The following is a 144,179-nucleotide window of genomic DNA, read 5'->3' as shown; positions in this document are numbered from 1 at the left end:
CTATCTCCCCAAATCTAGAGGGTCCTAATGGTGTCTCTATTCTGCTCTTCTGCAGGGCATGAAAGGTCACCGAGGCAGGAGCAGTGGCAGGAGGGATGCAACAGAAAAATCAGTCTCAGAATAGTGGTCCCTCCCAGTGGTAGACTTCAAAGTCAACCTTGTTTCTGCATGACAGCACCAATATTTTCTCTCCATAGAGCACACCCTTCCCTTCAGCCCAGTTCTGCCAGAAGACCTCCCAAACGATTAAACCACTCATCCTTGACAGGCACCAATAATATCATTATGCAGTTCTGATGCCACTTACATCCCAACATCCCAACAGCTATATGTGGTGGCTGCTGGACTATTGCAGTAAGAGGATTTGGCAAGGGCTGGTTGCCATCAGAGTTCAGTCCTCTTGAGTTCCTCACCCCCACCACCCCGTACTCTCATCCTTTATAATCCCCAACCACCCCAATTCCAGATGTTGCCTTCAAACATAGACCATGACCTTGGCTGGGCTCTGCCCCACAGGCTGATTATGACATAATTACTCCTGCCCTGTGACCATGGGTCTAGCCAAGCCTGACCCTCACTCTATCGATTCGCCCTGAGTCATTTATCAACAGGGTGGCTGATTCCCAATGTCTGAGTTAGCGGGAGAGGTATTTCATCAAGACATCTGACACCTTCCTTTGAAGGGTGAATGACAGAACATATGAATGCCTCTGATTAACATCTAAAGGCAGCCTGGCCGCCCTGAAATTGCCGCTCCATGGAGCGGCTCTCCATAAATCCAGCCGGCTCTCAGGATAGGGACCTCTACCATTTCAACTCATTTATCAGCAATTCCATCTGCTTCATTTGGGGGCATTCCATGTGTCCATGGTCCTGTCATGTCAGGGCCTGGTGCTGCTCCCTCAAGGGTTGCTGGCCTCCACAAAAGGCCTAATCCAGGCCTGTCATCTTGCCCAGTGATAGCTGGAGCAGCTGTTATTTCTTCCTCTGTCGTATGGTGGCTGCCAGAGAGACTTAGGGGCGCGCCACCTGATTGCCATGCTTGGAGCTAAATCTGTGTGCGCATGATCTTTCCTTGAAACTGTAGGAGGGAATGATGCCCCTCTACCTTTTACACCAAATTGATTTAATGTCTTCTTGAGGAGTGGTGAGCTCATCCCTGTTCCCCTTCGACTTCAAAAGACCAACTGTCTCATTAACCTAATTGCCTGACTCTAAGTAACTAGCTTAAATTACCAACTAACGGATGGCCTTTTCTGTCCAAACAAGACATTCTAAAACGTTCCTACTAAAAAGAAATTGCTTTCAACCATGACAGATGGATGTCTCCTTTAGAGGATTATTACAATAATTATGGTAGCTATGCTTCTAAGCCCTGAGAAATTTTTAAAAGAAAGATACAAGTGGCAAATTTGTATAGATTACCAACTGTGGAATCCTTTCTCAGAGATGGCATTTTGAAAAGTTTGTCATTCAACCAACCTACACTAAATTACAAAGACAATTAAATGGCAGTACTACAGAATATTTGTCCTTTTGGGGGGGGAATCCCTCAGGAAAAAGAATACTGCAACTATCAGTGGCCCCTGTTGGCTACATTAGACCTAATAAAATTACTAATGATAAATTTCTTGTCAATGAGCGTTCCCTGCTGTGCTGCTTTGCAAGCTGCTTTGCCAGTGAACGAGGCAGGGAGGTTGAATTATTGGTTAGACTCATTTTATTGGCTTGGGATTTGGGGGGCAGTGGGTTATATGGGAGATTCTTTTCATGTTTTGCTTTTTTCTCCTCAAGAAGCAGCTGGTTTTGTCTTTAGTTTCAAATGTCCATAAAAAAAAAATCAGGGCGATCATTAGAAGGTGGGAATTTGTACATGGGAGCTTCCCAAAACACCTGATGTCAATCTCAGCCAGTGTGCCAGGAAAGGTTGCCCAAGTCTCAGCGGGGGGAGCAGTGGGGGAGGAAAAAAAGGGCAGAATTGCTGGCCGTGGGCCTGGCTGAGAGGCGGACCCTGGGAGAGGGAGGAGGGTACCTGTTAGGAAGTGGCAAAGGGAAAGAGAAGCTGTGAAATGCGTGGCTTGAAACTGTGCTACAGATGGCTGCAGCCCCGTGGGCTCGTGCACCATCACCCAGGCCCGGCCCCAGCCTCTTGCTGATCCAAGCTTGGTTTTAAATTTCTCTATGGAGATGGCAGCTACGGTATGCAAGGTATCAGAATTCCACTGCCAGTCTTCAGAACAGCATGGGTTCCTGCAGACAAGATAGGCAGCATAATTTCCTGGGACTGAAACCTGATGGAGAGAGAGGACCGGTGCTGATTTCAGAGTGTGGTTTCCTGAACTCCCAGGATCCTATTACCACTCAGTCCCTTTAATGTCAACCCAACAGCCTTTTGCTACCTTAGACTAGGGCACTGGGGATAACAAAGAGAAACCCAAACCCTGGATTGAGACTCGGCCTCAAATCTCTCAGGCCATCTCCGCTTAACTGGAAGGGCCCGGACTCAAGGTTTCCATGGAAATGCTGGAGCATGTGTCTGAGCAGCTAACTCTGGCACGGGACCCTCCTCTGAGAAACACAGCTCAGGGATCAGGACCGCAATCCCGCCCGCAGCTCAGCGGTGGGCTGGTATTTCAGTGCACTTGCAGACTGGTTATTCTCCAGACCCGTTCTCTCTGCTCTGCCCTGCCCTGTACCCAAGGAGCTGGCTCCTGTGAACCTTATCTTCCCGCTTAGCTGATGGGATGCAGCAGCAGGAGGTCAGGGCAGGGGTGCGGCGGAGAGAAAACAGGTGAGAGTATTTCTTCCTCCTGTTCCCTCCAGGGACAGGGGACAATATTGCGAAGGTGGCCGTGCCTTCTACCTACAGCCATAGCTGAGTGTGCTCTCTTCGCCAGCTCTGGGCTCCAGTAGCACCATTCTTTGTGTGGGAGGCTGAATAATGGCCCCTGAAGATAACTAGTTTCTAATCCCTGGAACCTGTGAATGCTACTTCCTATGGCATTAGGGACTTTGCAGATGTGATTAAGGATCTTGAAATGGGAGATTTTCTTAGATTATCTGGATGGGCACTAAACGCAACACGTGTGCTCATAAGAGGAAGGCAGAGGAAGATTTGACGCAGAAGGAAAGATGTGTGACCAGAAAAGCAGAGACTGGAGTGACACAGGTGCAAGCCAAGGAACTCCAGCAGCCACCAGAAGCTGAAAGAGGCAATGGATGGGTTTTCCTCCTGCACCCTTCCAGAAGGAACCAGCCCTGCCAACACCTTGACGTTAGCCCAGGGAAACTCATTTCAGACATCTGGTCTCTAGAAGTGTAACAGAATAAATTTCTGTTGTTTAAGTCACTCAGTTTGTAGTAATTTGTGACAGTAGCTCTAGGAAATATGTACACCTCCCCAGTCCTTAGACCTGGGATCAGAATGGTTTCCCAGCTGTTACTAGATCCTCCACATCTCTTGTGGGTTCCCTGAATCCTGTCCACACCACAGTAAATAGTCCCTGCTGAAAAAGTCTCTTCAAAAATCTGCTGAGTGTGTCTTCTGTTTCCTGCCAGAATCCTATCTGATATATTCTACTGCATTCAAAAAGAATTTAAGATAGAATATCAAAAAATATATAGGGTACAATAAGATCCTGTTCACTGAGAAAAGGAAGAAAAGAGAAAAGAAAGAAAGAAAGCATGGATAAAAGAAAAATGCTGCCAAGACTAATATTAGTGTGCAAAATTCACACCATACAGCCCTGAACACTTTTCAGGAATTAGCCCGCTAAGCTCCCCAGCAGCCAATGCAAAGAGAAAAAGCATAACCAATTTTAGTTTACTACTTCTTAAACTAGCCTAATAATAGGAATCACCTAGATATCTTGTTAAATATCTAGTCATCACCTTATCCAAGACCTAGCAAGGCAGAACCTAGCAGACAAGCAGTAAGAATCTGGGTTTTAACAAATATCCAAGATGAATTAGATAAGTCACAGCATCTATAAGTTAAGAACACAACATGGGAATCATTGACCATGGGAACAATGTTAAAGATGTGAAAAAAAGAGCCATCATCTCAAGGCTGGAAAGATGTCTGCCATTGAATACCCTTCCGGCTTGGCCAAGCACTGTCTTCTACACCCATAGAGCACACGGCTTATACGACAAAAGAAGTGATCTTAATCATGAACAATAAGATGACAACTTAACTGTGCCCTAAACGAAGATGCACACAGTAGTGGATTCCTGTATTGCCTCTTCAGTTTCCATTCTCTGTTCTCCTTTCCACATACCCTCCCTCTCAATGTGCTTTCAAGGGTCCCTGTGATCAGGACTAAAGAAGCCACCTAGGCAAATGCAACCAGGTGTTCCCTTCCTCTGACCATAATGAGTAGAGCAAGAAGGAGTGTGTGAACTAAGCCAACCCCACCAGGCCTTTTTCTGGGAATTCTGGGTTACAGACAGTTTCTTATTCAACACAGTATAGCATGTACAGCTATGAGCGAGGCCTTGATACCAGGAGAGAGGCCAGGTTGAGCATGAAATGAATACAGCGAGAAGATGAGGAAACCCACAGAAAACAGAACAAGAGCCTTGATCAAACCATGCATGAAACTGACTCTGCCACTATACTTTTTCAATCATGGGAAGCAATACATTTCCTCCATTGGTTATGCTAGCTTAAGCTGAGCTCTTTTTTACTTGCATCTGAAAGCGTCCTACACAGTGTAGCTATTGTATTTATCTAACATTTTCGATTGAAAATTCACACTGAAAATTTTATTTTTTTCAATAAAAAAGTGCAGAAAACTAAATCCTCAGAGAGAGATAAACACTACCCAAAGGAAGCATTGAATTCTTTTCAGTGACTACGGTGATTTTAGGGAATATTGTTTTCTCTTCTCCTGCCCACTCTACCAAAAGGATCGTGAAATATTCTGATTTTCGTCCCTCTCATGATCGTTAACCTCCACCAGGCCTTAGAGATGCAAACAGAGACTAATCTCGAGCTTATTTTTCTTATCTGCTATTGTAACATCAAGCTTTCAGATACTTCCTGGAAAGTATTTCGAAGATTCAGTGACTTAACCCACCAGCCATCATTAACTCCCTAAAACCAGGATGAGCAGTCATTTGGGGAACATCACATCATCCTCACCTCTAGGCTGTATTCAGTGCTTAGTCAGGAGGGGGCTGCTGGGATCCAAGGGGTTAAAGACAGAGGAATCAATGGAAAATGCACCTTCAAGGGGGACTGATTACATCTGGGGGACTCTGGCTGTCCTTTCCCAGCCAATTCAGCTATTTTAAATGACTAATTGATTTCTTAACTGGAATCGTTAGTGCTTAGTCAAAACCATCGACTAAAATTCTAAAGCCTGGAGCCTGATTCACAGCCAGCATAAAATATTACTGATAAGGAGTCCTTTTTGACAGATACAGAATTTCAGTTTTGAAAGATGAAAAAATTATGGAAACTGGATATCTTACCGCTGTTGCACTGTACACTTAAAGATGGTTAATATGATAAATATTATGTTGTGTGTAGTTTACCACAATTTTGTGTGTGTGTGTGTGTGTCTGTGTGCGTAACTGAAAGGGGAGGGGAATTAATGTTTATTGTCACCAAGTAAGGTTTGGACTTTGTATATGTAATAATAATATCATCCAACACACATGTAGTAGTAATTTCGGGGTTTTTTAAATTTATTTTATTTATTTATTTTTGGCTGTGTTGGGTCTTTGCTGCTGCGCGGGCTTTCTCTAGCTGTGGCGAGCGGAGTCTACTCTTCGCTGTGGTGCACAGGCTTCTTATTGCGGTGGCTTCTCTTGTTGCGGAGCACAGGCTCTAGGCGTGCGGGCTTCAGTAGTTGCAGCATGTGGGCTCAGTAGTTGTGGCTCGTAGGCTCTAGAGCACAGGCTCAGTAGTTGTGGTGCATGGGCTTAGTTGCTCTGCAGCATGTGAGATCTTCCCGGACTAGGACCCGAACCCGTGTTCCCTGCATTGGCAGACGGATTCTTAACCACTGCGCCACCAGGGAAGCCCCAGTAGTAGTAATTTCAATGTGCCAGTTACTTATTCTTGAGTGCTTTTCACTTATCTAATTCAATTCTCACAACAACCCTATAGGTAAGGTATTATTATTATTATTATTATTATTCCAATTTCCTGATAAGGAAACTAAGCCATGGAGAAGTTTTCAAACTAACCCAGAGTCATCTGAGCTGCGCTGAGCTATGAGCCCATTCAGTTTATGCTCTTCATGACCAGCTATATGAACTGCCTCTCCACCGCCTATTATCAGGAACTATCACCCCCTTTTTACAGAAGCAGGAATTGATGCTCAGAGTCAAGAAAATGGACCAAGATCATGAGGATAGTGAGGGCAGAGTCCAGACGGAAATTTAGCCTCTCTAGTTCCAACGCCTATGTCAAAGGTGTGACCTTGAAAATACTGTAAGGGAAGAATCTCAAACAGTATTGGCCTCAGATCTTCTTTACCATCTTAAAAACTGAGGATGCTAAAGGGCATTTGTTTGTGTGATTGTGTGTATTTATATTTACCTGTAGATTAGTTCTGTCCAATAACTTCCTACGATGATGGAAATATTCTTTATCTGCACTGTGCAACTGGCCACATGTGGCTATTGGACAACGGAAATGTGGCTGGTGCGGCTGAGGCAATGAACCAGTGAGGCTGAAATAGTTAAATGAATATTTCATTTCACTTACATTAATTTGAATGTAAATAACCACACAGCACAGGTATAGATATTAAACTAAGTGTGCTAGAAGTACATCTTGAAAAGTACTAGACATGAACACATTCCACAGGCCATCAGAGCCATGACGTCACCATGCCTAATGGGACTTTTGGGAAACTCCATTGTACACTGGCAAAAAAAGTCAATAACCTTTTATTGTGAAAATAGTTTTGACCTCAGGAGTTCTCTGAAAAGGTCTCAGAGACCCTTAAGGATCCTGGGACCACACTTGGCGTCTTAAAGGACTGACAAGAAGAGCTCAGCTCCTCCCTGTTCGGGAGGAACAATGCTTCATCCACCCTACTCTGGGGCTCCTCCCTCCCTTTGAGGGAGACTTTTGCCTCATCCCTGCCCCCATAGTTGGTTTCTCTTGCTCACAGACCCAAAGTCCTCAGTGGGCTAGAGCAGGCAGGCAAGAGAACAAGGGCCCAGTCTGGATCAACACAGAGGACCTAAGGGAAGGAGAGCAGAGATGGTGGCGGGCTTGCTGCAGGAGAATTTTCCCTCTGAGCTTCCAAGTCTCCAAGGCAGTGAGGATCAAATCAAGAAGTAGAAAGAAACGCAGAAAGTGAAATTCAAGATGCTGGAAAAGATGGAAAGGCCTCTTCTCCCTGGGGTCTCCCCTTCTCCCCTCCTTCCGGCAGGCAGGAAAGAGGAGGCTGTTCCAGGCGGGGAGGAGAGGACTTCAGAGGGTCTTCTGGGGCAACTCAATCAAAGAAATTATTTTCCCACAGACGAAGCCAAGAAAATCGTAATGGCTTTTTCCTGATTGAGGAATAAATCTATTAATTTATGGCCCAGCCCCAAACCAGTTGTGTCAACCCCGCCCACCCCTTTAAAAAAAAATGTGAGAAATGCTTCAAAATCCCACTATTTTCTTGGTTGCCATCTTCTCCCTCCTATTTCCCGTCTCTCTTTTTTCACTCTGTTCTTTCATACTCCACCCTCCCCCTCTTACTCCTGCCTCTTCACCTATTTTCCAATAAATGGCCATCTTTGTCAAGGCCATGTCCCTCTCCCAGGACGCACCCAATTCAAGGTGCTAAAGTTCCGGAGGTGCGACTCTTCACTTTCCCCATGCAAAGTAAAGAACCACTGACAAGAAGAATTAGGTGTCCTTGGAGAGACGCTGTAACAGCAAGGCACTCCTGCGTAAGTGGCCTTCTGCATCCCAGAACCTGCGTTTTAACCAAGCCTGGGGTCTCAGAGAGTTTCCAGGTACACAGACCCGGGCCCAACAGTAAATCAAAAGAAAGCAGAGGGTGGAGAGAAGCCGGTGTCAGAGAGACTCACAATTACTACTGCAATTAACACACCCCACGGGTAATTGCCGGTATTTATGGACTCTGCCACCCTGAAGTTTTTAGAACAGTGCCTGACACAGAAGCACGCAACAATTTACTATGTGTCAATTGTAAAGTTGTGCCCGGTATTATTGGTTAAACTGTGTTAAGCCAAACTGTCCTTACAGAGGCTTGGTTATGTGGTTACACTGCAAGACACCAGTCCAGGTGACAACATGAATAAAAGGACCTGCCTTGCTCTGGCCTCAGTGTTCACAGTTCCTGTGCGCCGGTATGGCCTGGCCTGGGAAACTGTGGACACATTTGGTGCTAAGCAGGCAGCAATGAAGTGTGAGCACTCAGACCTCTACCTAGTCGCCCCCGCGTTGGCCTGCCTGCCCGGCCGGTCGCGGACCATCTTCGCGCCTCCACCGACACCCAAGGACCCAGTTCTCATTCAATCTGGCTTTTTTTTATAATTAATTTTTATTGGAGTATAGTTGCTTTACAATGTTGTGTTAGTTTCTGCTGTTCAGCAAAGTGAATCAGCTCTACGTATACATTTATCCCCTGTTTTGGGGATTTCCTTCCCGTTTATGTCACCACAGAGCACTGAGTAGAGTTCCCTGTCGTATACAGTAGGTTCTCATTACTTATCTATTTTATACATAGTGTATATATATCAATCCCAATCTCCCAGTTCATCCCACCCACCCACCCTTCCCCCCCTTGGTGTCCATATGTTTGTTCTCTACGTCTGTGTCTCTACAATCTGGCTTTTTGATGGGCCCTTTTATCTGTCACCGGTGGAAGGGCCGAAGACGGAGTCTAGGCCTCGACGTGACGCCGGGCGTAAGCAACACATGGAACCGGTGACCTGTTCGCACTGCGGACCATTCAGCCCTATACTGGGCTTACAATCCCACCCGCACCCAGGGCGCGATTCCCAACCTCCAGTATAGATGCGCCTCTGAGTAGGTTTCCTAGGTTTGAGCCCACCTCCCGCCCGGACTTTCGTTTTCAGCCGCTCCCTCCAGGGATGTTTATGGGCTTAGCGGTGCAGGAAGGAGAGACTCGTGGGCACCATACACGGCCGGGCGCCTGCGGCCCCAGTTCGCGGCGGCCTCAGGCTCGTGTGGCACCATCCTGCTGGTGCGCGGGCCTCTGGAGCCAGAAAGTGTACACAGACCATAAATTTCCCGCCCCGCCCGGCGCTGCGCTCCGAAGCCGGGGTCCGCCCGCCTCCCGCCGCCTCCCGGCGCCGGGCCCCTCATTCGGGCCCGGGTGGCTGAGACGGGCGGCAGGGCGCTGCTGGTAGCGGCGGCGGCGGCTGCCCGGGTCGCCTCGCTGTCCCGTCGCCGCAAGGGCAGCACAGCAGCGCTAGGAGTCCGGCCACAGCCTGCAGGAAGCTCCTCTCCGCAGCCAAGGAGGTCGCGGTGGAGAGATGGAGCGGAGCGGGAAGGAGGCGAGGCCTGGGGGAGGCCAGGAGAGGATGGAAAGAGAAAGAGGTGACTGAGCGCGGAGGGGAAAGCGCCTTTGAGTTCAAGACCGCTCACTTCTGTCCAGCTGAAGGCGGAGGGAACAGTCAGTGCACGTGGCAACCAGTCGCTTAAAGGTGTTTTTGTAGTAGGCCCTCACCTCCCGAGGTGGTCATCCTCTGCCTACCCGGAATGCGCTCTCCCTGGGGGTGAAGCGACTGGATTCTTAATAGATTTCTATGTGGTTGCATCTACACTCACAATTTAAGGTGGGTGTTTGATGGAATGATCCGAAAAGGTCATCAAAAAAGAGAGCAAAGCTTTTCGTTGAACTTGAACTTTTTCTTTGTAGAGTGACTCACAGAAGCCCACCAGTTCAGGAATTGTAGCAAGAAACTTGTGGGTTTCTGAGTCGGAGGTTTGGCCACGCCCCCTGCCAGCTGAGTAGGTACCAGGATCAAACTACCCAACCTCTACGTCTTACTCATTAAGAGTGGAAGAATAGTGTCTTCCCGCCCAGTGTTGCTGTGAAGGTTAAATGAGATACAAGATTTTCAATTCCCGCTGAAAGAGTGGAAGAGGATCGTGTCTGTTTCCTCTACTTTCACTTGCACGCCCCCACCGTGGGTGATTTCAGACCGCGAAGAAAGGGGCGTCCCCATCCAGGAGAGATTAGCGGTGTGATGATGGTAGTAGTGGTGACAGTTTAATAACAATTTCCGCTTCTTGCGCGGGAATCTGTTTACCAGGATCACTGTGACCCTGCTCTGTGTCAGGTATGTTCCCCTAACGTAAGTAGAGGGGATACTGAACTGCCTCCAGGTTGCTGAGCAAATTGACTGTCAGGCATCGTGGAAGAGGATTCGGGAAGCAAAATGGGTCTCCCTACGACCATTCTTCTGCGATAGGAAAACCGAAAAAGGTGGGAAAGAGACGAGAAAGAAAGGTTCCGGCTGCTGAAACTTTTGGTTCGGAGGACACACTTCCGGGAGCCTTCAGATCGCTGCAGCCGGAGCCGCTGCCAATCCCTAAACCAGAACCCGCCCAGCACGGAGCCGGGGCTCAAACCATGGGCGCGTGTGTTGATGGATGACAGGGAGGCTACGGGTGGCCCGTGAGTCACAGACACATCGCCCTCGGCTCCTGAACAATGCCTCTGGGGAGGAAGGGCCCTTGAGGGTCTTTTATGTTGTTTTTAGGGGCCCATTCCTTTTTTTAAAATCATAAAGTAAATCACTGCCTTTCGGTACATTTTGGTTCATAGACAAGGCTTGGAGTCCACCACCTCTGGGAGTGCCAGGTCGCTCCTCTAAAGTCACACACCCTGCTTTTTACGTTGTCCACCTTGATCGCCCCAGAACCGAGCCAGCGTGGCCCAGCTCCTCTTCAAGACCTGAGTGGAAACTTGAACAATCTCAGAAGCAACGGAAGACCCGAGCGCAGGAAGGGAAGAGGGAAAAACAAAAATAAATGGGATGCCCAAAGCAAGAGAGGAGGAGAAGGGAGAGTGAAGACCAAAGTAAATAGGAAAGTTTAAATCACACTCGTCATTCAATGCCTAAACTGTGTATCTGACTCCTTTCCTTTCTAGCTTTTCACCCCATTTGTTCAACCACAACCTCTTGCTGCCTGTGCTGACCTCTGCTTGTGCTGACCTCTCTTGGCGCGCAAGAGAGGTCAGCACAAGCAGCGGGGACTCTGCGGGAGGCGGGGACAAGGGGGTCTGGCTTAGATCGCTGAGGAGGACCCGAAGCAGCCTTACAGGGATGATCTCCCGGGCGCTGCCCACCCGCGCGGTGCTGATGTCTGGACCAGCCGCGGCGACGTCGAAGCCCGAGGGCCCACACTGACCTTGTACTGGGTGCTCGGCCGGCGGGTTGAGGATCTAAGAAGACAGAGGACCCGGGACCCTCCACTAGACCCAAAAGAATGGCGAACGGGGCGGAGTCAGGCGACCCCCGAAAGCCTGAGGCTTCGAGCCGGGTCTGCGCGCTGGGGGAGGGGGTGGCGGGGAGATCGCACAGCGCTGAGCCTCCTGGGCACTCCCTTGGAGGGTGTGCACGGCCTGCGATTCCTTCCATAGAGAGATCCAGAAAATGGCCGGATACAGCGACCATTGCCTGCGGGGATCGCGAGATAACGCAGTCTTACTCATGCATTAGTTCATTTGCTCCTTCATTTCGTCATCCGCTGATTTCTTGAGCTCCCATCACGTGCTGGGAACCAAGCGGTGTGCATTCTTCACACCTATTCAGACAAACACAAATAAACAACCCTGACTAAGCAAAGTGAGGCTGAAATTCACTGACCCGAAAATCACCTGAGGCGAGTTGCGGGTGGGGGGGGCGGTGAGGGTAACTGCGGAACCCGCGAAACAAACGGGCGCTGCTGCGCAGCAGGCGGAGAAGGCGAGATGCAGACCCACCGAAGCCGGCTCATCGCCCCTTCTTTCCGGCTCTGCACTGCCCTTCCCTGCGCCCAGAGATGCTCCCGCAGCCCCAGTGCCCCGCGCGGCCAGGCCGCAGTGGGGTCCGGAAAAAGCCCAGAAAGCTTTTGGCTTCAGTCCTGGTCCTTCTGTCGACCGCTAGCAACGTGACTGTGGACGAGTTATTCAACTTACAAAATGAGGCCAACAGTGCCCATCTACACTCAACACTAGGATGAACTGGCGCGAACAGCGTTTCGTCTGTTGTATTGAGCACAGCTTGTGAATTCGTTTTCTCGTTGCTCTGTGATGGCCTTAGTATCGGGGACCCTTGGGTATCCTCAGTCAGATGCTTGGTGGCTTCCAAGTCCCGGGGTCACCAGTCGGTAGCTCTGTACTTTGTTCTTAGCGTCCTACTGTGTTTACAGTGCTAACCAGGCGATCATATTGTCCCTGAGACTACTGAGACTATAAATTACCACAGGGGCCACAGTAATTGTGTTATTCGTTTATTCAATAAACATTTTCTGAGTAGCCTTCCCTGTGCCGAGCCCTGCGCTAGGTGCTAGAATTTCTCCAACCGCGCGCAGAGGGTGCCTTCCGCCACTTAAAGGGGCAGTTGATTTCGTATTTCCGTTTTGAACACCCCCCCCACGCGATTAATTAAGAACTTAATAAAATTCCTGAAGTGCCATGTGTCCTGACGTGATCTCAGCAGCGGGCACATATTTTTCCCTCCTTGGACCCCTGACCCTTGGTTAAGCTTCCCTCAGAGCCAAAGTGTCAGAAAATTCTAGCTTCGTCCCCTTCCAACTCCCAAGGAAAACTCCCAGCCACACCCACAAGCACTGCACTGAGCACCTACTGTGGGCACAGAGGACAGTGTCAGGAGCACCAAGAGGAAGAAGCGCAAATGGGTATCTCCTGGAGTCTGGGTCTGCGAGGCAACCCCTGCTGTCATCCAGAAGCAGGTCCAAGCACTCTAGGATACTCCTTAAAGGCTTTTTCTCCCCCCCCCCCGTGCCCCACTCCAGGGGGACACTGTGACTGCACACATTAAAGAGCCTCCATGTATGGATTTAATTTCCTGGAGAGTAAGGATTGTCATGCATTTTTTTCCAACTGTGCAAATACTAATAAGCCCCTCAAATACTGCAGTGAATAAACGAATGAATGAACTTAATAACATCTAAGCCGACAGCACTGATTGTATGCCACCCACTATTCTCATTTCACGTTTAATAACGCAGTTAACCCTCAGCAATTTATAAGTTAGGTAACTTTGATTATTTCCTACTATACAGATGAGGACACTGAAGCCAATTGATTAGATAAATTTCCCAAGGTCTCGCGGTAATTGGTGAATGAATGAATGCTTCTTGGGCTAGCTTGGGTTCCCCTATTCCGGCTTGGGATCAGGCTTCTGCGCTCCACCTGCCGGCCTCTTCCCATACCCGCTCCCCAGAAAGAGTCGTTGGGGTCACCGAAGACGTGAGCTCTGAGCGTGCGCCAGGCGATGTAGCCGCTGTTCTTGATCTGTGGATTGCGCAAAAGAAGGATGCTCAGTATCTACCGCGGCTGGGGCCAGTCCAAGGGCAGGGAAGAGAGGAGCTGGCGTGGCGGCTGCGGGACAGGCGCCGTCAGGCCTCGCACCCCGCGTCCTGCCCAGAATCCCAACCATCAGCAACGACCGACGAAAACGGAAGAGCACCAAGGATGTCGCAGACTCCTGTGAGCAGGGTGTGGCCCGGGCCCTAGACACTATTAGCAAAGCTAAACCTGTACGCAAAGGGCGCAGGCTGAAGGGCGGGTGCGTCAACCCCGGGGGAAGCCCACGCCTGCGATTCCTAGAGGATCCCTCTCCTTCTTTGGCACCTCAGAGGCACTAACCCCATGGCCCATCCGAGTCCTGGCACTCAGTCTCTAGAGGATCTTGGGCAAACGTCAAGACTCCCGGCCTCCGTTGCCTCATCCTTTAAAATGAAGTAATCATACCTGCGGGGACATTTAATCTTCATTCCTAAAGTGAGTGAGGGCAAGGCAGCTAAGGAACCCAGGGACCTTGGGATTTTCCAAGCTCAGAGGCCCCCCCAGCCGGTCTGGGCAGAGCCTGTGCTCCGTTAGAACCCGGGTGGACTGATATCTTGGAAAGTACATCCCGTGTAAGTAGTTGGGATTCCCAAAGGGCACCGCTGCAGGGGTGCGCGCTGCAGGTTCTAATATCCGTGTGTGTGAGAAGCCTCGGAGAAGGCGGATCGTTCGTTTTTGGGACGCCGGCCAATCCCATCACAACCTCAAAGGTGAGGCTGTGAGCCAGACATAAGCACAGTAAATCGGGGTGTATCACCCCCAGCTTGAACACCTGCCATTAAAGTCCTCCTTAAAACCCAGCAGTTGCATCTTCACAAAGACCACGGTGTGTGCAACCCCCTTACCTCTACCCCAGGCTAAAGGGGGGGGGGGTTGAGGGCCCTGAGCCTTTAGGGCCCTCTCGAGCATCTTTAAAGTAGTATCACCGCGTCGCACGGGGAGGTCGGAGCTCTCGGTCCCTCTACCAGCTTTTCCTTCTTAAATAAGGACAAAGGTGGAGGGAAGACTAGGGCGCGCAAACCGGAGAAGGGTGTGTCGACCTCAGCCTCTGACTTCTCATTTCTGGCTCCAGATCTGTGCCTGGCGCATCCTGCACTCCCAGTCTGTTTAAAGTCGGCCACTGCTTGAGGACTTTCGTGGGGTCAGATCCGGGAATAGGTTAAAGCTCAAGTCTAAAACGCCCGCAGAACACCCCCCTGCTGCAGCGCACCCCAAAGCTCCCGGAGGCTGTGGCTACGGGAGAACCCGAGGTCACCTTCCCGGTATGTCGGCTTCTGGTACCTAGAGCAGGAGGGACCAGTAGGTCCGGCACTCAGAGCTCACCTGCGCCAAGTTGGCCGCAAACTAGAACACTTGCCCACACCCCACTTCAGACCCTAGTTAGAGGGAGCGGCCACAAAAAGATCCCAGAGCCGCTCGTTCCCTCTGAAGTTTGGAAGGATCTGTGACAACTGGAGTCTGAGCAACTGCTCCCCACCTCCACCATACGAGCGAATCCTAGCTGGAGGAGGGGGGCGGGTGGAGACAAGGGATGATCTCCATTGGAGGGTATGAGGGCCACAGCCTCTGTTAGAGGCAAGACCTCTCCTTGAAGTGCCATAGGATCGGACAGTTTTAGCCTCAGTGGCGACAGGACGGCGACGGCTACACGCTCCCAACAACTCCCGGCATCGCGGCCCCTGCCCACCCTCGGCTGAGGCAGACAAGCGCAGGGGAATGCGATGCCTGCTTTCAGTGGCTTAGTCAGCGAATCTTGGCGCAAGAAAACTTTTCTAGAGACAAGCGCCCCAGGCACCCACACTGGCAGAGGAAGGCGGTGTGAGTCTCTTCACTTTGCTTTGCCATCTGGAGGAGAACGTGGAACTTTATTTGCTGAACTAGCCCGTCCGCGTCTGCGTTTCTGTGTGCCTCTGAGGGCCTGTGTATTTGTATTTGACCTACGTGTGTAAGAGTTGTGTGTGTGTGGCGTGCGTGCACCCGAGGGGCGTAGCCGATCCCCCTCAAGTCCCAGAGAGGCGCGCGCTGCTCGCCCGCCCTCTGCGCGCTCAGAGCTGCGCAGAGGTAACCTTGCTCGGAGGGCTTGGCGCCGCCAGGGCTCCGGGGCTGGCGAGGCGGGGCCCTGCTCTGGGCAAAGAGTTATTACTGCTTTCAGCAAAGGGCGAAGCCTGGGGCGGGGCGCGGGGGTAAGGGCGGGGAGCGCGGCTCTGCTCTTCTCTGGGGCCATGGGCCCGGGCGCACCCGCCTCCTCCAAGCCCCAGCTCTGCGGGCCAGGGCCGGTCTGGGGTCCGCGGACCTGGCGCGCTCTGCCTTTCCTTCCGTGCCTGCGAAATCTCGGTCTTAGTTCAAGAATTTCTAGCTTCCCTGGCCACTCTTGCTAGCATCGAGCGCCCTCGGGAAAATCCCCGTACACGGGGCTGAGCGAGCAGTCCCGGGGATGACGCGGTCTGGCCCGAAATGCTGCTTTTCCATGCCGCCTAGAGAGACCCTCCGACTCGGCAGCTTTCCTTCAAAATGAACTTTAAACTTCTCCCGGGCTTATTATACTCCGTTCCTGATGAAAATCTGGAAGAACTCCACAGCCCAGGGGACATACCCGCTAATGTTTCACGGGGAAAATATTCAGGAACGACAGACCACCGTGGTGGCTGAGGAAGGGGCGCCTCCTGTGACGACCCCCCTCCCTGCCCAGGAGCATCCTGACTCCCGATGGCCCATTTCATTACCAGCCCTTCAGCTCCACCGTGCCCTGTAGTCTGGCGAAACCTGTCTGGGGTAAGGGCGAATTCTACCTGAGATCACATGCCTGAAGTCCCTGAGCGAAAAGTTCTCCTTCAGTTTCAAAAGCCCAGGACCCAGACAGGAAAATGCAGCGCGGGTGTGGGATCATGAGCTCCTCACGGGCCTCGTGAGGAGGGGTAGCTGCGATGCGCAGAAAGCACCACCGCCTCCTCAGCTTGCCTTCCCAGCCAGAACTGAATTTAAGTGCCTCAAAATTCGATGTTCCTGGGATGTCCTGGTTTCAGGATTTCAGTATTTCTGTAGTGGGAGGAAATGAATTTCGGAAGTGAAGGCAAAATAAAGGTACAGAGAGACTCCTACAGTTCAGGTAGCAAAGCCTGTGGTGTAGAGGAGTCATCCTAACCCAGGGCTGGGACTCACAGCAAGTGTGGAGACTGCAATCACCCCAAAACATATGCTCCATTTAGGGATAACAGCTGGCTGGTGTCCCCATTTAACTTGAGGTCCCTTCTGGGGCACTTTACCTTTCTCATCTTTCCTAGGCCAGACCACCCTGGTGGTTCCCCTCCCCCCTGTGCACGTTTCTCTAGGGGTTCAGCTCCATTGGGGGGGTTGAGTGGTTCACTTCAGCAGGCAATAGTCAGCCTTGCATCCCTGGGCTGCACTCTGGGACTTGCCCAGGTGACCGGCTGAGCCAGGCCAAAGAAGACTAAATCTGAGGCCTCTACTCTGCCCTTGGACGCAGAAGTCTAGAAAAGTGGTCTTTGTGCTCAAGCAAATGGGTCAAAATGGGGAAACAGCTAAGCCAGACCAGGGAGCTGCTAGGAGCCTTCTCGATAAGGCCAGGGGTCTGGAGTGGGTCCTAGGCTTGCTGGCCTCAGCAACTACACAGGAGCAACACTCTCTCTCCCTAACGGGTTCCATGTGACAACCGGCTTCCCATAATGGATGATGGGCCTGTAAGAGGCCTGTGGCTTTGCCCCAGCTCAGTGTCAAATAGACCCGGATGATCAGATTTGTCCACCATGTCTATTTGTTCTAAACTCTCCTGAAATCACTTTTTACCAACTCCGAACATTTCGTGGTTTCCAGGGGAGGGGGCATGGGTGTCTTCGGAGAGAGAGTTGACGCTTCAAGATTTCAAAACAAGAGAAAAACATTGAATGGTCCATCCCAGTAGCAACATGGAGACAAAATAGATGTGCTATATTCCAGTTGCAGTGTGATGGGGAAACTGCCTTTCATCTCACCCCAGCTTGGGGTGGGGTAAGAGTTCAACTGGACACCTGTAGCGGCCCAATTGCAAAGGAAGATCGTGTGTGTGTCTGTGTGTCTGTGTGTCTGTGTGTGTGTCTGTGTACACACCAATGGGGGGCAGATGGTGTGCGGTTTAGCAGATCCTTCACTGGCCAAATGGGAGCCAGGAACTCCAAGTTCTGGTTTGGGCTCCTCCTCAACCTTGGACAAGGGAGGGGACCTTGAAAAGATCACCATCCTGCCCTGCAAATGTTTCAGCGCTTTAAAGCTATCTCAGCCTCAGGCTTCCAGACCTAACTCCTGTGACCTGTCTATTCCGTCTACCCTTTTCTCTAGACACTACACACCTGCTGCGTCCCCCTACTCCATCCCCAAGCAAGGGGCAGTTTGCACTGGAATTGCCTCCCTAGTACCAGCTGTCGCTAGGCTGACCCTGTCCCGCACCGTCTTCTCCACCCAACTCTGCTTAAGCTGGAGCTGCGGAAGGGTGGAAGGGTGGTGTGCACACTCCTCACGTCCTGACTCCAGCTGGGGGAGCCATCTGCCCGACAGGCCTGACAGATTCTATGGCCGACTGAGCTCTCAGGCCACACTCAGCGTTGCGATCGCCGGATCAATGGTGGTTAGCGAGGCCTATGGAGACCTCTGAACTGGTGGAACCCTTAAGCCCCAGCGCCGATCTCTGCAGCAAGGTGGCTCTGAGGTTGCAGCATGTCCCCCCGAAATTCTAGTCCCCCACCTCCAGCTGCTGGGACCTGCAGTGTCCCGGGGCTAAGGTCCGGGTCGGAGATTCCAGACCCTAACGACCGCATCGCCCCAGCAAGCCAAGCGGCCTTTACAAACCATAGTAAACATTTTATTTACAAGTCTGTGGCATCCTAAGTGCATCGTCTTTCCGCCACGACCCCTAATGCGGGGAGGACTGTTTACTCCAACGCTTCACAGTGCGAGCTGCTTGTATCCAGGCAAAAGTGCTCGGCGGGCGCTGGGAGCCTGGCGAGAGGCACTCCGACTCCCCTCGGCTCTGGGCGGGGTGGGCTGCACCGGCCGGGACAGCGATGCGCAAGCTGGGACTCCCGCCGCCACTGGAAAGTAGGCACAGAATCCAGCCCACACTGGAAGGCTGGGAGCCTGCACGCAGGGCCCCGCGTCTCCTCCAACCTCGTCCAGTCTAGAGGCCGCCGAGCGGCGCCGGGGCGGGCTCGGGGCTTTTGGGGGCGCTGCCAAGGGCTGGCTGGAGCGCAGGGAGCAGCTCCGAGGCGCCGCTGCCGCTGCTGTGGCCGCCGGAGCTCCCGGCGCCGCCGGTGCTGCCGCTACTGAGGACGCCGAAGTTAAAACCGCCGCCGCCGCCGCCGCCGCCGCCGCTCCCGCCACTGCCTCCGCTGCTGGCGGCGAGGAGGGCGCCGGCGGCCGAGGCCTTGATGACCGTCGTTTGGTGCAGAGACCGCTCGGCCCCTTCAGTCCGCTCCGTGTCGCTGGGGGCCATGTCCAGAGACTCGGAGTCGCTACTCTCGCTCTCAGCCTCGCCCTCCGAGCGGCTGGGGCTCAGCTCCGGCTCGCCGTCGCCAGCCGGGGCTCCGCCCGACGGTTTCTCGCCAGCCTCCTTGTCTTTGTCCTTCTGGGCCTGGGCCTCCTTGGAGTGTCGCCACTTCATCCGCCGATTCTGGAACCACACCTTCACCTGCGCCGCGCCGCACCGGGAGACAAGTAGGGACACGGAGGTGAGACGCAGGCTCGCTCCTATTGGACTTGCGCGCACCCCGGGGCACTCCCAAAGGCGGGAAAGCGTCGCCAGTCGTCCCCAGCACCTCTACCACAGGCCAGGTACTGTGCTAGAAGGGACCGAGGGACCGAGAGGCAGCCCAGGGAAACCACGAGGATCACCAGAGATCCTCGCCTAGGGAAGCAACTAGGACTGTTTCTCAAAATGTGGCCCTCCGACCGCTAGCCTGGAGTGACCTGGATGCCTGTTGGAAAGGCAGATCCCTGCACCTTGCCCTCAAACTAGGGAGGATCAATGCTCTAAGTCGATGCTTCTTGACCCCACTTGAGCCAGGAACCCCCCTCCCACGAATCTGATTACAATTATGGACCCCTGACCCAGAAAAATTCACATATACCCAAGATTTTGCACACAGTTTCAAGGGTTTGGTGACCCAATGTTAAGAATCCCTGCTAAGTTGGGCCCCTCCTCTACTGCCACTACCCAAGGCAAGTCCCTACAAAAACAATTCTTTTTAAGGAGCAACCGTGGAAAACAAAGGGGGAAGGGGGTTCAAAGAGTTAATCCCAGTGGGGTGGGGCACCAATGGACCTTCTATAAGAGAGCATTTCCTTGGCATGTGTGTATTCAGAAGCTGATAAGGACCCTGCCCCTGCCCGGGATAGACGAATCCTTCTGTGGGCTCAGAGAGCACTGGAATTAAACCTGCGCAAAGTGGAGGAAGGGGGTAGGGATGGGGCGGAGAATCTATATAAATATACAATCCCCTGGGGGTCCCAATGTGTTCACACAAGTTCCAGCTTCCCTTTTAAAAATAACATCCACAGCTGGTGGAAAACGGCTGGACTCTTCCAGTGTGTGTGCTGGGGAGGGGAGTTGTGTGATGGAGGACAGAAGCACCCAGGGAGCAAGGGCCATTGTGGTGAGGTGTTCGAGAACGGTGACTCTTATATTTTCAAAACTTAAAAAAAAAAAAAAAAACAGGCCTTGAACTTGAGAAAAGAAAACATATTGAATTCAGGCACAATAGATTTGCTATTTGAAGATTTGTCTTGGAAAAAAGAAGAAACTCAACTAGGCAGAACCTGGTGAAATGCTCTTGGGCGTTCTAAGAAAATCTCTTTTTCTTTCTCTTCCTCACTTCCCCCTCCCATTATGCCGTTAGAAAATCGGACTGACTGTGGCTGCTCCAAGTGGACTTCTTGCCCTACTGGGGCTAAGAAATTCCGTTTGAAATAATGTTTTCACTTCCTCACAACTGGGGATTTCACAATCCAGCAGCAGCAGCAGGAGGATGAGGGAGGGAGGACAGGAGGGGGGAAGAAACAACAACAATCTCTTGACTTTGGAGTTTTATCTCTTCTGAAATAAACTGCCTCCTACAGCAAATTGTGCTACAGTCGAGTATATAATTATTATCTCCCGCTGCCTCTTTGCCTTCTCAGCAACATGCTTTCGCTTGTTGGCCAAAATAAACACGCAGCGCTTGTTGACAAACCTCTTTGGGGATGGGCTATTCTTTCTGTCCTTCTCCCCCACCCCCTTCCTCTCTCCTATCTCAAATTGAGAAGTCCACCTAGTCTCCTGAAATTCGAGATCTAGTGTTTCCACTGCAAAAGGAGAGTTGGCCGGCGGAGGGGGCCTTGGGGCTAGGCCGCAAGCTGCTGCCCGTCAAGGGGGCTGTGCGTCGGGGCCAGAGCTGGCTTACCTGGGCATCGGTGAGACCCAGCATCGCGGCCAGCTGCTTTCGGTCTGGCTTGGTCACGTACTTCTGAATCTCAAACCTTTTCTCCAGGCCTTTCCTCTGCAGGTTGGAGAAGACCGCCCGTGACCACGAGCGCTTTCTCTTGTACGTCTGCGGCATGGTGTCCTTCGTGAGCACAGCGTAGGGACCTGCCACCATGCGGGTGCAAGAGAGAGACAGGAGGACCCAGTTTGTGCCCTATCCGCGGCCTGCATGCCTGGGGCTCACTGTGATGCTTAAACTTGTTTTACGTTAACAGTCGGCTCTGAAAGCCCTTCACGCAGACACAGAATGGCCTCTCTAAGAAGGAAATGTACGGCTCTTAAGACCGTAGGCCGAAGGCCTAACGCGAGTCTGGAGTGGAGAAGCCCGGCGTTTCACCGATTAATTCCAAAGTAAAGACATAAACCGAATGCATGGCCATCAGGCATGCTAAGAGCAGGCGAAAATGCGCCTCGGCCTAAAGGATCTAAAGATGACAGCCTCGATTCTCCACTGTGTGTGTGTGTGTGTGTGTGTGTGTGTGTGTGTGTGTGTGTGTACTCGCATCCATGCCCATCCGTGAAGACGGAACCTTCCGGCAAATGTTTAAGATCATTCCAAAATGAGTGTATGTTAATAACACCACCACTTGCTGCATTTTCAAAGCACCCTCTCGGGCGAAAAGACTAGGGAACCCCCCCCCCGGCCCACCCGCTCCCGCACACTTTCTTCCCTCCCCAGGCTCCCCACCCCTTAACCCCGGGAGCCGAACGAAGAGTGAGCTAGCTCACTGAGAAATCTTTCGGTTTCTCTCCGGACGTGGTAGCCTCCCGCATCAACTCCGGGATTGCTACACCTCGGTGGCCACGTGATACTCCAGTCCTAAGTGTTTTGGCAGTCGACCTGCCCGTTAGGCCGTCGATCAGGAGGGTTTCCATACCTGGAAAGGTGTCTTGAAACTGATGCTGAACTGAATTTCTCGGGTTCGAGCTTAAGGGACTCAGGATGGCAGAAGCCTCGTTAATGGGATCTAGAGACGCGAAGAACTGGCCGGTGGAGGGCTGCAGAGCAGGGAGGTGCATCCCCGCGGGCCGCCCGCCGGTTAGCAGCGATGTGAGATCTGGGGACGAGGGAAAAGAAGAGCTGTTACCCCTCTGGCAAAGCCACACTCACACTCTCTGGGACTTGTTCGTCTCCTCCCCCACCCCTCCGTTCCGTTTTCCTGAAGGGAAGTGGTGAGAGACCTCTGTCTCCGCGCCGCCGGGATGCCTCTCTCCCGACAGTGGCCCAGGGGCACTGCATGAACTGTTCCTGTGTGTCCCACAGGTCCACGTCCACGCATACAGCTAGGAAGGACTTCAGGTAAAGAGGCCTAAACGAAGTCACTTTCAGGTGCCTTCCAAGAATTCCACAGACCTAAACTGTCCCTCCAAAGGATCCCTCACCCTGTTCTCTTGGGAGTTTAGAGTCAATATTGTTCATCTATATTCCTTGGGTGGAATTTCACTAGAAAGCAGACAAATGGACGGGAAAGTGTTCCCCAAAAGGGCTTTTCCTGCCAAATAATGTAGTTCTCTTTGTAGATACGTGATTAAAGAGACAGAGAGATGATAGTCATTTTAGCAAATATTATTTACACCAACGTTTTTATGGATACTGATTCTGTGGCATGTGTTTTTAAAGCATCTCTGGATTCTTCTTCCTCTTTTTTTTTTTTAAATGTAGAGCAGGTGAGTTTTAAACCTAATGTTTCAGTCTCCTTACAACTCATTTTCTTCTCCCTCATTTTACCGATTTGTCCTTAATTGTGAAAACACTCAAAGGAATCCCAAATGGCCCAAGGATCGGGGAGTGCGTCAGTGCCCTGTTCAGAGGCCTGCAGCCTCTCGCCCAAGACCTACCTCTCAGTGTGTTGCCTTCCTTGACTTTTGGGTCAAATTCTGCAGACAAAATGCGGTCAATTCCAAATTTGAGGTCCTTACTGGAGGGGGCCGGGGCGGAAGCGCTATGGTGGGGATTCGGGACCAGCCGCGACCCGGAGGCTGGGGTCTGCAAGCTTCCAGCCCGGGGTGGAGGCGGAGGCTGCTGCTGCTGCGGTTGCTGCTGCTGCGGTGGCTGTTGTGGGTGATGGTGGTGGTAGGCGGCTGAGAGCGGGGACAGACGCGGAGGGAAGCCAGCCGGGACTTCGGAGGGCGCCACCACCGGGGTGGGTCGAAGCGGGGATCTGGTGGCTGCTTGGAAAGAGGCGTGCGGGTGAGCCGATCCCAAGTGTGCGGTGAGGGCAGCGGCCGAGGCCCCCGCCAGACCCTCCGGAGCCGCCCCCGTCTCCCCAACGCCGGCGTGCAGGATGTCCGCGATGCAGAAGGAGGGTTTCTTGACGGCAGCGGGGTCCAGGGGGAAGGAGCAGCCGCCCGGGCCGGCGGAGGAACAGTAGGCGGCCGACCAGAGGCTGAAGTTGGACGCGTAGAAGGGAGCCAGCCCGGCGGCGAACATTCTGGCGGGGTGCACGGAGCTGCCGCCGCGGCCTGGCCGGGCCCGGTGGGTGGGGAGGGGCGCGGGGAGGGGCGCGCTAAGTCCAGGAGGAGGCGGCAGCCCAGCCGGGGACGATCCGCTTACTCTTCTCCGTCCGAACTGAAGGGAGGCCAGGGAGCCCTAGCGCCACCGAGGGAGGAGGCGAGGGCCGGATCCCGGCCACTCACGGCCTCTGCCCCTGGCCTCACTTTAAAGGCGGCGCGGCGCCCGCGCTCCCCGCGGGCTGTAGGCGACCGAGGGGTGCTGGAGCCGCTAGGCGGGCGGGGGCCGCGGCTCCACAAACGCCAGGGAAGCCGGGGAGACAGGCGCCGGGCACCGAAAGAAACACTCAAACAGCTAAGCCTTAACAGCTAAATTTAAAACAATAACAATAATAGTCCGTTAGTTTAAAAAGAAAAAAAAGTAATAAGAAGAAAAAAAAAAAAACTCCTCTCTAAAAACTCCCAAAGTTTTGGCAGGAGCTTTCGAGTCAGACCCAGGGTAGGACCTCGATCCGACCGCTCATTGGCCATCCTGGTGACCAATGGGAGTGGGAAGTGGAGGGGAACTGGGAAAGAGGGCGTGGCCCGCCCCTTCGGCCACGCCCCGGCCACGCCAATCTGTTTGCTGCTGGCGCGTGGGCTGTGCTTGGTCGGGCGCGTCCTTCTCCAAAGGGTAGGGGGCTTCGAACAGCTGCTCCAGGGAGTTCTAACTCCCACTAACTTCTGCAGCTCCGAACCGGCACCAGGCGTGGAGAGTTGGTCACAGCGCTCCTGGAGCTCTCGCCTAGGGAAGCTGGTGCTCCCGCAGATTATCGCGGGTGCAAGGCCCGCCTTCTGGGACTCTGGCGGCGCCCTAGGTTTCCCTCCTGTTTACATCACTCGGGCCAGATTTTTCTCCAGTCGGCCTTTATCCCGAGAGTCGGTGTCTTCTACAAAGCTCCGTCCTTCGTGGGTCCCCGCCCCCACGCTGCCCTGCTCTGCTCTCGCAAGGGAATGAGGCGGCACTGGGTCCGCTTCCCAGCCTCCGAGATCCTCAGGGAAGAGAGGAGGGGCGGTCGCAAATTAGCTGTATTCCGAGCTGCCACACACTGACAACTTGAACCAGTAACTTTTCAAACAAAATAAGATGGATGTCTCCGAACGTCTCTCTTGGACGCAGCCAACCTGAGCCTCGGAGACAACAAAACAAGCAGCCGTCCGAAACCTGGGAGAGCGGCACGCGCGTCCCCTCCTTTAATGCACCTTGTAGGAAATGTCACCCTCCCTTCTCCGCCACATCCCCGATCACGTGGGGTCCATTGTTTTGCAAGGGCCCACAAGAGTAGATTTCCTTGGGGTTAAATACTACTTTCAATGCTGTGACTATTTCTCCAGGGAACCCCCTGGGCCTGGTCGCAGGAGAAGCTTCAGTGGTGACCGACCGCTTCACTTCGGACTTCGGGTCTTCAGAGCGCATAGTGGGTGTAGTGCGGGGTTTTCTGCAACACCAACATCTCTATTTTAAGAATTCGTTCTCTTTTAAATTATAGTCAGAGTGGATTTCCCCACCCCTCTCCCATACAAACCACAGGCCACCCAGATGAGCTCTTCTTGCACATTTTCAGGAAGAAAATAAAATAATAATAATGAAACAGAAATCTTTTGTTTTCGATTGTCCTAATAAGCATCTTCTAACAGAACAGCATCTTCTGTGGCGTTTTCCTCCCCAGACTTTCAATATAGTTGCAATAAAGTTTCTGTGGCTTTTTTTTTCTTCCCCACTTCAGTATTTACAGGGCTTGCCGAAGAAACCCAGGAAGGCAACTGAATTTGCCATGCCTATCTCGAGTTCAGGATTTGGGCTAATGAATTTGGTTTCTAGCCTCTGGTCGCAGATGCTGTCATTTTAAGCTTTTGACTTTGTCCTGGAAAGTATCAATCACTAATCAATCATTTCTAACCAGCCAGCACTGAGAACAACCGCCGCCCCCCTGCCCCCCCACCAGCTTCTGTCTGTCTCTGTCTCTCCCTCCCTCTTTTACTAAGGGGGTTTCTTGCCCTGCTCCGTGCAGCCGCGACAGAGGTGTTATGTCCAGAGATGGAAAAGAGGGGGGTGATCTGCTGAGGTGAAGGGCACCTGGGGTGAGAGAAATGCAGGACGACCAGTCCTTCTGTTTCTAGCCAGAGGCCAAGGGGTAGACAAGCATAATGCCACTCGAGGTGCTGGACCCTCCTTGAAAGGCTCCAGTGCAGGCTTTGCAGGAAAAGGCTGAGGATTCTGGGGAGACTCCTGTGGGAGGGCGCGACCTCAGTATAACTTCACTGCCCTCAGGGTAAAACACTAGCGCGAGTGTGGTAAGGGTGGCCTTAAGCCCTCTCTTTCTCTCTTTTCCGGTGTCACTTCCAATTCCGCTGCAAACATTGAAACCGCGGCCGAAGCACAAACTCACAGTTCGAAAAGAGGCGCTAATATTTAGGCCTCACCCCCGGCAGCCGGCCGGCAAATAAGACGCGACCCTCGGGAGTGGGTGCAGGGTAAAGGCTGGGCGGAACGCGGGCTCTCCGGGTTTCCAGCGGCATCTACTACCCGCCTCTGCAGCACTTCAAGGCCCCGGAGAAGGAGGCAGGAAGGGTGAGGACGAGGCCCAAAGGCGAGTTTTCCCCCGCAGACTCTTAGCCCCGCCTCCCGCTCCTTTCTCCCGGCAAAACCCGCGGCTTGATTGTAAATTGCAACTTGCCCCGTGCGCCCTTGTGCTCTCCCAGACTCTCGGCTTCATTGCAACCGCATCAGCGCCACCCAGACCCACCCGGAGCTCCCGGAGGGAAACGCGAAAAAGGAAACCTTTGGAACGACCTCCTGCCTACCCTCCACACTCCTTCCCAGGCCCGGGCTTCGGCTCTGCGGGCCCCTCTCCCTCTTTTGAGTCCGCAGAATCCCCTCCTCCTCCTTACTCCCCCCACCACCCCTCAGAACCAAGAAAGCAGCAGGAAACCCTGGACTCGCCGGAGTTCAGGTCATCTCCTGTTTTTTGATGGGCGCAAACTCGGACTAAATGAGCGGATGTGCCTGCAAGATTGGTCTCAAAATAGAAGCGCCCTTAGTATTTTAGGATACTGCAGAAATCCTTATTTCTTCCGGAGAAAAACTCTATAATGACTCCTAGCACTTCCCCTTTCAATATTTGTACAACTTTATCTCCACCGACAAGTTGCTCGGTGACGCAAATCCGCCCTTGTGTATTACAACTACCAAAATAAATGCGCGGAAATCAATTCCCTTCTAGCAATGAAAATATAAATATACAGCTGCGACTTTCCCCTTTAATCTTTACTTTCCGAGCGGCTCCGGGCTGTGGCGAAATGAACTGGTCCAGAGCAATTGAGACGGGGCGGGGGGTTGGGGGGGAGATGGGGGGAGGCCCTGGGGGCAGAGGCGAGGGCTCCGGGGGCCTGGTAGCCGCGGATTCCGGGTTCCAGCAGGAGTGAAGACGGCCTGACTAAGCCGAATTAACTTGAGCTTAAATGTGGCTGCACCGTCCTTTGAGGAAGCTCAGATGAAAAGCCGACTTTGTCTGAGGTTGTATAGCTGCACGGGCAAATTACAGTTGACAATAGAGCAACAGAGGTAGTCGTTTATACTGAAAGGTTAAACAGCTTTGGGTGGGGGGGCGCACTAGATGGGGAGATACCATAATAGCAGGGGTTTCAGATCAATTCTGATGGCTGTCTTTAATGTTTACACCCTCCCCTTCTAAATCAGAGGTTTATGCGTTGAAGGGAGAGATGGGTCTCATTACCCTTAGGTTGTCCTGTCTTCTGAGTCTCCATCCTTAAATCACCAATGCTTGGGAGCACAGATACACACCAAATGAGCATAAAAGCTCAAGGAGAGTGAATGTTGAGCTTTGCTTATTACATAACATAACTCTTCAAGGGCTTAACCTGTCCAGATGTGCTTTCTGCTTTTGGACTCTGGAAAAAATAATGTACAAGGTACACCCCCCCAACACACACCTTTAATTTCAAATATTCATTCAAACAAAGAAAGAGATGAAAATAATTAAATATTCACGGTCAGAACGAGAAGGAAACAGCTCACCTAACTATCAGGATATGAGAGGTTTGCGGCAATGTAGGAATCTGAGTATATTCTGCCTGTCATTCTGCCAGCTGAAGATTTACAGACCCATGGGTCCAGTGCTCGCATTTAGCAGTCGGTGCGGGCCTTCTCTTCCTTGTGACGCTAGATACTAGTTTAGGACTCTAGAGGAACACACAAACACACACACACAAACACACCTTGGATTATTCTAAGTAGGCCACAACTCCCTTTTCCTGGAGACCTTAGTTATTCCAGAAGTAAATATAGTTCCAGAGTTTTTTGAAGATAGTTAGACTTTGATAGGGGGAAGGAAAGGTGAATAACAATGTGGTAGGACCGCAAGGTCCATAGTCCCTTGATTTATTGCTTTTCCTTTTCTCATTTCCCAGGTGAAGCAGACTTACAGGTGGCCATCTCTTTATGTGGCCATAGCCCTGCCCTTGACCTCTTGCCAACAGATCTGGCTTCAGAGCTGCAGACAGCTTTTCGGGTCTGATCCCATTTGCCCTTTTTCCTCACAGTTTCTCACATATTTCTTTTTCCCCATTAATAGGATATACCACTTCACATACATGTACCTTCTCTCTCCCTCTTCCTGTCTTACACACAAACACACACACACACACAAATATGTGTGCACACACCCATCACTGGGGATCTTAGAGACTAGGGAGAAGGGCAGGACAGGCGGTTTGGGGTTTGCTCCTGTTGCAAAAAGCTATATCTCTGTCTCTCCAAGTCTGCTCTCCACACCTAGCCAAGAAAGACCTCAGACCTCATAGAACCCATTTCCACACGGCACATTGTAACACAGACTCACACATATTTGCAGTGAAATCATGACCTCATAAGAATAAAATATGAGAGACCATCTTTAACATGGAAGAGATTTAGTACTTCATTCAACAGGTTTCTATTCGGTCGCTGGAACCAGTTCTCACTCCCTCTCCATGTATTAGTCACGTATTAGCACATTAGCTGGATGTGCTGCCTGAGTTATTGAATCTGAATAGCTGGGGTTTTATTTCTAGTGAGTGAGTTGAACGTTAAGGTAGGAGAAGCAGGTGTAGGTGAAAATCATATATTCCAAACAACTCTGGTGTTGCCAGAGAGAGAAGAAAGGCACTCCCAAAACAATATTTATCTAAACAAACAAAGCTTTCCTTTCCTTTGAGACAAGTTCCCCAAGTTAGAGCACAGGTTCTAAGAACAGGAGAGGGATTCAGACCCAGACTAAGAGGCAGGAACGGGAAGGAATTCTCTGAAGGGAGAAGATCCTCAATCCAAGGTAGATCGAGCCAGAGGGTTGCCCCCATCTCAGTGATTCCAATCTGCCCACCTGCACCCCTCCAGAATTGGGACAGCTCTGGATTTAACAGCAGAATCCTGCCAGCCCCCTTTCAGCTCCCCAGGCCCCTGCATCTCCTCATTCCTAATAAGCCTGCTTAGTACCAAAAGTTGGTTCTCTGCTGACACCTGCTGGGCCATCTCTACATCGCTTTCTGGCAGCACCCATCGTGTGCCAGCGATGTTGCTGTGATGAAAGTTGACTCTTCTTTTTGCGAAAACGCAGGTTTCTAAAATTGGCTTGGACCAGCAGCTGTTTCCTTCCATATTGCCGACAATATGAAAAGATCTTGTATTATGTGTTTGAAGTCACCAGACAGGGTGAGGGAAGCTGTCATCCTTCAGTACTAAAACCTTACATTTCACAGATCTCAAGGCCAACTTCACATTTATTATCTTACTTATTCTGTAAAATAATCTATTGTAAAGATGAAGGGGAGGTATTATTGCCCGATGTGAGTTTAAGAAGTTGATCCTCAGAGAGGTTAAGTGGCTTGTCTGAGGTTACATAGTTAGAAAATGGTGTTGCAGGGGGCAGAGGCTACATTTTCTGACTCACCAGCTATGCCACTCAGTCAATTTTTTTAGGAGAAACAGTTTATTCAGAGGGAAAACTCTCTGCCCCCCAATCAGAATGTGCATTTGTTACAGGCAAGGGGCTGGGGAGTAGAATTGTGTCTAACCCAGAGATTGTCATAGGAACACTGTTAAACAAGGACAGACTGGCGATCACATCACTAATTTGTGATTAGAGGTATTAGGGAAACCCTGGGTTCTCAATATTTCCCTTCCCTCTGCTCGAGGTAGCTGAAATTCTACTCCTGCAGAATTCCTTCTTTGGAGATGAGACATCATACTATGAATTCATGTATCTGATCCTTTTCATTGTGCATATACCTGAGGGCAAGGAGGGTTTTGTTTTGTTTTGTTTTGTTTGTTTGTTTTTTTGCGGTACGCAGGCCTCTCACTGTTGTGGCCTCTCCCGTTGTTTTGACCAGGAGAAGACAGAAGGAGATTCTGAGCATGAAGCAGCCAAGGGCGCACGCCTTTGTGGGGCAGAGAGAGAAGTGTGAGAGCACTGGGCATGGTCTCCTTGCAGGGAGCTTAAGAGGAAGATTGCAGGATGGCATTTTAGCGTTTTTCTAGGGTCTGTCCTCTGTCCACAAGTTCTCTAAATAATGAGAGGGGAGCAAAGATGGGTACTCCAAACCCTGGCACTGTGGCATTTATTTTCCCCCATCAGCACCAAATAGTTTTATAAGATTTCAATGCTCAACTGAAATACACAAAAAAAAATAGCCTTTCACTTTTGAAGCTCATAGTTATACAGTAGTATAACTGTATTATAGTTATTTCGTGTAGGCACAGTGGTTCTTTTGTCTGAGCCTTAGGTATTAAAAAATGACCATAGGGGCTTCCCTGGTGGCGCAGTGGTTAAGAACCCGCCTGCCAATGCAGGGGACATGAGTTCGAGCCCTGGCCAGGGAAGATCCCACATGCCACGGAGCAACTAAGCCCGTGCGCCACAACTACTGAGCCCGCGTGCCTTAGAGCCCGTGAGCCACAACTGCTGAAGCCCACGCGCCTAAAGCCTGTGCTTCGCAACAAGAGAAGCCACCGCAATGAGAAGCCCGCGCACCACACCGAAGAGTAGCCCCCGCTTGCTGCAACTAGAGAAAGCCGCGAACAGCAACGAAGAAACCAAGCAGCCAAAAACAAATAAATAAAATAAATAAATTTATTTTTTTTAAAAAAGACCATAATACTTGCCTTCATGGGTCTCAAAAGAGAATCAGAATCGTGAAGAAGTAGAAAGGCAAGCCTGAGGTCACCAAGACCTCAGTGGGACAGGGATCTTTCTGCTAACCAGTGCCCACCCAGCTCAGTCCGGTTACAGAAACTTTATTCCCGAGATAGAGATGGGGATAGCCTAAAGTAAAGCAGGGGTGATGGGTATAGATGGGAGGTAGAGGGAAAGAATTCAAGATGCTTAGGAGGTAGAATGGACAGGATATTCAGTTGACTTCATTTAAACAGTCCCTGTTAAGAGCACATACTGTATTAGAACATGGATATAACCACATTCAATCACAAATTTGTAGATGGAGTGCTTGATGGTAATTTAACACTCAGCTTTATGGTTTGTTTTCTCTTGTGCGGTTGCTTCCTTCTTTGGGAGATGCTAACAAAATGTTCATGATTCTTCCAAGTGATCGGTTGTGTTTGAGTTTTGAACTCAGGGCTCATTTTTGTGTTTGTTTGTAATTAGGTTCACATAAATAAGCTGGTAGGTTCAAAATAGAAATATTTACAAAAACTCAATTTGGTGATTTGGGATGGCCATGAGCCTGTTGAAGAAGGCAAGATTTGAAACATAATAGTACTTCAATACCCTCACTTTGTAGAAAATAAAACACAATTAGGGTACATTTAATCTTCAGGGGGTTTATCTTATTTGTCATTTAGTGGTTAGCCTTAACAGTGCTTTACCAGTAGAATGAGAAATCCCACCACTCAGAATGTATGAGGCCTCCTGGTGATGGAGAAGAAAACCATCATCACAGAACCAACTGCCATTTTAGAGCATTAACTCTTCCCTTCAGTCCCTTAATGGTCCTCACTGGGTTGTTTGTTCATTGTGTTTTTCAGAATCCACAAAGGAAAGAAGTTTTATTTCAAGAATACCAACATTTCAGATGCTCACTCCTATCACTAAATGGGAAACCATGTGAGCAGAAAATGAACACAAAGATGAAGCTGGCCCACACAGGTGACTCTTCCTTCCCCACATGGAAGAAGGTGAATGGTTGACAATTCTCCACCTAATTCAGGCCCAACCTCTCAGAAGAAGTTGATTTGGCATTGAGCTCATGTGAATGATTCCCTGACTTCTCCATGTATATGGAGCACCTACTCAAACTCTCTACTTGTTTGACTCATTTATACCTCACACTGAACATGCCCCAAACTGAGCTCATCATTTACTTCCACAAACTGTTTCTCCGCTGGGGTTCTTGGTAAAGGCACCACTGCCTTGCTGTTTTGTTTTGTTTTGTTTTGTTTTGTTTTTTAAGCCCAAATCTGATCATCATCCTGGACTTTTTCTTTCACTATCCACATCTAATCAGCCTTCCAACTCTCAAGGATATCAAAAATCCTTCCACTTTTCTCTGTATCCTGGCCCCCACCTCAGTCCAGACCACCATCCATCCTCCCCTGAAATATTATGGCGCCTCCTAATGGGCCCCCCTGCAACCATGCTTGTCCCCCTCCAATCTGTTCTCTATTCTGGAAACCAAGAGACCTACTAACAAGTCATTTTTAATCATATCTCTCCTCTATCCAAAGTCCAACACTGGCTTCCCACAACCCTTAGCATGCAGTCTCTAATCTAGCACATCACCTACAATGCTGTGCATGATTACGGCCCTGGGCACTGGTCCAGCCCCATGTGGCTCCACCGTCTTCACTCTCTGGATGGAGCTGAGTCAGCTTTCTCTAGATTCTGTGAGCACACCGTGCCTTGTCTGCTATGGGGCCTTTGCAGGACCTTTTCCTGGCTAGCCCTCTGTGCAGCCAACTCATTTCTCTTTCAGCTGTCAGTTTAAAGGACATTTCTTCAAGGAAGCCTCCCCTGATTTCCCAGCCAAGTCAGGTCTGCCCCTCTTTGCTCCAGCCTGTAGTTCTAGGTACCTCTTGGAAGTGGTCCTCATCACATTTGTAACCATTTGTTTCCTATCTGTCCTCTGTCTCTCCTATGAGGACAGGGCCTATGTTTCTATATCTGGCAAAATGCCCAATACATATTAGGTGTTCAAGAAACATTTGGGGACAAATTCATGGTTGAAATAATGAGTTGGCTCCTTGATTTCATATCTAGGCTGATTCATCTTAGACTCTCCCACCTACTGCTACCCACATATTCTCTTACCTATCTTCCCTTCCTAAATCAATAGACAGAGAAGTGGGGAACAATGCTCTCTTCACTCCTTTTACTTGTAACTTGACAATTTCCTTTGTTCTTACCACTGAATGGGGCTGTTGATGTAGTGGGAGAACCTGTTTCCTTACACATGGGTCTTCCTCTTACCCAAGACATCTGGCTTTATATAGCAGTATCAATAGATAGCAGAAATGTGGAAGACAACAGGTTGAGTCTCCTTCTCTCTTTGCAGTCAGTATCATGGAAAATTGAAGGTTATGAAAAGTTTTCAGTAGTACAGGAATGTGCTATACATGTTAAAATATTTTCATTAGCAGTATAAGCTGAACTATATTTATACATGTATATGCATAGAGAAAAGATTAGGAAGATATCAGAGTGGACATCTCTTATCTTTTCTATCAACCTAGCACGCTTCCTTTTGGAAACTACCCACCTTTTTCCTGAGAGCTTGGGTTGTAAATCATGGGACCCTGCACAGGACAAGTATGTCACAGCAGACATGTGACAAGCTTATGGGAGTAGGACTGGAGTGGGACCAATCAGATTCCTTCTTCAAGATGGATAGAGCCAGTGAAAAAGAGGATCTCTCCCTTTCCCTGGATTTACCAGTTCTGAGGAAAATATATGTCTGGATCGTGCCATCAAGAGGAGAAAACCTATCCAAGAAACAAGCCAAGAACTGAGAGAGAGAGGGAGGCTTGATGTCAACATGTGACATTCTGTATGCTACTGGGTGGGGCTGATAGCCTCCCTTTGCAAACTTCACTATTGTGCTATTTATTTCCAGGGCTTTGTTGCTCCTGTTGAAAATCGTGGGCTTTCATTTAATTTTTCCTTCATTGCTCATTGCTTTTGATTTGCATAACATTCCGTAATGTGCATGTATGGTAATATATCATCCCTGTATTGATGGGCATTTACTAGGTTTCCAGTTTTTATTCCACTATGATCAATACCAGTTCTGCAAAAAAGCACTATTGTGTGTTGGTCCTTATATACTAGTTACTCTGCTTCTTTTAAACAAAATGATTCCCAAAAGTAAGGCTGCTGTGTTAAAGGGGACATAAATATATAATTATATTTTAATTAATTATTAATAATTAATTAAAACTATTATATATTTAAATCTGCATATATATCTGTATATATATATTAAGTAGATGTTGTCAGATGGCTTTCTAAAATAGCTGTACCAATTCACATTTTCACCATTAGTTACAACATTACCCTTCTTCCCCATAGCCCTGACAGCAATAGATGTTACCGGTCCTTTTCATTTCTGCCAATCTAATGGATATAAATTGATATCTCATTATTATTTCAATTCACATTTCCCCGATTTCTCATGAGGGTGCCCAATTTTCCCACAGTAGATGTTCACAGACTTCAATTTCTGCAGCTCTAATTGGTAAAAACACAAGAACTCTTCAAGCACCCCCTGTTTTTGACATCCCATTGTCAAGAGGAATCCCAACTCCATGAGCCCTCCACACTAACCTTAACCCACTTTCTCTCTCCAGCACTCAATGTACACACTTCCTTGTCTCCCACCTTTGGTATCAGGCTGCCCATGATCAGAATTCAGTGAGGGCAAAAGACAGTGTCCAATTCACAAGTGAAATGAAATCCCTCAGTTTATATTCAGGTGTCTGTGCATTACTAAAAAGGAATCACCCTGAATACTGAAAATATTTGACCAACTAGGTATGGTTTGGAAACAGGCCTAGGAAGGCATTCATCCAAACCATCTGACCCTTTACTCGTGCCCTCAATCTTAACATCCAGGTCACCTTTTTCCACTGCAACTTGAAAGTGGAGTCTATTTTGGTTGCCAGCAAAGCCCCAACTCCAGATCGATGACCCTCTGGCTCTGAGAACGCCTCTCAGCTTCAAATGTTTCCTCCTCTCTCTAGCATCTCCCTCTCCTCTCTCCACCCTGCCCTTCTCTCCCCAGCAGCCACATGTGTTGGAGAATTCCACAGGAAAGGTGCAATCTGAGGTGCTCAAGGAGCAGAAGCCCAAGAAGCCTGGGAGTGGATTTTAAGAGGCTTCCTTGCAGGAGCCCAGAAGCAAGCATCCCAGATGGCAGCGAGCCTCAGACCTCGATGCAGGCACAGCATGGACCGTTACCCCAATCTGCGGGGAGGTAAAAAAGGTTTCAGCTACCCTCTCCCTTCCTTTGTCCTTCTCTCTCCTCCTCCATAACCTGTGTAGTTTAATTATCAAAGTCATGGAGAATCTTCTGAAATTTCTCTTAAAATGTTCCAAGCCTATTGCCAACCTCCCTGGGTCAGGGTCTGCTTGCTTCATGCCTAGGTATACACAAATAGTGAGTGCTAGGGCCCAGCACTGTGCTAAGCCCTTATAGACATTATCTCACTTGATTCTGAAAATAAGCCCAGTAAGGAGCTGTCATTAGTATTTCCATTCTACTTGGGAAAACAGAGTTTTAAATGGCTTAGTAACTTGCCTAAGGTCACAGTTAGTAAGTGGTGCACACTGGATTTGAACTTGTTTTTTTTTTTCGCCACTAGGGCCCATTCTCATCTCTTCTTTGGCCTTTCTTTCTTCTTGTTCTTTCTATAGATAATGAGCCATAAATTTCTCTCACAGGCACCATTGCCTCTTGAACAGTAGCTCCCTGCTCAAGAATCCTTTCCAGCCTTTTGTCGCTGAAATCCTTCATCTCCATTGACTCAGCCAGATTCCGTTCACCGAATCAACTCTGCTCTCCTCTGCTCCACTCTCTCCCACCTGATCTGGCCCTCTGATTTCACCTCCTTTCATTCTCCCTCATTAAATGTGGTTCAGCCTCACAGCCCTTTCTGTCCCTACAACATGCTAAGCTCAGTGACTTTGCATTTGCTATTCCATCTGCTTAGGACACTCTTCCCTGAGCTTTGCATGACTTGTCTATTTTGTGTTATTCAGAGCTCAACTCAACTGTTATCTTGTAAAAGAGGTCATCCCTGAAGCCCACTTGTTACTATCACACTGTCTTATCTTCTTTTCTTTGGAGCATTCATAAACAGCTGGAACTGTTATTTGTTTTTCACACATGTTTATTGTCTATCTATCCCCACTCACCTGTAAACTCCATAAGAACAAGTCTTTATCTACAGGGTCACCACTGCTTCTTCTATAAATGCACCAGGCGTGTAGTAAGTGTTCAATAACTGTTTGTTGGTTGACTGATAACCAGAATACATCTTAGTGTCTCGATCATTCTAGCATCCCCACTGAAATAGTTTCATCCTCCCAAATCTACATCCACTATTTCTTTCACAATTCGAACAAAGCTCACTTATGCTATGAAGATCATCTTGATTAGTCCCTCCCAGTGATACCTATTCAATGTCTCTTTTCTAAAAAACTACAGGAGGGCTTCCCTGGTGTCGCAGTGGTTGAGAGCCCGCCTGCCGATGCAGGGGACACGGGTTCGTGCCCCGGTCCGGGAGGATCCCACATGCCGCGGAGCGGCTGGGCCCGTGAGCCATGGCCGCTGAGCCTGTGCGTCCGGAGCCTGTGCTCCACAACGGAAGAGGCCACAACAGTGAGAGGCCCGCGTACCGCAAAAAAAGAAAAAAAAATCTACAGGAGCTCTGATTCCATGCTCACTGCTTTCTCATGTGTCACTTTTCAGATGCCATTCCGTATGTGCCATTGTTTGGCTTATACATCCTATTTCTTAGGGGTGCTCTTTCTCCAAATATTCCAAGAAGATGAGACATATTAGGTAGTTTAAAAGGAAAATAGAGGTTTGTAGTTATCAAAAGAGTTTATCCATAGCTTTGAATTCTCAAACCTGTGATGTGTTAGTTTTCTATACTACATGACAAATTCCCACCAATTTATTGTTTTAAAACAAAACACCTTTTATTAGGCTAACCTGGTTCTCAAAACCACTATTTTAATTTGATCTTTCATAGAATTGACATTTTCACATGATTTTCAGTTTTCTTTATCTAAACTGTCTTTTCTTAATCTTCATTCATTTCTTTCTGATGAAACTTTAATGTTTTTCTAATTGGCAGTTGTGAACTTTTATATATTGAAGATGCGTTATGACTTTTTGTCATAGTTCCTTTATCCCAGTTTTGTGGCTTGCCTTGATTTGCTTTATCCCTGTGCCTTAACCTCCATGAGAACTTGGGGCCTTGCTGTACAGGCCTAGATGTCAAAGTGTGCGTGTCCTCCTTATAGCCATTGCTATGCTCCCTACACTTAGGGGACAACCCCCTCACTCCTTGTCAGACTTGTCCAGTGACACCAGATTTCTTGTGCTGCCACCTATAATCTGAGGTTATGGCTTCTGCATATAGCAATAGCCTGTTGTGTCTACTTGCAGACCTAGCTTCCCTGGCAGCTGAGACTTGACTCTGCTTAGTTTTAGTTTCAGCTATTCTCAGTTAACCCCCTCAAGGCTGAGCTGAACATGTCAAAAATGTTAAAAGAGGGGAGGGGATAGTGACCCTTAATCTATCCCCAGCCAAAAATCTATGGCCAGTCCTTTGATGAGCAGGGTTTGGTGGTCACAACTCATTACAGGTTGCTTTGAAATATATGTTTAGTTCAATTGTTTAGCAAATTTGATTGTAATGTTATTCTTGTGTTTATTGAATTATTTTAAGTAATTCTTTTTAATGCTCTCAATATGTGCTTCACTATGAGGGCTGTTTGCTTCTTTGAAGTAGGAATGTCTCAACACTTTGTTAATGTAGACATTATCTAATAACCACAGAAAAATGTAGGTGTTTATAGAACTATCATAGGAAACAATGTAACTTCACTTCTATGAACAGATACTGTAAAAGGGGAAATATGTCTCAGACATATTGACATGTGGAGTTTGACATAGCAAACTCTACACTTAACAATTGTACATAACCCCAATGGAAGATGGGAAGAAACCAACATGGGTATATGGGGAGGAGGGATGCTCTTCAATAGGCTTCAGTTTTTAAAACATCATGTACCAAAGCTTGAAGTTACCAACATCAAGACCAAAAGAGTGGTAGGAACCTCTACGTGTATTTGCCAAATGGCTAGAGACCGTGGTGAAGTTAGACTTCTAACTTACATGATCGTTTAAAAAAAAAAAAAGACTTCTAAATCTATGTCTGAAAAGGATGAGAAAGCACCTGGCTTCAGTGAAAATCATGTGATATCAGCTGATAACAAAGAGAAATCAGAATTATTCAACTCATTTTATTTGTCTTCTACAGGGAGAATGGCTTTCAAATTGCAAGTAATTTTTAATAGTCAATGTAAAGTTGGTGTTCCAATATAGTATACAGTATACTCTTCTATTATCTCTTCTTCCTTGGAGGGACTGAAAAAGAGCAGTTACCTTAAATTAGTTCAGTTCTTGAGCTCAGAGTCACAATATCCCAAAGTGCTAAAAAGCATTCAAATATGATATTAGATTAATTGTTAACTATATCTTTGGGAATTTGTGAGGAGTGGGAGAGGTACCAAAACCTAGAGGCAAAAACTAGGCCAAATTTTAAAGGATTTTTAAACTTTAAACTGGTAAAGATGATGATGTTCTCTAGTTCTGGGTTGGAATATCCAGTTGATAATTTGTCTGATTTTAAAAAACGTATAGGATTCCACTGAAGCAATATGGATTTTTTAAAAGAACAAATCATGTCAAACTAATAGCTTTTTTTTCCTTAAAAGTTACTAAGTTGATAGAATAATTCATTCATTTCATTCACAAATATTTATTAAGCCAGGTTTTACATACCAGGAACTCTTCTATGCAACCTAGCAGAAGAAAACGGATGAGTCCTTGCTTTAAAGAAGTTTGCATTTTAGTGGTGAGGCAGGCAAAAAGTGAATAGATATGTCATATGTTAATGGTGATAAATGCTGTGGAGAAAAATAAAGCTGGATAAGGGGTTAAACATAAGAGGAATAATACTGGAAAACTGCATTTTGATATAAGCAAAACATTCAACAGTGGCTGCATAGTATATTTTAGGACAAGAAGGTGAAATGTGGATTAATGATGTGATGCTAGCCGATTGAATTTTTCAACCAAGCCTGACACACAGTTGTTGACAGAAAGACAGGGTGGTTGAAGAATATGCTTCAGACTGTTTCTGGTCCAGTCCTGATCAACGCTGGCATCTATGATTTGGATGGAGATGTAGAAAGCACCTTAGGATGCAGTGCAGCAAAGCTAGGAAGAACAACTGGACAAAACCAATAGAAAACCAAAAAAGGGCAAAATAATCGTAAAAGACCTCTGAAAATTCACTCCTTTATAAAAACAATAAGAATACTGGCAAAAGTGGTCAAAATAAAAATTTTCAGAACTCTAGAAATTAACCAAAACCTTGCCACACTTTGAGAAATATTTACAGTATTTGAGAAAAATGGCTGAATCGTTTTAATAACAGTGTGCTTTGTGGCACTTTGGCTTGCCCCATTTTGACCCCCCTCTCCCCAGTTATGCAGTAGCCGTGAAAACCAATAATTTCACAATCATAGTACAATGAAAGCCAGCAGCCTAGCAGCCATTAGACTAAGTTGAATAATTTTGGATTTCCCCCAAAATCCCATCCCCAGAGAAATGTCGCTATTTGACCTCTCTGGCAGTTCACTGGAAACCTCCACTCACAGGGCTGACCTTTTTTTCTAATATTTGCTCTTTTTAAAAAAATTATATAAGTTTTAGGTATAAAGCATCATAGATCTTCATCTGTGTATACTACAGAGTGATCACCACTCAAAGTCTAGTTAACATCTATCACCATACGGTTGACCCCTTTCACCCATTTTGCCCACCCCGCCAACCCCCTTCCCCTCTGGTAACCACTAATCTGTTCTCTGTATCTATGAGTTTGTTTTTGTTTTATTTCATTTGTTCATTGGTTTTGTGGGGTTTATTTTTAGATTCCACATATAAGTGAAATCATATGGTATTCGTCTTTCTCCATCTGACTTATTTCACATAACATAATAACCTCAAGGTCTATCTATGTAGTCATAAATGGCAGGATTTCATTCTTTTTTATGGCTGAATAGAATTCTATTGTGTATATATATAATATGTATATATTTTGTATAGATAGATAGATCACATCTTCTTTATCCATTTGTCTGTTGATGGATATTTAGGTTGTTTCCATATCCTAGTTATTGTAAATAATGTTGCAATGAACATAGGAGTGCAGATATCTTTTTGAATTAGTGTTTTGAATACCTGGGTCATATGGTAATACAATTCTTAATTTTTTGAGGAATCTTCATACTGTTTTTCAATGTGGTTGCACTAATTTACAGTCTCATCAATAGTGTACAAGGGTTCCCTTTTCTCCACATCCTTGCCAACATTTGTTATTTGTGAACTTTTTGATGATAGCCATTCTGACAGGTGTGAAGTAATACCTCACTGGGTTTTTATTTGCATTTCTCTAATAATTAGTGATGTTGAAAATATTTTCATGAGCCTGTTGGCCATTTGTATGGGGGTTTTTTGAAAAATGTCTACTGAGATCCTCTGCCCATTTTTTAAATTGGGTTGTTTGTTTTGTTCCTGAGTTGTATGAGTTCTTTAGATATTAATGCCTTACCAGATATATGATTTGCAAATATCTTCTCACATTCAAACCTTTTCAATTTGAAGATGGTTTCCTTTGCTGTGCAGAAACATTTTAGTTTGTTGTAACCCCATTTGTTTATTTTTGGTTTGGTTTTCCTTGTCTTTGGAGTCAGATCCACAAAAAACATCACTAAGACTAATGTCAATGAGGTTACCACCTATGTTTTCTTCTAGGAATTTTATAGTTTCAGGTATTACATTCAAGTCTTTAATTCAATTGTAGTTAACCTTTTATGTGTGTGTAAGATGGTTGTCTAGTGTCATTCTTTTGCATATGGCAATCCAGTTTTCCCAACACCATTTATCAAAGAGACTGTCCTTTCTCCATTGTATGTTCTTTGCCCCTTTGCCATAGATTAATTGTCCTATGTGTCAACTACCATAGAGTCTTGATACTATAGCTTATAGTCTGAAGTTTGGTAGTGTGATACCTCCAGCTTTGTTCTTCTTTCTCAAGATTGTTGTGGCTATTTGAGCTCTTCTTTTGTTCCATACAAATTTTAGAATTATTTGTTTAATTAGTGAGAAATATGCCATTGGCATTTTGATAGGAATTGCATTAAGTCTGTAGATTGCTTGGGACAGTATGAAATTTTAACAATGTTAATTCTTCCAATTCATGAGCATGGTATATCTTTCCATTTGTTTATATCTTCCTCAATTTCTTTTATCAGTATCTTACAGTTTTCAGTATGCATTTCTTTCACCTCCTTGGTTAAGTTTATTCCTAGGTATTTTCTTTATCCAATAGTAAATGGTATTTTTACTTTCTCTTTCTGATAGTTCTTTATTAGTGTAAGAAATGCCACTGATTTCTGTATATTAATTTTTTATCCTGCAACTTAACTGAATTCATTTATTAGTTCTAAAGGTTTTTGGTAGAGAGACCTTCTACATGAAATATCATGTTATCTGCAAATAGTGACAGCTTTACTTTTTCCTTTCCTATTTGGATGAATTTATTTTTCTTGCATAATTGCTGTGGCTTGGACTTCTAATAGTACATGTTGAATTAAAATGGTGAGAGTGGGCATCCTTGTCTTGTTCCTGAAAATCTTTAAGCTTCTGCCATTGAATATGATGTTAGCTGTGGGGTCGTCATATGTGGCTTTTATTATGTTGAGGTACAATCCCTCTATACCCACTTCATTGAGAGTTTTTATAATAAATAGGTGTTGGATTTTGTCAGTTTTTTCTATATCTATTGAAATGATATACAACTTTTATCCATCATTTTGTTAATGTGGTGTATCATGTTTGTAGAGTTGTGGATGTTGAACCATTCTTGCATCCCTGGAATAAGTCCCACTTGAGTGTGGCGTATGACCCTTTTAATGGATTGTTGGATTCAGTTTGCTAATTTTTTTGAGGATTTTTACATGTTCATCAAGGATATTGGCCTGTAGTTTTCTTTTTGTCATGTCCTTGTCTGTTTTTTATCAGAGTAATGCTGACTTAAAACAAGTTTGGAAGGTTTCCATCCTCTTCAGTTTTTTGGAAGAGTTTGATAAGATATATATTAAATCTTTTTTGAATGCCTTGTAGAATTTGCCACTGAAGCTATCTAAGCCTGGGCTTTTGTTTGTTGGCAGCTTTTTGATATATTCCAATCTCATTTTTAGTAATTAGTCTATCCAGATTTTCTATTTCTTAATGATTCAGTCTTTGAAGATTATATGTTTCCAGAAATTTATCCATTTCTTCTAGGTTGTCCAATTTGTTGGCATACAATTGTTTGTACTAGTCTCTTATGATCCTTTGTATTTCTGTGGATTCAGTTGTAATTTCCCCTCTTTCATTTCTGATATTATTTATTTGAGCCCTCTCTGTTTTTTCTTTTTAGTATAGCTAATGGCTTGTCAATTTTGTTTATTTCTTCAAAGAACCAACTCTTAGTTTCATTGATCTTTTCTATTTTTTTAACCTCTTTGTCATAGATTTTTTACTCTGATCTTTATTATTTCCTTCCTTCTACTAATTTTGGGCTTTGAGTGTTTTTTCTAGTTCCCCTAGGTGTAAAGTTACATTGTTTATTGGGGAGTTTTCTTCTTTCTTGAGGTATGCCTGTTTGCTATGAACTTTCCTCTCAGAACAACTTTTGTTTCATTCCATACATTTTGGTATATCATAATTCTGTTTTCATTTGCCTCTGATTTCTCCTTTGGTTTCTTTGATGATCCATTGCTTATTCAGTAGCATGTTGTTTAATCTCCATGTTTTTGTGAGCTTTCCCTGTTTTTCCTTGTGATTGATTTCTAGTCATACCATTGTGGTTGGAGAAGATGTTTGGTGTGATTTCAATCTTGAATTTATTGAGACTTGTTTTGTGACCTAACATGTGATCTATCCTGGAAAATGTTCCATATGCACTTGAAAAGAATGTGTATTCTGCCATTTTTTTGGATGGAATATTCTACATATATCTGTTAAGTCCATTTGGTTAATGTGACTGATCCACCATCTTTATTATACATTTACCTTATCAAGTGAAATGTTAATTTTTTATGTTTTCTTATTATTAATTAGTGCTACTTCTCTTCAGCTTAAGGAAGTCCCTTTAATATTTCTTGTAGGGTCAGTTTGGTGTTGGTAAACTCCTTTAGCTTTTGCTTATCTGGGAAACTCTCAGTTTCTCCTTGAATTCTGAATAATAATCTTGCTGGGTAGAGAACTATTGGTTAGAAGTTTTTTCCTTCCAGCACTTTGAATATGTCATGCCTCTCCCTTCTGGCCTGTAAGTTTTCTGCTGAAAAATCTGCTGTCACTGTATGGGGTCTCCCTTGTATGTAATCGCTTGTTTTTCTCTTACTGCTTTTAGGTTTCTCTCTTCATCCTTAACTTTTACCATTCCAATTATAATGTGTCTTGGTGTGTGTCTCTTTGGGTTCATCTTATTCAGAAGGCCAGAAGCCAGTAGGATGGCATATTTATCATGTAGAAAGAAAAAGATTACCAACTAACAACTCTATGTCAAGCAAACATATCCTTTAAAATTAAGATATTTCTATATAAATAAAATGTGAGAGAATAATTGCTAGCAGCCATGCCCTACAAAAAGTACTAATGGAGGTCCTTCAGACTAAAATAAAAGACATTTTTTTCATGTATATTGAAAATATACATCGAAAAAATAAAGAGCACTGGTAAAGGCAACTACGTAAATAAATATAAAAGAGAGTATAGGTGTAATTTTGGTTTGTAACTTTTTACTCCTATCTTATTTAAAAGATAACTGCATAAAGCAATAATTAGAAAGCTATGTTGCAGGGCTTACAATGTCTAAGATGTAATTTATATGACAATGATTCCACCAAGGGGAGCTATTTAAGATCAAAGTTTTGGTATACCATTGAAAATTAAGTTGGTATTAATCCAAACTAGGTTGCTAGGTTGTTATAAATTAAGATGCTAATTGTAATCCCCAAGGCAACCACTAAGAAAATAACACCTATAAATATATGAAAATAACATATATATGGACAAGAGAACTAAAATGGTGTACTAGAAAATGTCTAACAAAAAATAAGGCAGTAATGGAGGAATAGACGAAGAGAAACAACTCGACTCATTTATAAAACAATAAAATGGGAGATGTAAATCTTGTCATTAATTATATTAAATGGAAATAGATTAAACTCTCCAATAAAGAGGCAGAAATTGGAATAATAGATTTTTTAAAACATGATTTAACTATGCTGTCTACAGAAGACACACTTGAGATCCAAAGACACAAGCACATTGAAAGTTAAAAATTTGAAAAAGATATATATCATGTGAACAGCACCAAAAAAGATAGGGAATGCCTATACTAGTATCAGACAAAACAGGTGTTAAGGCAAAAATTATTACTAGAGCTAAAGAAAGACATTTTGTAATGATAAAGTGTCAATCTATCAAGAAGATATAATTATAATCACATATGCACTTAACAATAGAGCCCTAAAATACATGTAGCAAAAACTGGCAGAATTGAGGGAAGAAATAAATAATTCAACAGTAACAGATGGAGGCTTCAATACCCCACTTTCAGCAATGGATAAAACAAGACAGAAGATCATTGAGAAAATTGAAGACTTGAATAACAATATAAATCAACCAGACCTAACAGACATCTATAAAACACTCAAGCCAACAACAGAAGAATATACATTCTTCTTAAGTATACATGGAACATTCTCCAGGATAGACATGTTAGGCCATAAAACAAGTCTCAATGCATTTAAAAGTGCATAGGTCATAAAAAGTATGTTCTCTAACCACATGAAACTAGAAATCAATAACAGAAAGAAATTTGGGAAATTCACTAACATGTGATAATTAAACAACACACTCCTAAATAACCAATGGATTAAAAAAAAGAAATCACAAGGGAAAATAGAGCATATTTTGAGATGAATGAAAATGAAAACCCAACATACCAAAATTTATGAGATATAGAAAAAGTGGTGCTTAGAGGGAAGTGTATAGCTATAAATACCTATTTTTTTAAAAAAAGAAAGATGTCAAATCAATAAACTTTCATAATAAGGAAAAAGAAGAGCAACTAAATCCAAAGCTAGCAGAAGGAAGGAAATAATAAAGATGAGAGCAGAAATAAATGAAATGAAGACTAGGAAAATAATAAAGAAAATCAATGAACCAAAAGCTGGCTCTTTGAAGAGATCAATAAAATTTACCAAATCTTTAGCTAGACTGACCAAGAAAAAAAGAGAAGAGTCTCAAATTTCTAAAATCAGGAATAAAAGAGGTGACATTATTACTTACGTTATAGAATTAAAAATTATAAGGGGATATTATGAACAATTATATGCCAACAAATTAGTTACAACAGATGAAATGGCTAGAGTCCTAGAAAGACACACTACCAAAACTGATTCAAGAAAAAATAGAAATTTGAATAGATGTATAGTGAGTCAAGAGATTGAATTGGTAATAAGAAAACTTCCCACAAAAGAAAGAAAACTTGTCACCAAAAAAGCTTGTCACAAAGGCTCAAATGGGTTAATTGATTAATTCTATCAAACCTTTAAAGATGGATTAACACCAGCCCTTCACAAACTCTTCCAAAAAATAAAAAAGGAGGTAACACCTCTCAATTTGTTCTGAGGTCAATATTACCTTGATATCAAAATTAGACAAAGAAATCACAAGAAAAGTACACAACAATATCCTTCATGAATATAGATGCAAAAATTCTCAACACGATACTAGCAGACATAATCCAGCAACATATAAATAGAATCATACACTATGGCCAAGTGGAATCCAGGAATGCAAAGTTGGTACAACATATGAAAATCAAACAACATAATATACTCTATTAGTAGAACAAAAGGGAAAAAGCAAATGATCATCTCAATAGACAAAACAGCCTTGAAAAAGAAAGATAAAGTTGGAGGGCTCACACGTCAAGATTGACTTTAAATCTTACTGTTCATACAAAGCTACAGTAATCAAGACATTGTGGTACTGGCACAAAGGCAGACATGTAGACCAATGGAATAGAAATGAGAGTACAGAAATAAACCCTTACACTGGTCAAAAGATTTTGACAACAGTACCAAATCAATTCAACAGAGAAAGAATAGTCTTCAACAAAGGGTGTGGAACAACTGGATATTTATTTATTTGGATATTATTTATAATGAAGCTGTTGCCCTACATCACGCTATATATAAAAATTAACTCAAAATAGATCATTGATCTGAATGTAAGAGATAAAACTATAAAATTCTTAGAAGAAAACATAGGACTAAATCTTGGTGATCTTGTATTAGGCAATGGTTTCTTATACGACACCAAAACACATTCAACAAAAGAAAAATTAGACAAAGTGGACTTCATCAAAATTAAAAATTTTGTGCTTCAAAGGACACCATCAATAAAGTAAAAAACAACACATGTAACAGGAGAAAATATTTGCAAATCCTGTGTCAGATGAGGGACTTTTATAAAGAATATATAAAGAACTCTTACAATCAACAATAAAAAGACAAACCAATTAGAAATGGACAAAGGATTTGAAGAGATGCTTCTCTTAAGAAGATAAGCATATAGCCAATAAGCAGATGAAAAGATGTTTAACATCATTAGTCATTACAGAAATGCAAATCACAACCACAGATGTCACTTCACATCTACTAGAATGGCTAAAATTTTTTAAAAGACAGAAAATAACAAGGGCTGTTGATGTGGAGAAATTGCAACCCTCATACACTGCTGACAGGTTATAAAATGGGGAGGCCACTTTGAAAAACAATTTGGCAGACATCAAAATGTTAAACAGTTATCATATGACCTAGCAATTCCACTCCTTAGGTATTTACTCAAGAAAACTGAAAACATATGTCCACACAAAAAGTTTACATAAGTGTTCATAGCAGCATTATTCATAATAACTAAAAAACAGAAGCAGCCCAAATGTTCTTCAGTTGATGAATGAATGGATAAACAAAATGTGGTATATCCATACAATGGAGTATTATTCAGCCATAAAAATGAACTAAATTACTGATACATGCTACACCATGGATGAACCTTTAAATGATTGTGTTAAGTGAAAGAAGCCAGATGAAAAGGCCACATGTTATGACTCAGTATATATGAAAGGTCTAGAATAAGCATATCTGTAGAGACAGAATGTAAATGAGTGGCTTTCCAGGGGCTGAGGGAAGAAACCTGATTGTGGTAATGACTGCACCATTTTGTGAATATACTAAAAACCACTGAATTGTACACTTTAAAGAACTGAATTTTACAGTATGTAAATTAAATACCAATAAAAATATGATTTAAAATAAAATGCAAAGTCTTACCTTTCAGTTTAAAAACCACCTGCACAAGTACAGATTAGGGCAATTTGCTTTAGCAGGAGCTTATATGAGGAAATTCTGTGAACCAACTGCTTGACACCCTGAAAGCAAGCTGTTTCCCCTCATTTTGTTGCATTTTCACATACCGTATTTTCTCTCTGGAGCATTCTTCAGCCTCACCCTGCACTGCATGTTCTTGGCTAGCTCCTGCTTATCCTCCAGAGCTCATTCCACACCACAGCTCTTCCCAAAAGCCTTCCCTGACCTCATTTCCATTCATTATTTGATCCATGCTGGGAACTTTCCTCCGGAGTCCCAAAGCCATTTGTGTTTACCTTGGTCACAGCCCCTGTCACCCCATGTTAAAATTGCCCCTGTACACACACACCTAGCTCAGAGTCCCTTCCAGGCAGTGATTGTCTTGTTCATTCTGCATCCTCCATTCCTAGCACATGGACTGACAGCAGATGCTCAGTAAATGGTTTTCAATGACTTATTGAGCCAACAGTGCTACTGAAATGATAAATAAAGGAGTTAACAACACAAAGAAAACTGATTGTATTTAAAACATTAAGCTAAGAAATAATTCTCTGAACTGTACGTTGACCAATAGATTCCTACAAAAAGAGAAAGGCAATGGCAAGTAACAGAGGGCTCAGGGAATAACACAGATGATAAAGCACTGGGATTCCATTTCACATAAGGAAAAGATAAATAATTGGGCATGTTGAGCCCAATAAGAGAAGCAAAAACCATGCACAGGCATGATGGCCACCTTATTTGGCCATATATTTGAAAGAGCATCTGTATAAAAGGGAGTAGATTGATTCTAGGTTTTGAGACTGGGGAAGTTGGGACAGGAAGTGGAGGCAATCATTAACAGTGCAATGAAAGAAGTGTAATCTCAAAGCAAATTTCAGTCCAGTAAATCACAAACTTTTTTTTAAAAAATCAAACTGATCTTCTTTGTGACTTCCCTGTCACACACACATAAAATTAATGGTAATAACAATAGCTAAATCATACTTATTCGGTGCCAGGCACTGCATCAAATCCTTTACATGTGTTATATCATTTAATTCTAGCAATGTTTTATGCAAAACACACCAGAAATTGTTCTTACTGCTTCTTTCTTTAAACAGATATTCAGCAAGGTCCATTTTAATGTATTCTGTAGAAGAAATCCCCCCAAAAGACAATAGTTTCTTTTTAAAGTGGTTGAATATGTATGCACATTAATATTTTTCTATTTTATTATTTTTTCTTCTTTTATATTTATTGGCTTTGTTTGTTATTGCTATTATTCCTGAGTTGAATGGTTTGGGGGTTTTTTTTGGCCTCACCACCAACTTGCAGGACCTCAGTCCCCCAACCAGGAATTGAACCCAGGCCCTTGGCAGTGAAAGTTCAGAGTCCTAAAATGCTTAGGTTATTTTTTAATCTTTCATTTTCTAAAAAATAAATGCATTTTAAAACTACAAAATTTCCTCTGAGTATTGGCCATATATCATTTGTTTTAATAACTGACCTTCTTATAATTTATTTATAAATAATTTTGATTTACTTTCAAACCCAAGAACTCAGAAAGACATGTAAGACATTTTTCAAATGGGGAGATTTATATGTGTGTATGTGACAATCATTCTGATAATATTTATTTTTATTGCATTGCACACAGAGAATGCAACCTGTATGATTTCATTCATTTTGGAACGTGTTGATATTCTCTCTGTGGCTCAACATATGTTCTAATTGTTTTGAATATTTTAAAAAATAATATGTGTTTTATATTTTTAATCTTATTTTTTTGTATATCTTTATCAGTTTCTTCTTGCATTTTTATTGGTTTTATTATGTATATTTTGATGTTGTTAGATGTTGAGGTTAGCAAATTCTTAGTGGAATGTACTTTTAATCATTATGAATCTCTTTTCCTTTTCAATACTTTTGGCCCTAAATTACATTTTGTCTTATATTAAGACTCTAATACTAGCTTATTTAAATTTAATTTAAAATTTTTGAATAGTGTTCTATTTACATATTCCAACCTCGAAAAGAAACAAAAGCATATTCAGAGAAGTTGCCTTTTCACTCTGGCTTTCCCAAGCCACAGAATTTTCCTCCCCAGACACAAGTGTTATCAGTATATTAAATATATATCTGGATTGGGGAGGGGCTGGAGAGACAGACTCACATGCATAAGCTGCCATCTTGATTCAGTCTCTGAATATTATACCAGTGGGGGGAATGCAGCTAGCATATGTTCTCTTGCATCAGTCTAGAGTTGCAAATTCTCACGATAGACCCAAAAAGAATTTCTTGTGATCTATCCACTTTGGGCTTTGTGGTCTAGGGAAGTCCTTCCATATTCCTGACCCTAGACTGTTTTCTTCCTTGTGGGGAGGGAAGAAGAGGGTAGTAGGCATGTAAATGTGACATAGGTTTGAGCCTTGAATTTACTCATCTTGAAGTTTTCCAGTTTTTATTTCTTGAAATGCCTATACATGACAGACCTTCTGACATTTCAAGACAATATGATTCAATCAATTAATTGATCAATCAACCACCAGTTTTGACTGACGCTTATTTGTCTTAATGTGGATAACCATTTGAGACATAGCCTGTTCTTACCACCTGGGGAACTTAAAATTTAGATGGGGCTAAAAATATTTATGAAACAAGTAACAACATGAAAAACATAAAACCAAGTGTATGCCTCAGGATGATCCTGTTGGTCTTAGTGCTATCGGGATAGTTTATAGAATAGCTAGCTAGCTAGCTAACTAGACAGACATATATATAATTATATAGTTATATATAGTTATAGATATATTCTATATATAACATATAATATATAGTGTTATATAACCTATATATATGTGTGTGTGTGTGTGTGTGTGTGTGTGTGTATTTCACAGAACTCCAATATATCTCTTTTTTCCTTATACGAAACTCAAATTTTCTTTTTCCTGTATATAGTTCAATATTTATTAATACCTGGGAAGCATAAAAATATTTTAATGAAGAACATTTAAGTACTAGGATTAGCACTTTATATTTTATGTAGAACTACTATTTTTAAATGGAGCATTTATATCTTTAGAGGGAGCATTGTCTCCTGCTGGCCGTTCCTTACACGTAGCATTTGAAAAACAGCCCCCTGATGTTAATGGGAATCGTACCCAAAGTATGATTTATGCTAACCGACCATTTACAGTTGCTTAATACTTTGTACCACAGATGGAGAATTAACTCTTCTCTCTTTCATTTATCACTTTCTTAATCTCCCCCCTTCTTAATCTTTTCTGTCTTTTCTTTCTCCCACGCCCTTTCCTTTCTTTCCCCACTATGCTTCTCCCGCCAGGTCTGATGAAGTCTTCCTAACAAGCGCTCTTAAGAGACCCTCCTCTGTGGGCCTCCCTCCTGAGAAGTTAGGTGGCTGTGTCAGTGCCTCTGATGCCTATTTTTACACTCGTGTTTGTCCGGAGTCTGACGTGGTTTATCACAGTCTCTCCAAAGACCCATTGTTCAGCACTTCAAGAAGAATGTTGTTATATTGACTGTTAGTGCGTCAGCCCGGCTCTCTCTGGAGGAGCTCTTGGATGAAATTAGATAATTTCCATTAGAAGACCGTGCATTATTAGTCCCTGGTGCCAAACTGGAGAATGAGCCAAGATGACTATTTCTGGCCAGGCTCACCTCAGGAAGGAACCTTCTTAGCTTTAATGGGATTTTGCTATTGTTGGTTGCCTTCTGTTTGACACCAGGCCAGCCCAGGGTTGGAAATTGTTTAGAAAGCTGCATGAAATATAATAGAACCCCAGCCATTTGTTGAGGCACATTCCTGCACAATGTTTATTTTGAAGAAGGGAAAAAAATATATTGTCCTTGGCAGACAACAATAAAAAAAAAAAAGCAGTAACTTGAATCTCTGACCATATGCCTCTTGTTGCCAGTTGTGTTTAAAAACTCCCTGCTGGTATCAGAGATTTTCACACCGAAGTGATAAATCTCTTATAATATTTATAAGCATCTTCACTACAGACCCAGGAAGATATTTCAAGTCATCAAGGCCTTCAAGGCTGAGGCTATATGAAATGGGTGGGTGCCGAGGAGGGGATGGGGACTGAAAGAATATTCCAGACTCACACTGGTCCCAGTCTGGGCCCAGATGTGGGCCCACAAAAATCCCTCTGCCCTGCTGTCTCGTCAAAACCTTTCGCACCCAAGAACTGTGGGAGCTGAGCCTTTGTGAGCTGATTGTGTTCTGAGCAGACAATCATTGAAGCAGTGGAGGATGGTAGCAATAAAGTCTCTTCATTCTTGAGGACATTGTAAAGATCAACCTTTGATCACAATGGTGGGGGGGGCGTTGCTTGGTTTTATTTTTGTTTCTGTTCCATAAAAGCTGGCTCACCATCAGAGTTGACTTTGGAGAAAAAGTTGTCCCTATTTTGATAGAACTATGGCATGAACTAAGGATATTAAAACGTTGGACATTTTTAAATGAAATTGAAATCCCTAAATTGCTTTCTTAAAAATTTGCTTAGTGTCACAGGCTTGGCTTTCATGATTGTCCAATCCTTTTGGAGCTAAGTGTATATGCGTGAAAATGGTAAACAGAACAAAATAAAACCAAGGAAAAAAACCTAAGGTGGGGTCTCAATAGACAATCGTCGAAAAAGCAATCCAATTCCATTATAAGAGTTTTTTGGTTGAATTAAAATGCAGTTTCCTAAGACTGCTTAAAGATAAAATGTTCAAGTCTAGAAGCTGATTCCATCAAATGACACTTAGATGTCCTCAGACATGTTGCTTCCTTTCAATTATTTGGCCTTAGCCTTGGCCTTTTGCTCTTTAGCTCATTTAATAAATAATATGTACAACTATGTCTTGACAACAATGGGACAGAGGGGAAGAAGAGCTAATTAAAAAATATTCACCAAAGCTAATCACCAAATCAACTTTTGACATAAATGTCTCCCCTTTCCCATGAAATCTTTCATCAGAAATGCTGACCCACGGCCAAAACTGACTGAGGGGTGGTAGATGGGCCCTGCACAAGGGGAAATGGAGACAAAGAATTTCAAAGTACATGCAAACCCATAGACAGACTTTGCTCTGACCCCACCTAGATAATGGGGTCCTGATCTTGCCAGAGGGAAGCCAGCGCACCCATGGACACCAGGAATGAGTTCCAAGCGACAGGCAGAATTCTAAAATGACCTCAAAATTCCACTCCTCAGGTGTACATGTCCTATATAATCCCCTCCCCTTGAGTGTGGACAGGACCTGTAAGTAGGGTGGGATATCACTCTTGTGATTAGGGTACATTATATAGCAAAGATGAAGAGATTTTGCAGTTGTAATTGACATCTGAAATTGGTTAGTTTTGATTAAACAAAAGGGAGATTGTCTTGAGTGGATCTGACTTATTCAAGTGAAAGCCCTTATAAGGGGGTTGGGTACTTCCTCAGGAGATACTCTCTTACTGACCTCAAAGCAGCAAATAGCTCTGCTGTGAACTACTGTGGAGAGGGCAGAGTCTAGGAGTTGAGGACTCCTATGGCTGCAGGGAACTGAATTCTCCCAACAATCTGAATGACCTTGGAAGTGGATCCTGAGCTCCGGATGAGAATGCAGCAGGCTAACAGTTTGATTGTAGCCTTGTGAGACCCGGGGCAAAGGACCCAGCTAAGCTGTGTCCAAGCTCCTGACACACAGAAACTGTGAGATAGGAATGGTATTGTTTAAGCCACTAAATTTGTAGTAATTTGCTATGCAGCAGTAGATGACTAATACAAAAGCCCTACAGACAACTTGACCAGTTTTGAAATGCTGGACACACTACCTGAAGTCTGCTATTGCTGAAGACCTACCGGTGGCAGGTCATCTATGTGGACATACCTACAGGGGGCTGAAAGCTTTTCAGGATCCATTCCTGAGATCTCTCAATGCCTTCAGTTGGACATGACTGCCTTCCTGGAGTTCCTGAGGCCCTAAGGGACCATTCACTGGCCATTTCTTTTTATTGAGGTACCATTGTGGATAGTGGGAAAAAATGATATATTTTGAGACCACACTAGCCTGGGTTTGAATGCCTCTTTTGACATTTATTAGCCATGTAACTGTTCAAGTCATTTAATCTCTTTGAGTCTCAAATTTGTAAAATGGGGACAATAATATAATTTCCAGAGTTTTCATGAGAAGTAAGTGAATTATCTATATGAAACACCTGGCCCAGAGACTGGACTCTAGCATGTGCTAATATGTCCATTTTCTTCAATACTTAGCTTAAGCTCTGTCAGAAAGCCAGCTTTGATTCTGCCTCCGCTGCCTGCTAGTAAGTTACTTAACTTTGCTCTGCTTCCATATTACCATGAGTTAAATGAAAATAACATTAGTCCATATGGTATACTGCTATTGTAAGGATTAAATAAAATAATCCAAGTAAAGCATTTATCACCTGCATTGTACACAGTAATGTTAGTTTGTGTTTGAATTATCATTCCTCTCCCAATTACCAAACTGGAATGCATCACTTCCTTCTCCATGGTCTCATGAGCTTTGACTGGATTTCTAAGAAAGCACTTCTCATATTCTCAAATAAGCATATTATAAGAAGTTGTATGCATTTCTTTCCCTCCCAATCTACCTCTTGCTTTTTGAGAGCAGGAGCCATGACATTCATTTCTGCAAGCCACCCAAAGCCTTGCCTATTGCCTTCCACATAGTAGATGATCAAGAATATTGGCTTGACAGAAGTTTCAATTGACTCAGACAGAGCCAATATCAGATAAGAGCTAATTACGGAACCCAAGCAATAGTAGTGACCTTGTAGGATCATTGGGTCCTTCCTTCTTGGTAGAGCAAGTCATCCAAGATCAATGTGTTTCTAGACTTGGTTGAAAGATCCCTACATTAAGACTTGTCCATACCACTCATTAACCAATCATGTGAACATTAATTTTCTGGGAACACATGTATCTAGTAGGTGCTATGGTGGTGCAAACCAAAAAGGAGAAGGTAGATTCCTTCCCTCAGAAAACTTCATGATCTGACAGGGAGCGCTACCCCCCTAGACCAGGAACTCGTTCTCACTCTAACTAATATCCGTCCCTCCTTGCTGAAGTTCTGCTCATACCCTCTGCTCTGAACTCAGGAGATGCCCAAGGACAGCTGCTTCCCATCCTCAACCACATGACCCTCACATAGTTAAAACCCATTACGGAGTCACCCCTCAGCTCTTGCTTGACTTAAGCTCTGCCTCTAAAGCAGGGATATTGATGACGACCTGCCTGGTAGGGCGACTGTGAGAAATAACTCATTAAAATGGCTGCAGGGTGCAATGAAAAGGCCAGAGAACAAGGCCAAGCAGCTTCCCCCAGCACTCCATTCATTTTCAAGGGAAAACAACTCTGGATCAGAGCTATAAAAAGAACCCTGAAGATAAAGTGTACCTCTCTCCCCACCTCACTATTTGTCTTCAGTGAGGACCCAGGCACTTGCCAGGCCTCCTTTTCAGCCTTTATCTCAGCACATTTCTCATCTGTTCTTTTATTCATGCTGGGCCATTTTCATTGTCTCCTGCTCAGAAATGTGTGATAAGAATCTAGCTGAGTGGCATTAGGAAAATCCGCTGTTCAACAAAGGAACCTGCCATTGTGCCCCGGGCACTTCAAAGCTCTCACAATATCTTATTTTTATTATTTGTTTTTTTTTTTCAAAAGGTTGAACAATGTGTTTTGCATCCTAGATTGTCTGTGGGAAAATATATTTCTCATTAGTTGGATCCTGAGCTGCTGACGACTGAGAAAATGACGACATAGTAATTCATGCTAAGGTTTGTAAAAACACTTTAAATTCTTTTTTCTTCTAAATTGTGTACAATAGCACTGATTGGACCTCACCGAGGGTATCAGTAGAAACCAAGGGTCAGGATGTTGCAACTAGACTATTCCAGACTCAATGTTAGCACATTTTTGATTAATATTAATTCAGTACAACTGAGTATTATTGTAGCTGTAAGGAGAGTGAAAGGAGCCTACACATTCTTTTTTTTTAATGTGTTTTCATAATTATTATTTTTTTTCTAACTTTTTTTTTTACATCTTTATTGGAGTATAATTGCTTTACAATGGTGTGTTAGTTTCTGCTTTATAACAAAGTGAATCAGTTATACATATACATATGTTCCCATATCTCTTCCCTTTTGCGTCTCCCTCCCTCCCACCCTCCCTAGAGCCTACACATTCTTATAGGAAGGGCCAGATGCATCTACCAGAGACTATAGTAAAGGGTAGTAACAAAGGCCTGATGAACGGGATGGACAATGAGTGTAAAGTTCAAGTGGATTTTAGACCCTCAGACCTCACATGTCTACAGATCACGCTTAATGGTGCACAGGGCTAGTTTAACAGATCAAATTAATCAAAACAAAACTGATAATATATTATGGACACCAGGAGTTAGGAGGGAATACTCCAAATGGCAAGGAAGTATAAATTGAGGGGAAATGATAAAGTGGCTTCTTGTGATCCATTCATAGAAACAGAATGAATGGTGCAAACTCAGAAAAAAATGGTTATTCTGAACTTTTCTTCATCCCAGACACCACTCATAGCCTTCTCTAGTGGCATATGATTGAGACTCACTTTTCCAGGTTACTTCCTGAACTGTAAAGTGAGGACAAGAAATATTCCTATCTTATTCAAACTGTTTACCAAGCATCTAACAAGGTGTTTCATACGGTCAGTACGTGTTGTATGAATGAATCAATGAATAAGAACGCAAGTCTAGGAAGCATCTTGAAAGGACCCAGCATTTCTTCCATCAACTCCCTGTTTTGTTTTGGACACTAGTAGCAGGTATTTAATCCTATTTCTCTGTCCACGTCATACCATCATCATCAGTCCTTGCAAGGCTCCCTTCTTATTTTAATTCTACTTTATTATTTCCTCCCTCTGTTCCTCCAGCCTGAATCCCATTTCTCTCTCCACCATAAGCACCCACACCAGAGTATCTAATTTATGTTCTTAGTTATGTGCACACTTGTAAATATCATGACATTATTTTATATGTTTGTTTAATTTACACTTAGTATTTATGTGTATCTCATTAGATTTCTTACTTTTGCCATGGAATAGTATATCTTAAAGATCTAGCCATGCTGTTACATGTATATATATGTTTTTAATTCTGACTACTGCATTATAGTCCATTATTTTTGTATATGATCTTACACTTATCCATTCCCTTAGGAATGGACATAGGATTGCCTTTACCTACCCACGATTTTAGTTACTCTTACTAACAGTCAATCCTTTCCCCATTTATTTTGTTGATAACTTATAATTTTAATATAATTTGAAACTTAAAGAAAAGCTGAAAGGGTAGTGCACAGAACCGCCATTAGTCTACCCAGAGTCAACAACTGATTACGTTTTGTCCCATTTGCTTTCTCATTATCTATTTACCTTTATTTATAAGTGTAAATTTTTTAATCATTTAAGAGTAAGTTGGAGATATGATCAGGCTCCTTTATCCCTAAACATTTTGATTTTATTTCCTAAAAAGCCAGACAGAAAATCAATAAGGAAACAGTGGTCCTAAATGGCACAACAGACCAGTTGGACTTAATAGGTATTTACAGGTCATTCCATCCAAAAACAGCAGAATACACATTCTTTTCAAGTGCACATGGAACATTCTCAAGGACAGATCACGTGCTAGACCACAAAACAATTCTCAACAAATTTAAGAGGATAGAAATGATAGCAAGCATTTTTTTCTGACCACAGTAGTATGAAACTAGAAATTAATTACAGGAAGAAAAATGAGAAAAGCACAACACATGGAGACCAAACGACATGCTACTAAAAAACCAATGGGTCAACTAAAGCAATCAAAGAGGATATCAGAAAATACCTCAAGACAAATGAAAATGGAAACACAACATTCCAAAATCTATGGAAGACACCAAAAACAGTTCTAAGAGGGAAGTTTATAGTGATACAGGCCTACCTCAAGAAACAAGAAAAATCTCAAATAAAAACTCTAACCTACCATCTAAAGGAGTTAGAAAAAGAAGAACAAACAAAGTTCAGAGTTAGCAGAAGGAAGGAAATAAATAAAGATCCGAGAGAAAATAAATACAATAGAGATTAAAAAAAAACAATATAAAAGATCAATGAAATCAAGAGCTGATTTTTGGAAAAACTAAACAAATTTGATAAACCTTTTACCGGGCTCACCAAGGAAAAAAGAGAGAGGTCTGAAATAAATAAGAAAAACACAGAAACACTGATTCAAAAAGATACATGCACCCCAATGTTCATAGCAGCACTATTTACAATAGCCAAGGTATGGAAGCAACCTAAGTATCCACCAACAGATAAATTAATAAAGAAGATGTGATATATATATATATCACATAAACATATATATGTATATATATATGTATGTATGTGTATACACATATATATGTATGTGTATATATATATATGTATGTGTGTATATATATGTATGTGTGTATATGTATATATGTATATATATATAATAGAATACTACTCAGCCATAAAAATGAATAAAATCCTGCCATTTGCAACAATGTAAATGGACCTAGAGAGTATTATGCTTAGTGAAATAAGTCAGACAGAGAAAGACAAATACTCTATGTTATCACTTATATGTAGAATCTAAAAAATAGAACAAATATAAATTAAAAAATGGAAACAGACTCACAGATATTAAGAACAAACTAGTAGCTACCAGTGGAGAGAGGGAAGCAGGGAGGGACAAGATAGGGATATGGGACTAAGAGATACAAACTACTTTGTATAAAATAAATAAGCAACTAGAATATATTGTACAGAACAGGGAAATATATCCATTATTTTGTAATAACTTTAAATGGAGTATATTCTATATAAATATTGAATTACTAGGTTGTACACCTGAAACTAATATAGTAATGTAAATCAACTATACTTCAATTTAAAAAGCAGGAAACCTGGTTTCCATTATCTTCAATATATTTATAATGTAATTTGCTAACCCAAACCACTTCAATGAGCAATCTTTCTAGCTAGTTTAATATTTATTTAGAATTCTTTTTAATATAAAATTTTCATGAGTGAAATGTACAAATCTTAAGTGTACAATTCAATGAGTAGTGAATACACCCATATAACCCATGCAATTATCAAGATATAATTTATTTCTATCACCCCAGGAAATTCCCTCATCAACAACAACCTTCCCACCACTGGCAACCATTTTCTTTAGGGTTTTTTTTCACCATAGATTTTTGTTTATTCGTCCCTTCCTGATCTCATATAAATGGAATGATATAGCATCTACTCCTTTATATTTGGTTTTTCTTGCTCAGCATATATGAGAGATTCCTCCATGTTACTGTTTGTGTTACTACTTCTTTCCTTTTTATTGTTCAGCAGTATCACATTGTATGAAGATAATACAATGATCTATCTATTCTTCTACTCATAGACATTTGATTTTTCCAGTTACTGTCTATTATAATTAAATGTGTTATGAACAGTCTTATAAAAGTCTTTTTGTGGACATATAAGTCATTTCATCAGTCTTTTAAAAAAACCAATTTTGGGTTTTGTTAATCTCTTTTTTTTTTCTATGTCATTGATTTTTTTGTCTTATTCTCTATTCTTTCCTTCCATTTACTATGGGTTTAATTTGCTTTTCTTTTTCTAGTTTCATAAAGTGGAAACTTAGGTTTTATATTAGGTCTTTTCCCAGTGTATGTATTAAAACTATGTATATATTGTAATGTATATTATAAATTTAATTATAACATATTATATAATTGATAATAATTTATAAACTAATTATGGTATGATAGAAAATTACTCTGCAAGTTTATTCAAACATATTATATGGTCCCGCATATAATCTATCTTAATAAATGTTTCACATGCACTTGAAGAGAATGTATATTCCACAGATATTGGTTGTAATGTTCTATGTATGTCATTTAGATCAAAGTGTGTTGATAATATTTTTCAGATCTTTTGTATCCTTAATGGTTTTTTGTCTAGTTGTTCTATCAATTTCTGAGAGAGAGGTAAAAGTATCTCCAATTTTGATTGTAGGATTTTTTACTTCTCCTTTTAGTTTTACCAATTTTTATTCAGTGTATATTGTAGCTCTGTTATCACACAACACATATCTAGGGTCATCATGTTTTCCTAATGGATTCACCATTTTATTATGAAATGTCTTTCTTACCTCTGACATTATGTCTTGCCTTGAAGTCTATTTTTGCCTGTTATTAATATAGCCATTCAAACTTTCTTATACTTTTTGTTTGCCTTGTATATCATTGTCCACACTTTTACTTTCAATCCATCTGTGTTCTTATATTTAAGGTACCTCTCTTGTAGACAGTAGATAGTCTTGGTCTTGCTTTTTTACCCACTCCAACCAAATATTTCTATTAAATTTACCCATTTACATGTAGTTTAATTATTGATGTGTTGGATTCAGGTCTACCATTTGCTGTTTGCTTTCTATTTCTTCCATTTGTTTTTTGTTTCTCTATGTTTTCTTTTATGCCTTCTTTTCAGTTAATTGAATATATTTTAGCGTTCCATTCTTCTACTGGCTTTTTAGCTTTACCTCTTTGCATTTTTTTTTTTGCTTTTGTTTTTGTTTAGTAGTTGTTTTAGGGCTTTTTAACTAGTCACTTAGAATTAATATGCATTAAATATATGAACATTGCAACAGCATAGCTCCATTCATCCACCCCCCTCAACCTTTGTGCTATTGTCAATACATATTACATACATACATGTCAATATATTATAAACCCCATATATGTTTTAAAGAAATTAAGAGAAAAAAGTACTTTCAATCCAACTACTGAGTTCTTTATTTCAACTATTACATTTTTCACATTCAGTATGTACATTTGACTCATATTCATAAGTTATTATTCCTGTTTCATGTTTCCAATATCCTCTATTAGGGTTTTGAAGATATTTATCAAGGTTTTTTCCATTCTTGTTCTTTCAGTTCATTAATTCTGCTTCCTCTGGCATATGTTGGCCAGTTCTGGCCTTTCTTTCATGATGTTTGTGTTCCTTGGAGGTGTCAATTTTTCTTTTGAACTCATATCCACTGGAGACTTCAAAAGCCTGTATCTAGATTTTATGACTTCCAAGTAAGTTAGGAGAGGGAGAATACTTCAAGACAATTCAGGGTGATGTTACAATTCCACTAAGATCACTATCTATGCAAACTTGACCCTAAGGAAATGCCCAGAGCCTCCACCCTGGCCCTGCTCCCTTTCAGAAGCTGTTTTTCTGTGTTAATCACCAAGCCCAAAGTATCAACAGGGATGCTTTGTGAAGAAATTCTGAAAGGGGGCTATCTAGCCAACCCCAGGCAGGATCTAGGATCTCACTATGCTGCCTATGAGATGCATGATTATTTTCGTGTCCTAAGGTCTGTGCAGCAGGCAGTGATTTACTCAAGTAAATATGAAGGAATGAAAAGAACCCAACTGGAAAGCATGTTCCAGGCACAACCCCAGTGCCTTAAGGTTCTCAGAGAAACAAAACTAATAGAAGATAGATAGATAAATAGATATTATAAGGAAATGGCTCTTGAAATTAGGAGGTTAACAAGTCCCCAGATCTGCAGTTGGCAAGATAAAGACCTAGGAGAGCTGATGTGTAGTTCTAGCCCAAGTCCAAAGCCCTGAGGACCTGGAGAGCCAATGGCCTAAGTTCCAGCCCAAAAGCTGGCAGGCTCAAGACCCAAAAAGAGCTAATGTTTCAGTTCCAGTCTGGAAAAGGCTGATGTCCCAGCTCAGCAGTCAGGCAGAAGGAATTCCCTCTTACTCACCCTTTTTGTTCTATTCAGGTCTTTGACTGGATGAGGTTCATCCACATTAGGGAGGGTAATCTGCTACTCAGTCTACCAATTCAAACATTAATCTAATCCAGAGACATCCTCACAGATACATTCAGGATAATCTTTGACGAAATTTCTGGGTACTGCATGGCCCATCAAGTTGACACGTAAAATTAATCATCACACCCTGTCTGTCCCTACAGTTTCTCTCTTAGGTTCTGGCGTCCATCAACTTCCTCTCACTTCTCCAGTTTGGGCTCTGAATGGAAGCTGGCACCCTTTGCTAGTTTACCATCTTTTGTGGAATAGGAAGCTTCCAAAGTATTTAATTGTCACCTTATTTAGGAAACTCCAAATTGTGGGATTGCTCCAAGACATTTCTTTAAAAAGTGTGGAAGCCTCATTAGCAACTTTTAAAACACTTCTCTGATCTTAAAGAAATTTAAGAGGAAATCATGGGCTTGCTATTTACCAGGTTTTGTTTGATTGGTTGCAATTTTATTTGTATTTTGTTTTTAATAAATGAGTGCTAATGGTTAAAATTCAATATACTAGCCTTATAAGAAATATGAGAGTCATGGGCCAAAAGAAATCAACTATAGGAAGTGGAAATTCTGAATAAGACAATGAAATTCACTGCGTGATAAATATAGTCCATCAAGCAAGCTTTTAATCCCAGAAGAAAATGAATTTTTTTTTTTTTTTGCGGTACGCAGGCCTCTCACTGTTGTGGCCTCTCCCGTGGCGGGGCACAGGCTCCGGACGCGCAGGCTCAGCGGCCATGGCTCACGGGCCCAGCCGCTCCGCGGCATGTGGGATCTTCCCGGCCCGGGGCACGAACCCGTGTCCCCTGCATCGTCAGGCGGACTCTCAACCACTGCGCCACCAGGAAAGCCCTACATTATTTTTTTCTTGGCATGGGGATGGTGGGTAAAGGGTAGAAGTAAATTAGCCTAATTTGGAACAATTAGCATTTGTGCTTTTTTTGACAAAAGGGTTTCCAAAGCTGGCGTTGAGGGGGAAGATAGAAGCTGGGCACAGGGAGACCCTCCTTTGCCTTCACCACCCTGAATGACACTCAATTAGTGGGCTGCTTACTCACTTGTCAGTCATTATGCTTTTCTGGAGTTGCTACGATGTGTCAGGTTCTGTTAGATGCTGGGGGTACAGAACTGAAGTATATGGTTCAGGTAGCAGGTAGGCAGGACGTCAGGAAGCTAGAAAGACACAGCACAGCAAACCGTGAATTTCCAGTGTGTTCAGTGCCATCATGGAGGTAAGCACAGGATCCACCGATAGGCTGTGGGAGGAGAGGAGAGGTAGACCCAGCCGGGCACGGATCACAACATGCTGGCATTCCTTATTTACGAATATGTTGCATCTCAGTTACCTGTTTTCCCTAGCTCCCTGTGTAGTACCAGCTCACGAGAGGTGACAGATAATTATCAAATGAATGAATGCATAGATAAGTATTTCAGGTTTTGTAAATACCATGTAGAATGTATAAAGGATCCAATACTTTGCCTACACACACAGGTAGCAAACCAGCAGCCACAGGTTCAGTCTGACCCAGACTTTTGTCTTTGGCCCATATTGTGATTTTTAAAAACTTTGTACTACATTGGACTTTAAAATATGATGTTGGACTTCTCTTCAAAGATCAGCAGAATATCTGGCAACACTGCACACTTATTCCAGAATACTGACTGGTTGGCACTGGGTAGGACCTATATTTTCCTATTGAGCACAAGCCCTGAGGTGGCCGTGTCCCCACCTGTCATACTGCGTGAGCCTGTGCACCTCACCCAGACATCTACTCTCACGTGTGCTGCTGACTTGGCTCCTGGAAGCATTTGATTCTGGGTCCTGATATTCACAGGAGTGGAGAATATAGCAGGTATAGCTGAGGGAACCAGGGAAGGATTTCTGGAGTTCTAGGGGCCTTCGGAAGCGCAGCACGTGCAGCTGAAGAGAGGGAGGCCGGCCTGGGGGGAGGAGATCCTAAATACTAAAGGTGGAAGCTCTGGCTAGGTGATGGCTGAGGACGAGGTGGCCAGGCCTCTGGTTTCCCTCCTGAGAAAGGAGATTTTCTTTTTTTTGAGAAATTAAAAAATACATTTATTTACTTATCTTATACATAGTATCAATAGTGTATATATGTCAATCCCAGACATATACACACTATTGATACTATGTATAAATAGATAACTAATGACAACCTACTGTGTAGCACAGGGAACTCTACTCAGTGCTCTGTGGTGACCTAAACGGGAAGGAAATCCAAAAAAGAGGGGATATATGTATACTTATAGATGATTCACTTTGCTATACAGTAGAAACTAACACAACATTGTAAAGAAATTATACTCCAATAAAAACTTTTAAAAAAAGAAAAGACAATGTAAAATAGAATTCCTTTGTAATAAACTGCATATTTCTCCTGTAAAAAAAAAATTTTAAAATACATTTATTAAGTCATTCAAAAAGCAATAATAAGCCCATTATATGGTAATAAGCCCATTATATGGTAACATGAAAAACATATTTTTACAAAACGATTATATTTCCTAAAACAAAAACTTTAGTGATAAGAGTGGCATTATTTTACATTTCTGCAAATATCTTTATGTTTAGCTTAATAGAAGACAGCTGGTGTTTGTTTCTGCATTCAGTCTATAGTGATACGTTGTTTTGATTGAAGTATAAGAAGAAAGTAGACTCACACAGAGATGGAATCAGACAAGGGAGGAGTATTTTAATAGACTTTTCAGATAATTATGGCTGTCCTTCTTTAATACTATACTCCCAACTTAACAAGTGGTAGGGTTTTTGGTATATTTTTTTAATTTTTATTTTCTATTGGAGTATCGTTGCTTAGCAACGTTGTGTTTCAGGTGTACAGCAAAGTGATTCAGTTTTACATCTACATGTACCTATTCTTTTTCAAATTCTTTTCCCACTTAGGTTATTACAGAATGTTGAACAGAGTTCCCTGTGCTCTACAACAGGTCCTTGTTGGTTATCTATTTTAAATATAGAGAAAGGAGATTTTCAATCAGCCCTGGGTTTCCATAGGGGACTTGGAATGTAGTGCCCATCTGTTAAGGTTCTTTCAGGAGAAGTAAGGATTGCTAGAGTTCCAAGGAAACCTGACTCCTGTGATTCACCACTGCATTTTGCACTGGAAGAAACTGAGGCCGAGAGAGGGGAAGTGCCTTGGCCAAAGTCATACAGCAAGGTCGGGAGCAAGGTCAACTCCTGCTCTATTTTACTTATTCCTTCACCAGAGAAATCAAGAAAAAGGGAAGGAGGGAGAAAAGACAGGTGTGAGGAGATAGAAAAATATGAACCAGTGCTCTGCTTTTAGGCTAATCAGAACTTTGAATTCAGAGAGTTTCTTCTTTTCTTTCAAGAAAGAAATGTGTTTTTATAATCCGACTTCAATGGCTGGTGGGAAAAAGTCCTTCGAGTCCCCAAGGACTGTTAAGAAAACTGCCATTAAATTCTAGTCTTCAGAGCTGTCTGAGTCATAATAACTGTAACAAACTCTGGGAGTGTGTGTTTTCTTAGGATTTCTCTTTCGGCCAGTCATGTGAGAAATAGGGAAGGGGCGGCAAGAAGGAATAGGCAAGTTTTACTAGCATAATAAGAAAAGGTACAAATTGGGATAATTTCATAATTAAGCGTAGCCTCTCTGGGTCTGGTGAAGATTCACTTCGCTATATCAGTAGCAACTAACACAACATTGTGAAACAACTATACCCCACTAAAAATAAACAAATAAAAAGTAAATAAATAAGCTGTCAAGACATACAAAAAAGAAACTATATTTGCAGAATTCCAGAGGAAAAAGGTGTTAGCAGAATGAGTAGGATTTGGTTTGCGGTGGGGAAGGAGGAGGTAGACTATATATGGTACATATGGCAACATGTCCCTTCCCAGGGAGGAATATGTACATACGTAGGTTCCCTTTGCTGGGAAAGCTTTTCCCCACATCCAACCTTAACCATCCCAACACCCTTGGGATGTGCTGAGGCAGTTATCCTTCAGGGCTCAGCTGAAATGTTCCCTTGGGACCCTTAACTTTCCCATTGTAATATTCATCACACTTGCAATTAATTATTTGTGTCATTAGTTTCTTTCTTCCAGGCTTTCCTGCTGCAGGGTAAGCTCCACTAATGACTACAGTGTCTGTATCTGTTTTGCTCATGACTAACAGTGTAGAGCCCATAGTAGACACTCAATCAGTATTTAGTGAAAGGCTTTAGGACATCTTCCCTGCCTCTAATCCCTCATAATCTTTATGGAGACCGTCCAGAGGGCAGCTCAGCAAGAGAGAGGCTTTCACTACAGCTGTTCCTGGCCTCCCCTCCCTCCCGATACTACCCTGGCACATCACATCTTCAAACTGCTTAAAGAGGCAGGCTTAGCAGACAGGGAGTTTGTTGGACTGGGTCTAAACAAGCAATGCAGAAATAACTTCTAAAGGCGCTGACTGCCATGCAAGAAGTGAGCCCAGTTGAGAGAACTCCCACCCCGGTGTGGACATGTGTCTGAGCAGGAGTGAAAGGCCCCACCCACGAGTGAACTGAGAACCCAGTGATTTCACATGTGACCCCAAAATGCCATCTTAAGGACTTGGTTCTCTGTTGAGCCGCTTCTCTCTTAAGTAACTCGACAGCCCAAGCTCTGAGCAAGTGCTGGAGGTGAGCTGATTTCACCAGGGTATCGATTCTCCTTAAAGATTCTCTAATGTAAAAGTAAACACCTGCAAACTGAAGCTCTGTGAGTTCTCGGTGACAACTTTCTGTCCCCACACCCCAGAGCACGCTGGCTAACAGCCCCCCAGGGAGGCAACTCTGCAGCTTGCAAAGCGCTTTTTACACACCTGCTATCAGATCCTCACATATACATGAGGCATTTTCATCACCGTATGATGTATGTGGTATTAGCATCCTCATACCTATTTTATGGCTGTTTCAACGAATGCCCACAAAGTTTAGGAAGCCTGCCCCCGGTCACCCAGCCAGCTCAAGCCAGAGCTGGGGCCTGGAAGGGCCGTTGTCCCGGCCACCTGCCAGTTCCCTCTTGCCTGTCTTATAAGGCTGAGGTTTTCCCAAGGGAACCAGTTGATGTTGGAAACTGAAGTGTTGCCTTCCAGCAGGCCGGGGGACCTGGACGTTAGCCTTTGAGCGTGGGATCAAACCTGATCATCTCCGGTTGTGATCAAGAAAAGGAAAACCTCTCCGTGGGCCAAAAACATTGTTATGAAGCTCGCCGACAGGGCCCCAGCCTTCGGTGCCCTTGGTGTGTGGGGTATGGTGGTGTCCAGCTCGGCATGTCGCCCTGGGCACTTTGCACTTGCAGAGGAGGGAACAGGGGGACAGCGTGTGGGAACACAACCCGGGACTGGCTCAGGATGGAAGGTCACTGCGGGGGGTGGGGGGAGCAGGGGCCGGTGGGTACAAAGAAAGAAGGCAGGAGCCAGGCCTGGTTTTCAAAATCAACCTCCAGGGCTTCCCTGGTGGCGCAGCGGTTGAGAGTCCGCCTGACGATGCAGCGGACACGGGTTCGTGCCCCGGTCCGGGAAGATCCCACATGCCCATGCGGAGCGGCTGGGCCCGTGAGCCATGGCCGCTGAGCCTGCGCGTCCAGAGCCTGTGCCCCGCCACGGGAGAGGCCACAACAGTGAGAGACCCGCGTACCGCAAAAAAAAAAAAAAAAAAAAAATCAGCCTCCAGCCTGTTGTCCTCAGAAGAGGAGACCTCAGTCCCGGCACAAAATAAAAGGGTGGTGGGAGCAAATGAGGTTGCTTCTCTCAGTTGTTTATTTTTCCTCCCTCGTTTCCGCTGGTTTTCCTCCAGCCCCAATCCCCCTGGCCTCTGGTTTCCCGCCACTATCTGGTTAATAACCTCCCACATCAGCCTGCTCAGGCCCTCGGCTCCCCCTGCAATCTCTTCTCCAGGCTCTGCTGAGGCTGTATTTACCCACACACAGGATTTCCGTAGGTGGTAACCACAGGGCCTGGTGGCTCCGGCGCTGTCCCTCCTCCCCTCATGGGGGTCTATTTACAGCCCAGGAAGAATTCCAATCCCCCCCCTCAAGAATGTGACCGTCCTTAGACGTCTCTCCTACGCCAACAGCCAGCTCTTGGTAAGATCACTCACCCTCACACCCGTCCCTCCCCGGTCTCCTCAAATGCAGAGACGAGAGAGAAGGTACACAGGTGAGTTAACCAAGGTGGGTGGCTCACTCACTCACGAACCTCCAGGCCGAGGGTCGTGGGGCGGGACATCCGGACGCCTCCCCGTCTGGGCCCCCATCATATCACAGGCCTTGTCAATCCAGATCCCACAGAAAGGGGATACGGCATCCCCGGCAGACATCCTCGCGAAACACGCCCCCACCCCACTGCGTTTACTCCTTCCAGGACCGTTCACTCAACATTCAGAGAAGTATCCACCTCACAGGGTGATTTGCTTTTTGTTTAGCTGTGTATGGATGGGTGATGCACATTCGGAAAAGTGCGCAAGTCGGCAGCCCAGTCAAGTTTCACAACGTGGACGTACTGAGGTAATCAGTACCCAGATGAGAATGTTTCCCACCTCCAGAAGCCCCTTCCTGTACCCCAACCCGGCCGCTGCCTACCGTCTCTCACCCCCAGCCCCCAGCACCCAGCATCCCGACTTCTGACACCACACATCAGTTTTGCCTCATGGGTTTTACACTTAAGAAGCTGGATTCCAGAGATGCAGAGACAAGACTTTTAATTTTTCTCCATCAACAATATCTGGGAGGCAGGAGTCTTGTTGAGCTGGCCTCTGGGTGTTCTATTTTATTTTCAACTCTCAGGATCCCTAATTCCCTAACACCACATAACTGTGAGGAATTTTAGGGAAGGAGTTATCTACGTGAGAAACCCTGCAGTGGGCAGCATGCCAAGTGTGGAGGAAAAGTGGAATGAGATAAATAAGATGAAGGCGTTGTGAAGAGATAGGGACCATAAGATGAAGGCGTTGTGAAGAGATAGGGACCACATGAAGCTGAGGCCTCCAGGAGGGCGGGGGGGGGGGGAGGTAGGGGGATGGGGACTGCAAAGGTGGCAGGAAACTGAAACACATGCTAATATTTTCACCAAAGGGAGAGAGAAAAGAGTTCCAACCGCTCCCAGCCGTCTTCAGCCCATCCTTGCCTCTTTTCACTTTTTTCTCTATTTCTGGAGATGCTATTTTAAGCAAAGCCGTACTCCCTACCTCTTTACTTTAAACACCCGCTGAAAACAGAAGTATAACATACGCCACATTTGTAATTTGTGTGTGTGTGTGTGTGTGTGTGTGTGTATGTATGGTAAAACATACATGACAAAATTTACCCTAGTGATATCTAGGACATTCAAAATATTGTGCAACCATCACCACTATATGGATCCAGAACCTTTGTATCACCCCAAAAGGACACCTCATACTCATTAAGCAGCCACTCTCTTTCCTCAAAACCATGTTCAGATGCCACCAAGTAGGTGGCAATGCCTTCACTATATGTGTGTTGTCCAGGCCTCCTCCAATCTTGTCAAAAGGAATGCATATCTTCTCTCTTTCATACAAGGCCCACATACGTAATTTTAAATTTTCTGGTAGCCATGCTAAAAAGGTAAAAAGAAACAGGTGAAAGTAATTTTAATACTTTATCTAATCCATTTTTATGGCTGAGTAGTATTCTGTCGTATATCTATACCACACCTTCTGTATCCATTCATCTGTCGATGGACATTTAGGTTGTTTCCATTTGCAACAACATGGACGGACCCAGAGATTATCATACTAAGTGAAGTAAGTCAGAAAGAGAAAGACAAATACCATATGATATCACTTATATGTGGAATCTAAAATATGGCATAAAGGAACTTATCTACAGTACAGACTTGTGGTTGCCAAGGGGGTTGGGGGGTGGGGGAGGGATGGAGTGGGAGGGTGGGATTAGCAGATACAAACTATTATACACAAATGGATAAACAACAAGGTCCTAAAGTATAGCACAGGGAACTAGATTCAATATGCTGTAATAAACCATAATGGAAAAGAATATGAAAAAGAATATAGACACATATATACGTATAACTGAATCACTGCTGTACAGCAGAGATTAACACATTATAAAACAACTATACTTCAATAAAATAAATTTTTTAAAATAACTTCTTTAATCCAATATTTCCAAACTGTTATCATTTCATCACATCATCATTATAAAAATGATTGCTGAGCTATCTTGCACTCTTTCATTTGCACTAAGTCTTTGAAATCAGGTGTGTATCTCTCACATACCATACATCCCCACTGGACCAGCCACATTTCAGAAGCCCCACGTGGCTAATGGTTACTGTGTTAGGTGGTGCGGCTCTAAACAATTTGTAGAATGCTATCAATATGCCAAGTCATCTTTTTAAGGGTGGTTATTAAATACTGAAACGTTTTGAGGCTACAGTTTTGTTTTTAATACAAATTTATTTTCTTCATTATGAAAAATAATATACTTGGAAACTGTGGAAAGAAAAATTACCCCTAAGCACCAGCACAAGCAAAACTATAATCACTTTTTGACACTCCATATGTCATGACTTCTTTGTAGTTTTTTCTCATCGTTTTGTGCCCCATACAGCGATGTTACCATCACTTTGAAGTGGAAACTGAAGGCCAGTATGACCATTTACCAGAGGCAACAACGCAGCTTTCCCCAGTCTTGAGGAGGTTTGTGAACTAGCTTGTGTCTAAGATTCCTTCCAACCCAAACATGCCAGGGTACTAGGATGTCGTTCGTCCCTTCCACCTAACAGACACACACAGACACACAGACACATACACACATACACACACACAGAGCCCAGGTCTTCCGTTCCACCCCATAGAACAGTCTGAAAAGAGTAAGATCACCTCTACTCAGCCTTGCTAACTCTCTGGGAAAACACAGGGATCTAAACGGAAACACTTTTATTTAGCATTCATGCTCAGAAAGAAGAAAGCCTAGCAGAAACCTAACTCAGTATCCAAGAATGTAAAAACATTTCTTTTTAGATTCCCAGCAGCTTCATGCCACAATGCCCCAAGCTGGAAAAAAAAAAGTGCCATTTCATATGTTTATAGCAACATCTGATTTAATATTATACAGTTTTGCTTAGTCACAAACCAGAACAAATACTTTCAGATTTATTACATCCTTCCATTCAGAGACTCTATAATCATAGTTAGTAATGCAGCCATTCCACAGCCAAAGAAAGAAGGTTTCTAATTTTGGGGACCAAAGATTCCTGAGAGGCAGGTTATTTTCAAGAAGGATTTAAGGTTTTCAAACTCTCAATGAAGCTTGAAATTCCTCTTTTCCAGTTCACATGAAAAGAGTTTCCTCTGAATATTGGCTGGGAGGTAGAAAGAGAGGAAAACCAGTCGACAGACAGAATCTCCCAGAGCTTTTAGAGAATGTGGCAATCACTCACCAGCATTCCCAATCCTTACCTTGTCTCGCAAATGAAAACAAAATAAACACAAAGCAAACAGACAGACACAAAAACCATACCATTGACTCCCATGTTCTTTGCGCTGTTAATGCTGTATTTTGGGCTTCCTTCTTACTCGTTGATTCATTAAAAGGCACAAATTGATTTTTAAAAGAAGCAAATATTCTGACAAAGCATACTTTCTTATTATTCCCCCATGCATACATTCCCATACAGGCATTTGTCACACGTCTGTACACAATTGTTCTGCCCCAAGCCTTGCCCGTTCCTGCCTAATTAATTCAGGATTAGTTACTGACGTGGAGAGTTAACCAGCTGTGCGAAGGTCCAGCCAGCTTGTGTCTTCAGGGCTCGGCTCTCTTTCAGGGCACAGGTGTCCTCCGTTGCATCCAGATGTGGGTGCTCTGTGGTCCTCTGAGTGGTGGGGGATGCGTGTTTGGATTAGCATGAGCACGTCGCCCAACATGGGCGCGTCATGTTAAACCTCAATGCATTCTAGTGAGTTCCATCTCTCAAAGAAAGCCAGGATTTGTCCCTCCAGTATTTCTTTACACAGCATTAAAGAGAATGCCAATGTTAAGGCAGGGTGAAAAGGTGTCAGTGAGAACTTAGTCTGCAGGGAATCAGTTAAGAGTTTAGAAGAGTCTGGGGCCCTTATAAAACTGAGGATTCCTAGGTCCCACCACAGACCTGCCACGTTGGGATATCAGGGGGTCAGATACAGGAATAGTCACTCTGAGCAAAATTCTTAGGTGATTCACATACACACTGCAGCCCACACACACCGGTCTTAAAGTTCCCTTCATTAAGTCATAAGCAAATACATCAAAACGAGACTGTAGGATTAAATCAGGTTCCAGTTGAAGATACTACCGCTCTTTGAATGAATTCTTGCTAACAGATTTTTAGCAGCACGTTGCCAGAAATCAAAAGGCTTGAGTTCTGTTCTAGCCCATCACCTATAACGTGGGCAAGTTACTTAACCTTTTCAAACCTCCCTGACACTGAGTTATGCAACTAGGGGCAAGTGTGATTACAATACTGAAACAGCTTACAAAAGGCTTTCCCATCCATCCACCTCACTGGATTGTCAGGAGGATTAAATAGTGTGCAGTGGATGAACTCTCTCTGCAGACTTCATGGCACCTGACAAAGGCACAGCACAATTAAGAGTGTGGGCATAGTTTCAGATGAAACGTCCTATTTTTTTTTTTTTGAGGTCAAATTATCTGTTTTATTACTGATAAAGGCTAGGCTGGAGGGTGTGGTTTAGGAATATAGAGGCAATGGAATTTCTTCTTTTTTTTTTTTTCTCTCAGTTTAAAATTTATCCACCAAGCCTCAGACAGCACTGGGCAGTTACGGGTCTCTCCCGACTAGGACAGGGTTTTTCTGCCAAGCTCACCACTTGAACCAAGGAGACTTGAGTTCCAGCAGCTTGAAGGCAGGCAGATTCCAGGAAGGAAGGGGGAGGAGAAACAGCAGAACTCAACTGCTACTCCCAAGTTTACCAAGCATTTCTCTCCTGAGAAGGAGAATGAGAGGAAGTGGGAAGGGGCCAAGACTAACTAATGCCCCTTCGTTGGATGCGTTGGGGATAAGTGCGATTATAATACTCAAGCAGCCTGAGGGAAGTTACGATCTCTGCCCCCAAATTACTCAACTTTTTGTACTTTGAACCCATTGTGCTCAATCATTATGCCTATGGTCAACCAGAAGGGGTACCACATCTTCAGAGAGGGAATCACCCTCCACCCCCAAACCAGCCACTGCTCCACTATAGATCTTCCTGGGCAGGCAGTGTGCATTTTTCTCCTATGAGTTTCCAAGTTGGGTCAGTGAGATACATTGTTTTTCAAGGCCTTTCTATAGTCAAGAAGAAAAAAGGTAGTTTCTCTTCAATTTTCCATCTCAAGTTATTTCAAGCTACATTGACCAACATAGCCTATCAGAGGTTAGGCAGTAAAATCATGATATCATAATTTATGATATCATAAAAGTACCCCCAAAATGAAATGCCAACAATACGATGTTCTACACTTGAACTTAACCTTCTCAGGATCAAATTACCAGGGAGTCCCAGGTCCAAACTTTAACCCCCTTACAAGATCCAAAGAAGTGAAAAGAAGAAATGAAAGCCTGAAGTTAAATTATCTCACTCTCAATCAAGATCAAGTTCAAAGACATTCCATTTCAATTTCTTATTCTCTTTAGCCTCAGCAAGAAGAGTTCTTGATGCCCTGGGTGGGGTTGAGGTGCTGTCAGCAGCTATAGCCTGGGCTGGCTTTCCAGGAAGGGGTCTTAGAGTTTGGATTAATTCAGCTCCAAGCCTTTCATGTGCCTCACTTTCTTTTCTTCTTTATTATTATTTTAAAATTGTGGTAAGATATGCATAACTTAAAATTTACCCTCTTAACCATTTTTAAGTGTACAGTTCAGTAGTGTTAAGTATTTTCGTGTTGTGCAGCCATCACCACCATCCATCTCCAGAACTCTTTTCATCTTGCAAAACTGAAACCCTGCGCCCATTAAACAATAACTACCATCCCCTCTCCCCCAGCCCCTGGCAACCACAATTCTTCTTTCTGTTTCTATGAATTTGACTACACTAGATACCTCGTATGCGTAGAATCATACGGTATTTGTCCTTTTGTGACTAGCTGATTTCACTTAGCATAATGTCCTTAAGGTTCATCCATGCTGTAGCATGTGTCAGACTTTTTTTCCTTTTTAAGGCTGAATAACATTCCATTGTACAGGTATAGCACATTTGTTTACCCATTTGTCTGTCAATGGACATTTAGGTTGTCCTTTTGGCTATTGGGAATAGTGCTGCTATGAACATGGGGGTAAGTGCCTCACTTTTCAAAAAGACCAAAAAGTTTAGACCACACAGGAGATTATCATGGCACTGTCCTCGCACCAATAAATTTAGAAAATAATCCAATCCCCTGTAGAAAAGTTTCAGGCAAAAAGTCACATTTCCAAAGCCCAATATGTGCTTTTGCCAAAGGCTATAGCAGATTGAGAAGGGAAGATCCTTCTTAGAAGATTCCTCTAAGGGAAGAAGGGTAAATGGTTTTATCTGAAGTGCTCATCAATCATTGCTAGGTGACTGTAATCCACATGGAGTTTAATGACAGTACCGTGTTTACCGAATCTGGGAGAGATGAACTCACCCCTATAAACAGTCTGCTCGCTCAGAGAGTAGCATGTGAGACATTACTGCCTGAAACACAATTTTATGGTTCAAAATAAAAACATGATTAAACAGGGTTTCTTAAAACAAGCATTTATTTTCTGCCTGAGAAGTTTGAAACGTGGATACTGCCAATAAAGGCCCACACTTCTGAACGTAGTGTAACGAAGACGAAAAGTATTTGACCCGTCGTACAGCTCACACCCAGAACATCATCTACCAACATACAGATTGCCAACTGGAATATGCAAAACGTCAGACACACATCTGTGGAAAAGGGCCTCCTCCCACAGGGAACAAGATGTTGGGGCAGGAGGATTTATATAATTAAAACTTGAAGACACAGTGTGATACAGGGAAATACAGTTGAGCAACACATGGTTGAGACTTGAAATCTGTATTTTCTTTCTTTTCAAAAGCCCTGAGAGCATAGTGAGAATACAGCTTTAAGAACTAAGATTCACCCCACCAGGCATTAACGGTGTCCAGAAACTATGTGAGCAATCTTACTTGACATCCCCAAGACGTTAATATCTGTCCAACGCCAAACTAGAGGGGGAAACATGTTAATTTTCTCAGCCTTCTGATAGCACTATACAAGATCTCTTAGCCCCACAAAAATCTCCAAATATATTCTCTAGGACTTCAGCTGCCTTAAAATATAGGCTTGCATTTATCTTGGCCACATTAACGAGATCTGTTTGACCAATACATTTATATTTATGATGACTAAGGGCAGATTATGGTTGTTAAAATTTGTCCTTGGGACATGAAAACACTCCTCTGTCATTAATACATTCTGTAATATAAACTATGATGTCAGGTCAACGTAAAGGGTAAAAACGTTCCGAAAGTATGCACACATCATTTTTTAAAGCAATTGAGCCTAATGGAATAACAAAGGTCATCATAACAAACCATTACAGCCTTGGTCTTGGCAACTCTGGCCACAGAAGAATCTCCAAGAAACGATCATCATTCCTCCAATGTTATGGCATCCAGACGACAGGGATGGCTCTCAAATGAGTCATACGGGCTCAGATCCTCGGTAGCTATGTGAGCGCGGGATGATCAATTATTCATGTGTTTACAAAGAGCTTTCCTCGTTGATGTTAACCAGAGCTGCTTGCAAAGAAGAGCTCTCCAGCTGTCCTCGGCCGTCCTGGGCCTCCGACTAACAAGCTGCTTTAATTGCTGGCAAGTCATCTGGAAGGTGCCCCTCCCCTAGACCAAGTAAACGGCCCCCCTTTGAGACTTTATTAGGTGTAAAAATACTAATCAGAAATAATTATGACAACAAGTATTTATAGTACTCCCAGCAAACTGCCAAAGGGAGACATTGAACTTGGACTTGACATAGATCCCACCGAGCTCCACAAAGAGTGGATGGAGTCTGAACCGTTGAAGATACAGGTCAGGGACTAGTAGAGGGGCTAGAGGGGATGATGAAGGGGAAGAATCAGGGGCTGTGGGCTTCGTGAGGGAGACACAGGGAAGAACCGTCTAAAATGCTCAATGAAGGTAAAGGAGCGTGACAGAGAACCACCAGAGAGGCCTCCTCCACGTGGCAGGAGCCCTTTATCTCCTTCACCCTCCCCACGAACACACCTCCCCCGCTAAGCACGACCGCTCACCCCTGGCTGGTGCTTCCTCTAGAGATCAATGCAGGGCTTCCCAAAAGATGACCGGACATAGACCTTTGGGGAGGGCCGTGTTAAACACAAATAGAATTCTTCACTGCAGGTCAATCTAGAGCCTTCTACAGGCTGCTGGGCCTTTGGAAGAGGAGTGAGGCATGCAGGACTTCCCAAAGGTATTGGTCCACGGAATTCTTTTTTTAGGAGCATCCTTGCAGGCAGACTTTCAGAACACCCTGGACCAGTAATACTTAGGGAAGTGCAGTGTTATCAACAGGTCTGAGAGCCACTCTGGCATCTTTGAGTGACTCTAAAATACCTGCTCTTGGCCACCACGGATTGCTTGCACTTGTCACACTCTCAGAGTTCTGGGGGCACCTGCCTGCGGTCACTGTTGGTGACAGACTCATAAGTGGCTTCTCAAAGTTACGTTTGCATAGTCAAACTCGCCTGGCCTCTGCACACAGTTCTAGCAAACTGGCAGCCCTCCCCCAAGGGCATCTCGGCACCCCGTTATCACTAAGGGCAGAAGGAGACGAGGAGTGTTTCTCATTGCTGGACAGCTGCCTAATTTCCATCAGGCTCACCCCGATGTCTTCCCGCCCTTGTGTGTAAGTTGCTGCTTCCCTCTCCCATTTGGGACGTTCTCACTTTTTCTGGGGAACATCTGGGAAAGTGAGCCTTTAAGCAGTCTGCCTAGGCTCTTTCCCATGTGGTTGTTTGCAAGATCTCCAGCTGTGGGCTTGTAACTGTCTGCCGTGACTGCACCGAGACGTTGCCACCCAGAATGAAACGCACGACGGCGGTGGATGTTTTGGCATGACCCTGAAAGTCCATCGTCTGCAGCTATAAGGAGACCTTTCTGAGGGTCTGCGATGGTCTACATTCCCGACCTGATATTTCAAGTGGAAGTGTGTGCAGAGGTTCAGTATCCAAAGTAAACCAGACATCAGCCCTGCCTTTGGCATTAACCAACTCATTAAATATAAAATAAACACAAGTAAATGGCTTTTAAATCTCACTGACAGAAAGCTTGGCAACTACTCTGAGATTCTAGAGGTCATTGGAACCTCTGTCTTTAAACTGGAATCTTCCTCACACTCTGAGTAGCAGAAGGAGACTCCAGACAAATGAGGGAGGTGTTAGGGTTAGAGCCCCCTTCCACTGGAGGACTCCCCTGCAGTACACGGAAGGACAGGGTCTGCGTGAGTGTGTGGCCTTTGAAACAGATTGAGTCCCTGGGGAAGTGGCTGTTACTATTGACAAGGGGTTAGAAGTTCAGGTCGAAGGCATTCAGCTTGCCACTGGTTATAAATATCTCAGGATATCCACCGAACCAACCTTGAGTTTCTCATCAGTGCCTAACTGTTGGCTGCTCTCAGAGAATCGACATTCACGTGGTTTCCTAAATCCTGTGTGCATTCTGCCATGGGTTCACGGGGTCCCATTAGTAATGCCACTTGCTGAACTCTTATTTTTGCCTTAATCTATCTGTAGTTTCAGCATAAAGTGGATCTATTGGGGAAGGCGATGGGCCAAGGTTAACTGATTAATTATTCTAATTGCACTTCACGCCAAGTGTGTGAAAAACAAATTGCAATACATTCACCAACCAGAATACATATGTGCACCTGTTACCTTGTAACTTTACCTCAGAGCTAAGCTTGGTTCCAATAATTACTAACCTCTTTTATAAAACCAAAGTGAAACATGCACAGCTTTTGGTAAAAAGCATGTTTACCTGACAGCCCTTCAAAGACGGGCGTTCGCCGGAGGATGCTGTGTGTGTGTGTCAGGTGACAGGGTGATTGGTTTTGCCCATTCACATCGGTCAGCTTTCAAAGTCTGACTTCCTGCCAAGAAGTGAGTACGATCTGAAACTAGTCAAAGTAGATTCCATTTATTTACAGTTTTGAAACACATTTTTCATGACTTAGCTTCCTAATAGAGTCAAAGGGCAAAATGGCAACGAAAGATATACTTCCTCAGATCTTAGAGTTATATAATCTGATCAGGAGAAAAATCAGATATTGGTTTTTAAGTGAATTGGCATATGTTTTCTTTTTCGCCTTTGAAAGGTTTTATTCAAAACCTAAAATAAAGCCATTTATTTCAAATCACACAATCACGTTTCTTCTCATCCATGGACTTCAGAACTTTTTCACCCTGATTTTGAGGAGGAGTCACCAGTCTTGAGTTGATGGGACCAGCGAGATCCAGAAGGACCCGTGACAGCACAGCCACGCTTTTAGAACCAAATGCCCATAGCAGAAAGTACCTGGAGGGTACCCCACTTTCTCTCAAAAAAATTTTCTAGGATAGAAAACTAATACCCATCCACAAGTTTCCCTCTTTTCAACAGCTGAAAAGCTGAGAAAGGCTGAGCTGTCATTCAGTGCCACTAGGTGGCATCATGTCCTTTTCAGACTATTTCTTTTTGCTCTTAAGACGGGCACCGTGGTTTCCCTGGGCAACATCAAACAGCATCTCAGACCACATCAGGCAAGGGTGCTTCCCCTACTTAGTGCTACTGTTCACTCTCATGTACTGGGAAAAGTCTGGGCTCACCAATGGGATATATTTGATACTCCGTTTCAAGGCAAGGAAGTTTTTGTCTTGCTTTCCACATATTACATATCAGAGTCTGACTGCAACGCTGCTCTCATGAGTTGATTTTCTACCCTGACATCTCTGCTGTCCTACAGCCCAGAGGTACTGCATGCTATGAAGATCCATCAGATCCTCACGGACACTGTCTGAGATGATCTATGGAAAATGAACATACTAAGTGTTTCCTGAAGGTCAGGCTCCTTATGCCCTTTTAAAAGCTTGTCTAGGGCTTGAGGAGAAAAGTGAAGTGACAATCCAGCCTTATTCAGAGAGCTATTTAATTTCCATTGCATGCCCTGGGCATGGGGTACTAAAAGATTCCAGAACATTCTTCTCACTCCCCCACTCTTACTCTTTCTCTTCTCTCTTCTTTCCCTAAAGAGTAGCAATGAGATGATGGAAGTTAGCCCTCTGGGTAAGTGAATGGAGAAGACGGAGAAAGAATTATTCCACAATCACAGTTAAACAAGCGATGTTTAGAATCCTGCCTTGTCATTTAAGTGACTTACTGAAGTCCTATTAAGTTATCAAAACTCTCTTTCTTCACTTAGTGCACTGGGATGCTGGAAGCACTGAGACACAAGGAAGAGTCCAAAAGACGAAAAACTTGGAGATCACAGATCTAAAGAAAATGCCGAGGTGTCAGGTCCAAAATACTGTGCTTCAAGTGTTGGCATATTTGAGGACGTTTTTTAAAGACACCTGCTATTCCAGGACATATGATTCCTATTCCTGGCCGAGCAGGTACACAGGGTCTCCCACTTGGATGGTCCCTGGGTTTTCCAGAACAAAATACTGTCCGAAGAGAGGTGATTTTCCATATAACTTTCGTTCAGAAGGGTCACACAGGCGATAACTGCAACAGGAGACAGAACACAATAAGTCACAGCCAACCAGAAGCAAGAGCTCAAACAGCATGTGATTTCTTCTCGGCTGAAGGATCTACCCCCAAAGGCCAGCGGGTTGCCCAGCTCCAACGAGCACTGTTCCCACCCCGACTAATAGAACAGCGCCTCCTGGGGTTATACAGTAAACTGCCCGCCCATTGCACAAACTACCAAAGCATAACCAATGGCCATATTCCCACCTCTTTTCTCCTTGGAATGTTCCCGTTTTCAGCATTAAGAGATTAGGGACTCGAGATGCTCAGACATACTTTATCAGTTCCCTTTTTCCTTGGCATCTCTCCATGTCTATCATCCTACCAGTCCATCAGGCTCAGAGCCCTGAGTCATCCTTTATACCTTTTCCCTCACTTTCCACAGCTTGTCCATAGCTGCCACGTCCTGAGGTTCTTCCTGTACCACATCTTTTGAATTTGCTCACTTTTTCTCCCACTGTCATAATTTCCCTTCAAGCATCCTCAGATGAGTATAATACCTTTTTTTTTTTTTTTTGGCCACACCACACAGCATGTGGGATCTTAGTTCCCCGACCAGGGATCGAACCTGGGAAGTCCCTATAATAACTTCTTAACAAACCAATCTTCCTCATTCTCCCCTCTTCCACTTTCAATTCACTCTTAACACTACCCTACGTTACTTTCTTAATTTTGCTCTGGTCTTATCACTCCTGAGGCTCAGAAACTTTCAATGGATCCCCAGTGCCTGAGGAATAACATTCCAAGTCTTCGGCCTGGCATGCAAGGCTCTTGACCTGGCCCAATCCAGCTTTTTCAAAACCTCTGCCCTTTCTGTGCACTTCTGCAGTGCTCTGTTGGATTCCTCAATGTCCTTTCACCTTGCTTTGCATTTTCCTGGCTCGGGGGTTCCTCTGTGGGATCCCCTCCCTCCATTACCCAAGCAGTAGAATTCTACCTTTTCTTCAAGGTCCAAATCAAATGCCACCTCTGCTAGGAAGGAAGTCCAGGGTCCCCCAGCCAGGAGCGGTTTCCCCATCCTCAATTTTCTCTGCTGGCCCCTTGCCCCTCACATGCCGTGTCCTGCAGTGTCAGGGCATGTGTCTACCTGCTCTACTGTACAAGACAGAGAGTCCGTAGAGAGCAGGGAATGTGACTAACTCCCTTGTACTACTCACACCCAGTGCTGGGCACTGTTATGTCACTGGTGACCCACAATCATTTGTTGAACAGATGAATGTGTTGGTGAGTAAAATCCTGTTAGAAGTAGTATCATATCTTTGTCAGCCAGAAAACGCAAGAATCCCCAGGAAGAGTGTACATGAGATGCGTGTGAATGACATGGCAAGATTTTCCCTCACCCCACCTCCACCAGGAGAATGCTTTCCTTCTGTTTCTCATTTAAGCTAACTCCATTTTTTTAAACATCTTTATTGGAGTATAATTGCTTTACAATGGTGTGTCAGTTTCTGCTTTATAAGGCTAACTCCAATTTTACATCACTTTTATATTTAAAACATTGTGATGGAAAGCATTTTTTTTTCATTCTACTGTACCTTGAGAAAAAAAAAATAAACTATTGCAACAAATCAGTCTTACTTTTGTTCTTCAAATCAGAAGTGGCTAATGAGAAAATGGAGAGAGTCAAATCTAGAGCTTCTTTCTGCAGACCCTCAGCTCCTCCCCAGCTGCAGGCACCATGTTGGTTTTGCTCATTGCTATATGCCTACAGCCTGGTACAGCACCTGGTACGTTGTAGCCACTCCAAAGAAGTTTGGATGAACAAATGGAGAAATCAACAAATGGATGGGAACCATGAACCACTGATCCAGCCAGTCCTGTAGCCAGGTCTCTGCCATGACCTTGGACCCTGGGAAGTAGGCACCTCTCCTAGCCTGCCTCTCCTCTGTCAGCATGCAATACCAAGGACATCTAGGGATCTGTGTCCGTTGGAGGGTGACTTCTTCAGGATCCGGGCAGATCGGCTACTTTTATGGCTTGGGATTTCTCCTTGTTGCAAGCTCGGTAGCCTGAGGCTCCGATTATCTCAGGGAGGGAACTGAGAGTTGGACTTCTGGGCATCATACATCGAAACTTTATGAAGTACATCACACAGATTATCCCTTAATCCTTCCAACAAGTCTACGTGGGAATCCGTATCGTCCCCACTTTACAGGGGGGCTCGTATAGGAGTGACGGACTTGGCCAAGATCACGGATCTAAGTGGTCAGGCTGGGGCCGGAACTGAGGTCTGGCTCACTCCAGAGTCAGGACTTTTCCCACCAGGGTTGTAATCCCTGGTCCTCCTTATACCTCCTGAGTACACGCGCAGGCCTGAGAAGAGCTGAGGGGGTTAATATTTATTCTCCTACACGAACGTTCGGCCACGCGCGGGTTTCCCCTGCCCCTTCCCATCAACCACGCAGGCACACACTTACTCCCCACCCCAGGTAACTTAGGAGCCGTCGCCCCTCCCAGCCCAGGACCTTAACCTGCTCGGTGGCGGGGGGGGGGGGGCAGGGACAAACGCAGGTGACAGTCGCAGGGGCGAGGCGACCGGCTTGTCCTGCCAGCCGCCCCAGCTCCGTTCCACCTGCGCCCCTGCTGACACCGTCCCTGCAGGGCTACGGGGGAGACTCTACAAACGAGATCAACGGCGACCCCTTGTGGGGTTGAGACGGTATTGTCAGCGGTCTGTGAATTCACGGGCACACCCAGCCTTGCTCAAGAGACGGAAAACACGGCATTACCTCATACACGGATCGCCTATGATTTTTTTCTCCAAATATATATATTTTGTTGTTGATGACGATGGGATTAATAAATTACAAAGCCATTTAAAAACGCCTTTCTTGGCGCATTTTCTCTTTCAATAAATATGAAGCAAACGACTGACTCTAATGGGAGACACAGACGTTCTGTTTACATTAAACAGGGTCTCCATCCTTAAGGGCGCCGTGTGAGTGGAAACTGTTACCTATAAAGTGCTGTGCACCGGTGAGGGCTGCTTGGTTTACTCATTTACTGGTCAATGCCCAGACCCTGACTTGCAGGCAGGGTCTCTGATCACCGCCGGGTCCCCACCGAGGGGCACAGGCCACTTCTGGGACCTCCCAACCATGTATACAGCCAAATCAGGAATAAAACAGCACCGTGAAGACACCACGGAGAGGAGGAGACAAAGGCTGAGCAGGTTGGGCTGCATTGCATTTAACGCAGCCTCAGAAAATGGAAAGAAGTGTCTCCAGGATCTTCCCTCTCTCAGAAGGTGTCAAGTTCATAAGCTGAGACTATCAATAACCATAGCCTAGATGGTCGTTATGTATTTTATCATCTATTAGAAAAACAGTATTTATTGCTTTATTCGGATCAAGGGGGAGTGTGAACCAGGAGATGTATTATTAGCCCAGTTTTTACAAATAAAGAAACTGAAGCATCAAGAACGTAGCTGACTTGCCAATGTCACACAGTTACTGGGAGGTGATAGAGCCAGATCGGCTGGGGGGTGGTTGTCTCCTTCCAGGGCATCACTACCACTAAATCCTTCTGTCTTTAGCTCGGCACAGCACAGCCTAACAAGCGGAGAGCGGCAAACGCCCTTACTGTCCAAGTATTCCTGCACCCGACAAAACTTGTACATCCACAGAACAAATGAGCTTTATTCTTTCTACTGAAAGCAACAGAGATAGACCCCCACCACTCCTGTGGGATCAGTGTGGGAGCCACTCTCCCTTCAGAAAGAAAAGAATAATTCCCTCTTCATATTTTCAAGCCAGCAGACCAGCCTCCACCGTGTGCTTCGGGCTGTGAGTATTTCCCAGACAAAGGCTCCACTGGGCCTGAGGCCCATAGCTATTCAGCAGTGGTCTCCCTGCTGAGAACTTGCATTGCAGAAGCAGCACAGCCCTGGGCACTGGGGACCCAGGAAGAGGGAAGGCAGTGCGGCTCCCAGCATCCTGCTGGAGAGCCGGAGAGCAGAGAGGATACTCCTGACACCACCTTGCTTCGCTTCCGTGATTTATGTCAGGCAGCCAGGGCCTTTCTCTTCCCGATTTATGGCCGTCTGTCCTGGGGAGAACATAAATTACTGCATCTATGGCAATTTACATCTCAGTAAGATACAGGAGAAGACACCTAGGCTGGCACCCACCTCCTGGGGTATTAGGAGAAATTAGGTTGGGATTGGTTCCTGAGAGCCTGCAGGAGACCAGGAGGGCTGTGCCGCTCCCGGAGACCCTGCCTGCCTGCCCTGGCTCTGCGTTGGGCTCAATTACCCTCCTTCTAAAAACACAGGGCTCCCGATGGGCTGGGGGGAGGCACTGAAGATTCAGAGGACTGGCCCAAACCCAGGCACTTTGTGGATCCAGAGGGAAAGGTGCGAGACTCCAAGCACAGTGTTGGGAAGAGAGAAAGAACAAGATGTAAAAAGAAAAAAGCATGACGGGGACTTGGTGGTCCAGTGGTTAAGGTTCCATGCTCCCAATGCAGGGGGCCGGGTTCCATCCCTGGCCAGGGAACTACATCCCACATGCCACAACTAAAAAGATGCCTCACGCGGCAATGAAGATCCCACGGGCCGCAACTAAGGCCTGGAACAGCCAAGTAAATCAAATAAATAAATATTTTAAAAAAAAAAGGATGACGGTCAATTCCCCAAATCACCTGTCTGGTTTGCACACAGAACCATTGAGGCCTGTCCACCAGGGCCTGAGCCAGAGGGGGGCCTGCGGATCACCTGGTAGAACCAGGGCTCCCAACACCCACGACAGGACGCCTTCCCGGGTCCACCCTGCCTCCGTCCTCCGTGTAGCTCCTCTGCGGGCACAGGAAAGTGGGAAGACCAAACTCTGATTTGTTCTCGTGGTGAGTGAGCCAGCACATTCTGAGGAATCGCTAGTCCATCGCTGTGGGTTCTCAGAACCGCTCCGCTCTGGAATGTCCCACCGCATCTAGTAAACTCTTCCCCAACATTTTATTGGGACCATCCTCAAACAGGCAAACAAGTTCAAAGAATTTTAAAGAGACCATCCAATTACCAACCATTTGGACCCTACATATAACATTTTACTATATTTCCTTTATCATGTATTTATCCATCCATCAGTCCATCGTAATTTTTTTTTCCATTTCCAAGTAAGTTGCAGACTTCAGTAAATTTCACCTCTAAGCAGTTCAGTTGGCAAATCATTTCCTAGGGTTAAAATTTCTTAACTTTGCAGCGAGGGGATAAAATTTACACGGAGTGAAATGTACAAATCTTAAGTGTTTCATCGTATTAACATTTACAGAAAATTAATGTTGTTTTGGGTGTTGAGAGATACACAACATCCCTCAAAAGGATGGGATTTGCCTTAAGCTGGTCTGTAGCCCCTTCTTTGAATATTCCCACAAATCTACAACCCATGGTGGGGACTCAGATAAAAACCAGCCATTTGCCCTTCACATCAAGAATTCCTCTCTGTACCTCCCCTCCCAACCTCCTTCCAACCCACCTGGTTTGAGACTGTTCCTGACCTCCCTCTCTCTGCCATGTGGCCTGGCCCCTGGAAGGCCAGCTATTTACCTCTCTGTAGCCTGGCCTTGATGCACGACACTGGTCTCCATGGACCACAGGTGCCGGCTTCATGCCTGGGGGCAACGTGCTGTTTGGGACAGAGCCCCTTGCCCCAGGCTTCAGCCTGCCAGGGAGGGGGCCAGATTAGTAGCTTCTGGGACAGCAGGATCAGCAGAGAAGGGTGGGCGTTGATCCAAGGAGACTAGATTGTTGGTCCAAAGAGGGTCGTGAGCTTGATGAGAGATGGAACGAAAGAGACTCCCATTCCAGGGGAACAAGTTGGGTCACACAAGCCCAAGCATAGCCAGCCCTTAATGTGCTCTTTCATGAGGGCTTTGATGTCAGATGACCAAACTTCCACTGCATTCTTTCCTCAAGTCTTCCAGGGTTTTGCCTAAAGCAGGGGCCACCATCCTCCCTGCCTTCCCCCTCCCCCCTGTAAGTGATACCCGAGGACGCATGTCAGGGTCAAAGCCGAGGGTCTCAGGGGCTGCAGAGATGAGACCTGACACCCCACCTGTGATCCTGCATTCAACATGGAAGGGACCAGGGAAGACGAGCATTTCAGGGTTTCAGCAATATCTCGGCCGTAGATTTGGCACATAACAGCACAGAAGTGTGTGAATCATGAATTGTTGTTTTAGCAAAAGTACTGCAGGTTGATTATAGAAAGTTTAGAGGCTACATACCAGAGTACATATTTTCTCCATAATTTCATTACCGAAAGAGCCATGAATCTTTCAGTTTACAGCCTGCCAGGCTTTTAGCTACTCAGGCACATTTATATATTTTAAAAAGGAAAATCAAATAAACAAAAAAGTCAATACTACATATGTTAACTTGTAATCAGCTTTTTAAAATGAATCTTATCTTAAATATCATTCCATGCAATTTAAACTTATTGTCTGTCATTGTCTTTCATTAAAAATTTGTTATGAGACTTCCCTGGCAGTCCAGTGGTTAAGACTCTGCACTTCCACCGCAGGGGACTCTGGTTCGATCCCTGGTTGGGGAACTAAGATCCCTCATGCCATGCGGCACCGCCAAAAAAAAAGAAAAAATTGCTATCATGAAAATTTCAACATAAACATAAAAGCAGAAAAAATGAATCCCCACATAATTATCACCCAGATTCTATTTATCAAGATTTGACACATTTTCCCACGTGTTCTTTTGCTAAAATAATAGACAGCACACCCCAGATATCACATCACTTCACTCCTACATACTTCAACATGCTTCTCTTAAAACATATAGGCATTTTTTTTTTTTTTTTTTTTTTTTTTTGGTACGCGGGCCTCACTGTTGTGGCCTCTCCCGTTGCAGAGCACAGGCGCCGGACGTGCAGGCTCAGCGGCCATGGCTCACGGGCCCAGCCGCTCCGCGGCATGTGGGATCTTCCTGGACCGGGGCACGAACCCACGTCCCCTGCATCGGCAGGCGGACTCTCAACCACTGCGCCACCAGGGAAGCCTATAGGCATTTCTTATAGCACCAGAAAGCCCCTATCACACCTAATGAATTTGTGATGTCACCAGATACTCAGTCCATAATAAAGTTTGCCAAAACATCTAAACCATGTTTTGTTGTTGCATTGTAATCGGTGTGTTCGGATCACGAATTCTAAATGAAAAATAAAATTAGTTGTCCAAGCAGGCATTCTGGGGACCAAAGCACCCAAGAATGTTTCCCAAGTTATCCAGTCACCAGGACCCCCTTCCACTTCAAGAATACACCTGCGTGGTGTTTCCCCTGCTTCCTCGCAGAGATGTTAAATCACTTAGTCTCACCTCTTCAGGGTCTCCAGAGGCTCCTTCCTGCTCATAACGCCCGTGTCCGGGTCCACCGTGGTTAAAATGCACCTGGACACACACACAGGGCATCATACACGGGACAAAGCAGGCGATCTTCACCCTCCCCTCTGTCTCCTGGGCAGCAGTGTATGCACCTCACCTGGAGCAAGCCATCACCCTTTTCAGTTCCACATCACCAATAAGAAGCTCATTCCATGAGTCCTGGAGACAAAGCACATAACTCACGTGAGCACTCCGGATCCCCAGCCCTGACCCACCCGTGTAGGGACTTCACGTGATTCAACAGCTGATGAAGTCGCTTCCATCAAAGATGGCCAACTGTACATCACGCCTCGCTGTTCCCTCCCTCTGCCTTTAATTTGTTGGTTCTTTCCCCTGAAGTGCAATGCTCCCTCTCCTCTCACTTGTAAAGCTGGAATTGAAACTCATCTCCTTCAGGAAGCCTCCCTGACTGACCCCACTTGACTGGAGGTGCTGTGGAAGGCCAGGGTGAGGCTGATGGAGGGAGCAGGTGAAAGAGAGGAGAGGGTATGGAGAGGGGGGATTACTCTAGGTTGTATCAGATCCCTTCATGCTGGCCTAAGGTGGATTAATGTCCTTAATCATTGTGTCTGTTTACCTTGTAGCTCCCCTGGCCAGATAGGAACAAATCCAGAGCAGGCCAGTAGATTTACTTCCCTTTGCAACTCCACGGGAGCATTCACAAAGCTCTCCAGCCCAGGAACCTCCTGGGGTGTTTGTCTATGGCCTGGGTCACTGGTGCTTACTTTTCAGGACAAATCAAATCAATGGACTCTGTCCCTCAAATCCAGGAGGGGAGATAGAACATACACACATGAAAAGTGAATGGTCAATATTCATTTTAAAAGTTTCAGAAAAATTGAGAAAAAGCTTTACAAGACAGCACCCTGTGTGCTGGTTGAACTTTGCAGACAAGCATGGAGCCAGTGGCTGGCTGGCTGCTCTGGGCAGGGGAGGTTTTAAGGTAAAGGTAAGATCTGAATTGAGTCTTCCAGGGTGGAGACTTTGAGAGGCACAAAAGAAGGGTGAGGGGACTCCAGGCAGTAACAAGAAGGAAGCACATTTGATTGTGGTCCTGACCTTCTTACCCTCACAGAGAAGGTGCCTGAGAGCCAAAGACAGGAATCCATGAGTTAAAACAAACCTGCCCAGTCCTTTGTTGATCACAAGCCAGAGAGAAAGTTCCAGGCCCAGAATTTTAACTCTGACAGTGTGTATTATTCTTGATATGTGTATTGCAGGGTTTTGTTTTTGTTTTTTTAATCATAAAATGAGTCTCTTCACTGCATGTTTCACAACAGTCCAAAAAGCTGGGCACCTCGGATTACAGCAACCCAGCCTGCTCTGTGTACATTTCTCCACCAGGAGGCACTGTGGTCACAAAAAAACATAAAAGATCCGAAAGGAGAGAAATGAAGGTTCTGGTTAGGAAATTAATTTATTATTAATTAAAGAAATATTTACAGAGCCCATTTTATGGGCAATAAAAACTGTTGGGGATTGCGTCACAGATAAATATGTTAAAAATTCCACCATCAGGAAAGTATCTCTTTGGCAAACTGGTGGAAAAGGAGAAAACTATTTTCATGTTGAATGCACACTATGGGCCCAGAACCGTATTAAACGTTAGAGAAGGGCCCATGAAAATCTTCCTACAGAACATGTTATCTTGAGGTGATAAGAAATTGAAACAGGAGAAGCTGAATATGGAGAGCGCAGACACAACACAGTGTGGCTTTGGAAAAGAGAAGCAGCTCTTCCAGGTCTGGCAATCAGAACAGATTTCTCAGGGGAGGTGGCTTTTCACCTGGGTTTTTATAGAAGGCCAGGAGTTTCTAAGTGGGGCGAGAGGCAAGACTTGGGGTGAGCAGGAGATAAGAGAATACAGTCCTTATATAGTTCTCAGTCCAGTCTGTAGCTTGGAGCTTTTACTGGAAGTAAAGGCTGGGAAAGCAAAGTGTGGCAAGATTATGGAGGGACCAGAATCGTAGAGTGGGCAGTTTGGGACTTTTGAGAACTGGGGAGCCACTGAAGGTTTTTAAGCAAGGCAGCCACACTGACTGTCACAAACTTTTAGAGGAGAAGAGATCACTCTGGTGCTGAGAGGCTCAGCTGTGACTACATCCAGGACCGTTCAGTGGTCCAGACTTGAGACAACAAAGGTGATCTAGCTGGCGGCTGTGAACAGAAAGGGAGCAGATGGGGCTGGGGATGAGGAAAACATGGGAGAAGAAAGAGTCAGGGGTGACTTACAAGCTCTAAGCCAAGGTGAAAGAAGGAATACGGTAGCCAGGATAGAAGCTGTGAAGTAAAGACAGGGAGTTTGCGGAGCTTATGAGGACAAGTTTGCTAGGTCCACAGAACATATGAAAACTCCCAGCAGACAGTCAGAAATGTGAGCCCAGCACTGCAAGGGGGAGTCCACGGTTGGATACTTGGGAAGGACCCACATAAGGGTGACAGATGGTGAAGCTGCAGGAGAGGGTGTCCTCACCAAGGGAAGGTAGAGAAAGAGAAGGGTTGAGGCCAGAAATTTTGGAAGCCCCTACCTGAGTGAGGAGTAGGGGGAGGAGAAACAGCAAAGGCACAAGAGCAGTGCAGCCAGGGAGGGAAAGTTCCAGAAGCAGTACCTATCGGTCCAAGGGGAGGGCAATGAGGACCAGGAAAAGGTCTCTGAAGGAGGGAGGGGAGAAGGGCAGCCTCGGGCTGAAGTGAAGGTCTGAGAAGTGAGGGTGAGGAGAGCTGATGATGGGGGTGAAGGGATGCAGAGAAGGACCACGATCACGAGAGGCAGGTTCTGAAATGAGGAGGGGGTTCACTTCCCAGAAGCCTCCACGCAGGTCCTCAGCCTCTGGCCAGTCTGCTTCGCCCACTGCACCTGGCACCACCTGCCCTAATCGTCTCCAGATCCCTGCCGCAGGCAGATGCGCACAGTGCAAATTGGGTTTTGCCACTCTCTTGCCTAAAATCTTTTCCAGACCCTTCCTCCGAAGGCGATACCCCTTGACACCAGGGACCTTGGCTCTCAACGCCCCTCCCTGAGCGCCGATGCTGTAAAAGACAGCAGTTATCTCCATGCCAGCGCAGCCCTGCTCGTGTGCCCCCTCCCTCGGTGTTTCTTCCTTCTGCGTCACCTGGCCAACCTAGGCTCATTCACTCACTTAGCAAAGAATTCATGCTGGGTGTTTTTCTAGGAGCTGGGAGAACAACAATGGTCAAGTCCTGTCCTCAGAAAGCATGTGTAGGGGAAACAGACAACAAATCCCCCAGTAAACACGGTGTATCAGGTGGGGATGTGTGCCGGGGGGGACTAGGGCATGCAGGCCAAGCAGGGTACAGGGTGATCAGGGAAGGCCTCACTGAAGGGGAGGGAAGACCTCAACAGGGAAGTGAAAGCGGTACGGGAGTGAGCCATTCAGATACCTGAGGGAGGGCATGCCAGACAGAGGCACCAGTAAGAGCAAAGGTCCCGGGGAAGGAAGCAGCAGAGAGACAAAGAAGGGAAGAGTGACAGGAAGTAAAGCTCTGGAACTAGGGTTGTGGCATCACACAGGGCCTTGACAGCAATTATAAGGATCCCATTTTTGACTTGAAGAGAGATGGAGAACACAGACAGAGTTCTGAGTAGAAGGAAGACATGATGTGAGTTACATTTACAGATGACTTTGACCTTAGCTGTGATGAGAATAGACCTTGTATGGTGGTGGGGGTCAGTCAAGGATAGACCAGTGAAGAGAGGCTATTGCAACAAACCACAGGAGAGAGGGTGGTGACTTGGCCCAGAGAGGAAGTGGAGGAGCATGGCAAGAGGACAGAGCCACCAAGATTTGTTGATTATTTGAATGTGGGAGGTGAAGGAAGAGAAGAACACAGAGTGGTTCCCACTTTGGGGCCTGAGCAGCTAGAAGTCAGAGCTGCCATACACTGAGATGTGCAAGGCTGAACAGAGCAGACCTGGGAGTGGAAATTCAGCCCTCAGTGTTGGACATCCTGAATCTGAGACGAGATACCCCAGTGGAAATACAGAGAAGGCAGAGGGAGAGCTCTGGTGTAAAGATGTTAGTCAAGGAGTCCTCAGTGTGGAGAAAGTTTTGAAAAACACAGACCAGGGCATGAGTAGAGACAGAGATTGCTACAGACTGAGGGTTTGTGTCCTCCCAACCTTCATATGTTGAAACCTAATCCCCAGTGTGGTGGTATTTGGAGAAGGGGGCCTTTGGGAGGTGATGAGGTCATGGGGGTGGTACCCTTGTGAATGGAATTAGTGTCCTTATAAAAGGGGCTCCAGGGGACTTCCCTGGTGGTCCAGTGGTTAATACTTTGCCTTGCAATGCAGGGGGTATTGTTTCGATCCCTGGTCAGGGAGCTAAGATCCCACATGCCTCCCAGCCAAAAAACCAAAACATAAAACAATCAATATTGTAACAAATTCAATAAAGACTTTAAAAATGGTCCACATCAAAAAAAATCTTAAAAAAAAACCAAAAAACGGGACTCCAGGCATCTCCCTTGTCCCTTCCACCACATGAGGTCACAGAGCGAAGACAGCCGTCTACGAACCAGGAAGCAAGTCCTCACCAGACACCTGTACGAATCTGCAGGTGCCTTGATCTTGGACCTTCCAGCCTCCAGAACTGTGAGAAATAAATTTCCATTCTTTATGAGCCTGAGCCCATACCGCCCAGTCGCCCCCCTCTCCTGTCTGTGTTAAAAAAAGTTGGGTGGCCGGTCACCTATCACCCTCAGCTCACCACCTTCCTGGCCTGCCTTACCTGGCTGTAACTACCTGTTCACATTCCAATCACCTGGACTGTGAACTCCTTTGGAGAAGCAACTGGTTCTTCAATCCCGGTTTCCCTACAGGTCTATTCACAGTGCATAGAACACAGGGGCACTAACCCATTGTGTGATGCGTGAAACATTATTCCAAAAAATGAGGCCAGCCCAGCTGAAGCGTTGTATTAACATCCAACTTAAAATCTGAAAGAATCCCAATTAGGGAACACTCAGAATCAGAGAGAAAGCCTTCTAGGACAAGAGTCAGTTCAAAGAAACCTCCTGAATCTGAGGTCCTACTCTGGGCCGTCCCCTCTTAACTTATCCCATCTTCGTCTGCCCATCTCAGACCGTGGGTAGGAAATGTCTTCCATGTGAACCGTGATACAAAGACCAAAGCCAGGAAGGGAAGAAGCTTAAAGGGGGCCACAGTCAGGGAGGGATCGATGGCCTGAACCAAGCTTCTTTACTTTGATTATAGCAATGAAACCACTGCCCACCTCTCTGGGCACTTTCTACGTCTTGGTGTTTTTGGGGGAGGCGTCAGCTGAAATTACTCACATTTTATAAACGTAAGAAGCAGAGGTCTCGGAAAGTTCCAGGACTTATCCAGGGTCAGACGGCCACTTATTGAAGCAGGGGGATTCAGATCCAGATGTCCTGACCCAACGCCCGGCCCCTAGAATGCTCAGAGCTCCTGTGGGCTGTGGTACAGTCTGGGTTCTTGCCGTGGGGCAGCCCTTGGCTGAGCCATCTCAGGTTGAAGGTGGCACTGGAAGAGTTTTAGGGAAGTGCCATCTCAGCTTGGGGACAGTATCCACCCACAGCAGCCCTGCTGTAAATGACTGTCTTCCCAAGGGAGCCCTCGACTACACAGGAAGGCCACCTTCCACATCCTGCTCTGTGGCCCACACAGATCATGTATTCTATGCTAAGTACACTTGGCTCAAAATGAGCCTGCCTGCTTGGAATTCTCCTTAGAAGTCTCAGACCCTGAACTGCCCCTTGACGTCAGCATCTCTGCCTCATTTCTATTTGTATCCTCCACACAGAAGTCTGTACTGATTAGATGCTCAAGAAATTGCAAACTTGAATCATTGCATAATATGGAGCCAATACATAATGCATCCTTCTGAATAATTTAATCCAACATCAAAGACTCTCATACCTTTAAAAAAAAAAGTTAAATCCAAGGAAAGGGACAAGAAAGGTATAGCGTTACCTCTGCATAGACACCACACCCTGAAATTATGATATTGGGCCGGAAGTTAGTTGCCTTAACTTTCTTCTCTAGCCTGGAGTTGAGATCTGCCAACGATGCCTCAGAAAGGATCAAGAAGGGGCTGGCGTCTGAGTATGGGATCTGATGAGAAAATAGGAGCTGTTATAGCATGAGGCACACAGAGGCATTTCTCAGAGGTCACATGGGTCTGATTCCTGGAAACTTCCACCCCTCCCCCGCCCCACCTCCCCACACAATCTTTCTAAGTATTTCTCTAGTTCTATTTACAGAAAAGTCACAGCGATTCAGAAGCTTTAAATAGCCCTGCAGATACCAGGAATTACATGATGGAGTGAAGAGAACATGGTCTCAGAATCTTAGAGCTGTCCCTTTCTCATCCTCCAAATTCTCACACATTTATTTTGTTAAGGTTTGATGGCCTCATTTGGTGTGATAAAAAGTATTCGCTGATTCCACAGATACTTATTTTTCACACAACCTGCAAATCAATGTTCAGCATGGCCGTGGCAATGGCGCTACATAGCATTGTATGTTTTACTCTCATGATGAATTCTTACAGCCTTATTTCTTTAAGGGCCAGTCTGGTCATTTTAAATCTGTGGATCTCCATACCCACACTCATCGGCCCAACTATGAGCTGCGACACCCTTGCAATCACAGTGTAAAAAGGTTGGACTCCACATGCGATTACAGAATGGAGTGGGAAAGATACTGACCTAGAACAGTTTTGAAGCTGCGTTGCCACCGGAAGGTTTCTGTGAATAGGAATTTTTGCTCTCAGGCAAAAATGCAAGGGTCCCGTAAATCAAGAAACACAGATGCTGCTCCTACTGGAAGGGCCTTACTTTTTGCAATTGCTTGTGACAAAAGTAATGGCAAAGTGACAGAGCCGAGCTCAGCAGACATGCCGCCCTGCTCTCCCCCTTCCAAGGAAGCCTGTCTTCTATAGGACACACCAAAGGCCAAAGCCAAGGGATGCTCCTCTGACCTGGTCTGTGGGTCGAAACAGGTCTTCGATCTGGTGAGAATTTCTCGGTCGCATGTGAGGTTCAAAGTGCACCAGGCGGTACGGCTGCGTCTTCAGGAAGTTTGTTATCCAATGGGCCGCGGCCTCACCGCAGTCCCTGCCCTCGATCTCCAGGCCCTGCACTCTGCAGGGGTTGGGGGCAAAGAACAGGTATTTGAAGATCTGGACACCCTACCATGTCCTACACATATCCAAAAGGCTGCACCAGGCTACGATGTCGCTGTACGTCCTTCATTATCAGGAGACGTCACTTTAGCCTGGCCCTGCCTCTGAACGATGTGGAAGCCCAAAATGAAGACGCAGTTTCAAGCCTTGTTCCCCGCCCCCCCCCTTTTTTTGAAGTATAGTCGATTTACAATATTGGACTCGTTTCGGGTATATAGCGTAGCGATTCAGTACTTTTGCAGCTGACATTCCATTACGAGTTATTATAAGATATTGGATAGAATTCCCTCTGCTCTACAGTAAATCCTGGTTTCTTATCTACTTGATAAACATAACAGATTTCTGTACGTTAATATTGTATCCTGCAACCTTGCTGAGTTCATTTATTAGTTCTAATAGTTTGGGAAAGGAAACCTGAGTCCCAAGGGCTCTTGGCATCTTTACCCTAATCTAAGCTTTCTGATTCTGCAATTTCCAAATGTGACCTTGTGTAGTCTTTGGGGCATGGACCAAAGGCCTGTATGGGACCGTGAAAAAAGTTTCCACATAATTCCAAGTGAACCAGTAATTAAATTTAAAAAATTTTAACCACAAGAAAGTATGGGTACATATCCAACTGTAATAGGGGCCAGGCATGCTCAGCGGGCCGGGCCAGCAGGTTTGAGTAGCCGCCCGCGGTCAGCCCAACGCCACGTCCCGTCACTGCCACTCCTTCCCCAGGAGCCAGCAGGCGGGCCGTGGAAGGCCTGAGGCCCTGGTGCTGCTGGCAGTGAGGACTGCAGGTGCCACACTCGTGAAATAGGGACAGAGCGGGCGTGCAGCTGTTAGCGCCCGGCGTCGGGGATGGGGGCTGACACTGAGCGGTCCTGGGGCAGGGAGTGTGATGGGAGGCGGAGGGCTCCTTTTCCCCGGAGCCCTCCAAGCCCTAGAGCCTCCGGGTGGGTGAGCTGAGGGCACAGGGGACAGGCTGAGGGCTGTGTCCTGCAGAGCTCCAGAGCCCTCGCCACAGCCCCCCACCGTCAGGGCCAGGCTTGGACCTAATGGTCGCAGCCGTCTCCATGGAGGCCTCAGCAACTGGAGTATATGGACACTGCCATTAAGGTAAAAGCTTCTACCGGCTTCAGTCTCTCCCGTTCACGTTTCTGATTGGTATTAGTTAACGTTTGTTTTGGTGGAGGTTTATAGGAACATCATGACCTGACCGTGACCTGACCTCAAGACCAAAGGATGTGACCCCAAGAAGTTTGCAACAACTAACCACACCCTCCCTCACCTCTCCTAGAAAGGGGCTTTGCTGAAAGCTTTCAGAGAGTCCAGGGCTTTTTAAGGCATAAGCCACCCGTCTCCTTGCATGGCCCTGCAGTAAAGCTTTTTCTGCTCCAAACTCCGACGTTTTGGTATTGCTTGGCCTCACTGTGCGTCGGGCACACAGACTTGCGTTTGGTAACATAACCGCGGCAGACAAACAGGAACCAGAATATGGAGAAACGTGAAATACAAATTGCAATAGGCATATTAAAAAGTTTGCCTCAGACAATGATGAATGCAAATTAAATCAATAAGAAATGACCGTTTTTAACACAAAAATGGCAAAATACTTTTGAACATAATGGTCAGAATGAGATGAAACAGATATGCTTATAAACTGCTGGTGAATATATAGCTGGTATAACCATTCTGCAAAGCAATTGAGCAACATATATCAAAAGTCTATAGGAGCCATACTCTTATCGCTGGCAAAACCACTGCTAAAATTTTTTCCCTAAGGAAATAATAAGAGATATGAACAGAGATTTATGCCAAGTTACCCATCACATTCTTCCCCATACCTGGAAAAAACTGAAAACGATCCAAATGTATAAACATGGGATGTGCTAAAATGCATTCGAGGACACCCATGTTTTTAACAATCTGAAAAAATACTCAACGTACCCTTAAGTATACAAACCATATTCAAGATTGGTACTATTTCAATTTGGTTTTTAAAGTATTAGCCATAGAGACAGAAAGAAAATATGTCAAAATATGAATCATAGTTATCTCTGATGGGTTTTGTTTTCTTCCCTTTTTTGGTATTTTCCAATTTCTCAACAATGAATATGTATTTTATAATCAGAAAAACCATCAAATTAAAATGAAAACATATTATTATGTTTAAAATTCTGATATTACAGAAATCATATTAGTTCTGCATTTTACGAACTTTTGGGGTCTTTAGACATTTTTCAAGTAACTACATTTTTTGATGTGATGTTATTTTCTATGATAGGCTGTGGACTAATTAAGCGTTCACGTGGCATTTTCATTCAAAATGCAGAAACTGTAACAAGAGTATAATTAGACCATATTTTAACTTTCTCATAATACGATAAAAAAAAATGAACTCTAGGCATGATTTCTTAAAAGCAGAGCTAGTTTCCTGGAATAATTGCTCCCTTGAGGGCCTTCTGATGTTGAGGAAAGACACTCTGTACAGAGCAGTCTCCTGGCTGAATCTCCACGCTCACGATTACAGGGAACCCTGGGCATCTGCAGGTCAGAACACTCTTCTGGTTGCAGCTGGTCTTTTCTATTTTGGAACTTCCTTTCATTAGAGCTAAATATCACAGGTCATATAGCCATTTGCAACTCCCGCCATAACTCAGCTTTGGAAGATTCCCAGTCTTTCCAGGCAACACAGAGATGATCCTAGGGTAATACATTGATCTAAACTCACCTCTTCCAGGACCCTCTCCCCACTCACTCCAACCCCATTTTTGTCCTTTATCCTCTGGTGGTGTTATTTTTCTCTTGTTGACATGTCAATATGCCTTTGATCCCATAGTTTTCTACATAACTCTTTTATGTTTCTCTGCCCCACATCAACACACATTTCTGAAGCTGCTCCCCTTTTCCACCTTCTTTTAGATCATCACGATGTTGAGGACTTGACCCTACATATGGTACATTTGCAGTCAATGGTTAATTATTGACAGTGTTTCTCCAGATTTCCACCACATTTCCCATTTTCCCAAAACTGCAGGAATAAATGCTCACGCAAGGATTAAGAGCTATCCTTTCCTTACCTGCACTTGTGCACTGCATTTGTGGTGGGTGTCTTGATGGGCAGCCGCAGGTCCTGCGTGTAGGCTGCACTGAGGGTCAGGGTGTCACCCTCACAGGTCAGGGAAATCAGGACCAGGCGGGGTTCCTGTCGAGCAGTAACCATATTCCCCTCCTTGTTGATCACAAGCCAAAACCTGCCATTTTCAAAACACAAGTTATGCATGGCCCACCATGACAGGCAGCCAGTCTCTGGGGGAGTTTCAGTGATGCACTGTCATCTTTGATTTCCTTGCTGTAAGCCTGGTGTGTGTGAGTTTGTGTGCGTGTGTGTATGTGTGTGTGTGTCAGTCTGTCTCCCTGTCCTAAACATCAGCTCATCAGCCCAGCAAGACTGAATCTGTCAGTTAATTTCAAAGTGTTTAATAATCACTCGTGCATCGGACAAAATACCTGCAGAATATTTTGAGCTCCTTGATGGCACAGAAATCAAAGAAGTTAATTATACGTCCATCTCAGTTGCCAGAAAGTCTGGTCACTTTCATAAACATGCCCTAAGGAGATGATAGGAATCTATCTCGGAGAAAGAGGAGGAGGCATGGTGCCTGGCACAAGGAGGCATTCCTGCTGGTGGAAATAACAAGATGTTGCTGTATTGTTCTCAGAGGGTGGAGTCAAGCTGAACAGCAAACAATGCCACTTACACTTTGCCAAATCCACCCCCAACTTTAAAAAAAAAATGAACGTTTCAGTATTCAGAGCTGTGACTCCTGCAATTTGCCAAAAGGCCTATTGTTAATATGGACAATATTTTTTGGCCCAGTACTCAAGGTCTAGAGGTACTTCCCAAAACAAAGATAAATGGAGAAATAAAAGCAATAGAAAGAACTGTTTCCAGTAAAAAAAAAAAATGATGGGTTTGTATAGGGGACCTTTCAGCTACTGAGGAAGCTAAACATTGACATGTTGGTCATTTCCATTCACACTGAATGGAATGATTACAATGATAGAAGTGAGCTTGTGCTTTGGGAATCCAGAGACATAAGAAAAAAATATGGCAGATACTTTAGATCATCACCTCCGGCGGGTCATCGTGGTTGAGTTGTTCAGCTATGCTAGAAAAATAAAGTTAGTGTAAGCCCTTTCCCAAAGGAACTCCCTCTGACCAACCCTTCATCCTGGATACAGGATGTCCCATATCCTTGGTACTAGCACGTGAATATTCTTTCTGCTAATCCTTCCTAGTAATAATGGTAGTCTGATATTTCTAAAATACACATCTGATCATGTCACCCCCTTCTGCAAACCACAACCCACCACCGCCGCCCTGTGGTTCCTGCTTTCAGAATAAAACTCTAACTCTTCAGCAAGGCAGGCAAGGCCCTTCATCATCCAGCTACCCTCCCAGCCAGTCTTACCACCTGTGCCCTCACACATGCCAGCCTTTCTTTTTCTTTTTAATTTTTTTAGTGCGGTAAGATATACACAACATAAAATACTTGGCATACTCTTAGGTACACACCCAGAAGAACTGAAAGCAGGGACTCCAACGATACTTGGGCGCCAATATTCACAGCAACCTTCTGCACGATGCCAAAAAGTAGAAACAACCCAAATTTCCAACAACAGAGAATGGACGTGAAAAAAATACGACTTTAACCATTTTTAAGTGCACAATTCAGTGGCATTAAATACTTCCATAATGTTGTGCAACCATCACCACTATGTGTTTCCAAAACATTTTCGTCATCACAAACAGAAACTCTGAACCCATGAAGCAATAACTACCCATTCCATTCCCCTCTCTCCCCAGCCCCTGGCAACCTCTAATCTGCTTTCTATCTCTATGAATTTGCCTGTTCTAGGTATTTCATATAATTGGGACTATATAATGTTTGTCCTTTTGTGTCTGGCTTATTTCACTTAACATAACGTTTTCAAGATTTGTCTGTGCTGTAGCATGTATTAGAACTTCTTTTTGTGGGTGAATAATATTCCAAAGTGTGTATATACCACATTTTCAGTTCCAGCTATGAAGTCCTTCCTGACCACCCCAGTTTCTCTTGTTCCTTCCTCTGTGCTCCCTGGCACTTGTCACATTGAGTCAATTACCACCTAGGACTGCAAGCTTTTGTTCGCTTCTCTCCATCACACGTTTTGATAGTATGATGACAAAAACAGCTCACCATTCCACCGTGTCACGAATTGCCCTCTGTCTGGGGAACTGGAAGGGGGAAAAGTTACAACCCTCATCAGTCCTGTGTGTTACCTACAGAAACTGAGGGCTGGTCTGGGAGGGAGTCTGAAGTGCAGCCTTACACTGAGGCCGAGGCCAGACCCAGAATAGGACAAAGCTGCTTGCTCTGGGCCTTTGAGATCTTCGCAGAACCCCAGGAATTCACACAGGTCGAGACTACCCAGGTAGGGCATGAATAAAACCCCTATTTACAAAGCACCAGTGTGCTAAGGAAAACAAGAGTCCCGATGCCACTGCTGTGTGGCTCTGAACCTCAGTTTCTTTATCCATAAAAGGGTGCATGAGGGAATTAGTGAAAATAAAGTATGTAATAGCACTTTTTAAGCTGCAAGAATCTGAAACTTTAATCGTTGTTATTACGATTATGTGCTCCACCTTGGTGAGCTCTTTGAGGGTTTGGATCTGTGGCTCCAACTTTCCCCAAGTTCTCAAGAGACAAGTAAAAGTAAAGTGGCGGGGACCAATCCTGTGAAGCTCGCCCCTTCCGCTAGACGGAGTTGAGTCAGTTTGCTTGCGCATCTGCTGACACCTGGGGACCTCCTCTGGGGCGCAAGCCATCGCAGGAAGGCAGATCGGGACCCTGGGTCTGCGGTTGGGAGGTGACGGCCCCCTTTCCTCTTCTTCCTTGCCGCTCCCCCGACCCCAGCCAGCTCCCACTTTCTTTGTAAGGGAAGGACTCCGCAGGCCTCCCCCGCTCCCGGGCTCAGCCCTACCTGTCCCGCAGGTGACCGCTGCGCAGGCCCAAGGCCGTGCACTCCGCCGCCTTCACCGACACCCCCTTGCAGGACTTGACGGGGTAGATCCAGAGCTCTGCCACGGTGCCCACCTGCTGCAGCCGCCGGCGCCGCCTGGGCCGCGCGCGGCGCCAGGCCACGGCCCCCAGCGCCACCGCGGCCAGTCCCAGCGCGGCTACCCCGAGCCAGCGGGGTCGGGGCTGCGGCGCGGGGAGGCCCAGGCGGGCCAGCGCGGAAAAGCCGGCGGCGCCCATGACCCAGCGATCGCGGGCGCGCCGGGGACTCCAGCGGGGCCCACCCGAGACGCCAAGCAAGCCAGGCAGGAGCGCGGCCGCCGCCGAGGGCTGCTGGCGGAGGGGCCGCCCTTAACCCGGAACCCAAGGGGAAGGCGGTTCCTGAGTCTCTTTCCGGCCGGAGTACCGTGTCCTGCTCCTGAGGTTGGCCCTTGGGGCGCTGCGGGCGGGAGGTGGTGTCTCGGCTGCTCCGCGGTCTACTGCCCGCCGCCGCCTCCACTTCCGCCGCCTGCTGGCCACTCGGCGACGTGCCCTCCCCCAGGATCGCTACAAGTGACCAGTTTACTTATTTACATATTTGTGGCATTGACTTAAAAAAAATGCACAAGGTGAAAGTTGCAAGTTAAGTTTTATTTGGAGCAAAATGAGGACTGCAGCCTGGGAGACAGAGGTTCAGATAACTCTGGAAACTGCTCAGAGGAGGCGAGGGGGCAGCCAAGGATACATAGGAGTTTGGCAACAAAGGGCAGGTGGTGTGGAATGTCATAAGATTATTGTTAATTAAAGAAAACCAGTTATCTCAAGTTAAGGAATTTACCCCTTTTCTATGTATGGGCAGATGCAGGAGACCAGGCTCACTGAAATCATTCCTTTGATATGCACCTCAGCTATCTGGGCCAGGATCCTGTATTTTTACATCCTGAGTTTCCTAGGGCTCACGGCAGGGAGTGACTGCAGTCTGATGGCTGCTAGACGGCAGGGATCCTCTTCAGCCCTGAGTTTCCTCAGGGCTCACAGGTTCACGTTGGAGAGTTGCAATCGTTGATGACTGTGACATCCTTTGTTTATTGATATGGCAGGAAATATGCCATTTATAAATATTCCATACCTTTTATAAATATTCCATTTATCAGTGGGTTATTTAACCTACAATAAACAAAAAATGTTTGCAGGGAAAACATAATTTTGAAATTAGAAATCAGGCAGCGGGCAGATCCCTTTCCTGGAGATAGGAGCGGGCGGGCACCGCGTGGCCTTCCCAGTGTCCAGCTGCCTTAGAAAACCCTAAAGATTCCACACAGAAAAAAAAAAAAACTGTTATAATTAATAAATGAATTCAGTTAAGTTGCAGGTCACGAACTCAATATACAAAAATCAGTTGCATATCTGTACACTAACAATGAACTATCAGAGAAATTAAGAAAACAATCCTATTTATAACTTACCAAAAAGAGTAAAATACCTAAAAGTTAATTTAACCAAAGAGGTGAAAGATTTGTACTTTGAAAACTAAAACACGTTGAAGAAGACACAAATAAATGGAAAGATGGTCTGTGCTCATGGATCGGAAGAATTAATATTGTTAAAATAACCACACTACCTAAAGCAATCTGCAGATTCAATGGAATCCCTAACAAAATTCCAATGGCATTTTTCACAGAAATAGAAAAAACAATCCTAAAATTTGCATGGAGCCACAATAGATCCCGAAGAACCAAAGCAATCTTGAGAAAGAAGAACAAACCTGGACACATCACACTTCCTGATTTCAAACTATATTACAAAGCTATAGTAATTAATATAGTATAGAGTTGGCATAAAAACAGACACATAGATCAATGGAATTGCTCATCTGAGAGCCCAGAAATAAACTCACACATATCTGTTCAATTAATTTCAACAAAGGAGCCAAGCATAAACAATGCGGAATGGATAGGATAGTCTTTTCAATAAATTGTGTTAGGAAAAGTATGAAACTGAAACTTCTCTTCCCACCCTATCTTACACCATACACAAAAATCAATTCAAAATAGATTAAAGACTTGAATAAAACCTGAAACCATAAAACTCCTAGAAGAAAGCATGGGCAGTAAGCTCCTTGACATCTGTCTTGACAATGATTTTTAGATTTAACACCAAAAGCAAGGGCAACGAAAGCAAAAATACATAAGTGGGATTACATCAAACTAAAAAGCTTCTGTGCAGCAAAGGAAACCATTAACAAAATGAAAAGGCAACCCATATAATGAGGGAAAATATTTTCAAATCATATATCTGATGAGGGGTTAATATTCAAAATATATAAAGAACACATACAACTCAACAGCAAAAAGAAAAAAGCCAATTTTTAAAATGGGCAGAGGAACTAAATAGACATTTTTTCAAAGAAAACATACAGATGGCCACCAGGTACATAAAAAGATGCTCAACATCACTAATCATCAGGGAAATGCAAATCAAACCACAATGAGGTATCACACCTGTTAAAGAGGCTATGATTGTAAAAGCAAGAGATAAGTTTTGGGGAGAAAGTGAAGGAAAGGGAACCCTTGCGCACAGTTGGTGAGAACATAAATTGGTGCAGCCACTTTGAGAAAAAATACGGAGGTTCCTAAAAATTTTTTAAATAGAACTACCAAATGATCCAGCAATTCCACTTCTGGGTATACATCCGAAAGAAACAAAATCACTATCGTGAAAAGACACCTACACCCCCAGGTTCACTGCAGCATTATTTACAATCACTAAGACATATAAACAACCTAAGTGTCCATAGACTGATGAATGGAGAAAAAAGTTGTGGTGTATATGTATACAATGGGATATTATTCAAGCATAAAAAAAAGGAAATCCTGCCATTTGTGACAATATGGATGGACTTCGAATGCATTATACTAAGTGAAATATGTCAGACAGAGAAAGACAAATACAGTATGATTTCACTTATAATTGGAATCTAAAAAACCGAGCTCATAGATATGGAGAACAGATTGGTGGTTGCCAGACATAGGGGTAGGATGTGCAAAATGGGTGAAGGTGGTCAATAAGTACAGACTTCCAGTTATAAGAAAAATAAGTCCTGGGGATGTAATGTACAGCATGGTGATCATACATATCAATACTGTATTGTATATTTAAAAATTGCTAAGATAATAGATCTTAAAAGTTCTCATCACAAGAAAAAATATTGTAACTATATGAGGTGATGGATGTTCGCTAAACTTATTCTGACTTCATTAATACACACACATATCATTTCATTTATATATACAAATATCATTTCATTTATATGTATACATATCAAATCACTACGTTGTGCACCTTAAACTAATACAATGTTGTATGTCAATTAGAAAAAGAAAACTATTTTAATAGAGGTCATTACAATAGGGCTCAACTCTGAATACAGCAGAGACATCTGGGGATCTATAGCCAAGGAGCACAGGGAGGGAGTGAGCGGCTGAAAAATTACTAAGCGGAGACATCAAAGGTAGGGATTTTCTCGAAAACTGGGCTCAGCAGGATTCTTGTTAAAACTGAGCTAGGCAGGTCTGACAAGGCTATAGACAAGGTGGAGGCCCAGTCGAGAAGAGGGCTCAGAGGAGCTTGAGTAAGGTTTGGCCAAGGAGAGAGTTGCTCTCAGGCTCAGCTCAGCACACGGGCCAGGACGATACAAGACCTCATCAAAATCATCCATGCAGAGAGAGGGTGTCTCACATCACAGAAGGGTCAGTTTCCAAAGGACAGTAAATCCTCTTTCCCCAGATGGCAACACACCTCAGGGCCTTTCAGTACTGAGCAAAGATCTGTCCTTGGATGTTGTTCCCCACCATAAATATTCAGGCCTAAACAGAGTATATCTGTCCTACCTTTTCTCCTCCTGCCCCAGGTATGCCCTCCCTCCCCACTCCTGTGAAATCCGGGAACTGAGTTCAGAGTACAGAGCTCAGTGCTGCTTCAGCCGTTAGGGCTCTTCAGTGATCTGGCCTCTTCCAGGAATGAGCTGGAGGAAGAAGGGGCTTGAATGAATCTAGCTTCCCCAGAAGAAAGGTTGACTGGTGGTGATGTGCACCATGGAGGGGGGCAGAGGGGAAGCAACACAACGCAGCACAGCCAGGACTTGAGCTCCACGTGCTCCACAGAAAGGGCAGCTCAGGGGCACTAAATTTTGTTTACTTCTGTTTACTTCCCTCCCTAATTTCTCTTTGGAAATTTAACAGGAAAAAAGTTGTTTCTCTACTTTAACGGTTGACTTTAAAGTGAGCATGATTTTTCCATTTCATCGTTTCCAAACTTCACCCAGGGATATAGCTAAGTGAACACTTTTACCTCACAGGGTACTGGGAGTGGAGGTGAATTTCAGGCCCAGAACCCAGCGAAGGAGAGTGGAGAAGGAAGGAACAGCTGCTCTTCACAGGGCACCAGGCGGTCCCCGGGCAGTCACTGGCCATCACACCTCAGACGGGCTATCTGTGTAGCTTATGATGGCCCTACCCCACCAATGACAGGAGGTAACATCTGTGGAGTCCGACTGCACCTCTGCTAGTCTATCAGAAAGGGTAAAGAACAACGAATGACAGCGACTGAAGCTTTAATACAAAATGAGAAAAGCCCTGGAAGCAGACTCAGAAATACCAAAGAAAAAGTACAATTGAGAATCACATTTATTAATATGAAAGAAACCACAGAATTGTGAGTTCATTCATTCTCATATTACATCAGTGAGAATTCTTACTCTAGTCATACCAAAATAGTTCAAAAATCACTGGCATCTAATAGAATAGTTTCGTGATTCCAACCTCCTACTCTCAAAATTCCATTCTCTTTCAAATCCCATTCTCTTCTTTATCGTACTTAGAATTCGTACTTGGTGTATCTGTCAGTTACAATTACCTTTACCTGGCTTAATAGAGGCATAATCAAACATAGAAGCAAAGTCTACGGAATAATTTCCATTCTCAAATAAAACCCGATTCCATAATGGTGGGGTCAAAACCACACGAGCAAAAAGTCAACAGGACTCAATAGCGATGTAAAAACCAACCAATGAGAATCTGTGTGTTAACATGTCACTAATAGGAATTTGCATGTTAACATGTAAAGGCATATCGGGAAACCTGATGTTTCCCATGTCTCCTAAAACACAGAATGATAGGTAATAAAATATAAACATTCAAAAACATTGTGTAGCTTTTTAGCTGATTCTTTAAACGTTTTTTTTACATTCTTTTTTTATATTATTTTCCATTACGGTTCATCACAGGATATTGAATACGATTCCTTATGCTATATGTTAAGACCTTGTTTATCCATTCTAAACGTAACAGTTTGTATCTACCAACCCCAAACTCCCAGTCCATCCCTCTCCCTCCCTGCTCCCCCTTGGCAACCATAAGTCTGTTCTCTATGTCTATGAGTCTGTTTCTGTTTTATAGATAAGTTCATTTGTGCCATATTTTAGATTCCACATATAAGTGATATCATATGGTATTTATCTCTTTCTGACTTATTTCACTTCGTATGATGATCTCTATTTGCATCCATGTTGCTGCAAATGGCATTATTTTGTCCTTTAGACTTTCTTTATTCAACAATATTAATAATGTCAGGGATTGGAGAAGTGCAGTAGCTACCATAACATTAATTTTATCGGCAATTTTATTTATTTTAAAAGTCTTCATTTCTAAAATCTACATATGTTATTATTCCCAAATCACCTCTCATACTTTCCTTGCATTAACTCAGAGCATCCGTTAACTCCAAAAAGAGATTCATTTCTACGATGAAGATGGTCATAGGATGGGTAATAAGAATTTGCCCAGGTGGTGCTGCTGTGTTCATTAAAATCCTGATCAGTGCCTCCGGGATGCTGAAACCTGAAAAAATTGTAAGAATCTCTACTTATCTGGCTGTTTCTCTTACCAGTCATAAATAATTCAAACATGCACAAACCAGTCACTTATGAGGTTAAAATGTGCAAAATATAAACTATGTCCTGTACCAAATTACCTCGACAAAGGCCAGAGCCAGGGATCTCTCTCTCATATGACAGGTTGGGGTGCAGATGAGAAGAACCCTTTGGAAAGCAATTGGTCAAGATGCTAAAAAATATGCCTACACCCCACGAGGCAATAATTCCACCTTTAGAAACCTAACTTATAGAAAAACAATTTTAAAATGAATATTATTGATAACAAAATTGGATATAGTTCGAGTGTCAAATACTGTAAAATGGTGTTTAAACCGTGTCACGTAATGTTATGAAGCCATCAAAAATGACATTTTAGGGCTTCCCTGGTGGCGCAGTGGTTGAGAATCTGCCTGTCAATGCAGGGGACACGGGTTCGAGCCCTGGTCCGGGAAGATCCCACATGTCGCAGAGCAACTAAGCCCGTGCACCGTAACTACTTAGCCTGCGCTCTAGAGCCCGCAAGTCAAAACTACCGAGCCCACGTGCTGCAACTACTGAAGCCCACACGCCTAGAGCCCGTGCTCCGCAACAAGGGAAGCCACCGCAGTGAGAAGCCCGCGCACCACAAAGAAGAGTAGCCCCCTCTCACCGCAACTAGAGAAAGCCTGCACGCAGCAATGAAGACCCAACGCAGCCAAATAAATAAATAAATTTATTTTTTTAATGACATTTTAATAGGTTGGAGGACTATGAAAGTGTTTATGATACCTAGTTTGTAATTCATAGATACATATTCATAAGCTCATACTTCATAGATATACATAAGTGTGTGTACATATTATCATATGATATGTGGGCAGGGAATGTTGCCTGCCCTTCCAGTAAACAAAAAATGTTGCCCACCATTCTGGTTCTATGAGGATCAAGCCATCAGCAACTGCAGAAGCCCAAGGAAGGTGTGCCCTGAGGAGAATTCAGGATGGAGAAAAACAGAAAGCATTCCGTGCTTTGAATACTGGCCCTAGATCATTAAGGTGCATAACTAAGGAATAATTGCAATGAGTCCAGACTCTTGCACCTTCCCATAGGCAGAAAAGCACTAAAATCATTAACTTGAGATGTCTACTCTTTGTGATTAGCAGTCATCTTTTGAAGTTCAACTACATTTTTTTTTTCCCCCAGCAAAACACTCATATATATCCTGGCTTCTCCATTATCTCTTCAGAGCAGTTCCTCAGAGCTAACTCAGAGGCTGTATCCCAGGCTATATCCTCAGTAAAATCCCCCAATAAGACTTAACTCACAACTTTTAGGTTGTGTATTTTTCTTCAGTCGACAGATACATATTTGTATATATATAAATTATATATAATATATATCTGCATTACATATGATATATAATCATACAGATCATGATATAATATAGATCATGGCTACCTTAAACAGACAAAAAACAAACCAAAATAAAATTTACAAATGGTAACAATGGGTGATTTTTTCTTCTACATTTCTGGTGTCTTCTAAATTTGCTGTGATGAACATGAATTGCATTTATAATGGAACAGATAAACTTTTGTATAATTATATTTTAAACGGATTTAAAAAAACAACTCAAGTAACCCTGGTGCAACTATTAACAGCTATTTTTCTTAATGGCTTTAACCAACCTGTTGGATAAAGGAGACCCTCCAGAATCAGAAACTACAGTAGGCTCACAATCAAAGCAGGGGAGCAACGTTGTTATTTTTAAAGCCCAACACAAATGCCCACCAGAGAGGAAACCTCTCGGTGCCCTGGGGGGCAGGCAGCAGGGATGACCATGTTCCCCTGATGGGACTCTGAAGGGCTGGCCCTCAGGGAACTCGTGGAGTAGAAGAATATTCAGAGCAGAGAAGCAGGACAGAGCCATCGGGAAGCGCTCAGGGTTTGGCAGGGGAGTGGTGATTAAAAAAAGCTGAAAAGTGATTTTAAAAAAGCTGAAAAGAAGCTTAGGACCAAAGGGCAAACAGCACGCATGTCATGCTGAGCATCTGGGCACGCCACACTGCCTCTCCACGCCCGTGACCTCCACCCCATTTAAATCACATGCTGTCACCCCTGCCTGGCCTTTCCCCTCCCCTCTCACCTGCCTCCTGTCCATTCCACACATGGCTCTCAGGACGATCTTCCAAACGCACCGTTTTGATCATGATTTGGACTTACACAGTTTCCACAGCGACCTTTACCGGCAAACTAACTTTCAAGAACCTATAATAGGCTTCAAGCCTCCTCTTGGTCAGCTGACCTATCTGAGCCTTTGTTTCTTGCCCCGGAAAATGCTGGTTATCACATCTATCTCATAGAGACCCTAGAAGGACTACAAAAGATAATACATTATCTTACGCTTTCTAACACAAGGGCTCTGGGAGCTAAGATGATTGGAAATGGCTGAATGTGAGTGAAACACGGGTGGGACACGGAGGGACTCACCTCCGTCCACTGCAACACAACAGGATCTGATTTTGAGGAGGTCTGAGACTGAGCAATACGGAGGACCCCTCACTGTTAAGGTACTTCAGAGGCCAATGGGTCCTTCAAATGCAGACAACATGTGAAAGATATTGGCTCAGGTACCCGTCCAGGTCCTGTGAATGGCGGCCTGGCCATCAGGGACACAGGATCAGTTCCACTCAAGCTAGATGACTCAGGCTTGGGTCCATTTTCCCCAGATGCTCTTAGAAATGGTAGGCACTTGGGACTTTCACAATTTTTTTCTCTAGCATTTACTGTATTTCATCAAATCCAAGATACATCAACCCTAAGATATATTATTCTGTGCACACCAAGGTTTTTCTAGAAGACACCCTGAAATGTTATAAGAAGCTTTCTGATTTCAGAGGTTTTAAAATGTGGGGAAGATAGGCATCCTCAGACTGATGAAATATGTAATATGTAACATGTATGTATGATGTAATATGAAAGATGTAATATGGTTATGTACATGCCTGACCATAGCCAGGAGAAGTTTCTTTCTTTTTTGCCCAGCCTGTCTCATCTTTCTATTCACTACGGCACCTGAGACTGGGCCCTACATGGAGTACTTGTTGCAATGATGACAATAAAGATCGTAGCTAATATTTATGGACCACCTTCCATGCAATGCTACAACTTCATATGAATTAACCCTCAAAATAACTTGTATTGGTTGTTTTGGTGAGTACTATTTTTACTCCCACTGTGCAGGTAAGAGTACTGAGGCTTAGAGGGATAGAGGGATTAAATAACTCAGGAAAGGGAACTGCTAGGATTATAAACCCAAGTCTGCTTAAGGATCGATCTAGACTGTCTAAACCACTGTGCCACGTTGTCCTGAAGGATGGTCAGGCAAGAAGTTGTGAAAGCCAGGTCAGAATTAAAGAGAAGAATGGTCAAGAGTTTTGGAGATGAAGGGACTTTAAGATCGGGGTTATAGATTTTATGAGAAGAGTTACTTATAATCTTCAATTTGAAGTCCTCTGACTGACTTTCCCATTCCAATAATTTGGGGGGTAGGCATTATGCTCCAGGAGTCTGAATTTTATTTGGCCCAATGAACTCAACGTGAAAACACTATTTTCTTCCTTAAGATTCAGAATCCAGGCACCTTGTTGAACTGATTTTTTTCACACTGTAAACCATATTTTAAAACAACATTTGATACGGGCTTCCCTGGTGGTGCAGTGGTTGAGAGCCCCCCTGCCAATGCAGGGGACGCGGGTTCGTGCCCTGGTCCAGGAAGATCCCACATGCCTCAGAGCGGCTGGGCCCGTGAGCCATGGCCGCTGAGCCTGCGCGTCTGGAGCCTGTGCTCCGCAGCGGGATAGGCCACAACAGTGAGAGGCCCGCGTACCACGAAAAATAAAAAATAAAAAAAATACATTTGATAACAAGCATTTGATTTAACATATTTCCCCCAAGTTGACTTTGAATAGTCTATACATTTCACCTTCACTTTTCTATCACAGACACAAAAAATAAATACAGAACTCTCCAGAGCCGCTCACCTTCACTTTCTTATTCCTTCATGATGTTCCCTAATGAACTGGGACCCAAACCTGTCTTTCTGCTGGGGCTCCTGCATCCACATTTTATAACTGGATGGGTAAGGGAGGTGGAGGAGGCTGCAAGAATGCTGATTGCTGCGGGGAATAAAAATAAGGGGCATTTTCCAGCTCCAAAGATCAGAACTCAAACTGTTCTTTCTCCCAAGAATTAAAGCAGCAAAACGTAAAAACATCTCAACACAAGAAAATGTGGCCATGGCATCAAGGCACTGCATTCCAGAAGCAAAGATTGCCCTTTACCTAGTGGATCTGTCACTGTACCATCTGGTACACGGGGTCACCAACTTTCAGGCTTCCAATTTTTTCCACCGAATAATAGATCCCAAAAAGTGGGGATGACTGGTAAATGGGCTTCTCGGAAGGATCACACAGGCGGTAGCTGAAAGAAGCAAAAATTCACCCTTAGGCACACAGAGGAAATAACCTAAGTGCTCTCAGTGGAATTCAAGCGTTCATTCTCAGGTTCTCTATAAATAAACAGCAAGCCTTTTCTAAAATGTAGACAGAGAAGTCTTGGCAATTAGTCAAACTGCAAATAATCCTGGTTTTTCTAGAAGTATCCTGAGAATCTGAACAGTTTTTCTATGGCTTTGTTTTGAGCCCAAAAGAAGAAACTTGTATGTGTTGCTTAAAATAAATACTTTGTTTGCATGTGTACTTCCAGCTTCACAACTCATGGAAATAAATGCCTGTACAATCTCAAAATGGACCTGCCCTGAACTCCAGGCTTCCGCAACAATTCTCATACTCTTGACATTGATTCTATCAAATAAATGTGAGTTGCAACAAAAATAAAATGACTCGAGGTCTTAATTTGGAAATACACATGGAAAGGTTATTAAAAATTGATGTGAGAGGGCTTCCCTGGTGGCGCAGTGGTTGAGATTCCGCCTGCCGATGCAGGGGACACGGGTTCGTGCCCCGGTCCGGGAGGATCCCACATGCCGCAGAGCGGCTGGGCCCGTGAGCCATGGCCGCTGAGCCTGTGCGTCCGGAGCCTGTGCTCCGCAACGGGAGAGGCTACAACAGTGAGAGGCCCGCATACCGAAAGAAAAAAAAAAAGTTGATGTGAGAGAGACGAAAATTTCAAAATGTAGGATTATACAATTAAAAATGTGTCCAAAGCACTCGAAGACCCATCTAGAAAAAAAAGAGAAAGCCACAAGTACTCACGTACATTAAACAACAGACACAAAACAAGCAGAGAGCAGAGAGGTGCCCAGACAGAGCACCTACAGCCACAAGCGGTTCCAAGGATGGGGATAATATAGAAATACACTGGACACGTGGATGTTCTACCTTTTCAGGGTTTCCAGCGGCTCCTTCCTGCTGATCACTCCGGTATCTGGGTCCACCGTGGTCATAATGCACCTGTCACACAATAACAAAGGGTTAGGGGACAGTTAAGAACCAATGAGCATGCCACGCGCCAGAGAGTCCTTACCTGGGACAAGCCAAAACCTTTTTCATTTCTACGTCGCCAATGAAGAGCTCACCCCAGGTGTCCTAGGAGAAAAGAAAAAGGTATTTTTTGAATTAAGGCTTCATCAGTCTTTATAGCAGTTTATTCTTTGGCTGGTCCTATGAAGCTAGCAGAAGAAAGCAGTGCAAGAGGATGCCACGAAGTATTCCCCAAAAAGGACTCAAATGGAGGCAGTGTGTTGGTGAGTCCAGGATCCAGCTCTTGACTTGGTCTCAGAAGCCTGCCCCTTTCAGCACAGCAAAAATAGATCTTCTCTAGGGGGTAGTTTGCCATGAGGACTGTAAACAACTCCAGGTCAAGTTAATGATAGATAATGAGAAGCGGAAAGCTTGCAAGACTGCCCACTCTTTCCTCTTGCTAAGCTACAATGGAAGCCAAGTTACAATCTGATGGTTCTTTGATAAGTGGGACATGACCCAAGAAAAGTCAGTTCTGAGTCTCATCCATCCAACACCTCCACCTCCGCAGAGCAGCAGCCTGCCCCCGGCTCTGGCCAGTCATGGCCGCTGGCCCTGCTTTGCTTTCCCACCCTTGAACCATGGTAGGTCCTGCCAACGTCTGTCTCAGAGCTTCCATCAAACCTCACGACTTGGAGGGAGGTATTATTTTGTTCCCATTTTTACACAAAGATAAGGAGGCAAAGAGAGATTAAAAAGTTTTTTCAGGGTTGCAGCAGCTACGTTTGAAAACCTTTCTGTTTCTGAAGCAGGACTTTTAACCACCCAGCTTCTAACTATACCCATCTATATATCTATCTACACACACACATAGAAACATATATACATACATATATGGAGGTTATACAGATTACATTATATACACATATATACACATACACATTCATATACACACACATATACACATATATATACGAGGAGGGTATGTTACAGCTCTCTCTTGCTAACAGGAAAGCCATCTATCTGCAAAGCTTGAATTTCACAGGACAATCCTTTGTCCAGGCTGCCGGAGGAGAGGCTGGAGGCATCGGGGCTTCACTGGGGCTTCACTCCAGGCTCCATAAACCAACAGTACTTATAACAAGATGCAAAAAAAAATGACCCTTGAAAAATTGTTCCCTGATCTCAACCCAAGTGAGGTTTTCGGAGACCATGAGTCTAACGGATTTGGTGAGAAATCAGCTTCCAAGTGAGGCAATGAGGCATCTATTCCTCTCACCCACTGGGCTCACTCCCCCAAGGACAGGAGAGGAGAGCAGTCTGTCCCTGCAGGAAGCAGGGCAGAGCAGGGGGTGGGGCCTCTCATGTAACATTTCCCCCTCCCCACTGATGACCAGGCTCCAATCATGCTAGGGTCCTCTTTCAGGGATACACTAACCCCCCAGGGCCTATAGGGGTGATTCAGCAAAGGCACAAAAGGAAGTCCAGTACCTAACTGGGTCTTCCCAACTCAGAAATCTCCTGCGGGATATGACTGAAGTAAGGAGGTCTCTGTGAACGCCCTGGGTTCCCAACCATCATTTATGAAACTGTTTCTGTGTGGAAATAAACTCTGCGTTCCAAACAACCCGTTGAGGGGGGAACTGTGTAACCCTTGTAAAAGGCAAACCCACATAACATAAAATGGAATCTCTATAGCCTAGCCAGGACTTTTTACAAGCAATGTTCAAACGCAAAACTGCAAGACAGCCATAGTGCCTAGCTAACCTCCTGGAGGAAGGTGGAATATGACCAGTAATAACAGCTCCTGCCTCGGGAAGTGATGGGCCTTGTGGTACCCTGGCCTGGAAGCGGCTAAAAAGACTGGACGCACGTCGCCACACGAGGGCGCTGCGGCCACAGGAACGTGAGCCCATCAGGCAGCCCGGGCCGAAGCACGCCCCCACTCAGCTTTCCAAGTAGCACCCCACCCCCGCCAACGTTCAATTTCTTTTTACAAGTGCTGAGCAATCTCATATTTCAAAACAGCGTTATCTGTGGAAAGTCGGCCTCGTGACTGTGATATAAAGCAGGAAGTCTGAAAAGTTCAGTTAGGTTTCCTAGTTTAACAAGACATTTAATCTGCTCTTAACGCTATTACACAACTGAAGTACCCAGTTTAGAATAACAAATTACACGTTTTCATATGAATTGTCTGAAGCCCCCCAAATGCCAGTTCTAATTACCTCCTAAAATATTAATCAGTTTATATGATAACATCACCCATCCTGATCTGATTGTCAGCCTTTTGGTGTAAAGCCTTATTTGCAGTAAAAACAAAATGCACTAAGCAAATTAAGTTAAATGAACTTATTAATTATGTTATTAGAGAAAATAATAATGCATTTTAAATTGTAGAAAAATACATTTAAATTAAAGAATATAGGAAATTAAATTTTCCATTACATTCTATTAGACACCCGAGGTGCCTTCCGTAAGCACAGAAACAGCTCCAAGAGCTTACAGCTCCCCCTGCTGGTAAGAAGCCTCTCTGCAGCCTGGCAAAATCCAGGCCATTTAGAGGGAACACAGAAAAAACCATGGAGTTTTTGAGATGGAAGAAGAAAGAAAAGGAGGAAAGAAAGCAGGGAGAAAGGGGAAAGTACTATACATAAAGGGCTCAGCTCTGTGGAAGAATCCTGAGAATTTACTATTAATTTGCAGGCATTTTGTAAACACTAAATTAAGACTACATGGTTTCCTATCACAAGAAGAATCCAGAGAAAGACATAAAAGAAGGGTTTGGAGTCGTTGCTGAGGAACACACAGAACAGCACAGGGGAGGATGTCTGTTTATTGGAGACCTTCATTGGAGTGCATATGGACATGTGCCCAGCAAAACACTAAAGGTGCGCCAGGAGATGAATCTCTCTCTCTCTCTCTCTCCATATGGCTATATATACACAGCTATATACATATATTTAGAGAGAGGGAATAGCTATATAGAGAGAATATTTATCCATCATTCTCTGTATATGTTATGGTTCTCTCTATATATGTTCTATGATTATATACATATATACTTGTGGCTATACATACACATGTATACATGGATATATACATATATTTGTAGAGAGGAAATAGATATATATCTATATATTCCATATTTTTCTATGGATATATATATATATATATATATATATATATATATATAGAGAGAGAGAGAGAGAGAGAGAGAGAGAGAGAGAGAGAAAGGAGAGTGCCAGGTGAGAATGTAGGCCCAGGTAAGCTCTTGAATAACCAACTAACCATAGACAGACAAGACATTTGAAAGTAAGAAGGCAAGACAGAGGGCAAAAGCCTGAGTGGGTCTGCTGTTCCATGGTCTACAAAGGAATTCTCCTGAGGAGCACAGATCAGATCAGCAGTTCTAATCAGACCAACAGCTACAGAGCCTTTGGGCACCTATACCCCAGGTCCTGCCCGCCTACTACCACCTGAGCCCTTCCCCTCCCAAATCTCAGATACATGATCGGTGCTTTCCTTCCGCTGCTCCTGATTCTTTAATGGCTGCTCATCAGTTCATTATACTGTGTCATACATACAATTGTTAGAAGAAGTTTTAGGCTATGTTGGGATAATTCGAAGGAATGAATAAGTAAATAAACAAAATTTTTGTCTAGAAATCTTTAAGTAATTTTCTGGCTTGGTATCAATGACTGGACAAGATTACCATAGGCTCAGAAAGTTATCTACTAGAGGCTGGCTATATGCATGCAGACTTACTGTTTGGGTATTAGAAAGGAGGGTGTGAACCTCCATTTATTCACGCTGAATAATGTTCAATATGTTCAAGCTGAGTGAAAAAAGCACACCTACACATATATACTACATGTAGGATGATTCCATCTATGTAAAACAAATCTGTTTAAATACCTGTGTGTATATATTTATAGCAATATATTTGGAAGGCTTCTCAAGTTTCAATAGTATTATTTGCTTTTTGTAATAAATTTTTCTTTTATTTTTTTCATTTTACTTTTTATACGAAGCATTATAATCCCAACGACACATTTAAAAACATCATTTTAGTCTAGAAAGTTTCTCAGATTCTTTCTGACAACAAATACATGGTGTCTTATCCAACACCAATTCTGCAATTCTTTGACACTCACTGCTGTCCAACAGTTTAACTCAATTTTGATACTAACTGCTCTGAGTTAGCACAGACCCCATGGGTTCAGGGCTCAGTCCCACAAGACTGCCCCGCTTCAGATGCCAGCAGCAAGTCCCAAGTCTCCCGTACTTCTGACCAACCAGCTATAAATCAAGGGTTCCCATAACCCCCTCTGAGGCTCCATATTCTGCTAGAAGAGCTCACAGAATTCAGGAAAGTGCTTTACTATTACCAGTTTATTATAAAGAATACAATTCAGGAACAGTCAAATGGAAGAGATGCACAGGGCAAGGTATGGGGGAAGAGCACAGGCAGAGCTTCTGTGCTGTCCCCAAATGCACCACCCTCCCAGCACCCTAATGTGTCACCAATCAGTGAGCTCTCCAAACCCCATCGTTTAGGTGTTTTATGGTGGTTTCATTACTTAGGCATGATTGATTAAATCATTAAACTCAACCTCCAGCCCCTCTCCCATCCCTGGAAGTCTGGGGTGGGGCTGAAAGTTCCACACTGTAATCATGTCTTGGTCTTTCTGCTGACCAAGCTCCCTCCTGAAGCTATCTACCTGCCTCACCCATCCTGACATTCACCTCATTACCATAAACTTAGGTGTGATTGAAAGGGGCTTGTTATTAACAAAAAACGTTCCTGTCACCCTTGTCAGTCAGGAAATTCCAAGGGTTTTAGGAGCTGTGCCAGGAACAGGGGCCAAAGACCGAATAGATATTTCCCATTACACCGCACAGTTAAGCTATCTCAAATCAAAATCTGTTTCTCTATTTTTAAGGTACACAAGCAAAATGATATTCTCTAATGTCATGTTCGAATCTCCCTATAAAGAAACCCCATGGCATTCTTCCTACAACGAGATCCCTATACACACACATACTTTGAACTGAGTGCTCCTTTCTCTGGGCTCTAGAGAAACATAACATGGTTATGTTCCCAGTACCACAACCCTTCTCCTACTGAGCCCTACATCCTGCTTCATTCTGAGACCCTTGCAGGCAGACACAGTGAGGTCACTTTGATAATCTTAGCATCCATCCTAGAGATTAGCACCCAGGAAGCCCTCAATAAATGTTTGTTATCAACAGGAATGTTCCAGAATCTTGGTTATGATATGAACTTGCAAGAAATGTTTCCTTAGCTTAAGTAAAACTCTACCTCATGGTCAAACTTCCTTCACAGACTGACTAACACTGGATGCCATACACTGAGAATTACCAACTTACATGAGACGTGACTTTTCATTTACCAGATAAGTAAAGATTATAGGCATCAATGCTGGCAGGAGTACAAGAAAAAGGGCATACTTCCACTGAGCTTGTGGGAATATAGATTGGTGCAGGGTTTCTGCAAAGCAATTTGGCAATGTATATGGAGTGCCTTTAAAGTGCTGATTCAGCATTTCTGAAGAGTAAATTTAGAAATGTAGACAAAGACTGTTTTACAGAGCTGTTCATTATTCATGTAAGGGGAAATGGAAAATAGCCTAAATGCCCAATTATACAGGAATGGCTAAATAAGTTATTGCCTAGTTCTGTGATGAACTAATATGGAACTAGGAAAACTATGCTGACGAGGAATTTGTAAAGATAGAGATGTGTTTACCATATAACATTAAGTGAAAATGGTGGGATTCAAAATTATCTATACAATATCATACAAACAATATTGGAAACACAATAAAATGTTATTGCTGGCTACTTTTTGACAGTAGGATGGTGAGGGATTTTTACTCCTTTAAATTTTTCTGTATTTTTCTAACTGTATACAGAGGATGTGGTACTTTAAAAAATTACTTTTATAATCCGAAAAAAATTAACTGTATCTTAAAAAGATTCTTGAATTAAATCATTAAGAAGCTTTCTACTTCTCTGCAGCCCTGGTTCCAGATGACCTCAAGGCTTTCTCCTGACCCTGTGTCTGAGCAACCCTGTGCAAAGAAGTAAATCACTTCATCCTCACATCCTACAGAATTACGGGAGATACATTTCTGTTAACCTAAATGCATAACAAATGTGCCAGGAGGAATTTGCTCTTTGGAGGCACTTGGACTTGAAAAATCCAGGCAGAAGGGAAGGACGTCCCAAAGCTGGATAAAGCCAGCAAAGCAGGCTTCTGTTCCCTGGAGGGGTCACCTACTTTTCGGAACACCAGTAACAGGCAACAAAAAAGGAAAGAAGAGACCTTGAGATGTGGCTCTTTCTGTCTCTCTGATGCGTATTCAAGGAGGGATAGTTTGCGGGGCTGATGTGACTGCTCGTGTCCCATCCACACACCAGGCTCCTCTCAGGGTGGTTAGAGTCCTGAGGATTCCAGTGTTTCGTGGACAGTAAGAGATCCTAGTCTCCCCTTGGGGTTCAGCTTCTGACTGAGATGCTGGGGGTCCCACACCCACCAATAGCAGAGTCTGGGAGAGGCAGCCACCAGCCCCGATTCCCAAAGGCAGCAGCCTGGGCTGCTCTTCAGCATCTGGGTCCAGGTGTGTGAATCACAGCCTTCCGGAGGACACAGAGGGAAAGGGTTGGGTATACGGGGCGGGGGGAGGGGTCCATACGATGACTCCTACCCGCCTCTACAATACCTTCTCTGCTTCAACATCTGTATTCGATGGGCTCATCTCTAGGGGTGTTTTGTAAAGCAAATGGCCACTCCCTACTCGTGATGTTCAGATGTGTATGTCTGTGTGATCATACCTGCTCAAAGGGAATACCCATGTACTACTGTCATCGAAGGCTTTTATTTCCTCCTTGATCTGAAAAATAACATACTTAGAGGTGGGTAAGATATGATGAACAAAATTCAATGGTCAAATCCCTGCCCCTTGTTGAATTCAGTTCAACAAGATCTTACATACTCAAGGGCTTGTGCATTCAGGACCAAGGATGAATGAGAAAAATCACAGTGAGGCAAGTCTTGAGAAATAGACCTCATGCAATTGTTAGGAAGATTAAAATGTGCTTGTTAACTTACGTTTTTTTAAAAGTTGGAATATAGTATGTGCAACATTAGTGTTTGTTTTAAAAAATGCCAACTAACATATATCCAGAAAAACTCTAATTAGAAAAGATACATGTACCCCAGTGTTCATAGCAGCACTATTCACGGTAGCCAAGACATGGAAACAGCCTAAGTGTCCATTGACAGATGAATGGAAAAAGAAGATGTGGTACATATATGCAATGGAATATTACTCAGCCATGAAAACAAATGCAATAATGCCATCTGCAACAACATGAATGGACCTAGAGATTATCATACTTAAGTGAAGTAAGTCAGACAGAGAAAGACAAATATCATATGACATCACTTACATGTGGAATCTAAAATATGACACAAATGGACTTATTTACAAAACAGAAATAAACTCACAGACATAGAAAACAAACTTATGATTACCAAAGGGGAAAGGGAGGGAGGGATAAATGAGGAATTTGGGATTAATAGATACACACCACTATGTATAAAATAGATGAACAGCAAGGTCCTACTGTAGAGCACAGGGGACTATATTCAATATCTTATAATAAACTATAATGGAAAAGAACATGAAAAGGAATATATATATACATATATATGTGTATAACTGAATCACTTTGCTGTACACCAGAAACTAACACAACATTGTAAATCAATTATACTTCAATAAAAAAAGCCAACATGGGTTTCCCTAGTGGCGCAGTGGTTGAGAGTCTGCCTGCCGATGCAGGGGACGCGGGTTCGTGCCCCGGTCCGGGAAGATCCCACATGCTGTGGAGCAGCTGGGCCCGTGAGCCATGGCCGCTGAGCCTGCACGCCCGGAGCCTGTGCTCCGCAACGGGAGAGGCCACAACAGTGAGAGGCCCGCGTACCACAAAAAAAAAAAAAAAAGCCAACAAAAGAGGTCATGTCGGAGAGGGGGTCTGAGAGACCTTTGTGGTAAAGTGCCTTTTTGACCACACACACACACACACACACACACACACACACACTCACATTAACAGAGAGAAGAAAAAGGCAACAGGTATTGTACAGCTCTAGGGCTGCAAAGAACCTTTAAAATCCTTTAGTAAAACTTGCCCACTTTAAGATCAGAAAATGATGCTCAAGGAGGTTAAGGTCAAGCTCACAGAGACAGAAGGACCATGTGGCCCTCCTGGTCTCCAGCCAGGAGTCAGACATATCTGATTATCACCTTGCTCCCAAGGAAAACCCCAGGCCAGAGGGTCTCTGCCCTGGCTCAAGCCAGAGTCACCAGGGGGCTTAAAAAATCTCCTCTGCCCAAACTGCAACTGGGACCCGAGGTGGGGATTGTTCCAGTGTGGGAACCACAGCCCAAGCTGATCTCTACGCATTCCCTCCCACTCTAAGTCCACTTGTCTTCCTGCCGCGGGCTTTCAGGGGTGTTTTATTTACTGCGTGGATGCAGTGATGGAAAGGGCTCTGTGAGGCTGTACAGAAAGAAGCCCAAAGAAGCGTCCTCCAATTTGTCCTTTATATGAGAAGGGCCAAAGTTCTCTAGGGTTTGGCTTCACATGCTTCTGTTCTCTCTTTCTCAGCCCCTAAAAGTCTCTGTGGCAAATATTTCGAGTTACTGAGACGGAAACAAAAAAAGCAAATGTATAAGGAGATCTCCTTAAGTAAAGGCACTAACTCCGTTGGCAAATTCTTCAGGAATGTGACTGTATTACTGCTCCCTCCACCCAGGACTCCTGTCTCCCATGTGCTCATCATGTTAGCTTTTCGAAATCAGGACTAATTTACCTGAGGTCCTTGCTTGAGGCTCCTATCAAAGTGGGGATGTCAGAAAAGCTCCCCAGATGAAAACGGGACCCCTTACTTGAAAGGCATGCCATAAAGGGATGAGGGGAGCCCCTGCAGTCCACCACATGCGCACAACACCGAGAGTAAACCCTAAGGTCAGCTATGGACTTTGGGTGACTATGATGTCAGTATAGGTCCATCCTTGGTAAAAAAAAAAAAAAAAAAAAGTATCTCTCTAGTGAGTGATGTTGATAATGGGGGAGGCTACACGTGTGAGGGCAGGGTGTATATGGGAAATGGTCAGCTAGAGATAAGAAGGATTGGTCAATTTTATTACTTTCAAACTTGATTGCTCTACGTTCCCAGAGTTCAAACACACTACACTAGACCAAAGGAAGCCGCTTTTTAAAATCTGTTTCATATTCTGAGTTACACAGTAAACGTACAAAGTGCCTTGGGTCACAAAGAGTAAATGTTGCACAATGCATCCTCCTATCACTCTTTGATTCTGCAATAGATAATGGCCTGAATTTTTGTACCATGCTTAGGTTTGCTATATTTTTTATTATTAGTTAGTCTATGAAATATTTATCTGCATTATCATTTTACATTAATATTTAACAGAGTCCCACTGATTGGAAGGGTTATAGTTGTGTGATGGTGCCACGTAGACAGGTTAACTCATCAGGCCCTTAACTCTTTGTCTGTTTAAGTTAAGGGAGAATGAATCAGCAACATTAGCATCATTTTATAGTAAAGATTTTTTAATGTGCATTTCCAGAGGACTCTTCTATTCAAATAAGAGTATTCTACCTCATGTACTATTTCTGTAAGCCCATCCATCACAATGCGGGACCAAAACAACAAACAGACTTGGGGGCACAAGGTCACATAACATTAAAAAAAAAAAAAAAAAGGCTCCACCCACTCAAATTGCCTAAGAGAATACAGTTAGGTTTACATCAGCCTTAGGTTCAGTTTAACAAGTTAGAGGTGAGCAAGAATTCTTAGTTGACAAGTTACAGAAAAGCAAAAATTCTTTAGCCGGGAATGGATTATCTTTTCTTCTTATTCCTCTGGTTCAAGATCTTAAACTAAAATTATTATCTTCTGTGGAGACAAATCAAGAAAAACTGTATTCCCTAAAAGAAAGTTTCTCAGAAAAGAATGGGCCAGTTACAGGAGTCCTGTGCAAGAATATTTGCTTCCTGGACTAATTTCTAATCAGTCTTTAGTAACTTGCATTATTAACACTGAGTCTAATTTCATTCGGTGTTTAACAAGTGTCTAATGACTCCATACTTCTGTACCCTCTGTTCATTTGCATGGGAAAGGAGAACAGGGGAGAAATAGCTGGGTTTACTGGGAATTTTGCTAATGAGGCTTGAGCCTCAAGCCCCAGACCCTTTCGAGACCCTGCACTTCATTTCGGTTTTGATATTTTCTTTTCTTAAAGAGCACCGTCAAATTTTATCCACTTCAGGTCACACCAAATCTAGATTATTCCTGGGGAGAAATCAAGTCTCTTCTCTCAAGGAGCTGATGGTCTGAGAATGTTCTTTTTCTCCCACCCCCTCCATAACCCTTACCCCCTCACCTCTCCTAAATCAGTGCTTCCTCAGGCACTGTTTGCACAAGATTCACCTGGGATGGTGCTGCCGACACAGTCACAGGCATATCACGATTCTGATGCAGGTTTCAGGTAAGTCCTGCTAATATCCCTCTGGGGATGAAGCATGGCACTGATATTTCTGCCTCAGTTTCCCTAAATTTCCATGCACTTTCTAGAGAGTGGCCAGAGTCACAGCGTGCAAATCATAATACCATGCAATTCAGCAATATTTCTTGGATGAATGCAAACAATAATTAGTTCCTCATTCAAAATTATTACCACAGTATAAAATCTAAACTCCTTGGCATGCTGGCCTTCAGGCAGCTCCAGGTCCACCCTCCTTCTGCCGCTTCTCCTTTACCCCCAGTGTCCCTATGATTCTGAAATGCTCCCAGGCACCCTTAATATAATGGCCTGTCGTGCTTTTAGGCTTCCTAACTGGTGGCCTCCTTTACCCACCATGACCCTCACTCCCCTTCGTCAGCACACACAGCTACGCAGCATGGCTTCTGGGTAGCTTGATTTGACCCCTCTCTGACCCCACACCCCCCTTCTCCAGGCAGATTTAGGCATCCCTACTTCTAAGCATCCTTGGCACCTGATAAGCAGTGCGTTAAAGTACTCCTCACGCTGGGCTGTCATTGCCTCCTAGCCATTCTTCTCCTGTTGGGAAATTCTGAAGGGCAGGATCTATATCTTTTTATCTCTGTATCCAGGGCTCTTATTATGGACCACAGCGCCCGGCCCATGATAGATGATCAATTTAAAAACATTTTTTAAAAATGTAGAGAGGAATTAAAGAAATTAGATAACAAACAACAGGATAATATCAACAAGTAGACAACTTCTGTATACTTTGCTATTTTTTTCATTATCAAGTAATATGAAGTACCTCCATGTGCACGGATTTATACTAGCCTCCATGCAAAGGTTTACCCTAAAATGCAACTTTTACCAGCAAATAGGGGCACATTTCACTCACACAAAAAAAGTGTGGTCACCCAAGGGAGCAAAGAATTGATAAGGTATTCAAGAGCCTCTCCCCTCAGAGTTAACTACTTGGAATCTCTAGACTGGAACCATGACCTCTGCTCCTCAGAAGCTGGAGTTGCAAGTTTTGGGTTCTCATCCAAAGGCACCACTTCCACGCCTAACAAGTTGTGTAACACCTGCAAGCTTCTGTTTCCTTATTAAAAAGGAGAAAATAGTACAGACTTCACAGACTGTAGGCTTTGATCCTAAGGATCGAATTAAGTAATTTGCATGAAGCCATTCATTGGTTCTGTGCCTGACACCCAGTAAACACCCAGCAAATGGTATTTGTTGTTGTTATTTCCAGTGCTTACAAAGTTGAGCTGACTCCCAATGTTCAATATGATTCCTGGTCCTTCTCATTACAGAGCAACACCCGGCTATATGTATTTCTTGTACAGATCGCAGGTTACAACTGGGCTCTGATGTGGCTGTCCTTTTATGGCTACAAGGGGCTGAGTCTTTGGAGGGTGGAAATTTCTAGTTTCAACTACATAGGGGAGTATATGGTCCTCTAGGAGAGAACTCAGGCCAAGCATGGAATGTCCCCAGGTCCTGGTTCACAGGCAGATCTCCTATATCCTCCTGGGGCTCCACTTTGGGGTCTGGGGCTTCCGGAAGTCTCAAATATTTGAGCACCCCTGGATGCTACAGGAAAAGGAGAGATGGCTGTTCTCTTCATCTTTTTTTTTTTTCCCGTTAGTTATCTCTGAGCTATGATTAGACATTCTAGCCTTGTCCCAGACTTGCTACAATTTGGAGTTGCCATTGCTTGCTTTGGGGCCTGAGCACTGAAGAGAGTGAACAGCGCCCCCTGAGGCCAGCGAGGTGATGGCAGCAGTAATAAGTGAACAACTCCACACAAGGCGAAGGTGATCTTTGGAGGAAGCCTCCCCAGCTGCCAACCTCAGAGGGCCTGACTTGGCACTGCCTAAGGAGCACATCTGGGCATCAAGCGTAAAAGCAGCAAGCCGCTTACCTCCTCAAAGGCATTGCTGCCTGCCACCACGATATTCGGCCTGAAATTGTCCATTTTCACTTTCTTCTCCAGCCTGGTATTCAGATCTGCCAGGGAGGCTTCTGAGAGGACCATGATGGGGCTGCAGTCCGGGTAGGCCACCTGTGCCAAGGACACAGCATGATCATGCCTCGCTGCCCATGGAATGGCTCAGACCAACTGCACAACTAAGCAAAATCCAGAAGAAAAACCACCTGAGTGCAGAAGGGGAGAGTGGTGCTCAGGAAGGATAGGTGACACTGAGGGCTTGGAAACGGCCAAGTCAGGGTTCCTGCCCACCCCGGACGCAGGTGGGGCTCCTCATCCACACACTGAAGGCAGCAGCCAGGCTCAGGTCCAGTGTTACCCTCCAGCCACATCTCTTGTTCTTCCTCAGGCGCCCAGCAGTGAGCCCCTTGCCACATCATCACCACCACCGGACAGGGCAAGGGTCTCCTGCCAATCAGCTATACTCTAGCCATGATTTCCTTCAGCAGCACCATTCACTCACATGCATTTATTAAACACCAACTGTATATTAGGCCCTGTCCTAGGTGGGGAAATAGCAGTGAACACAGCAGATCAAAACCCCTGCATTCAAGGAACTTTTCGTTCAGGGATCGTGAGGAGAGACTTCCCGAGGTGCATTTTGAACCTCATCTCACAGCAGAATGAAAGGCTTTGGCTTGGGGGCTGTAGCTGACACAGGAGGAGGTGACTTCTCAGCCCCGGAAACAACCACACCCCACTGGCTGTGAAGGGAGGACTTGGAGAAAGTCTGCTTCTGTGCTTTTAGGAAACCTGAATTTAGTCCCAATCAAACTTCACTTTTGCCTCCCAGCCCATCCTCTCCTGAGTCCCCATCTCCCTGGGAGTCACCCCTGGCTTCTCCCTCCACAGTTCCTCCCATATTCCATCCTCCATGCATCCTGGAGAGCCCACCAGGCTCTCATCCGCTTCCCTCTCCATCCCTGATACCTGCCCAGGGAGCACCCTCAGTACCACTCCCCTGGACCATCTCTACACTTTCCTAACTGAGGCCCCAAGAGAGGCTCTCTGTGGACCCAGAAGGAAGCCAGAAGTGAAGGGCAGGTCTCTGCAAGCTCACCTGGTACTTCTGGCCAACAGAAGGGAAAATTTTGCTTGATGGTCTTCCCTTCATGTTCTTTTCAAACTGAACCAGCCTGAAAGCTTCTGTTTTCAAGAAGTTGGTGAACCACTGAGCAGCCTCATCACCACAGTCCCTGCCCTGGATGTCAAGACCAAAAACCCTGGAAGGGTCACAGAGAGCAGTGAGGTTACTTTCTTCATCAACACACCGAGTGATGGGGTCAAGAGGGAAGTGCTGCTGGGACCTGACTCTCCCAGAAGACCAGTAAGTGGTCTGTGGGCCAAAGCTGGGCAGAAACAGAGGGGGAGGGAGCAGGGAAGAGCTTGTCAAACCCTAATAGGCTTGTAACTCACACAGATCTCGTTGAAATGCAGATTCTGGTTCAGGAGGTTGGGCTGGAGCCTGAGATTCTGCATTTCTAACAAGTTACAGGCTGCTGGTCCACGGACCACACTTTGAGTAGCAAGGATTTAGGTTACTTTCAGAAGGGGAGAAGAACGGTGGTGTGGTAAAGGCACTCTGAGCTTGGAGTGTGGTAAAGGCACCCTGAGCTTGGAGCCTGGCAAGACCCGGTTAAAATTGGAACTCTGGGGCTTCCCTGGTGGCGCAGTCGTTGAGAGTCCGCCTGCCGATGCAGGGGACACGGGTTCGTGCCCCGGTCCGGGAAGATCCCACATGCCGTGGAGCGGCTGGGCCCGTGAGCCATGGCCACTGAGCCTGCGTGTCCAGAGGCTGTGCTCCGCAACGGGAAAGGCCGCAACAGTGAGAGGCCCGCGTACCGGAAAAAAAAAAAAATTGCAACTCTGCCATCTCTAGTCTGTGACTTTTAGCAAATCATTAAACTCCTCTGACCTTCTGTCTCCAGTTGTAAATTGGAGATAATAATATACCGCCTGCCTCACACGGTGGACACAGATTCCACCAGATAACAAAGTGGTCTTCAAGGATTTTTTGCTTGAGTGCCCCCAAAAGATACAAGCTATGTACCCCTCACAGAATTACAAGTTGGCGTGTAAACTTTTTTCTTTTTTTTAAGTTGAAATATAGTTGATTGATAATATTGTGTTAGTTTCAGACGTGCAGCAAGTGATTCCGTTTTATATATACTTTTTCAGATTATTTTCCATTATAGTTTATACAAATTTTTTTAAAGATTTATTTATTATTTATGTATTTAATTTATTATTTTATTTTGGGCTGCGTTGGGTCTTAGTTGCGTTGTGGTGCGTGGGCTCCTCTCTAGTTGTGGCACGTGGGTTTTCTCTTCTCTAGTGGTGGCGCGCAGGCTCCAGCACGCGTGGCCTCGGTAGTTGTGGCACATGGGCTTAGTTGCCCTGTGGCATGTGGGATCTTAGTTCCCTGACCAGGGATCGAACCCAAGTCCCCTGCATTGTAAGGCGGATTCTTTACCACTGGACCACCAGGGAAGTCCCCATACAAGATATTGAATATAGTTCCCTGTGTTGTACAGTAAATCTTTGTTGCTTATCGATTTTATGTACCATAGTTTGTGTCTAGTAATCCCACGCTCCTAATTTTTCCCTCTCCCCCTCACTTTCCCCTTGGTAACAATGTTTGTTTTCTATGTCTGTGAATCTGTTTCTGTTTTGTATGTAGATTCCTTTGTATTATTTCTTAGATTTCACACATACATGTTAGCATATAATATTTGTCTTTCTCTGTCTTACTTCACTTAGTATGATATTCTCTAGGTCTGTTCATGTTTTTTATAAGTTTAATTTGTTATGAAAGATTAAATTTCCATTGAATTATAAATATTAACATTTAAAATAAAATTACATCATAATTTATATATTATGTCTTAGTATTATAAATATATATAAATTATATTAAATAAAATAAAATTATGCTTTTAAAAGTATGCAATGGAATCCCAATGCCAGGCTAGTTTGATATCTATTTTTAAAAACAATCTTTTTTTAAAATAAATGATTAAGGGCTTCTTTTATGGTCCACATTTTAAAAATTATTTTTAACTTTTGTTCCCAGTTTTATTGAGACATAATTGACATACGTAAGTTTAGGGTGTAAAGCATAACGACTTGACTTACATATATTGTGAAATGATTACAAGTTTAGTCAGCAGTCATCATCTCATATTTTTTTTAAGTTTTTTTCCTTATAATGAGAACTAAGGATACACTGTGTTAATAGATGGAATGGAAGAAGTTGAGTTATAATAATTTCACTCATCCTTTGAACCCTTCTGTGATCTTTGGCACTTAATAATCATTCATCAAAAAGTCTTTTTAAATAATTTATCAGCAAATTTGATTAGAGGCTCCTTAATCTTAGCGTAAGACAAAGACTTTGAACCACTATCTTGTAGAATGACTTTACCCCATCACTGGAGACATTCTCCTTTATCAACACCAGTATATTTTATTGTTTGGGCCCCATAGGTTTTCCCCTCCCAGAGTAGTGCTCCCTACTAAGACATGGGGAGGGCAAGCCTTTCATCTGTACAAAGGGGAGGTGGAGAGGAGAACTTGCCCCCTGCAGCTAAGATCACTGTTGGAGGGAGAACCTATGGGATTTGAGGATCTGGAAATTGATTCCCTTGCCCGCCCTCTGGTACCACAGGAAGTGTTTGCACCTCTCTGTGTGAGTGCTTCTCCCAGCTTGAAGGCTCCTGGGGTGATGTATGTGAGGGAATCCAAGGTGGACTGTGGACCCCGAGGCCCACAGTCCTGGTCTGACTGCTACACACGCCTCATTCTCTGACAACCTAGCCCACCTACTGTCAAATCTCCATGCCGTTCTTCTGATGTTTCTTGGCCTTTTCCTTCTCTCTAAACCCCCTTCTTGGAGCTGCTGTTTGGCCTCGGTCCCCCTGCCGTCTCATAGTCCTCTCTCTCAGAGCCTTCAGCCTTTCCCCTAAAACTCTCCTCAACCAACCAGTCTACTATCTCACACAGATCTGATTGCATCGTTCATCAGCTCCTTAAGTATCTGTTCCTGGGCTGAGCACTTCCCTCAACCCCTTCACCAGAGCCCTCGTGTATAAGTGCGCACACTTCTACCCTCAGCTTCCATCCACTCAGATAAGCTTAGTGTGGGCACTTTGAAAAGTAGAAAGCACCCAGTGGGGCAAGGGAAAACCGATTATCCAGTGCCCCTTCCCACTCCTGAAACATATCCCTCCCCTAATCCTTCCTCCCTCCCACCCCTGCAGCAGACTCTATCCCTCTGCCATTCCACCTTCTTCAGTTCTCTCAGAATTTGGGAATTCCCTGGCAGTCCAGTGGTTAGGACTCAGCACTTTCACTGCCGTGGGCCCAGGTTCTATCCCCGGTCAGGGAACTAAGATGTCATAAGCCATGCGACGTGGCCAAAAAAGAAAAAAGAGTTCTCTCAGAATTTTATGCAAAGTACTTGCTTCCACATTCTGATACAAAATGTTCCATCATCAACTGCGCATAGAAAAAACCTGAATCTCCACGTGTGAGTACAATAGAACTAACATTAGTTAGTAATCTACTAATTCATAAAGTAAAATAACTTACTAAAAATACTTAAGAAGACATAAAAGTTTGAATGGATTTTTATAAAGAAAATCCAGGCAGTTTTACTGGAAATTTCCACCAATGATCAAAAAATAAATACTACCAAAGATAAACAGAAAAAAAAATTTTAATTGTCATCTAAAATAGGAACAAAAAGTTAAGATATTTAGGACTAAATCTAACAAAAGATGTACAATTCTATTATAGAGAAAATTATAAAACTTTTTTTTAATTTTTGAATCTTATTTTATTTTTTATACAGCAGGTTCTTATTAGTTATCTATTTTATACATATTAGTGTATATATGTCAATCCTAATCTCCCAATTCATCCCACCACCACCCTACCCCACCCCGCTTTCCCCCTTGGTGTCCATACATTTGTTCTCTACATCTGTGTCTCCATTTCTGTCTTGCAAACCGGTTCATGGGTACCATTTTTCTAGATGCCACATATATGCGTTAATATTCGATATTTGTTTTCCTCTTTCTGACTTACTTCACTCTGTATGACACTCTCTAGGTCCATCCACATCTCTACAAATGACCCAATTTCTTTCCTTTTTATGGCTGAGTAATATTCCATTGCATATATGTACCACAACTTCTTTATACCTTCATCTGTCGATGGACATTTAGGTTGCTTCCATGACCTGGCTATTGTAAATAGTGCTGCAATGAAGATTGGGGTGCATGTGTCTTTTTGAATTTTGGTTTTCTCTGGGTATATGCCCAGTAGTGGGATTGCTGGGTCATATGGTAATTCTATTTTTAGTTTTTTAAGGAACCTCCATACTGTTCTCCATAGTGGCTGTATCAATTTACATTCCCACCAACAGTGCAAGAGGTTCCCTTTTCTCCACACCATCTCCAGCATTTGTTGTCTGTAGATTTTCGGATGATGCCCATTCCAATCCGTGTGAGGTGATACCTCATTGTAGTTTTGATCTGCATTTCTCTAATAATTAGTGATGTTGAGCAGCTTTTCATGTGCCTCTTGGCCATCTGTATGTTTTCTTTGGAGAAATGTCTATTTAGGTCTTCTGCCCATTTTTTGATTGGGTATAAAACTTTTCAAAGAAGTAAAATAAGATATAAATAAGTGGGTAGGGGCTTCCCTGGTGACACAGTGGTTAAGAATCCACCTGCCAATGCAGGGGACACGGGTTCATTCCCTGGTCCGGGAAGATCCCACATGCCGTGGAGCAACTAAGCCCATGTGCCACAAATACTGAGCCTGTGCTCTAGAGCCTGCAAACCCCAACTACTGAACCTGCATGCTACAACTACTGAAGCCCGCGCACCCAGAGCCCATGCTCTGCAACAAGAGAAGCTACCGCAATGAGCAGCCCGCACACTGCAACAAAGAGTAGCCCCCACTCACTGCAACTAGAGAAAGCCCATGCACAGCAACGAAGACCCAACACAGCCAAAATAAATAAATTAAATAAATTAAAAAGTTCCTGTCTGAAACAGTTTAAGGTAAAAACTTGCAATTGTGTGGGCCACTTCGATCTGAAACTAAGATGTTTCTTCCTAACAAGCTGAAAACGGTTTCGATAAAAAGCTTGAAAAAAGAAACGAAAAGTCTACAATTCAGTAAATTAGTCATTAAAAAAAAAGATATAAATAGAGACATCGCTGGTGGCACAATGGATAAGAATCCTACTGCAAATGTGGGGGACAGAGGTTGGATCCCTGGTCTGGGAAGATCCCACATGCCATGGAGCAACTAAACCCATGAACCACAAATACTGAGTCTGCTCTCTAGAGCCCGCGAGCCACAGCTACTGAACTTGCCTGCTACAACTACTGAAGCCTTCACGCCCAGAGGCCATGCTCCGCAACAAGAGAAGCCACCACAATGAGAAGCTCACACACCACAACAAAGAGTAGCCCCTGCTCGCCGCAACTAGAGAAAGCCCGCCCGCAGCAACGAAGACCCAATGCAGCCAAATAAATAAATAAATAGATAAATGGGGAGGAAAATGACATAAATAAGTGGGGAAAGATAACACGTTCATGGATAGGGAGGCTCTATGCAACAAAGATGATATTAACTATGTAAGCACTAACATTTATTTAAGTGCCTGAGATGATCCAGGCACAGTTGAAATAAATAAATAAATAAATAAATATATGAATCCATTTCAATTTTCTCTAATTGAGCCTCAAGTTCAATTCAATACAATTCCAATCAGATGGAACACAATCTCCAGTCAGGAGATACAGGTGGTAACGTCTCCACTAATGCCCTTGTTTGCCTGGCAATTCTGAATAGAAGTCCATCCTACTTGAATAAAAGGAGACAAACCCTAAAGATTGGCCCTTTGTATCCTCTCTATATTTGTATTCATCATGACTTTTTCCTTTTTATATTTTTGATGCTTTGACATCTTGGGACTTGGTGATGCTGAAGGAACTACCCCTCCCAGGGCTAGTCAATTCCTAGAGATAGTAAAACACTAGGCTTTCATAGGCAAACCAGCCAACCCAGAGCCCTCACCCCTTGTCCGTACCGTTGTGCTTTTATACCCTGGCCACTGTCCCCTGCTCTAATCACCCAGGACCAGGTACCAGAAAACTAGGGACAGCCCACCTGCCCCAGAGCCAATTTTCCCACAGCCTGTAGAAACCAGAATAAAGACTCGTGTTCACATTTTCCCCTGCCCTCTCTGCCTCCTGACCGACCTGGTATTTCCCCATGTGGCCCTGCATGGTATGAGCCTCCTGTTTCTAGGGATCTGTGAATATAAAAAGCTTCTTTCTTCATGACAGTCATTTCTGTATCTGCATGTCTTGCCATATCTGATGAAAGCAAATCTAAATATCCTTAATGCAATATTCTGCTTCACCCACTCATACCTGACCCCTGGCTTGATCCCAACATAGACTAGACTTCTCTTAAGTATTCCCTTTGCCAGTCTCATCATCTAGCATGCAAAGTGTAGCAAGGCAGAGTACAGGGTGGAACCTAAAGGGAAATCAGTTGTCACAGATCCCCAGAGGCCCCCAAGCAGAGCACCTGCAGTCATGGATCTTGTTTGAAGAACGTGGCTTGCTCGGCAAAACCAGCTGGTCCATGCCTGGTGCCCTGAGGATAAGGCAATCATCCTCATAGGTAGTGGAGACCAGCACGAGGCGAGGCTCCTGCCGGGCAGTCACCATGTGTCCACCTTCCTTAATCACCAGCCAAAACCTGCCAAGAAACAAACAAGGGCGCATCAGAAAATCTTCTACCACCCTCTCCATAGCTTCCCTCTAGCTTTCTATTTCATCAAAACCCTCCCTCTGCCCCAACTCAGGACCCAACAATTTTTTCCAGACAGTATCCAGGTCTAGCCAAATTTTGGGGGTCCAAAATTCTTTGGCTGTTTGGTACAAACAGCCCTGGAAAAGAACATCTGGCCAATGTATGAAAATCCCCAGTCCTGAAAATCCTTCTGGTGAGGCTGGTGTAGGGACCTTCTCAACTGCTGGGGCAACTACTTTGCTTACTTTGGGTCTTTGCTTTGGTCAGAGACTCCCCTGAGCCTGTCTCTGGTTGAAGCAGAATGTCTTCCAGGTCTTTTTGCTGTGGAACAAGATGGGGTTGACCAACTAATGGCCCAAGCAGACTGAAACTCTAGACAAAGGTCTTGAATGTTTGTGACTCCAGTGGATGCAATCCAGCCTCTGCTGGGTTTAAATTGCTGGGGCGTGTGGACCCTGATCAGGAAACCCCTAAACAGCCTTTCTTCTTCATACACACATTAAAACTTATATAATGTTATAAGCCAATATTACCTCCATTTTAAAAAAAGAAAATATATCTATACAATGGAATATCATTCAACCATAAAAAAGAAGGAAATCCTGCATTTTGTGGCAACACAGATGAAACTTGAGGGTGTTGCAATAAGAGAATAAGTCAGACAGAGAAAGACGAATACTGTATGATCTCACTTGTAAGTGAAATATAAAAAGGGGGGAACTGCTAGAAACAGAGAGTAGATTGGTGGTTGCCAGGAGTTGGGGGTGGAGGAAATGGGTGAAGGTGGTCAAAGAGGGAAAAGAGATCCTAAGAGGAAAAATTTCTGGAGATTATGGCAACTATAGTTAATAATACTGTACGGCAGGGGTCCTCAACCCCCAGGCCGTGGACTGGTACCAGTCTGTGGCCTGTTGGGAACCAGGCCGCACAGCAGGAGGTGAGTGGCAGGCTAGTGAGTGAAGCTTCACCTGCCGCTCCCCGTCGCTCCCCGTCGCTCCCCGTCGCTCCCCGTCGACCGCATTACCGCCCGAACCATCCCCCCCCACAACGCCCGTCAGTGGAAAAACTGTCTTCCACGAAACCAGTCCCTGGTGCCAAAAAGGTTGGGAACCGCTGCTGTATGGTCTACTTGCAAGTTGCTAAGAGAGAAAAGTCTCAAATGCTCTTACCATAACAACAAAGCAGAAATTATGAGAGGTGAAGGATGTGATCACTAACCTTATCATGGGAGTCATTTCACAATATATATGTGCATCAAATCATCACATTGCACACCTGAAACTCACACAATGTTATATGTCAATTATATCTCAATAAAGCTGGAGAAGAAAGAAATTCATGCAAATCATGTGTTAGATAGGAACTCCATTCACCTTCTAGAGAGCACCTCCCTCCGCCCCCGTTCTAGGCTCAGCTTTCACACGTTGTGTATCACATCCAAGGGGACAGTGGGGTGCGGGGTGAGCTGAAGAATGGAATGGGAGGTTGACCTGCTTAGGTTGGCTAGGCTCTTATCGATAGTAGAGCATGTATTTGGGGTGACGCCGCACAAATGATTTGATGACTAAGAAAGAAAAACGTGCCACCCCTAGGGGAAAGGAGTTTCAACATCGCTATTCTAGACAGAGCAAGTGCAGTGGGTGAGGAACTCTGCGGGCTCTGATGAGTGAGCCACCACTGAACGTTGGGGCCTCCCATATGTGAGCAGGATAAAAGGGACAGCCCCTTCCAGAAGGAGGGAGATATTTCAAAATATGACTGGAGCCAGATGGAACGTTCACAATAACCTGGTGAGGACATCTGCTATTATCACAGCGCAGGGAACCCAGGGTCTCCTGACCCTGGCAGGTAATCTGCCCTCTGGAACCTCCCAGTCAGGCAACCTATCCCTGTCCAGGTTCTGGATAACTCCCCTCCCCTGCAACCAAGCCAGCAGACAGGGGCTGGGTCCTGAGCCCTGCTAACTGGCATGTGCGTTGGTGCGAGGGTACAGCGGTGGGGATGGTGAGAGTGCAAAGGCATTTTAGGAATTGCCGTGGCTACTCTTCCCAGGAGTTGAGGATGCTGGACAGTAGTATGTCTCCGACCCTCTGAGGAGGCCACCTTTTTCTTTCTAGGGATCTTTGGTTCCCAGGGTTCTCTAGCCCGTTCACCTACGGGGTGAGGGTGGGTTGTGTGACCCAGGGATTTCCTTTCTACTTTGTTACAGCCCTATTCCCTCAGGCCTGGGCCCCGTTCCTTATTTCCAGCCTCATCCTTGGGTGCAGAGGCCTGGATGACCCTGTTCGATGAACTCCACCAAAGTCTGCACTTGAACTTCCAACATGGCCCGTCCCCCTCTGAGACAAGGCTCGCCCTGAGAGCTGCACATGACCAGATACATGTCCAGACAGGAGACACCCCCCCACCCCCCCCACCACGCCATGGCCCATTATTTCTGACAGTCAGCCCCCTCCGTGGGCTGAGTCTTCTCACCTGCCGTCCATCCCCCAACTTTAGCCCTTCACTCTGGCTCCCAAGCCATGCCTCCAGCTCCTGCCTGTTGTATAATCACCTGGGGGTTAAGCCCTGGGACGTAGCAGGAGAAGTGGTGGCTAGAGGTTCTGTGCTAATCCTGCAATGGAAGGGGCAGGTGGCAACTTGCAAGCAGCCCAACACTGCGGTAGGATGAAGACCACAATAAAAGATGCAGAGGTGGGCTTCCCTGGTGGCGCAGTGGTTGAGAGTCCGCCTGCCGATGCAGGGGACACGGGTTCATGCCCCGATCCGGGAAGATCCCACATGCCGCGGAGCGGCTGGGCCCGTGAGCCATGGCCGCTGAGCCTGCGCGTCCGGAGCCTGTGCTCCGCAACGGGAGAGGCCACAACAGTGACAGGCCCACGTACTGCAAAAAAAAAAAAAAGATGCAAAGGTGCCCTCGGCAACATACCCCAGCCAGCCACCCCATCACCCTGTGACCGGGATGATGATAGTTTTCACCTCTTGCACACAAATGATGCCCAGGGAATGAATAATGACCTCTGTTCTGCCAGATCGGGAAGAAAGGATATGTCTGGAGTGCGGATTTTTTCACCACCCATTTTTTCTCGTCTGCAACCCTGAAAGCCAGCACATTTGTTTTACACATGAGTATGTGGCGTGAAGAGCAGTGCAGAGACCAGAGCTCAGAGTCTCTAAAAGAACAGCGATGCCATCCCTGAACAACCAACAGCCATGTTCAGGAAGCAGAGTCCAAGACAGCTGGAAAGTCTCATTTCTAAACTGGCAAACTGGCCTGGGAAGTAGGAATGACTGAGCTGGAAAAGGGGGGAAAACAGGAGCCCTACCACAGAGAGCTGGAGGGTAAGGGCAGGAGGGAATGACACTTGGGATAATAAACTTAGCAGACTCATGTCTCCAAGAGGTAATAGTCTATGCAGAAGAAATGAAGGGCTGGATTTATCAATGGGCGAGTCATACATGGTTGCTGAGGAAAGTGAGGGTTTACAAGGTCAGGGAGGGCAGCCATGCCCTCCCAGCACCTGTAGCAAGCAGCCAGTGTTAGCCTTCTGCTGGATGGACTTGAGCTCAAAGCTCAGAGCTCTCAGGCCAAGCATTCGCACAAAGATGCTAAAGGCTTTGAGCAAAATCGCTCTAGAAATTTAAGGCACAGAGCACTTAGAGAGGACGCTCTCGGCTTCTTAGAACAGTTCCAAAGACACAGATTCAAACTGGAAATAAATAAAGGCCGGCTTTTCCTGCATTCTAGACTATTTGTAGTTTTGTGATTGAACTCTCAAGTTGAGAGAATAACAGCATTTAGCAGAGTTCTTTCCAGCTTGCTTTCGAGTTTCAATTATCCTTTAATAAATAAAATCTAGATTTGATAAGGTCTTGGAGATCCTCAAGTTCAACCTCTTTTGCAAATGTAAAAAAAAAAAAAATGAGGCTCAGAGAGGTTACGTGACTTCGCCTGAAGTCTCTGGATCCCTGGCACAACCCTTGCCCTTGTAAATCACATGCTGGTTTTACAGGAGGGGCATGAGTGCTGCACTCAGAGATCTGAGTTCAAGTCCCTCCAGCACATAATGGTCTTGTGATCCTGGGTGAGATACTCATTCTTTCTGATACTGTTACCTTATTTGCAAAGTGGACACAATATCTAGCCCACAAGATCGTTCTGAGGCTTAAATTACATCATCTGTTGAAAGGACTTAGTTAAGCTTCTGCTGCATGTGAACCATTGAACAAAAGTTTATTCCATCGTTTTTCCCTGCCTCATCCCAGCCTCCATACCACACCACCCCATCCCAAGCATTTATTGTTCAAAACAAGGGAAAGTTGATACAGTTCCCTCCATTTTCAGATGCCCACAGAAGCAGAAAAGCAAAGGACAAATATTCTCTTTCCATGGAAGCAAGAGTCACAGCAAAGTAGTGACCATGAGCAGGGGGAAAGCAACAGTTATTCTGATGAAAAGAGGAAACACAGATAAGAACTGAATCTCTCTGTGAAATAACCTCAGTCCTTCACATGAGGAAGGAAGGAGCACAAGTCCATTTTCTCTGGGTGTGCATCCTGAGAATCTACCTCTTCACTCTGCCTGAGGTCTTCCCAGCAGTCAGAAGCCTTTTCTAAGCCTTCACACTTGAATAGGCTTGAAAAATGCTCTTATTCTTAATGGTCACAGAGAAAACCCTCTCATGATGGCATCAGAATCACCTGGGGAGATTTAAACACCCCCCCCCCCACATGAGTTTGCTTCACTCTTGGTGATTCTGAGTCCGTAGGTCTGGGATGGGAATCTCAGGAAATTGTAGTCTTAAAAAAACTCTCCAGGATTAGAAATCTGAAGTGAAAGGGGATGGAAAATGCCCCATGAGTTACATGGTCTGCACACACAGCGGTGCTCTACAGCAAGCTGAAGTCTTTCAGTGTCGTGGGAGCACACATTTCTTTAAGAGGACAGCAGTTACATGGTCTGCACACACAGCGGTGCTCTACAGCAAGCTGATGTCTTTCAGTGTCGTGGGAGCACACATTTCTTTAAGAGGACAGCAGTCTTCAGAGAAGAGAGAATACACGTGTCCTGGAGTGAACTCAGGACAGCAAACAGCCTCTCTAGAAGGCTCCCTGAACGACCAATTTGCAAACCTCCCTCCCCCTAGACACAGGACCGCAGCTAATCCATCCAAGCCAAACAGGAAAGCACCTTCATCCTAAGGAAGCAAAGAAGGAGGTTCCCTTCTTCCTTGTTCACTCTTTTCAGGGTTTAGCATCCTTCTCTGTCAAGGGTGCTTTCCCCGTATCTAGCTGCACCATTCTGTGTCCATGAGCATGTGTCTGTGGACTCACCTCTGGGGGGAGAAAAATGACAGGGCACCTTTTCTTTTCTGAGGGAGGAGGATGAAATTTCTATGTGCCAGGCCCTGTATAGGTAGGGACTTTCGAGTTCTTCACTGAAAAGCACCCTGCCTCTGGGGGAAGGGGACACACTTTTGTTCTAATGGCAAGTATTATACGCACAGTCTACCTGTCACCTCCTCTCCCCAAAGGAAGACTTCACTCTGCTCATTCTGTATCAAAGTGGGTCAGGCCCCCCACCGCCTGCGTCTCCCAAGCGCCTTTCCCAGCACCAGAAGCTGTGAGGGGCAAGCCCCAGCAAGGTCAAAGCCAGTGTCCTTGAATAAGACTTGGTTTCAACATTGCTCCCATCTACCCACTAGTGCCAATAACGTTTTCTTTTTCCACGGTTGTGCTCATACTAAGAATCAGAAAGCTTAGAACTAGAAAGAGCCTTGGGGATAACCGGTCGGACCCTGTCCTTCTACAGAGCCTCTCCTCCAGGGGGCGGGAGGCAGAGGCTTTGTAAGCGAGCAGGACTCTCCAAGGCCTTCCCAGGACAGGCCCTTTCCCCACATCCTCTGGTTTAGCTCCTCTCTGAAGTACCTAGATAACAGTATTATTTATTTATTTTTTTTGCGTTATGCGGGCCCCTCACTGTTGTGGTGTCTCCCGTTGCGGAGCACAGGCTCTGGACGCGCAGTCTCAGCGGCCATGGCTCACGGGCCCAGGCGCTCCGCGGCATGTGGGATCTTCCGGGACCGGGGCACGAACCCGCATCCCCTGCATCGTCAGGCGACTCTCAACCACTGAGCCACCAGGGAAGCCCGATAACAGTATTTGATGCACATTTCCTGAATTGTTTTACAGATGTGACAACCCCCCATCAAATGGAAGATGTTAACTACTTGATGATCAAAAGTGCATAGCCCCAGGCCTCCTGGAGCCAAAGGAATGATGATGTTAACCCCTGTGACACCGTCCTCTTACCTCACCATCAACCAGCTGGAGAACTGTGCATGAGTTGATCACATACCCTGTGACACGCCCCTCTCTCACCTGGCTTTTTTTTTTAACATCTTTATTGGAGTATAATTGCTTTACAGTGGTGTGTTAGTTTCCGCTTTATAACAAAGTGAATCAGTTATACATATACATATGTTCCCATATCTCTTCCCTGCGTCTCCCTCCCTCCCACCCTCCCTATCCCACCCCTCTAGGTGGTCACAAAGCACCGAGCTGATCTCCCTGTGCTATGCGGCTGCTTCCCACTAGCTATCTATTTTACGTTTGGTAGTGTATATATGTCCATGCCACTCTCTCACTTTGTCACAGCTTTTTAAAATGCTTTGCCAAAACCTTTCAGGGAGCTCTGGGCCTTGGGGGGCCTGAGCCACCCGTCTCCTTACGTGGACTTGCAATGAACCTTTCTCTGCTCCAAACTCCAACCTTTCGGTTTGTTTGGCCTCACTGTGTCTTCCGGCACAGGAACTTGCGCTAACATCTTGCCTCCACTACCTTTCCAAATCTGCACCAGACACGAACTTCACCTTTCCAGCTTCAGGATCAAAGGCAGAGGATCCAAAAAGCAGCCCAGGACACGCACGTGGCAAACCTCCCTTCTCCTACCCTGGGACAGGCCCCAGCTCCCCAGCCCCGCTTCCTCCTCAGCAGGTCCTGCGCTGTCGCCGCGCCCGGCCCTACCTGTCCCGCAGGTGACCGCTGCGCAGCCCCAGGGCCGTGCACTCCGCCGCCTTCACCGACACCCCCTTGCAGGACTTGACGGGGTAGATCCAGAGCTCTGCCACGGTGCCCACCTGTTGCAGCCGCCGGCGCCGCCTGGGCCGCGCGCGGCGCCAGGCCACGGCCCCCAGCGCCACAGCGGCCAGTCCCAGCGCGGCGACCCCGAGCCAGCGGGGCCGGGGCTGCAGCGCGGAGAGTCCCAGGCGGGCAAGCGCGGACGAGCCGGCGGCGCCCATGACCCAGCGATCGCGGGCGTGGGTCTGAGCGCGGACTAGGCAGCGATTGGCGTGGGGAGGGCGCCCGGGCGCTCAAGGCTGCAGGCGAGCGGAAGGAACCAGAGTTGGCCCAGGCACCGGCCCTGGCACCCCTTCCGTGCGCCGAAAGGACTGGCTGTGCGCAGGGAGGGGACGCCTGACTGGGCGCCAAGGACCAGGAAGTAGCCGAGAGAAGCGAGGCAGAAAGCGAACTGGGATGCTCGGGTGCCCTTGGGGGCGGTTCGGGAGGCCCCACACCAGAGGCCTGGCTGCCCACTGTCTCTGGAACAGTCACTTTCGCTTTACTTCTCCCCTTTCCCGGGGCCCAGCGACTCAGCGTAACTCCTCACCCGCCCTTACGGTCCCCGGCTCTCCACTGCCCCTTCGCTCCCTGTGCTGCCCACTTTGTTGCGTGATTGCAGCGCAGGGAACAGTGCAAGTGGATGGTAGATTGCAGAATGGGTGATTTTAAATGTTCAGGAGCTCCTACTGGCAGATCGCTCTGAGAACTGCAGAACTTTCGGCCCATAACCTGCTCCGTGGAAACTTATGCACTCTGAACAAACTCGAGTGTAGCTTCTTCTTCTTTTTTTTTTTTAATACATCTTTATTGGAGTATAATTGCTTCACAATGCTGTGTTAGTTTCTGTTGTACAACAAAGTGAATCAGCCATGTGCATACCTGTATATCCCCATACCCCCTCCCTCTTGAGGCTCCCTCCCACCCTCCCTATCCCACCCCTCAAGGTCACCGCAAAGCACGGGCCTGATCTCCCTGTGCTATGCGGCTGCTTCCCACTAGCTATCTATTTTAAATTTGGTAGTGTATGTATGTCGATGCTACTCTCACTACGTCCCAGCCTTCCCCTCCCCCCCACCTCGCTCCCCAACCCCCGTGTCCTCCAGTCCATTCTCTATGTCTATGTCTTTATTCCTGCCCTGCCACTAGGTTCGTCAGTACCATTTTTTTTTCTAGATTCCATATATGAGCATGGCTTCTTGCCGCATAAGGCCAAGTCCCAAGGGTGACCCTCGCTCCCCATTAAAATGCCTGCCTGAGAAAACTCCCTGCTGCCGGGAGATTTCACTGTTCCAGCCAACATCCAGGACCGGCCTCTCACCCCCTTTCCTTCCGTTACGGACCTTTGTTCTTGGCCTCCTTAATCTATAGAAACTGATAAAAGGCCAGGCAAGAAATTCGGGCAAGGCCCTCTTGGGACTTGAGTTGCAGCACCAGAGAGCGAAAACAAGTGACAGGTTCCCTTGCTTACTCCCTGAGGCGGGTGAGTGTAGGGGCGGGTATGGGGGTAGGACTGGAGGCGTGGCTTCGGTCATCTGCCCACCCCCTTGGTGGTGCTGTGTGCACGGGGCATGTGCGGTCCCCTGATTTTGCTGAGTTTTTGGTCGTTTTGTATCTTGTTCATAATTTGCCCCAATTGCGCAGGCACGCGGTTATTTTTAGTCTCTTATAATTTCTTCGTATTTTGTCGCTGGAGGAGATGTTTGTCCAGGTGCAAGAACTGCAGCAAAGGGTCCCAGGTCCCAGCCTGTCTCACTTAGAGCACTTACTCCCTCTGTCCCTTCCAGATGTGTATGAACCTCCTACAGCTCAGAAGTGTTTTTCTCAAGGACCTGAGAGCCATGGCCTTGGAACTGTAATCGGTACCGGCTGGCCGACCCCGGGTCCACTGCCCCACCCTTGTCAGTTTTCACCTGAGCCCCCCCGGCCTCCTTCGCCCTTTAAAACCCAGTCACCTCTGCACTCACCGGGCTGTCCTTTCCCCTGCTCATCAGTAGTTACTGCATAAAATATGTTTTTTACGAAAGTTCAGCTTTGTTTCTCCTTACCAGCTCCATTCATACAAGCTCTTTGGTAAACGGTGGATTTTCTTAGAGAAGTTAAGCTTTGAGGTCATTTGTTTATTTTGTTTATTTTTCAAAGATTGTCCCTTAACCTGCGGCACGGTTCTAGAGTTTACGGAGGCAACCAGCGGGTAGCCTCCCACAGTCCTGATTGGTCATCCTCTAGAGAAGAGGACCGCCCTCCAGGCTGGGAGGAGAGCAGAGGAGGGCGGGAAGCCAGAGACAAGCTCCCTTCCGCAGCTCCTCGTGCAAAGTGAAAGTCAAAATCTCCCTGCAAACGGGCCCTGTTTGAAATCCCAGGCCCGTGGACTTCTGTCTCTTCAATAAGCACACATTCTCATCATACTCAGAGGCCAAGACTTGGACTTCTTTTTCAAGTGTAGTGTTGGGAATGAGGTGTGTATTTCAACTTGCACCTGGACCCCTTCGCCTCTCCAGACACTAGACCCCATGAGTTTACCTTCAGCACGAGGTCCTTATAAGCCCATCTTCCTCACGGTCAGTGAGGAGGAACAGACAGGGGAAACATCTTGTTGATTAAGTATCTGTTCCTTTCCATACACATTTATTGATCATTCCCCCTAGATTGACCCTGGGGATTTAACGTTTAGAAGAAGCTTCCCTGTTGTTCAGGAGCTCACAGAGCCCCTGGAAGACGGGCTGGGAGGACAATGTTGGAGGACAGTCACGGTCAAGGTGCCGTGCAAGTGAGAGGTAAAAGCAGGGAAATCTCAGGACAGTGGTGTCTTCAGAGGAAGGAGCTTTTGAGCTGAGACTTTAACAAAAAGGCTTTGAGAAGGGGCCCGAGGAGGGGATCCTGGGCCAAAGGTGCACGTACAGCGTGGACTGAAGGAACAAGAGGATGTGACATGTTTGGACAGCCACTAGCAATCCAGCTTTATTAGAACGTACCTGTGTATGCAAGCGGTAGGGGGAGTTGAGGCAAGACAGGTGGGCAGGGCCAGACCACAGATGCGCCTGTCTCATCTTAATGTGGAGACACCTCAGGATTCAGAACAGCAGTGAGGTGTGATCAAACTTGGGTGTTAGAAGGTCACTTTGGCTGCTCTGGGAAGGAATAATGCCAAAGGTGGTTAAATGAGAGGCTAATGCCCTAGATCAGGCTGAAGCAATCCCGAAACAGGGAAAAACAATAATGGAGATGGAGATGGGGGACTTCCCTGGCGGTCCAGCGGTTAGGACTCTGCGCTTCCACTGCTGGGGTCCTGAGTTTGATCCCTGATTGGGAAACTAAGATCCCAGAAGCCTTGCGGTGCAGCCAAAAAAAAAGATGGAGTAGGGGCTGTGGATAGGAGACATAGGAGACAATTAGCAAGAGGTGGTGACAGACGAACACTGTGATTGAGAGAGAGAAGGAGTCCACGGTGACTTCCAGCTCTCTGACGTAGCTGTCTGGGTACCAGTGGGAGGTGCCATTCTCTGAGATAAAGAATTCAGGAGAAGAAGCTGATGGGGAGAAAGATGACGAGCTCTGTTGTGAACAGTGAGTGTGACTTATATGTGGGACGTGGAAGAACAAATAGTTACCTGGACAGGTAGCTTGAATCCTCTGGGCTTCCATGTCCTCAACTATAAAATAATGGCTATAGACCTCTAAGATATCAGCTCAAAATTCTGTATTTCCTAAATCCATGCTAGCTGACATTGGCTCCAACAGACAATCAAGCGAGGAACCTTGCCATGGTGAGTGCCAGGTCTCTGCTACCCTCACCCAGCATTACCTAGCACCTAGCCTGCCCTGATTGCCATTTCACCAGAGCTCAGGGTGGGGGTGATTTCAGGGGAGCAGGGAAATTCCTTAGCAGAAATGTGTACCATAGCAGCCCTAGCATCTTCATTTCTAGAATTTGTGAGAGGTGATGGGAGGGGGAGGATCTATTAATCTTATTGGTTATTTGCTTTTCTTTTCCCTGTTGAGTTCAGAGATTGATGGTCTTGTCTGTATTTTTCTTGTTGATTGATAAGAGACTTTTGTAAATTTATAAAAATACACTTTTAGCATATGTGACTCAGGGTTTTGACCTTCCCCCCTAATTCGTCAGTTTGGGGACAACTTCTGCTTCATAAGACATCACTGTCTGCCTAGAGGCACTGATATAACTAAATAAAACTCAGTTGATTACAGTACCAACACAGGAAGCAGAGGGGAAAAAAAGAGTCTAAAATGCAAATATTGCTCTTGTTTAGCCAGGCCTTTATCAGGAGTGTGGGTCCCCAGCAACCAACAGAATTAGTAGGGCCACTCAGCAGTATATCTCTCCTGGGGAGATGTACAAATAAGATTATCAGAATGTGATGATAATCAACCTTCAACTCACATAAGAAATCTTATGAGTGTAAAATCTAAAATGTTGTAACCATCTCAAAATCTCAACAGTCTAACAAAGTAAAAGTTTATTTCTCACTTTATCCCAGTTCAGTGCAGACCAACAATGGAGTTAGTCATTCAAGGACCCAGGCTCCTTCAAGGTTGTTGCTCTCCCCTCCATTCATTCAGTGAGAGGAGAAAGTGAGCAAGGCTCTTGTGTGGGAGGTTTCATATTGGGCTGATCCTGGAAGTGGTGCACATTCTTCTCCTCACATCCGTGAGCCAAAAACCAATCCCACAGCCACATGTGGAGAGAGCTATAGAGAATTGAGAATGGGCAGGCTGTTCAGGACAGGAGGAAGTAGAGTGTATCTGTTCCCAGCAAGAAGAGGGAATTTGAAAATGATAATGCTAGTGATCTCTACCACTGCTGGTGCCACACTCACAGCCCCTTTCTGAGAAAAGGCCCCCTTGGGGTTATTTCTGTACAAACTTGCTATTACACTTGCCTTCTGGGATGAAGGAATCACCTTTCCGACCCTGGCTACAAAACCAGAAGTAAGAATAAGGGAACCAACCATCTGTGAAGTGACTTGACTCAAAACCTTATTAAATAAGAAAAATCCATATTGGATAGCAAAAAAGTGACCCAATTAGATCTCCTGAGAAATTAGAAATGGGAGACGCACACAAGAAAGGAGGGTCACTGAACGGTTACTAGCGACACCATGTTTTCTCCTTGGTGATTTCTCAGTCTCGTCACTATCCACTCTGCTCAGATCCTCCTCCCTCTGCCTCCCGACTCACTCTGAGTAGATGACTTGGCCTCCAAATTCACAGAGCAATAGAAGGCATCAGACATGACTCCCTCAATCCCCAGCTCCTAAATGTACACACCCTCACGCACCCCCATTTGTACACCCTTCTTCCTCTCCTCCTGTTCATTGGGTCTCCCCTGCTGCCCGAGGCTCATTCAGCCTTTGGTGCCTGGGATCCTGCTCCTGCCCTGGGATCTACTGACTCACCAACCAGCACATGATCACCTTTCTCTCTGGAGGCTTCAACCTCCTCTCACTGACTTAGTTCCTTCCAGCATTTAAACACACTCAAGTAATTTTCATCTTTTAAAAACTCTCCCTGACCTACCCCTTCTTCTCCTCTTTACAATCACACTTTTTTTTTTTTTTTTACAATCACACTTTTAAATCGGTTGTCTGT

At 44.9% G+C, this 144,179-nt stretch overlaps 3 protein-coding genes and 1 pseudogene across 5 annotated transcripts; all 4 read right to left on the bottom strand.

Moving 5' to 3' along the window:
* Window positions 1-18,359: 18,359 nt before the first annotated feature.
* Window positions 18,360-26,431, bottom strand: HLX (H2.0 like homeobox). The gene is made up of 4 exons (XM_022579263.3): window positions 22,876-26,431; window positions 21,915-22,094; window positions 20,957-21,141; window positions 18,360-19,206 (listed from the first exon to the last, which is right to left on the bottom strand). Exons 1-4 carry the CDS (start codon window positions 23,465-23,467, stop codon window positions 18,697-18,699), a joined length of 1,467 nt encoding a protein of 488 aa, XP_022434971.1. The 5' UTR covers window positions 23,468-26,431; the 3' UTR covers window positions 18,360-18,696.
* A 42,236-nt stretch (window positions 26,432-68,667) lies between these two features.
* Window positions 68,668-68,785, bottom strand: LOC115802820 (U6atac minor spliceosomal RNA; annotated as a pseudogene).
* Window positions 68,786-77,409: 8,624 nt separating this feature from the next.
* MTARC1 (mitochondrial amidoxime reducing component 1) lies at window positions 77,410-99,978 on the bottom strand. Of its 2 annotated transcripts, none has more exons than XM_022579261.3 (7): window positions 99,607-99,978; window positions 96,660-96,833; window positions 93,391-93,553; window positions 92,382-92,522; window positions 86,502-86,563; window positions 86,339-86,410; window positions 77,410-78,991 (listed from the first exon to the last, which is right to left on the bottom strand). In XM_022579261.3, exons 1-7 carry the CDS (start codon window positions 99,879-99,881, stop codon window positions 78,862-78,864), a joined length of 1,017 nt encoding a protein of 338 aa, XP_022434969.1. In that variant the 5' UTR covers window positions 99,882-99,978; the 3' UTR covers window positions 77,410-78,861. The 2 variants fall into 2 exon arrangements, 1 of the variants encoding a protein (XP_022434969.1); XR_002645352.3 differs by lacking the exon at window positions 77,410-78,991 and adding an exon at window positions 91,721-91,931 and having other exon boundaries at window positions 86,359-86,410.
* A 153-nt stretch (window positions 99,979-100,131) lies between these two features.
* MTARC2 (mitochondrial amidoxime reducing component 2) lies at window positions 100,132-139,648 on the bottom strand. Of its 2 annotated transcripts, XM_022579260.2 has the most exons (8): window positions 138,477-139,648; window positions 131,223-131,396; window positions 124,669-124,831; window positions 123,543-123,683; window positions 111,079-111,140; window positions 110,934-111,005; window positions 109,875-110,013; window positions 100,132-105,517 (listed from the first exon to the last, which is right to left on the bottom strand). In XM_022579260.2, the coding sequence occupies exons 1-7, from the start codon at window positions 138,749-138,751 to the stop codon at window positions 109,887-109,889; spliced, it is 1,014 nt and encodes a 337-aa protein (XP_022434968.1). In that variant the 5' UTR covers window positions 138,752-139,648; the 3' UTR covers window positions 100,132-105,517; window positions 109,875-109,886. The 2 variants fall into 2 exon arrangements, with proteins under 2 accessions (XP_022434968.1, XP_089763134.1); XM_089907008.1 differs by lacking the exon at window positions 100,132-105,517 and having other exon boundaries at window positions 106,246-110,013.
* Window positions 139,649-144,179: the final 4,531 nt, after the last annotated feature.

This window comes from Delphinapterus leucas, chromosome 1 (genome assembly GCF_059928025.1).
Source record: "Delphinapterus leucas isolate spDelLeu-1000000601 "Yukka" chromosome 1, BTC_Dleu_Yukka2, whole genome shotgun sequence".
In the NCBI taxonomy this organism is placed as follows: domain Eukaryota; kingdom Metazoa; phylum Chordata; class Mammalia; order Artiodactyla; family Monodontidae; genus Delphinapterus; species Delphinapterus leucas.
This window is presented reverse-complemented; position numbering and strand designations above follow the sequence as displayed.

What these genes read in the sequence shown, in the direction of transcription:
- HLX (XM_022579263.3), bottom strand. Translation starts at nt 23,467, where the DNA reads ATGTTCGCCGCCGGGCTGGCTCCCTTCTACGCGTCCAACTTCAGCCTC. An exon ending in GGAAGGCAACACACTGAGAG is followed by an intron (nt 22,095 to 22,875) that starts GTAGGTCTTGGG and finishes CCTCGTCCCCAG; the next exon opens with ATCTCACATCGCTGCTAACC. An exon ending in TGGGTCTCACCGATGCCCAG is followed by an intron (nt 19,207 to 20,956) that starts GTAAGCCAGCTC and finishes GGCGCGGCGCAG; the next exon opens with GTGAAGGTGTGGTTCCAGAA.
- MTARC1 (XM_022579261.3), bottom strand. Translation starts at nt 99,881, where the DNA reads ATGGGCGCCGCCGGCTTTTCCGCGCTGGCCCGCCTGGGCCTCCCCGCG. An exon ending in AGCGGTCACCTGCGGGACAG is followed by an intron (nt 96,834 to 99,606) that starts GTAGGGCTGAGC and finishes TGAAAATGGCAG; the next exon opens with GTTTTGGCTTGTGATCAACA. An exon ending in TGTTTCGACCCACAGACCAG is followed by an intron (nt 92,523 to 93,390) that starts GTCAGAGGAGCA and finishes TTTTCTCATCAG; the next exon opens with ATCCCATACTCAGACGCCAG.
- MTARC2 (XM_022579260.2), bottom strand. Translation starts at nt 138,751, where the DNA reads ATGGGCGCCGCCGGCTCGTCCGCGCTTGCCCGCCTGGGACTCTCCGCG. An exon ending in AGCGGTCACCTGCGGGACAG is followed by an intron (nt 131,397 to 138,476) that starts GTAGGGCCGGGC and finishes GTTTCTTGGCAG; the next exon opens with GTTTTGGCTGGTGATTAAGG. An exon ending in GCAGCAATGCCTTTGAGGAG is followed by an intron (nt 111,141 to 123,542) that starts GTAAGCGGCTTG and finishes CTTTTCTCCTAG; the next exon opens with GACACCTGGGGTGAGCTCTT.